The sequence below is a fragment of the Lissotriton vulgaris genome, chromosome 3_1, assembly GCF_964263255.1.
Source record: "Lissotriton vulgaris chromosome 3_1, aLisVul1.2, whole genome shotgun sequence".
In the NCBI taxonomy this organism is placed as follows: domain Eukaryota; kingdom Metazoa; phylum Chordata; class Amphibia; order Caudata; family Salamandridae; genus Lissotriton; species Lissotriton vulgaris.
In genome coordinates this window covers 111,092,737-111,235,856 of record NC_141689.1, presented here as the reverse complement: position 1 = coordinate 111,235,856, position 143,120 = coordinate 111,092,737, and the positions used below count along the sequence as shown (strand labels likewise).

General features: G+C 46.3%; 1 pseudogene; it reads right to left on the bottom strand.

Annotated features, from left to right (window-relative positions):
- LOC147726045 (uncharacterized) overlaps nucleotides 1–5,256 on the bottom strand; it is a 6,474-nt pseudogene extending 1,218 nt beyond the window's left edge.
- Between the last annotated feature and the right edge of the window lie 137,864 nt (nucleotides 5,257–143,120).

Genomic DNA, 143,120 nt, shown 5'->3' with positions numbered 1-143,120 from the left:
TAGCCATCACGGCTGTGCTTTTTGTGTGTGGCCCATTTCCTGTGTCTTCATGCTAATTACATTATATTTGGATAATCCAGATTGCTCCTGGTATGTTGCTCAACCTACACCCAGCTCCCCCTGTGTGCCCCTGCTGCCGCTGCTGAGTACACACTGGCAGGTGTGCAGAACCACCATATTAGTGTCCCGTTAGTGGCCTCAGTGCAACTAGTTTTCACCCTGTTTGCACACCGTTTTGTTTTCAGTGCCACTGTTCCACCACCCCATGCACACTTGCTGCTCCCGCCTACCAGCTGCTCCTCCCTCCCACATCCCCATATGTGCCAAACTTTGCTCGACTGTGCTACTTGCGCACCAGAGGCACACCTTAAGCAGGACAGGCTGCAGCCATCTGCGCCTGGACCATGCCCAGCGCCAGGACCCCTTGTGGCCACTAACGCGACTACACCAGACTCCAGTACTACGCCTGTACCCTCCATGCACTCAATGCCGGCCAATACAACACTTGCTTCCAGGCCACCACAATAACATACACACGGGACCCTTCTCCTGCCGCACATGCAGCTTCACATGCAACTGAGCCACCAAACCCGCATGGAGTGGATCCAGCCACCTCTGATGCATTATCCACAACACCCACTCCACACGAACACAGCCCATGTGGCTCTGAGATCTGCTTGACACCTCCGCCCCAGATATGTGATTATTAAACGTGACCTGGTGGAACTACTCCTTTGCGACCAACATCACCATAGACATCCCAGACAGCTACAAGTTCAACCGCAGGGATTGCGCTGACTGATTTGGTGGATGGGTCACCGTCGACCACAAGTCTACCCTCAAGGTCGGCACCCATGCAGACAACACCATCAACACCTCCAACCACCTGCACATGAACATCCACACCGACACCCAACACCACCCTCAGGGAACCCTCGTGTACAGCACACCGACCCAGTGCTCAGTTCTGCAGCTCCTTCATGACCTCGCCAGCACCCAAGCACTCCCCTCCATGCACCACATCATCCTGTGGGACCTGACCTTACCCCTCAAGGACAACAACAATGACAACTCCACCATACTGATGAACAACCTCACCAGACCCGGCTGCAGACAACTCAGGACCAAATCCACGCCGCCAGCCACAAGCGGTACCCCGTCTTCTCAACAGGCATCCACGTCACCTCCAACCACACCACTGAACTGCACTCGACCGACCACCGCAGCATCAATTTTAGCTTCTATTAAGCAACCACATACCACCGCAGACAACCTGGTTCTCCGTCTTTGGACTGAGGTGGGTGCAGTCACCCTTATGGTATTATACCGTCCCCCCCACCCCATGCCTTCCTTCCCCTCTTCTTTTATCGAACAGCTGACCAATCTTGCCACTTCCTCCCCCCGTACTGTCATTTTTGGTGACTTCAACTACTGGTTCCAGCACGAGGACGCTGGTCCCCATGCCTTCGAACTGTTCGAGGCCTTCTCGAGCCTGAACATTACTCAATTAGTCAGGTCCGCCACCCACAGTGGCAGCCACATCCTTGACCACATTTGGGTCCACGGGGTCAAGGCCTCCTGTCCTCTCATAACACCCTTTGTGTGGTCTGACCACTTTCTGATTGACACCACATTCTCGGCTGTTGGCCAGATTAGGATCCCCTTGAGGGAGGGTGGCACCACCCGCAAGTGGAGAGCCGCCGATTCCTCTAAATTGCTATCTCACCTCTCTCTCACCCGTCCCCTGCTTCCCAACGATATAAGCACCAACGAGCTATACGGGCATATTTCTGACTGGCTTACGACAGCCAGCGATATTTTTGCCCCCCTTACTAAGTTCCCCCGATCCCGACACAGCAACTCCCACAAATAGTTTACCCCCCAACTGAAAACCCTTCATTTGGAACTTCGACGATTAGAGCGCAAGTGGAGGAGAGACTATTGCTTGTCTAGCAGAGACGTATATGTGGCCGCGCGCAATAAGTATAAATCAGCCATCTCCGCAGCCAAAAAAGTTTACGCCTCAGAAAGAATCTTATCGGCCCCCTGCAAGTCCAAAGAGATTTTTAAAGTCCTTAACGAATTCACCTCCGATCCCAGGACGCTCCCGACTCAGGCCCCCACACAGGAATCTTGCAATGCGCGAAGTACTTTTTTCATTCAGAAAATTGCTTTGATTAAGGACACCATCCCGGCCACCCCACCTGGCGCTGGTTTCGTCTCTCCCCCCCATAATGCCCTCTCTCTCACTCAGTTTCCTCCTTTAGATCCCACATCCTTGGCCACATTGGCCTCCCGTACTAAGGGGCCGATTATGATGGCGGACAGACCTGAGTCCGTCCGCCACCATAGAGTAGGAGGGACCGTCCGCAGGGGCTGCGGAGGTCCCTCCGTGCAGATTAGGATGTGACCGCCAGGGTGGCGGTCACATCCTCAATCTTTAACATTGCGGCGGGTGCAGCTGCAAGCTGCACCCGCCGCAATGTTAAAAAAGCATGCACAGCATTTGCGTGCACAAAGCGGCAGGCACCGCGCAGTGCCTGCTGCTTTGTGCACGCAAATGCAGGGGGGTACCATAGGTACCCCCCATGTGCACCCCCCACCCCTCCTTCACCTAGGGGGCCCGCAACGGGCCCCCGCAGTGAAGTTCCGTATGCTTTTCCACGGCGGAAAACCCGCCACGGAAAAGCATATTGTACTGCCCATCCTAATATGGTGGACGGTGTCTGGAAGACACCGTCACCATATTAAAGCTTTTCCGCCGCGGTTCTAAGCCGACCGCGGCGGAAAAGCTGCGGACGGAAACCAGGACCCACCAGCCATCCTAATGTGGCGGTGGGTCCTTGGTCAGTCCGCTGCGGTTTTTCCGCATCCTCGGGGCCGGCGGTGGCTTCCGCCGGCCCCGAGGATGCGGAAAAACCGCAATCCTAATGACCCCCTAAGTCTGGATCTCCAGACGATTGTTGTCCCCCTTCCATACTCCGCGACATCTGCCTTTCTTTACCCGACTGCATCCTTCCCCTGCTGAACTCCTCTCTTTCTTCCGGTACGGTGCCCAGCTCCTTCAAAGAGGCCGTTTTGGTGCCTCTACTGAAGAAGCCTGGTGCTGACCCCGCCGCCCCGGCGAACTACCGCCCTATCTCCCTCTTGCCCTTCTTCTCCAAAATTCTGGAAGCCCACGCCACCGCCTGTCTCTCACAGTTCATCGAGAGTTCCAACTTTCTCGAGTCCAACCAGGCCGGCTTCAGACCCGGCCACTCTACGGAGACTGTGATCTTGGCCGTGCTGGATGCCTTGAGAGACGGCGCTGACAAGGGTAGCCCCCAGGCCTTGGTGTTATTAGATCTGTCAGCCGCTTTCGACACGGTGGACCATAACATCCTTCTCCACCGTGTCGAGCAGGCTGGCATCCAGGGCCTGGCACTGGCATGGATCAAAGCCTTCCTGACCGGGAGGTTTCAGACCCTCAGCCTGGGCACTTTCAGAGCCCCTAGGGAGCACTCGCCCTGCGGGGTCCCCCAGGGCTCCTCTTTATCCCCCCTTCTCTTCAACCTCTATCTTCGACCCCTTCTCTTTTCTTTGAGGCAGTGGGACGTCACCGTTTTTAACTACGCGGACGACCAGCAACTCATCTTTCCTCTCAATTCCCCCTCTGCTATTCCTAATTTCCAGGCAGCTATGTCCCACATCCTCCAGTGGATGTGTCAAAACCAGCTCAAATTGAATCCCGGAAAGACGGAGCTCCTTCTTCCTGGCAGGAGCTCTACCCACTGGGGTCCGCACTTTTGGCCAGCAGAACTCGGCCCCCCTCCCACCCCCGTGGCCTCGGTGAAGAGTCTCGGGTCACTATTGACTCCGGCCTTTCTCTCGGGCCCCAAGTGGGGACGGTGGTCTCCTCCTGCATGTTCCAACTGCGCAGGATCAGGAAGGTGGCTTATCTCCTCACTCCTGAAGCCCTTCTGCAAGTTATCATGGCCCTCGTCCTCTCCCGCTTGGATTTTTCAAACTCTATTTACCACGGTCTGCCTAAAACATCTCTCTCCAGACTGCAATCTGTTCAAAATCAAGCGGCAAGATTGGCCCTTGGGATTCTGAAATGGCAATCCGTCAAACCCCTTCTCTTTAAACTGCACTGGCTCCCTGTCATCTCGAGGGCAGCCTTTAAGATCGGCTGCCTCACCTTTAAATCTCTATCTGGCTCCTGTCCCGTTTTTCTGAAATCCCTCATCAGGCTCTACTGCCCATCACGTACCCTGAGAACTTCTCACCTTCACCTCTTGTCCATCCCCCCTATCAAACTTTGCAGATCTGGAGGCCGGAGATTTGCATTCCTGGCCCCTAAACTCTGGAACTCCTTCCCCCTCTCTCTCAAAACCTCTAATTCTCTCATTCTCTTCCGCAAATCCCTAAAAACATGGCTTTTCCCTCAATCCAGCTAAGTCCCTCTGTTCCCTCTGCATCCAACCAGCGCCAGGAAACCCACGGTGTCAGTGCGCTTTACAAGCACCCCTTACAATACAATACAATACAATACAATACAACTGCTGCCTCACCAATGCTGGGTAAAAGTAAACGTAGACCAGCTGGTCACACCCCTCGGCCACAGCCCGAACTACAACCCCACCAACCCAGTTGCCAGTGCCCACCACTCTGACAGTGTATGTAGGACTGCACCAACCCCTTTGCCCCACTCACGTTACCCTCCAACAGCCACACCTGCAACAGAGCCACCCGGTTCACCGACTACCTCCAGACCTACCAACGCACATGCCGGAAGATGGAGTGAACATGGCTCCATGGACACACACTGCACAACCACACAGTTCACAAGGACCCCACGTGTATACATCACCACCTCAACAGATTGGCAAAGAGCTCCTCCTTCCAAGCCTGTCTGGATACCAATGCACACGACAGCAATGAGGTATTCTGCATTGTTATTGAACAGAGAAACTCATGCGCAAACGTTATCAACATGCCTCCCTCACAAGAAGTGTGGGACTCACTGTCCACCTTCTCACAGTGCACATTTGGTGACATCGATGACAGCTTCACCACCACAACCACCCCAACTATGCCAGACTCCACCTCCCCGGCGAGGACCACCAGCGTCAACCGCAGCACCTCATGGTACTGCGTCGACAAGGACCCAACCGACAGGGTCATGAACTCTATACACTCTGGATCACCAGCAGTACCATCACCACACCACTTATTGTACAAAGCAGAGGACGCAATCATATCACAACTACTCATGTTCAGCTACATCTTCTTCAATGCAGCAACATTCCATGACATATGGAAGCACGCCAAAAGCAATGCCCTCCTCAAGAGGCACAAGGCACACCCCAATGCCCTCGAGGACTCACGGCCCATCTCCCTGCTCACGTTCCCAACGAAGGTCATCTAGGTAACCATCAACATGTAATTGGGCCGCGAGCTGGTAGACCCAAACATGTTTGACCCGTCCCAGTCCGGATTCATACGTACATACAGCAGCAAGACAGTCCACATGTCCGGCACAGACAACATCATGCAGCAACTAGCCAGCACCAAGACAGCTGCCCTCTTCCTCCTGGACCAGTCAACCACCTTTGACACGGTATGCCATCACACTCTGAAGACACACCTCCGAGAATCATGATTCCAATTGAAGGCCCTAGACTGGACAACGTCCTTACTCTCCGGCAGAACCCAGAGCGTCCAGAGTGTCCGAAACCCATCCATCAAATCGGACGCCATCAACATCATCTGCGGCGTACCCCAGGGTTCATCCCTCAGCCCAACACTGTTCAACATGTACATGTCCCCCTCGTACACGTGGGCCGCCATCACAGCCTCTACATCATCTCCTACACCAACAACACCCAGGTCATCCTCTCCATCACCAGGGACCCACACACACCCTGAACAAACCTCCACGAGGGAATGAAGTCCCTCACCAACTGGATGAGGAGCAGCAGTCTGAAACTGTACTTGGACATGACACAGGTCCTCATCCTCGGACCCACACCCTGAGCCTGGGACGACTCCTGTCGGGCAACCACACTGGGAACAGCAACAACACCCACTGACCATGCACGCAACTTACAAAACATCCAGTACTCCTCCCTCTCCATGTCTGAGCAGGTCGACGCCATCTACTCCTCATGCTACAACTGCCTCCGCATGCTATGCAGGATCCACAAGTGAATCCCCACCCCAGACAAAAATAACTGTGACGCAGGCCCTGAGCACCAGCAGACTGGACTACCACAACGCACTGTACGCAGGATTCCCAGACAAACACCTACAACTACTGCAACGCATCCAATACACTTACGGCTCATTGATTGTCAACGTCCCCCACCGCAGCAACATCATTCCCCAAATGTGAGACCTATACTGGTTCCCCATCAGCAAGTGGATCAGCTTCAAGCTCCAGACCCAGACACACAATGCACTCCAGTAGGCCGGACCAGCCTACCTGTGCAGCAGACTCAGCTTCTACAACCCCACACGCCAGGTCTGCTCCACCAGCCTCCCCCTCACCACTGTCCACTGCATCCTATGACCAACCTCCAGCAGCAGTTCCTTGTCCTACCTCGCCGCCAAGACCTTGCAAACCCTCCCGGCCCATATACGGCAGACCCAGGACCTACTCCCATTCAGAAGACTCAACAACCCAAATGGTTGTTTCATTCTCGCTAGAAAGTGTCAAACTTAAAAACCTCCATGACTGTCTCGAAGGAGTCCATGAGTGGATGTGTGACTCAAGGCTGACACTAAATGGCTCTAAAACCGAGCTCATGCTACTGGGACACCAAACATCACCCCTCCCTAGAGCTATGTGGCCATCATGCCTGGGTACCCTTCTGCAACCCAAGACTGAGCTCAAAAGTCTGGGTTTCTGGTTGGAACAGGACCGCTCTTTTAAAACTCAGGCCAAAAAAACAGCTGGTACTTGTGTGGGCCTACTCCGTTCGGCCAGGAAGATTCTCCCTCTTCTCCCAGCACAATCTCAAAAACTACTCATCCAAGGTCTTATCTCATCTAGGTTAGACTACGGCAATGTCCTCTTCCTGTCAGCCCCTGAATCAACCATGAACATTCTTCAGAGAACCCAAAATGCTGCTGCAAGGCTCCTGACAGGCACTCCCCGAAGAGCATCAGCCAAACCTGCCTTGAGGGCACTCCACTGGCTGCCGATCCGTGAAAGGGTCAAATTCAAGGCCCTATGCACAACCCACAAAGCTCTACAAGACCAAGGCCCCCGTTGCTCAAAAACATGCTCTTCCCATACAAACCTAATAGGTCCCTGCGCTCCTCCCAAGGTAACTTGGCCACGGTACATAGAATCAAGAAGGCCCGAACTGGAGGGCGTTGATTCTCGGTTGCAGCTGCAACATCATGGAACGCCCTACCAACCCATCTGCGCGTCGAACTTAACTATATGAAATTCCGCAAGCTACTTAAAACTCACCTCTTCCCGCAATAACCCCTGCACCCCCTCTCTACCTCCGCTCCCCCCCTCAGTTGTTATTGCAATCCTAGCGCTGGGACGCCCCCGGGCAGCCATGCGCTTTAGAAATCCCCTTTTCATTTAATTTCATTTCATCAAGACCTATCTCTTTGAGCGTTAGCGGCAGCCCCTTCCCATCAGAGTGGTAGATCCAACATGTGTTTTTACATGCTGAAGGAGTTGTTCCAAGGACACAGACTTCTGTATTCTCTGATTTTGATTTCATGCAGCTGTGGTTCATGCAGACTGTGACGTACTGCATTCCTCATTGTATTTCAAGTGTTTGGTTGGTGTAGTCTTAGGTGTGAGAGAGTATGAGCTGTCTGTCATCAGCAATGGATACAATGTTGAGGCTGTGTTTGGTTTCAAATGGTGCTGAGGCAGCCCTGTTGATGTTGACAAGGGTCAGACACATAGATGGTCCCTCTTACATTCAGCATTGGAATAACGTGATTTTAAAGGCAAAGGTTATCAGTCTGATCCTTGGACCTCTTGCTGGGATGATTGACCCAGTTAAGCGTTGTTCCTTTGAATCCTGCTTCATGTAGTGTAGCAAATCTGTGTGGTGTTAGTCTGTGTCAGAGCACACTCACAGCTCCTGGTCCCGGAGGGTGCAGATGTCACCTGTGGCTGTGAATAGGGTGATCTTGGTGCTGTTGTTGATGTAATGAGGACAGGGCTATAGTGATCCCACAGGTGGCTGTATCTCATGTTGGAGGGGGTGCATCGAGCTGTGACTGGTGTCCCGGTGGGTATGGTAGTATGGCTGTTGTGTTGGGAGAGGTTTGCGTGGTGCTGCCGGTGGCATCTCATGTGCACGGCAAAGTTGTTGTAGTGACATTTTTTTGTTCATGGTGAACTTTGTTGGACACTTATTACAGGTCTATAGTGCCAGGGTGATGTCTGTAGTGCCAGGGTGATGTCTGTAGCTTTGCAGCATAGGTTGTTGTATTCATGCAGGACCTTGACGAGTTAGCAGGACTTTCCATTATGTTGGATTATTTATTTGTGGTACTCCCTCATTGGGGCCATGTATGTGTTTTACATTTCAGGTGTCTTAGTGTTTATACAGTTCTTACCAAGGTATCTGCTGGTGCCTCTTGCTTCTTAGAGATCAGTGCTCTACCATGCCGTGTCCCTGTAGTGCTGTTTGTTAGGCTTGTAGAGGGTGGAGGTCTGGTATGCGCAGTTGTGTATCCAGGTGTGACTTTCACTTGCAGTAACGCTGGTGTTGGCTGTGTTTGAGACCAGGGTGGTGGTTGAGGTTTGTCAGAAGTGTAGGCATGTGAAATGTCTGCGGGTCATGTTTGCAAAGGCCTGTTGTCATTCTCCAATGTTTTCCACGTATGAGTGCATGGAGGCTGGCTGAGCTGCATCAGTGAATGACTGTATATCAGTTGCTGCTGGAAATGATTGCATTTGGGACCCAGATGTGCGCATTCAGACTTCCCATAGGCGTGCCTTCAGCACACCATGTACATGCGTCTGCTGTGCGCTTGCACAGCGGCTGACATTGAGTAGGCTACTTGCGAGGTACAATATTCAGTGATGACGGAACACATGAAGACAGGGGTGGGGGCCTTAGTGGTAGTTCATAGACCATATGTGGAGTGTGGGCTCAGATGAGAGCACTGAACTGACTTATTATGGAGACACAAGGGATGAGTGACTGATGTAATCATGCTATGTGTCATCATGGCATGGGAGGGTGGGTAGGGGACATCTTAGATGAGGTGGGTCATGTGCATATTGGCAAGATGACTCAGGTACCACCCATGATGACCAGAGCAGTTATATCCACTTCCATGTTTGGTATGCAGGCTGCATTTCAGCCTCCATGGAAAACATGGCCGACACTCCAGCATGTATTATCCCATTTCCAATTACAAGTCACACCAGCACTTCACAGCGTTGTGATTGACTCAGAGTAGTGAGCCTGGCTGGCTAATTCCTTTAGCGTGACACAAAGGCAGAGTTGCATAGGCTCAAGAGGGTGCACAGACATAATATCGACTCAAAAATATCGACTGGAACTAATATCGACTTTTAAATATAGACTGGACAAAATATCGACAGGACAGAATATAGATGACCAAAATATCGTTTTTAAGGTAAGTGATATAATATCGACTGTAAAAAATATAGATAGTAAAAAATATTGAATTTTTAATAATATCTAATTTTTTATAGAGTATTTTTATGGTATAATATGTGTGAAAAGTGTGTATTTATGTTATAATTAATTTTTATTAATGATTTTTGTTTTTTTAATCATTGCGTAATTTAATTCTGTAGCGGGTTGTGGGTTTATAGGGGAATAGGGTGGGAAGTATTTTAATAATAATTAATTAAATATGTAAATTTATTTATTGATAGTAAATTTAAATTAATACTTAATTCATTTATAATAGTTAATTAATTAAATTTAAATTGGTAATTAATTTTAATTAATTGATTAATTGGTAGTTATGTAAATTTTACTAAATTATTTTTGTAGCGGGTTGTGAGTTTATAGGGGAATTGGGTGGGAAGTGATTAAATTATAAATAATTAATTAATTACATTTATTTATCTTTATTTAATTTCAAATAATTGTAAAAAACTTTTTCATTATTAAATAATTAATAGTAAATAACTTTATTAATTAGTATTAATAGGTGATCAATAGAAATAATCTATACTACTATTATAAAGAGAGAACTTGCACCTTTTGGCCAGGTAAACTCGGGAACCACAGCACCAATCACAACACCCAATACAGCGTTGGAAAGGGCAGTTGCAGCAGAAGGACATAGGCTATGCAGACGCCCACCATATACATTTAAAATGTGAAAGAACCGTGCCAGCAAAGTAGTCCCGTGTGGGCGTGTCTGCATTGTGCTGTGGGTGTGTGCTGGGGGCATGACAATTGCTGGGGGCATTCCGTCACGAGTGTTGTTTTTTCTTCCCAGGTTCTATACATTCCTGCTCCCTTTAAAAAGTAATTCAGTGGTGGTCCCATTCTCTTAGAACGACCCCAAGGACAGTTATGGGCAAAAATACAACAAAAAGGCCCTGCAAAGCATTATGGGATAAGCCTAGCATCATTTTTAGCATTCATGAAAGGGTTTCAATGTTTTTGAATTTTACTCATCAGGGACATCTTGGGACGACGAGGTGAACTGCAGCTTGATGTATAATATTTTAAATGCGATTGCATTTGCCTCATCAGGGACATCTAGGGACGGCGAGGTGAACTGCAGCTTGATATATAATATTTTAAATGCTATTGCATTTGCATCATCAGGGACATCTAGGGACATGAGGTGAACTGCAGCTTGATGTGTAATATTTTAAATGCTATTGCATTTGCTTCATCAGGGACATCTAGGAACCATGAGGTGAACTGCAGCTTGATGTATAATATTTTAAATGCTTTTGCATTTGCCTTTTGGGGACAACTGGGGAGAACGAGGTGAACTGCAGCTCTTTGTAGAATTATTTGGATACTATAATATTCACTTCCCACTGCTAATCTCGTCCCATAATGGTTTGCAGGGGCTTGATCTCAAAATCATCACCTCTCTCACTGCTTGCTGGAAGCTAATTTCACTTTTGTGAAATGACTATATGCATTTTAGCATGTAGAAATACTTGTTATTTTACCTTGAATATTTGAGGTTTCTGTTTTAATAATTGGAAATCGGACGGAACAAAATATTGCGGATTTATTGTACCAAGTTCGCGCCTATTCCGCCCACCCCTACTTTAAATGCCCCTGCACCCCATAATCATAACCCACCTGTACTCTATAAAATACCCCAACACCCTTAAACACTAACCCATCTTAACCCTATAAATATACCCTGTACCCCAAAACCCAAACTTATCCCTAAACCCTAAAAATACCCCTGTACCCCAAAACCAAAACCTAGCCCTGAACCCTATAAATACCCCTGTACTTCAAACCCCAAACATACCCCTGAACTCTAAAAATACCCCTGTACCCCAAAAACCGAAACCTACTCCTGAACCCTAAAATATCCCGGTACCCCAAAACCCAAACCTAGCCCATAACCCTTAAAATACCCCTGTACCCCAAAACCCCAACCTACCCCTGAACCCTAAAAATACCCCTGTACCCCAAAACCCAAACCTAGCCCAGAACCTTAAAATACCCCTGTATCCCAAAACCCAAACCTAGCCCTGAACCCTAAAAATACCCCTGTACCCCAAAACCCAAACCTAGCCCTGAACCCTTAAAATACCCCTGTACCCCAAAACCCAAACCTACCCCTGAACCCTAAAAATACCCCTATACCCCAAAACCCAAACCTAGCCCTGAACCCTAAAAATACCCCTGTACCACATAACCCAAAACTATATCTGAACCATTAAAATACCCAAACACCCCAAAACATATACCTCAGTACCCCAAAACATATACCCCTATACCCATACTTACCTTATCCCCCAAAAATTTTAAAACATGCTTTTACCATTCATGCATTTACAACGAATTTTGTTGTAAATGTATGCGTGGTAAAAGCATATAAAATGTAATGCCATGCGTTATAATGGCATTGCAGAGTCATGGTACTTTCGTAATGAAAGTATGCAGAGTGATGGTATGCGGAAAGAAATTTGCGGAATAATGGGTGTTTACCCTCCCCCGTAAGTACATTGGTGGCACGGCGGCCCACATCTCCAGCAATATACTCATATTTTTTCACCACCAATTGGAAAAATGCAGGTCTCTCTCATTGATGCCCAGCACCGACATACACTTTTAGACACACCTCCCACCACAAGTTCTAGAATTGCGAACTTTAGAGATGGGGAGCTACGTTAGAATCTCAGCATCAGCTCAACATCCTGTGATTCCAGGCAAATCGCTTTGTCTCCCCGTGCCTACCACAAATCAATGTGTTCTTCTGTAATGAAAATTGTGCTCATACTATGTTGTCGAGTTCGCGCTATATAATATTGCAAGGAAAATAAAGCAGGGAAACTCGAGTTCACACACTACTGAACGCGCACTCTTAAGTGCATCAGCAGTGCACTGTGAATCGGAGAGTTTCACAGGCCTGTCACAGATAAGAAATGCTATCAAAATGAAATCCTACGAAACAATATACTACTGGCCGGCAGCAATTCATACCCGGACAACGTCGGGAAGGGCTGCTAGTATTTGTTAATTAGTAAATATAATATATTAATTAATAAATTGTATACAAATAATAATTATTTTTACTTAATTATTAATAGATATTCAATAATACATTTTATAATTATTTATGAAGTATTAATGTTGTATTCTCTGGAGTGGGAATAGTAATTTTAACCCCTATGCTATCCAACTTTTTCCCTACTGTTGCACCCACTGGAGTGGGAATAGTAATTTTAACCCCTAAGCTATCCAACACTTTCACTACTGTTGCACCCACTGGAGTGGGAATAGTAATTTTAACCCCTACGCTATCCAACGCTTACCCTACTGTTGCACCCACTGGAGTGGGAATAGTAATTTTTACCCCTAAACTATCCAACGCTTTCCCTACTGTTGCACCCACTGGAGTGGGAATAGTAATTTTAACCCCTACGCTATCCAACACTTTCCCTACTGTTGCACCCACTGGAGTGGGAATAGTAATTTTAACCCCTATGCTATCCAACGCTTTCCCTACTGTTGTACCCACTGGAGTGGGAGTAGTAATTGTTACCCCTACGCTATCAACGCTTTCCCGACTGTTGCACTCTTTGGAGTTGGAATAGTAATTTTAACCCCTACGCTATCCAACGCTTTCCATACTGTTGCACCCACTGGAGTGGGAATAGTCATTTTTACCCCTACGCTATCCAACGCTTTCCCTACTGTTGCACTCTTTGGAGTGGGAATATTAATTTTAACCCCTACGCTATCCAACGCTTTCCCTACTGTTGCACCCACTGGAGTGGGAATAGTAATTTAAACCCCTACGCTATCCAACCCTTTCCCTACTGTTGCACTCACTGGAGTGGGAATAGAAATTGTAACCCCTACGCTATCCAACGCTTTCCCTACTGTTGCACCCACTGGAGTGGGAATAGTAATTTTAACCCCTACGCTATCCAACACTTTCCCTACTGTTGCACCCACTGGAGTGGGAATAGTAATTTTAACCCCTATGCTATCCAACGCTTTCCCTACTGTTGCACCCACTGGAGTGGGAGTAGTAATTGTTACCCCTACGCTATCCAACACTTTCCCTACTGTTGCACTCTTTGGAGTTGGAATAGTAATTTTAACCCCTACGCTATCCAACGCTTTCCATACTGTTGCACCCACTGGAGTGGGAATAGTAATTTTTACCCCTACGCTATCCAACGCTTTCCCTACTGTTGCACTCTTTGGAGTGGGAATAGTAGTTTTAACCCCTACGCTATCCAACCCTTTCCCTACTGTTGCACTCACTGGAGTGGGAATAGAAATTGTAACCCCTACGCTATCCAACGCTTTCCCTACTGTTGCACCCACTGGAGTGGGAATAGTAATTTTAACCCCTATGCTATCCAACGCTTTCCCTACTGTTGCACCCACTGGAGTGGGAGTAGTAATTGTTACCCCTACGCTATCCAACGCTTTCCCTACTGTTGCACTCTTTGGAGTTGGAATAGTAATTTTAACCCCTACGCTATCCAACGCTTTCCATACTGTTGCACCCACTGGAGTGGGAATAGTAATTTTTACCCCTACGCTATCCAACGCTTTCCCTACTGTTGCACTCTTTGGAGTGGGAATAGTAATTTTAACCCCTACGCTATCCAACCCTTTCCCTACTGTTGCACTCACTGGAGTGGGAATAGAAATTGTAACCCCTACGCTATCCAACGCTTTCCCTACTGTTGCACCCACTGGAGTGGGAATAGTAATTTTAACCCCTACGCTATCCAATGCTTTCCCTACGCTTGCACTCTTTGGAGTGGGAATAGTATTTTTTACACTTCTGCTATTGTACGGTAATACAATTGTATCTTATTTAATTATAGTATGTTACTATATATATATATGTTTTAACAAATATGATAGTTAAAATTTATTTTTATTATTTAATTATTATAAGTTAATTTAAGTATTTTTAAGTATATTTTAGTAATTAAATTTAAATATTAATTTAATTTAACACTGTTTTTAATAAAGTCGATATTTTTAAAACTATATTGTTGTAAACGATATTTTGTACTCGATATTTTTGTACTTACCTGTTTGTAGATACAAACTCGATATTTTGTCTGTCGATATTTTGCCACGATATTTTTGCAAGTCGATATTTTGTCCCTCGATATTATTTCAGTGATCCCTCAAGAGAAATGGGACACAGCTTTGAGGTGAGACTTCCCTCAATGTGTGCCAGATTCACAAAACAAACTTAAGACTCAATCCTAAACTTGATAGATTTTTGGTGTTGACAGAATGCACTTACTACTTTTCGCATTCACAGAATGAACTTAGTACTTTTGGTGTTCACAGAAGTTAGGATTTTGCCTTTAGTCTGTCTTAAATCTGTCTTCAGAGAAACTTTAGACAAAATCCTAACTTCTGTGAATACCAAAAGTATTAAGTTCATTCTGTGAATGCTAAAATTAGTACATGCATTCTGTGAATACCAATATAGTAGTAAGTTTTGGATTGAGTCTTCAGTTCATTCTGTGAATGGGCAACAATATGTTTTGCAGCACATACTCACACACACATCCCTGCATCCATAAGACATTGATTGTTCTGTCCTGCATTTGTTAACTCACATCTGTCCCCCCCAATTGCCAATGTTTGCCACTGTGCCCCCATGGAGAGCAGGTGTGACACTCTTGTACCAAAAGGCACGTACATGATACTAAAACATGCCATGTCATCACATTCCATTGAATTCATTGTTCATACTAGGCATGTTGCAACTGTAGAGTAGGTGTTGCACAGCGGAGACTTTAAATACACTGTTCAAAGTTCAGTGAGTACATGGACAAAGTATCCTTGTCACCACACACCCAGACCTGAAGCATTAAATGCCTTTATGAACAACCACGACACACACAATTGAGTCAGATTACTGAGTAATGCACACACCATTTTTCATAGCCAAAAATTATATACACAGCATTTGTTCATATTCTGAAAATTTGACCCACTATTTCTCATGATGTACATCTATACAAATAATAGTTCAGACATATGTCCCCCCATGACACAACCAATTGTTATTATTTGACACATAAATGCACAACTTTTTAAGATTTGTCACAATTTCTTTTTTTTTCATACTGACACACATTACCACATGTAGTACTTACATCACAACATAGTTGGGGTCACAAAGAAGAATTTTGAAATTATATTTTGGTACACATGCATTGCATTGTTGACATTGTGCAGCATACATTGAAATGGTCATCGCATAAGACTACGGCAACCATACTGTACGCTGTTTGCATTTGACTGGCTCAGGTCCACACTGTGAACCAAGGTTTATTCCTCTTGGACACTGCAACAATACAATGTCAGCTACCTCCTCACCTTCAACCCTGAACGTCACCTCACCTGCCAGGACGTAACTCTGCTACAGACATCACCATCACTGTCACTGACAACTTCTGTGTCACCTGCATGTGGCAGCACGACAATCATGGAAGAGGCATTGTTAACCCATACACTGGTACACTCAGAATGAGCAGGCACTCTAATGTGCCATGGTTGACCATGTACTACGACAACTACATTATCGTGACCAGGTCCATGGCCATACTCAGCAGCACACTCATGTGCATGACACACAGGCCATGTGCTCCATTCTCCAACACCATTGTTGACATCATTGCACCCCAGTGTGTGACATCCACAGACAGCATCCCTCTCGATGACCTCCAGTTCCACCTCAGCAGGTTAAGTTACCTGACCAACAACACCTCCAGGTTAACTTCACTGACATCAGACACAAGCATCAAGGGACCTCAACATACCACTGAACAGGACACGGTTAAGTACCTGTAGTACAGCTGCATGTACTTCTGATTCAGGTCTGACTTCATACTCTCCTGGCACTCCCATCATTGAATGCAGGACATATGTGACTTGACCAGCAATCACCACTGCCATCCTTGCACCCTCTTGCAGCTGGAGCAAGGACACTGCATGACATCTCATCCACTCCTTGTGCAAAGACAGTCCACCAATGCTTAAATACTTGTGACACTACAGCACACAAATAGCACTGTTAGGATCTCGAATGACACCATCATTTCTGCACCCCTCATGACTGTACTTGCATCCCTACTTTCCCCCTACCTCATGGCAGCCATGTATGTGGGCAGTGCCATTGGCATCGTCTGCCACTATGCATTGGTGAAGTTGCGGCATGGTTGTGCATACACTGACATTATGATTTGTAATGGATCTGTCACTGCTTGAATCATGGAGCAATGTCCAGTGGGTACTGTACATCCATGCTATTGCAAGGAGGGACATGGTGAGAAGTGTTGCCTCGCTGTCTTCTTGCAGCAACAATTTTCATGGTTGCGCCATAGGAATGCACACAATATTGTTGTTGTTGCATATTTGTCGAGTGTATCTTTGTCACAGGGCAACCCTGTGACCTTGTTTGCAGCGCTGTCCAGTACCACTCCCATGCATATATGTTGTGCCACGATTTGTCACCTTCCTTAGAGACATGTATGTTGTGACTTTACATTCCGGGACCTATTGTGCATTTGCATGACTTTGCTTGTTTCTCTCATGTCTGTGACAGCCTTGCTAATCTTGCAAGGTGCAGTTAGTGAACTTGTTGGCATTATTTGGATACGTCACACCTACTTTGCATGTCATTGCCATAGTTTTGTTGGCATAGAAGTTGCTATCACTCCTGAGCATTTGCTCTCATCTGTATGCAACAGCTTATTTTTTTTTTTTATTTATTTATGCGATTTTTAAAGCGCTGCAATTACCCAGGGGTGTCTCGGCGCTATAAGCTGTGTTCCAATCCAATCCAAAAATTCTTTATTTCGGCCATATAGACCATAAAAGATGCAGTACAAGACATTACATACATTAAAATGCATTTTAAAATACATCGTATAAAATTCTCTCTCATCCAGCGAGGAAGGAATTATCATGACATTAAAAAGTTCAGGGGGCTTTTTTCTTTCTGATCAGCCATATTGCCATTAGAAATTTGGATACAGCGAACACAATGTGGCCCAAGGTGCTGGTTTTCATTATTCTGTATGCCTGCGCATACTCTCTGAACCCTAGGTTCTTACAGAGCGGCGCTATCCAATTTTTTCTGGGCCTTTGATATGCAGGGCACACAAACAAGATGTGGAGGTCATCTTCCTCATGGATGTTACAGCAGGGACATATTTTATCACCCCCATTGGTCCACTTGCAGGTGAATGAGTTAATGGGAAGTGTGCCAAGCCTCCATTGAACAAACAATTTCCTCGCCAGGATGGGGAAGATAAAATCCATAAAAGGTTCAAAGACATATGAATTTTTGGATTCCAAGAATCGTGAAGTTAAGGTGCCGCTGTTTTGAGCATCCATCATGTGTGCAAGGGACCTGTCTTTGTAAATTTGGGACAGGGCTTTGCGCGAGATCGTTTGACAACCTCGCGCAGGATCCTCCCATAGCTCACGGAGATTCATGGCAATCAGTTCGTTTTTCACAAAGGTGAGCCAGGGGATTTTGCCACTGCAGTTCAAGCTCATGACGTGGGTAAGATCCTCCCTATAGTGGTGAAGTTCATTTGTGGACCAGAGCCTGTGCCAGAACTTCACTGGCTTTGACACAAGCTCCTCTGCAATAGGAGGGAGACCCATGTCCATTCTCAATGGCTGTAGTGGCGTAGCTCGTGGGAGAGCTAATAAGCGCCTTAAAAAGCTATTTTCAACTATTGGTAGGTCCTTTCCAGCTTTATACACCCATAACTCACTGCCGTACATGGCCGCTGCCTTGGCCTGGGTCCTGTAAGTTTCAAGGGCCGGACTTATCGGCTTGAAGGTGGAGGTATTAGCCACCTTCAGGATTGCGCCCGACAGTTGGGACAATTTAACCCTTGATCGTGCTATCTGGCGGTCCCAAGATAAGTTTTCCTGCAGTGTTACCCCCAGATATATAAAGGTAGACACCCTTTCAAGGCTGGCAGTACCCAGGGTGGGATTGGGCCTAGTTTTAGTTGGTGGATTAAAGATCATGTACTTGGTCTTCTCTGTGTTCACCTCCAACCCGTGCTGACGACAGAAAAGACCAAATCCATCCAGGATCCTCTGGATCCCCATGGGGGATTTGGAAAGCAGGAGGGTGTCATCAGCAAACATAATTGCCGGAACCCTCCTGCCTGCCAAATATGGGGCGTTGTTGTCCTTGACGTTTTCCAGATGTGAAATGACATTATTGATGAATAAACAAAACAGAGTCGGTGCCAGGACACAACCCTGCCTCACCCCTCGACGGACAGGGAACCTGGACGAAAGATTGCCATCTCTCCCACACCTGACCTGCGCATAGTTGTTCTCATGCAGCCTGGCTATGATGTTAAGTAACTGGGGGGGTACTCCTAGCTTTTCCAACACCTCCCACAGTTTCCTGCGCGGGACTAGGTCAAAGGCTGACCTCAGGTCCACGAAGACCATGTACAGTCTACCCCCCTCGATCCTCACGGTCTTCCAGTAGATGAGGATGAGACGGAAGATCTGATCCATGGTCGACGTGTTTTTTCTGAAGCCAGCCTGCAAGGGGCTCATGATGTCATTATCCTCTACCCAGTCTAGTAGGTGGTTCAGAATAAGGCGCGCAAAAAGCTTCTGGGGGACATCTATGAGGCTAATTGGCCTATAATTGGCCGGGCTCAGAGGAGACCCTTTCTTATATATCGGCACTATTTCAGCCCCTAACCAAGAGGATGGGACCGCCATACCTCCTAGTATAGCGTTGAAGAGGATGAGAAGGTACGGACCCCAGATGTCAGGATGGTGTCTGAAAAGATCCCCGGGTAGCTTGTCCAACCCTGGGGCCTCATTTATGAAAAGTGACGCATTGCTGCGTGAAAACAGCGATGCGTCACTTTTCACTGCGCACTCCTTGCGACACCAATGATGCGTCATATTTAATGTATGACGCATCATGTCACAAGGACTTACAGATACGTCAGTATTTCTGACGCATCTGTAAGCGCAAAAGTGACGCATTGCTGGAGTGTGTCACAAAAGTGACGCAACTCCAGCAATGCGTCCTTTCACATGGGGAAAGCCCCATGTGAAAGGGCTTGCGTCAGTCTTACGCCTGCTGTGAGGCAGGCGCAAGATTTTGACGCAACAGCAACCTAAAAGTGACGCAGTGAAATCTCATAGATTTCACTGCGTCACTATTACGAGGCTTTTTGCGGGGGAACGCCCCCTCTGCATACATTATACCTGACGCAGGTATAATGTGGCGCAGGGGTTTAAAAAGTGACGCATCTACCTAGATGCATCACTTTTTAAATATGGCGCAACAAGGCGCATTTTGTACGCCGCTGGTGCGTCACAAAAAGTGACGCACCGGCGGCGCAAAACAGACGCAAAGCCTCATAAATAAGGGCCCAGGTGCCTTCCCCAGCGCTAAGCGCTCCAGTGCTATCACCACCTCGCCTAAGGTAAATTCCAGGGCCATGTGCTGAGGGCAGGGGGACTCCACCGCCGTCCCTTCGGGGCCATAGAGTGGTTTCTTGATAAAGTGCTCCGAAGTGGGCCTCCCAAACAGAGGGGGCGATGTTGGGTTCCACTGCGGATATGAGTTCCCCCGTTCCGTTATTTACCAGGGCCCAGAATTTTCTAGAGTCTTTGGTTTTAAGGGCTTCAGTCAGATCATGCCAATGGTTCCAATCCCACTCTGCCCTTGCATTGGCCAGTGCTGACTTATACTCCCTCCTGAGAACTACTACCCTCGCCTTGTCGCTACCCTCTTTAATAGCGGAGATTAGCTCAGGTTTAATTTTCCTGCAGGCAGAGGTGTACCAAGACGGGGTACGAGTCTTTTTCCTTCTTGACTGTACCACCGGATTGAAGACCTCTGCAAGGTCCCTCACTAAGACCTGATCAATTCCAAATAGTCTCTCATTAAAATCAAGGGGTCTTGGTTGGTTTATGAGAGTGTCCACCTCCTGGAACCTGGGGAGTGCTAAGCCATATAACTTGTTTATAGCATCTTCTTTAGCAATCAGTTTGCCCCATTTCACCCGACGCCTATTTGTGGTGAGGAGTATGTCCCCCTGGTCATCTCTAAAGTCAGTAGTTGGCAACCCTGCTGCAGGGGCTGGATGCTGGATCTCCAATAAAAGAGAATTGTGGTCACTATCTGTCCTCGGGAGCACTCTGAAATCTTGAACTTTGGACCACAAGGAGATGTCTATTAATATGTAATCCAACCTTGACTCGTGGCCCTTTTTGTTGAATGTGCACAGCGAGGGAGTGTCAGATGGGGTGCGTCCATTGTACGCCCTCAGTGCAAAGTTCAAGGTGAGGGACGTAAGTTGTACTGCCAACGGAGACCAAGCTTTGGGGTGAGGTGAGGAGGAAGGTGGAACTCCCCAATGGTCATCCTCAGCAGTGAAAGCACCCTCCATTAGACCTTCCAGGGGTTCGAAGTGGCAGTTAAAGTCCCCTCCCATCACTATTTTGAGGTCACCTGGCAATTGACCTAGAAAGGAGGACAATTCATCTAGGGTGGGGGATTCATTGCCCACAGCAACTGGTCGTGAATAGACGTTGACAATGGCCCATGTTCTTCTACCGGGCCATCTAAGCAGCACACACTGGATGTCCTGTGAGAGTGTGACCATCCTTTCCGCCTGACACCCAATGTGGCTCGCCACCCAGATTGCTAGACCTCCCGAGGGTCTCCCCCTCCCATTCCACTTTGCTGGGATTTCAAAGATGTCAAACCCCCTCCTAGTCTGTGGTTCCCTTGCCCACGTCTCCTGGAAAAGGAGGATATCACTACCATTTACCAGGAGATCCCACTCCGGTGTGCCTGCCTTGCTTGTGATGCCTGCCACTTTCCAGGAAAGAATTCTCAGCCCTAGACCTTGTGGTTGCAAGCCTGCCCCACCTGGGACGGGCGGGATGGCGACTATAGGATCGTCAGAGTCACACAGGCCAGCTATAGTGAGCGGGGTGGATAATATAGCCAGCTCCACTGATTGCGTATTGAAGGCAATCAGTGTGCTTGTTGATACCTCTGCTTGACTTCCCAAGGAGGTCCCTCCTCATTGGCAATGACCTGGATCCTTTTGTCAGTTGCGGGAACAGATATAACTTCCCCCCTGACTGGAACCCCAAAGGCAGATTTTTCTGAATGCTGTAGTGTGTCTCCCATTTGTGGTCAATCTACTTGGTCCAGGCAAGAGAATCTATTCTGATGGATGAAATTGCCATGAGCGGGAAGTGTATTATGCTTGGGCCTGTATCGTGAACCATCTACTGCAAAGCCCACTCTAGTCCAGCTCCGTTCCCTCCCCACAACTGGATTACAAACATTTGGGTAGAAGTGTGAGAGGGACACTAATTCGATGTTGGACTTGTCAGGCCTTACCAGCCAGTTGCAAATATATGGGGCAACCAATGGGCTTTTAAAGTTGACTATGATACAGTCCCCCGCCCTGTTCTTGGGGGTAACTCCAATCCATGGGATCCTTTTGACCATCAGTACATCTCCTTTAATATTAGGAGGGAGGGGCCTGTTGGTGTTAAGCCAGCTAATTACCTTATTACGGAGTGAGTCCTGTGGCTCTCTAGTATCACCAGTGAGCTCAGGGACTCCCGCCATAATCGCCGTGTATGGCACTGCCTCAGGGGGCAGATTGACCGCCCTGCGCCTGGTGTTAGGGCTAATGGGGCGACCAATGTGTCTGTTGGCAGCACTCCCCTCACCCGTTGGTTGGGGTGGTGTGGGTTGCTTGGATCTTCTTGGAGCGGGTACAGGGGGCCTAGACGTTTGTGAAGAGGGCATGGGGGGGCAGGGCTACCTGTAATGTTTAATACAACTGAGGTGAGATTACTAAGAAGGCAACCCTGACTTTAAGTGCTTTCTGAAGATGGTAAAATTACTGAGAAAACAACCAAGTCTTTAATTGCTTCCTGAAGATGATAAGGGTGGGACTGGTTTTTATGTTAAGGGGAAGGGAATTCCACAATTTTGCAGCGGCGATAGTGAAGCATCTGTCTCCCCAGTTGACTCTTCTAGTTCTGGGTATGTTGAGCAAGTGAGCAGTATTAGAACGGAGCGTTCTGGAAGTGGTATGAGGTTTGAATGAGTTCTTGAGAAATATGGGTCCAACATTGTTGATTGCCGATTAGACAATACAGAGGGATTTGAATTTTGTACGGCTTCTGATGGGGAGCCAATGCAGTTGTTTTAGATGTTTAGAGACGGGACTAAATTTTGAAATGCCCAGTAAGACTCTGGCTGAGGCATTTTGTATCATCTGGAGTTTAGAGATGACCTTTTCTTGTGCATTCAGGAGGAGGGCATTACAATAGTCAGTTCGTGAGAACACAAGTGTTGAAATTAGTGTTTTTCCTGCCGTTTTGGGGAGATATGGGAGTAGTTTCTTGATTTTCCTTAATGTATTGAATGATGAGGAAACTACTGAATTCACATGATGGTGGAAGAGGAGTTTGTCATCAAAAATGACTCCTAAATTTCTAACTTTACTGATTGGCTCAGGGGGAGTGCCCATTTCCTCCGGCCACCAAAGGGGGGACCATGTTGGCTGGATCTTGCCAAACAGCATAACTTCGGTCTTTGTGGAGTTTAGTTTTAAAGAGTTGGAGGACATCCAGCTGCTGATGGCCCTCATGCCACCTTTGAAATTTGCTGCTATTGTAGGGCCGTCTCTATGTATGGATATTACCAACTGGGTATCATTGGCATATGTCGTTAAGTTGATGTTATCGGCTTTTATTACTCTCGCTAAGTCTGAAACATATATATTGAAAAGGGTCGGACTTAGCGAGGAACCTTGTGGGACTCCGCAAGGGAGGGTGAAGGTGGGGGAGGTATATGTGCCCAGTTTAACTGCCTGTTTACGGTCTGCCAGAAAAGATGTAATGAGGTCCTTGGCTTTGTGTTTGATACCGATGGCTTCGACACGGTCAATCAAGGTGGAATGATCGACCGTGTCGAAGGCCGCCGATAGATCCAGTAGGATGAGTACAGCTTCTCCGCCGTTGTCCATAGTCATTCTTATTTCGTCTGCAGCCTTTATCAGAGCGGTTTCTGTCCCGTGTCCCGTGTCGTTGTTATGAATATATTCGGACAGCTGTTTGTTCATGATGGATTCAAAGATTTTAGCTGGGAAGGGCAGGGATGCTATAGGACGGTAACTGGAGGGTGATGAAGGATCAAGTGATGGTTTTTTGAGCAGAGGTTTAATTATTGTGTTTTTCCATATTGTTGGGTATGAGCCCGTTAAGAAAATGGAATTGCAGATGTGTGTTAAAGGTAGTGTGATGATGTCTGGGATAGTGTTGAGTATCGAAGGGTGGCAGGGGTCCAGTGGGGAACCAGATTTGATTGATAATATTAGTTTATGGATGTATTGAGGATGCATGTTAGTAAATTCCATGAAGCTCGGTGAGTCCGAATTTATTTGTGTATTGGTTGTTTTGGTGATGGTAGACTTTGGAGTAAAGTCCTTAAATATGGACGTGACCTTTTCAGAGAAAAAGTCCGCTAGTGCATTACAGAGAGTTTGGGATGTTTCAGTGGGAGGGCTTGAGGGTGCTGCAAGGTGGTTCACCACTTGGAACAGTTTTTTCATGGTGCATTTGGCCTGATCTATCTGGGTGGTGTAGTAATTGTTTTTTTCTGTGGATATCATCTGCTTGTAATTGTGAAGAGCGGATTTATATGCTGTTTTATCTGCCGAATGATATTGTTTGCGCCAATGGCGTTCTAAATTTCGTCAGTGTTGTCTTTGTAATCTTAATTGTTCGGAGAACCAAGGGGCCGAGGGGGTTTTCCTATTGTATTTAGAGGTTCTGGGTGGTACTAATATTGTAAATGCTTCTTCCAGAGTTGAGGTATAGTTGTTGGCTGCGATATTTGGTTTAGCTTACTAATGTGATTAAACATTCTTGGCACTGAAGCTACACAAACAGCGCTGCAGACTGGCTGATGATCCATTTGTATAATTAACTATGGTGCATATTTGCTGGACGTTTAGCAGCTGGACTGCGCCCCTTGCAATATAGGTGCGCTGCAGTGCATGCATATGTACAGACCATGAATGGAGGCATTCGGTGAGATGGTACGCATTCCTGCACACTATTGATGTTGGATGTTCTTTCACTGCAAGAACACCATTGGTACACTTATGTTATTCCCATGGTCGTGACAACATAGATGTGCTGTATTCGCTGTATGTCAATACATGTTGTTATTCATGTTATATACGTCATTCATCCAGATGTAGCTGGTCAGTGCTTAAGTCATGCATTCATGTGAGGAGCATCATTCAAGTACAGCAAACCTTGGTGCAGGCCTCTCCCGGTGACAGTGCCTCACCCCTATACCTACCATGATGCAGGTGTGAGGTACTGACACAATTGCCAGATGCTAATGTATTTCCAAATTGGGGATGGATTGCACATCACCACTACTGATATTTTTTTTGGGATGCGCAGACCCACCATGCATATGTTATGCATGATGATTGTGTAATGTGGCACAGGGCTTCACATGCTGAGTAACATTCCTGAGTACTTTCCCTTACATATGCAGATAATGTGGCTGAAACCAGCATGCACAAATTCGTACAATGACTGATTTTGAGCCTGCATGGGGTGACTATGAGTAGGGTCTCTTTATTGGTGTCACCTGTCCTTCACAACGACACAGGTGCACAATGCTTGGCATGCGCCGACCCAGGCAGACTTGCACCATGTTGCAGGGGGTCCAGCGGTGCAGGGGATCAGTGTTTGTGTGCATGGAAGGGACACATTCCTGCATGATGCAGTCATCAAAAGATTTTTCCGCTTTCTATGTGTCCACTTGAATGCAAAAGCGATATGTTGGGTATATCAGAGAGGGAAGAGTAAGTATTTATTCAGGTTGGGCATGCCTTGCACAGACCCTGTGTATGCATATCTTTGTGGCGCAGCGTGATAGTTACAGTTTGACTTTGCTATTGTACATTGTCAATTGGACATGGATGTTTCTGGGTACACCCCCAGCAACAGCCCTGGAATTGAGCTTTCTCACACTTTAATGTGGGAATGATGCAATGACATGATATGTTGTACTATGTTACATGGCTGTCTGTGGCCTATTATTGTGGGTGTGGCACATTGTGCCACCACTACATGAACAAAATAACATCCTGCCAGCACAGTGGTAGCAGTCCAAGTTATACAAGTGTGAAACTCGGTCTGTTGCAGGATGTTGTGTGATTGTTTTTCATGAGGGTAGTTGTATATTTGCACCTGCGTGTGGCACTTGTCAGGTGCAGCAGTGGGCTGGGACTTCACTTTGGACATATATTTTTACTTTGACAGGGGTAGCTGTTTACCAAATGTAACATGTGCATGTCCCTGGTATAATACTTTTTGAAGACCCTTCACAGTTCATGACATTGCATGACTTCTCTTTCCACAACACATCAGTAATTGAGCCAGCCACCTTAGTTTATGCACTGCAGAACATTACCTTGTTTGCACATTTCCCCTTGTAGGGACTTACCCTGTGTGTCTTGCAGTTCCTCATGCTCTCCACTGTCCTGTCCTGGAATTCCAACCACCAACTCCTCTGGGATGACCGCCGCAACCCGCTCCTCAAGGTCATCCAGCTCTTCCTGTTTTGATGGGCTGCCACCTCCTGTGACCCCAGCTTCTTTGCGTTTTTTTGCCATTTTTTCTTTTGTCCTGTGCTTTATGTCATTCCAGCGTTTCTTGAGGTCAATAACAGTCCGCCTAGATTGGGCCACACAGTTGACCTTTGTCAATATGGGCTGCCAAATAGCCTCTTTTTTTGATAGTGGCAACTTGGAACTTGCAAAAAGCTGGTGCTGGTGGTCTGTCACCTCATTTATGAGTATGTTGTTCTCCTCAGCACTGGAATTAATTTTGCGTTTCCTCTTTCCATGTGTTTCTCCCTGTGTTGCAGGATGGGCATTCTGGCTGCCATGTGGAAGGGTCCCTTGACTGCTGCTGTGTCCTTCAGGCTCCATGGTAGCAATTTTTTCCATTTGCGGGAGAATTAGGAGATGGATGCGTGTATTTTTGGCGTTTTCCGGATTCTGACGCAACGTGATAGTGGCGCAGCGACGCGTACACTTGCGTCAGTTCCGCGATTGCGGCTTACGGTACTTTTCCCGCACTTGCGTGACTTTTCTGTGCGTCAGGACGGCAGCGTCTGCGTCACTTTTTTCCGCCTTGCGGCGTCACTTGCGGCATGGTGCGCCATTCCATTAATCTGACGCATCCGCGTCGCAACATTCTGACGCAGCGCATCGTACGGAAAAGTGACGCATCCCTGCGCCTGCGCAAGGATGCGTCACTTTTCATAAATGAGTACCCAGCAGTTGTAATCAATTGGAGGAAGCCATAATGCTTCAGGGAGGTCTGAGGGAATCAGTTTTCGTGCTAGTTTGCAACTTGATAGTGACAATTTGTGACATGGAGTTTGGAGAAAGTTTTTCCTAGGAAATCATTTTGGACGATACATAAGTGTGCGCATTTAGGAAAATAAAATAATTTCTAGGTGGGCAGATGAGTTTGTAAGTATGTTGATGTGGGTCAGGGTGTACATTTTATTATTTTTGGTTTTAGGTCATTTGAGGTATTTATTGATGGTCATTGACATACAGTCACCAACATGCTAAGTACGGTAACAATGATTTCAGTGACTCTTTCAACACAGTTGAAATTTTAGGTTTGCTTCTAACTAGCAATTCAGCAGCCTTTTGTCGGATGCGGTAGGACTAAAGAAGCACAAGTAGTGAAAACTCCTAGACTCCCGTTTGCTTTGTGTTCCTGCTGTTGTGTTTATTACCTTAAGTAGGTTTGGTTTAGAGATACATTTCTAATATAGGGGCACTTGGCTTGAAATCGCTAACCGGTACCTAGTTCTTAATGCAGGGCACAGTAACTTCACTCTGAATGTCTCCCATCTCTAATCAAGAGGCTACTTTTATCATGGAAGCAGATATTGGTGCAAATAAAATATTTATTTTGAGACTGTATTACGCTATGTTTTACCTTTCCCCTGTACAGAGCTTTTAAACAGGTAGCAGAATACAGACCTGTATGTATTTATGTATGTGGAATTTCTATAGGATTGAGGTACGGTGACAAAATTATTTGTGTGAGTATTTCATAAACAACAAGATTGCTTTACTATAGGAATAGGGTACAGTTGGAGAGCCATTTTTTATGTGCCATTGCCGCATTGGAAGGAATATAATGTGTTAGGTTTGAGGAACGTTAATAGAGATCCGGAAATACGTCAATGCTAGTTTAAAAATTCTGCTGTCCTTTAGGACTACAGTACATTAAGAGCTCTGTGGGCTGGTTGGCAGAGCACAAGGCTGCTGTAAATTGTTGATTGTGACAATGAGGGTGTGTGCCATCGACCAGTGGCATAATGAAACTTGAGGGGGCCTACCTGCAAAGTACAAGAAGGGCCCCCCTCCACACACAATCAAGAGCTTTCAGGCCAGGCTACTGAGCTGAGGGGGGCCTCTGGAGCTAGGGCCCCCGCATTGTGGGAGCTGGGTAGGCCTTTGTTATGCCACTGTCATTGACTGAAACCCAAGTTGCTGCACCGAGTTACACAAGGGGGAAAAGCAGGATGGAGGCATATTTATAACAAGCATTTGCAATGCAATAGGTCTCGCACTTGGAGATTTTGAGCTACTGGCATTGTAAATGACAATGCATTTTATTTATGGGTTTTAAAAACCTGCAATAATAAAAGGCATTGTCATTTGCAAAAACAATAGGTCAAAGTTTCTGAAATGCGAGACCTATTGCATTGCAAATGCTTGTTGTTTACAAGTGGCCCATGTGGCTGCTGTTTCCATTTACTGTGTCCTACCTTTTAACTTTTATTGGGTAAATTGAAGGTTTATTCTTTGCTTCCTGGCGCAATTGAACAGGCGCCCCCCTCGACAAGGGGAGGGGCGCCCTTAGTTGCGCCACGGGACTGAGCCTCCTCCGGGAGCCAGAGAAGGAGTTGGGGCTGGCAGATAAAGAAGGGCTGGCTGCAAGGGAAACGAAACGTATAGGAAACGAAACTTACCAGAGGTATTTCAGGCTGTGATCCAGGGGTTTCGTTCTCTTTGTTCCCTCGAACCACAGCCTGGCTGCAGGCATGTCGTCGACCACCCACCCACCCGGCAGAAGGCCAAGGCTTCACGAAGGCGGAGCGCTGACAGTTTACAACAAAGGGGAATGCACAACAATGGAGGTGTAGCCATTCGAGGGACCCCTGGAAGGGGTATATTTCACGAGTGCAGTGGATAGGCGGGGAGGGGGGACTGACCTGATGGTAGTCCCGGACTCTACTGCCCTAACCTACCACGTATGGACTGAGTACAATCTTGGGGAGGATGCCTGTTTTTCAGGTACCTCGGAGGGCCGGTGCGGTATGCGGTGCCCTGGAGCTCAAATAATGCAACTGTTGTCTGTAGCACGTTGGGGCCTGACGGCACAATGTGCGAAACACAGAGGAAATTTGACGACCTAGACTGTCAAGTTCAAATGTATGGTCAAGTTCCTGTGTATGGACAAGTTAAAAGATAAAGGGTAAGCTCGAAATGTACGGCCAAGTTGTTCTAGTGTACGGCCGAGTTAAATGTAATGTCGTACCTAATTCACTTACTGCATGTTGATGCAGATATAGTGTGATGCTGTGAATTGTTCTTATATATCCAGAAAGGTTACTTTTCCTTGGTAATGGTCTATGATGATTCACTTGGATTGAGGTGAATAAAAAGGCTACGCCGTGGACAACATATCATGATTACGAGAGTTTTGGGGCGTAGCGGGCAGTAAGGTGAAGGAATTTGGGGAGGAGGGAATGTCACGATGTGCGCACACTATACAGTGCAAAACCACTCGTATTCGTGAAAATGGCAGCTATTGACATTACAAATTAAAATTTTATTTCAAAGTATGCCAGTATTAGCAGAAACAGAGAAATTATTTTCACGAAGAAAAGGGTGCAGTAACACAGGCTGTCCCTAGGTGTCCCTGGTCCTGCACCCTTTCCTTTGTGAAAGAAATGTGTTTACTTATTTATTTATTTATTAATGCATTTTTATATAGCGCAGACTTTACCAGAAGGTGTTCGAGCGTTTCACAATAGGATCAGTAATGATACATGAGGAGAAAATTACAAGTGAACAAATTACTAAAGCAAACGTTAAGTTACATGAGGCAAAAGTGACAATTGTGAGCAACCAAAATACTAGAGGTAGGAAACGGTACATTACAGGAGGAAAAAATGATATGTGTGCAGGTTACAAAAGCGTACAAAGTACAAGTAGAGGTATAGTACTGCAATAAATGGCAGACACTCAAGCACAAGAACAAACGTTACGTAGGCAATGGTGGCACTTGTGCAAGTATCTAAAGCAAACAAAATGTGAGAGGTAGCAAACAGCAGTTGGTATTGAGCAGACTGTGCAATGGAATTGATGTGGGAGATTAGATTGAGTTTTTTGTCGAGTATGACACCAAGGGTTTTTGCGCTGTCAACAATGATGGGTTTATTGTTAAGTAGATTCATCTGATCCATCCATGATTGAACTGGGGGAGGAGAAAGTGAGGAGGAGAGGAGGAGGAGGAATTCAGTTATGGAGGGATTCAGAATCAGTTGATGAGTTGACATCCAGTTTTGAATGGAGTCGAGAGTAGAGCTTAGGATGGTGAGATCGTGAGTGGAGGCAACCTTGAGGTAGATTTGAGTGTCATCTGCATAGAGATGATAGTGGATCCCGGATCTACTTAGGAGATTTCCCAGTGTATCTAAATAGAGATTGAACAATGTGGGTGCAAGTATAGAGCCTTGAGGAACACCTTGACCTACCGCCAAAGGTAAAAAGCCATTACAACGCGGTAATGACACCGCAGTGCCATTACAACGCGTGTTTTACAACGCAAGTCATTACCACGACTTGTGCTGGATGGCGCTCTCGACTAAGGAATAGTAGATCTACTATTCCAACACCTTCCCTACTGTACGTAGGCTGGTGTTGGAATAGTAAATCTTACTATTCCTAAGTCCAGCACCCTACAGCCCAAGTCGTGGTAACGACTTGCGTTGTAAAACCTGTGTTGTGACGGTACTGCGGGTTTTCTGTACCTCGTTGTACCTTCATACATCCCGCCAAAGGAGATGAAAGACTGTTCGCTATTTTGATCATTTGGGATCTATCAGAGAGGAAGGAAGCAAACCATTTAAGCACAGTGCCCTCCATGCCCATTCTCTGTTGCAGAGTGTTGAGGAGAGCGTTGTGATTGACAGTGTCAAAGGCTGCAGAAAGGTCAAGGAGAATTAGAAGACAGGACCCCCCCGAATCGAGTATCCTCAGCGCGTCATCAACCACTTGCAGTAGGGCTGTTTCAGTACTGCAGTTTTGGATGAAACCCGACTGACAATTGACAAGAAGATCATTGTCCTTGAATTGAAGAGAGAGTTTTTTCGCTACACATCTTTCTGTGATCTTCGCAAGAAAGGGTAGGTTAGTGATGGGGCGGAAGTTGTTGAGGTCATTCACATCAGTAGTGGGTTTTTTAAGCAGAGGGGTGACCTGCCCAGTTTCGAAGGAGACAGGAATGGAGCATTGACATAGGGAGAGGTTGACCAGAGTGGTCCAATAGGGAAGAGAATGGGTATAGAAGTCCATTGCAATGGCACTGGGGATGGGGTCAAGAGAATGGTTGGAGGGCTTTGTTTTGAGGATGCAATTGAGGAGGGAATCTTCAGAGATGGGGTCAAAGTTCTGCCAAATGGCTAAGGATTTGCGCTCCTCTGGAGGGGTAGGATGAGCGACCTGATCCACAAGGGATTTCACTTTTTTGTCAAAGAATATAGTGAAATCCGCTGCTTTCTTTGTAGAATCTGTCAACTTGGAGGTTGGGGGAGAGCAGTTAGGATTCTTGATGAGATCGAATAGTTTTTTGGGTCTATTTTTGGCTGAGTCAAGGAGTGTTCTGAAGTGCGACGCTTTCCCAAGGAAGATGTGCTTGTGGTACTTGGATCTTGCTGAACGAAACATGGCCAAATTATCGGTGGAGGGCGCTTACCTCTATTGTTTCTCCAGGAATCTTAGCTGCTTCCTTTCTTCATAGAGGGATTTGTTGAACCAAGGTGCCGAGGGAGTGGGCCTCCTCTTTTTGCTTTGGAGAGGAGCGACGGTATTGATTTTGACTGCAAGGACTGTGAGGCATTGGGAGGTGAGTTCGTCAACATCTAGGTTCGGGTCTAGCCTTGGAATTGATAACAAAGCTGATTCGCAGAGGGAACCAAAATCAATATTTTTAGCATCACAGAACCAGGAGGTAGCCCTCTTATGTTGGCCAAGAGTTATAGAGTGTCATAGGTGAATGGGATGAGGAGGTGGTCAGACCAGTCTACATGAATAGGGGTAGTGATAGAAAGCATGCCTGCTTCAGAAATAACAAGGTCAAGGATTGAGCCCTTGAAGTGTGTTGATTCCGTGCAGTGTTGGATAAGATCATTTGCAGAGAGGAAGGTGGGCAGCGAGTTTGCAGGAGAGTCTTGGGGTAAGCCCCAGTGGAGATTGAAGTCACGCACAAAGGTCTGATTGTCACTTTGCGAGTATTGTTCGCTGATGAAGTCAGTGAGTTCCTCCATAAACGAAGGGCCGCTACAAGACGGGCGATAAAAATGGCATGGAATCTGAGGGGTGAGCGGTGGTGCAATTAAAGCTCAAGAGAAAAACATTCAAAAGTGTGAAAGGAGCTGATAGAAAAAGTCTTAAGTTGAAGGGAGTTTCTAAAGATGACTGCAACACCTCCCCCAATGTTGTCAGTTCTGTCATTCCTAAATATGGAATAGGCTGTGGGTAATAGGAGATCAAACATCCACTGAGGGAGCATATCTTTCTCTCCACTAATTAACCTCTGGAGTGATTGCATTTTTTCACACTTGGGAGGTGTATGTGTTTCTCCCGAAGGTAGAGCGCTCATCTGATGTCATCAATATTCTTTGACCAGGATAAAAGGAATAGCTGTGTGATGTGTGCTCTTTTAGGCTGTAATTTCCATGAATTCCCTGGTAGTCTAGGATTTCTGAGCGGCCCGTCTGCTTGCCCGCTTTCTGCGTGTGTAAAATGGCCCAGAAGTTACGCGTGTTTACACTTGTGTGTAAGGTCTGCTAATGGATTTTTTTTGGTTTTAAAATTTAACATGCTTTTGAGATGGGCGTCTCTTCGGCTACTCACAAAATCATAATAACAATATTGTTGCCACTTTCAATAGTATTTGGTAAGCAAGAGCAAGAGAAATCTCGGATTTTGAATCTCTTCAGTTCATGGATATTCTCCTCGGCTAAGGCGTGGAAGATGGGTGACTTAAACCATGGCATCGTTGACTTTTGCCGCTGCTTGTTTACATATGATGGCAGTATTTCCTATATATGGTTCCCAAATTACCGACTTCAGATGGATGGCTAGGGCTGGGATTGTTGGGCATCAATCTCATCTGCCGTCCGTGTCCCAGACCTTACTTATGCAATGTGCGACCTCACTCTTTACGCTAGGACTGCGTAGAATGCCTTTTCCCCTCTCTCTGCACAATACTGAAAAGTCTTTCTTCTCTTTGAAATCTGAGGCCCTTCATCACAATAATGAGTGCCGTCTAAAAATACCAAGCACCACAGAAAAAACTCTGCCATGAGTGTTCAAGTCACTGAGCCATACTGACTTCATTGTAGCTCTAAAGCGCTGCCTTGAACACTCTCAATATAGGTTATTTAGGGCCTTTAAGGCATAGTTTGCTAAGTCTACCAAAGGCCTTTTCTGAAAAATGCTTCCGAATCAAAAGTGACACCTTGCGCGAGATCCGTCCTGACTCTAAATCTGTGTTAGGATGTCTTTGAATAGGAGCAGGCCGTCCAATGCAATCCGTTCCCTTCACTTCATTCTTTGGGAAACTTAGGCTGTCGGGGATTATGCTTTGCAACTTCTGCCGCCAGAAGATAAATAACCGAGTATTTCAGCAGAGGTCCGGGCGTCTCAGAAGAGTAATTTGTTTACGCCTTTATTCTAAGGCTTTGCAGATTTTTTCTTTAAACCTTTTTGCAAGACAGTAACACTTGTACATTTCTTTTTTAGTGCATAAAGGGAAATGCCAAAGACTTCTGTCCTCATTTCCAAATATATTCTCTAAATCCCCTATTCTCCAGATTGCAGGCTTGCTCCTGAGAAGCCCCCCGGGGGAATACATTCTAATGTTCAGATTTTTTGTAGCACAACACACCTTCAAACATTTGAAGCGTCGAAGCATCTCAATTTCTTTAAACACCTTTATTATATTTTTCAATGAAATAAAACCTTTTTTAAATAAGATGTTCTGTACCTGAAAGAGGGAAAGCTAACCAAGTGGAGTGGAGTGTAGTTCCTATATTCCTAATAGGCTCTGCGCATCGGAATAATATATCCTATAGAATTGAAGTAGGACTTAGGTCGACTAGGTCTCTATCTAATATATTAGACTTAATTGTGAGTGCCAGCTAGCTCAGAGGTCACTAGAAACTTTCTCGAATAAAGAAGAAGGGATTCGTTTTTGACAACCACATAAACATGACAACTTTGTTTCCCCAAGATAAAATGTATCTTCAGTGTCGTGGAAACAATAGATAGATATTTTACTCAGTCATTTGTGCATGCTTCGTTTCACCAGAGGTGCAGAGAAATATAGAGACGGGCGTTTTCAATAAAAAGTATTTATTGAACAGTCTTTTTTCTCATGCAGAAGAAAAGAACTGCTACAATCGTAATACTGGCTGGAAAGTATAATACGTACAGCAAGAAGAGTATTATCAAATAATACTGTAAAAGCATGGTATGGTTTCTAAGCCATAAAATACATACATAAATAAACAAAGACTAAAAGTACTCAACAGGTGCTTCTAAAATACATCTAAAATACACCTACCCCAATGTACCTAACCTAGTTCTAGTACGAGGGAAGAAGTAAGTGTGGTGTAGCATAGGTTTAGTATTCTTTGCCAAGAATCTATCCAAGATTTCTCTTAGGGTTTAATCAGCTCCGTACCTTGGTTTAGAATGAAGGAGATCTGCTATCTCTCTCTTGAGCTTGGAAACACTGGAGCTGGATTTCTCGGCAACAGAAAAGACAGCGTCTCTCAGTGCGTCAGCTGGAGGGTCGGCTTCCTTCGGCACTTGCTGTAGTAAGCTGTGTCGGGCAAGTAGATAGTCGAACTGCTCCAAACCACTGTGTGTTTGCTAGGGCAAGTGTGGGCATATTTATACCTTGAAGGTGTCGAGTTTGATGTAAAGTTGGACATAATAACGTCATCAAAGAATGGCAATTCTTTGAAAACTCCATGAGTTCTTGGATAAATCAATATTCAAGCAAGGGGAAATCCCTAACTGCTGAAGCCGAGTTTTTCAAGAAATCGTTGTGGCTTTTCGGAACTAGTGGAAGTATCTATGCCTGTATTTGGACTGCATGGGCTATATCTAAATATGGTTATGATTTCTAAACCTATATTAGGGCAATATGATTTATACCTATATAAGGGCATGAATCAGGAAAATTACATTAGGGTCCTAAAATGCTATACAACACCCACTCCACTTTATTATGTTCGACATTACTAAATTTCTAAGTATTAAAACATATCTAAAGCATGTGTTTACACTCCCACCCAAAATACACAAAATGCATTTTAAAATTTGTTGTACACGAAAACTAGCATTTGTACTGTACGCATTCGAAAGCAATGATTTCATTTTAAGCATATAGTATGATAACTGAATGAATCATGAAAAATACATTTATGAAGTGGCTCTTAATTACAGAGTAAAAGGTCAAGACCATTCCATAGCAGAATATATAAACTGGTTTGTTTGTGGATAAGGTCAATATTGTTTCTAAGAAGTATTCAAAGAATTCTTGTTTTCTAAGATTAGTTCTATTTCAAGCAGATTACTTTGTGCCCAAAAAGTTTGGAAAAAGTCAAATCAAATCGCAGAAAAATAGAGTTCCAAAGTTAGAAGTTTTGTTTTGAAAAGCGAAAGTCAAATTCAGAGTTGATAGAGTGCTGTGTGCTAATTTCAAAAGTTATTCTCGTTGTCAGGAGAAAACATCAAATCCTCTAAGCTTGCAAAGAAATCGTCGACCACAGTAGGTGAAAGTTGGACTACTTCATTGAGTAGATCAATTGTACACAGATGAGAAGCATTGCCGTCAGCGTCAGACACATTAGCAATGTTCTCAGTAGATGGTACCTGTGTGCATGTTGATCCACGTATCTCACAGTCAGTAGTGTGCATCTGTGAGATCTCAATGAATGCCGTCATCAGGATTGGTATCCGCTGGGGACAACGCAATGTATGAGCCGTTACCGAACCAAGCAAAGTATCAACATCCGTTGAGAATTGAATTGAATTGAATTGAAATAAAATGTATATCGCGCAACTAAGCCCGTAGGCATCAAGGCGCCTAACAAAGAAAATCAAAAAAGGCGAAACCAGAGCTAAGGATAGGCTTTGGCAAATAGCCACGTCTTAAGGGCCTTTCTAAAGGCTTGCTTTGAGGGAAGGGTTTTAATCTCAGACGGCAGAGAGTTCCACAACCTTGGAGCCAAAGTTGAAAAGGCCCTGCCACCCCACCTAGCTCTACGGACACGGGGGATTGATAGCAAGAATTTGTTAGCCGAGCGCAAGGATCTGGAAGGGGTATATGGAATTAACAGATCCAGCGCTGATGGAAGTGTTAGACAGATGTCCAGCACGCATTCTTTTCCACATAGCAGGCAACATAGAACAGGTAAGATGCAATCTTGCCAGATTGGTCTGATTGATAGGAACCACGTGGTATTCAGATCTCTCAAACGAGCCAAGCCAAGAATCTGTATCATGCGCTCACGACAGTGCATTGCCAGAGGAGTGTTCTCTATGGTAATCTGGGTGTCGCTGGTGACCGGACTTGCCATAGGAACAAAAATAGTATTCCTGTTATGAGTCCCAAAAGGAGAGGCAGGCCGCCGAGCACAGAGTGCACGAAATTTGGAAAAATGCCTAGGATTGCTTCAAAAGGTGCTAACAGTCCCCCAAAAAATGCCTTAAATACATGTAGAATACAACTGGTGTCAGACATGTTTAAGATATGACCTAACATTTCTGCGAAATAAATGGGGCAGTTTGTTGATAATAGGGCATGTATTGTGGTTCTGTAACTCTGAGGGTCTGTGGTTCGGAGATTCTGAACCTGTTCAATAAAGGTCGTCAGATATAGACGATTTTGGTATCAGCGGACCACAAATGACGAGTGCGGTATGTACGAGTGTTTTCGTCATAATCGATCAATGAGAACACTACGTATTCAGGGATTTCGTTTGAACCCTCGGGTTCCATTTTGTGTGTGGCAGCCATTTTGTGTGGTTGCCCTCACATAGGCCGATGACTATGGCCGAACGAGTCCTTGGGACACGTACACCTTAGCTGACTCTTGTGTGACCTGGCCGAACTGACTGCCTTGCCCGAGGCTGACCTCGCTGAGCCAGTTCCTTGTTAAGCAGCTGGTCAGATAAAGATCAAAGAGCAGGACATTGCTGAGTTTATGGTACACGCACACACCCTTCTATCTTGCTTCTCATCTGTTTCTGTTCCTTCCTTTATGGCTTAATTACTGATTTGGGTTGAGGTCTTTTATGATGGGTTTGTCCGGCCCGTTCGAACAGGAATGTTGGATTTTGCCTTGTCATCTCTGGGGGCTGGACAACGGAAAGTGGGATTGTCATCATGCGATATGTTTGAAATGTCACCGTTTCATTGGTCAGTTTGTATGTAATTGATGCTAGCCAGGAATGTGATTTTTGGCATAAAAGACTATGCTCCGCTCCATGAATTTGTGCAGTCTCTAGCGAACCACCCGTGTTTTGCTTCGTGGATCTCTGTTCCTGGTTGCAGCCAATAAATTTGGTCTTTGACGTCATCAAGAAGTGTCCCGTGTCTCTGTTTGCCGAGGCAGGGGAATCCGAAGACATCGGGCGTTATCCCTGGCGCCGCTGGGTTCTAAAAACCCGGTTCTTCAGTTGGCGCCCAATGTGGGGCGACTTCGGCGGTACCGGTCCAAGCCCGAAGATCGTGAGGAGTTTCGTGTGAAAATTCTGGAGGAAGGCCTGCCACTTCATCGACTCCTGTATGTCGTCGTGGTCCGAAAGTCTTTGCTGCGAGGTTCCCCGCTTTCCGACGGCTACGAAGGACTGCTGCCCTGACTGTCGCCCTGTCTTGGAGCCTTAGACGATTTGTAGAGCGAGACAATAGACGGGTCTTCTGGTGACGCCATCGACATTTCAGTTAAGTATGAGTGGAGCGTCTCCCAGTCCTTAGTTTTGTTTTGGCATCCCTTCGAGGATTGCTTTGATTTGGTACCTGCAGGCCCCAAAGCCGAGGGACTCGTGTATTCACGAGACTATCGTTTTGAGATTTCCCTTGAAGTTTGAAGCTAGACTAGTGAGCGAAGATGCCTGGTCTTAGCAGACTTGGAAAGATATTTGGTTTTGGTTGTACTAGGGATTCCCGATTGGAGGATTCGTGTCCGGTTCCTCCGATCGGAACTCCGACCTATGAGCTCTACGTAAAACATGGAGTGGGCCCCATCACGTATAATGAAATGTGGATCAAATATACCAGGAAAGATGGTGTCCTACAGTGGCCCCGTTATGGTAGCTTTGAAACAGAGATTTTAGATAATCTCGAAGTTAAACTGTTCAAGAAGAAAGCCCGGCCGGCGATGTTTGACTCTTTCCGCTTATGGCGAAAGGAAGCCAAACAGAAAGAAATTAAGTTAGCGAAGAAAAATAAACGAGAACGAGGTATGTCAATGGTGCAAGCTGCTATACAGTTTAGGGATAATGAGGAAGAGCAAGAAAGTGAACAGATGCTTAGGCAACGTAAATTAGCGGTAGACAAGTGCTATCCAGCTTTGCCACCTCAACAGCAAGAAGTAAAGAAAGAGCTTGTGAAAGATCCTTTAATGTCGCATCTATTGAGTTCGCCACCCCCTTATGCGCAGAATGCTACGACACCGCCACCAGTTGTAGTTGCGCAACCTCCGGTTGCTTTGCCACCTGCGATTCCTCAACAGCCAGCTCCTCTTCCACTGGCTCCTATTACTTTGGCGCAGCCTTCTCAAGGGCTGCCGACTTTGCTACCTCCTTCGTCTGCTACTCCTACTCCTGTTACTGTTCGGCCTCCGGTTTCTTCTCATTCTGCTCCATCTCCTCTTCTTTTATCTTCTTCTCCTTCTGCTCGACAGAGAATGACGGATGCAGTTGCTAGTATCTTTTCTCCTTTGTTGGGTTCGTTGGGTATGTCTCCTGTTGTAGAGCGTAGGCAATAGCGTAGCCAATTGCCTGATGCTAATGAACGGACAGTGTTAGATCACTTAGCGCGCAAATGGATTACGTATCCTTCGCAGTACGACCTTGAGGGTGCTATGGATGTTTTTCTTCAATGGGAAGCACCGAAACAACGATACGTTTTTGATTAATGTGTTCTTTCCTCCATGAGCAATGGGAAGATGGTGAGGTAGGACAGACTCCGCCTGAGTTGTACCGTATACGTTCTGAGTTTGCGAAAGGGACTGTTGTGGGTCTCGAGGTTGAGAAAGCAGTTGGGACGTTGTTGTCATTAAGGAGTGCGTCTCCTTCTCAGCAACTGTTTGAGCCTGATTCATCAGTTAGGAGAAAGGCGCGTCAATATCCGATGCGTGAGGTTCCTCCTGTTTGGAAACCTGGTGATGCAAACGTTGTTCCAGCTATTCTACCACACTTTCAGCGTGTCTGGGTACATGTTCCATGGAAACATGCTGAAGTTTTAGCTCTTAAGCAGACTTTGCCTGATCCGCGTAAAAATCCAACAGGGTTTTATAAAGAGTTGTCTCAAACTGCGGGTTCATGTATTATGAATCTGGCTGATATAGACATGTTGTTTGGGAATGTTGTTCCACAGCCTATCTGGGGTAAGATTCGTCATACGGATCATGCGCAGGAATTAGGTGATACATGGAATAATCTTAGAGATGCGGATAATCGACAACAGGTGGTGCTAAGCCAGAGGATTTGATTGCTGACCTTCCTGGTAGGATTATTGATTATATGAAGACTCTAATGCCAGAAGTGCGCGTCAATTGGGAGAAGTTGTCTGCATGCAAGCAGAAGAAAGACAAGACTGTGTCCGACTTTTTCACTAGGTTCGAAGAGACATTTGTAGACCACAGTGGTCAGGACATGAGCACTGAAGGTGGTCAACTGTTGTTCGTCGACAAATTTGTTCATAATTTGCTTCCAGAATTGTGCAATAGGTTGAAGGAGAGTGCTTGGGCTGTTTCCACGTCAGCGCAGATTTTGGCTACTGCCCAGTACTATGAGAATAGAAACAAGGATGAGATAGAGAAATCGGATAAGAAGACTAAGGAACTGAAGACTAAAGTTCTTCTAAAGCAAGCTTATCCGCCTCGTAATAATCAGCGCGATTATCAGCAACCTCAGCAATATCAGAGAAACTCGCAAAGGTTCGAGTCTTCTCAACAGCGTTTTCCCGTAGGCCCTAATCAGTATGCGTATTGCAAAGAAGAGGGTAATTTCAAGAGTAGTTGTCCGGTTCTGTTACAGCGTACGAATGGTGCTTCTGGTGTGAGAGGTCGAGGTGGTCAACAAGCACCTAGACGTAGAGGTCGTGGTCAGAACGCGCGTCCTTTGCCTCCACAGAGTTCTATGAATAGCTTCGATCAGCAGAATGGTGCGTCTGGTAGGACGGCACAGTACTATGCGGACGAATACTACGTCGAAGGTGAGAATGAGGTTGGTAATGATTGCTAGGATAGCCATGGACAAAGAGAGGGAGTTGTTTCAGTTCCAGTAGATCAGAGTGGACCCTATGTTGAAGTGATTGCATCAGGTGTGTCAGAGCCTTTTCTGGTGGATACTGGTGCTGCAAAGAGTTCTATCATGCACTCTACACTCCCTGGCGCACCTTTGTCTGGCTTAAAGAATGTTTCAGTAGGTTTTTCTGGCGCCCCGGTTACGAATCCGATTTCTAGTCCGTTTTCTATTTATGTTGGACCTTGTGAATTCGAAGCCCCCCTCATTCTGACGACTGGTTGTGGTGAGAACTTGTTGGGATTGGACTTGTTAAAGAGATTGTATGCAACGCTATATTGTTCTCCGTCAGGAGTACATCTTACATTGGGTAAGAGAGTGATCTCTCCGATGTACTTGTCTAAAGATCGACTTCCACCCGAATTGTCTTCTCTCCCTGATTCTCTTTGGGCTACTGGTCCTAATGATGTAGGTCTCCTATAGATTCCGCCATATGTTGTGACTTTGAAAGCGAATGCTGGGCTACCACGTATTCCGCAATACAGGATTTCTAGTGATGGTGAGAGAGCACATTTATGATCTGATTGAAAAGGGTGTGATTGAGGAAACGAGAGGTAATGTGTGCAATAGTCCGGTTTTGCCTGTTCTGAAAAGAACTGATTCTTCACAGCCTCCTGTATATAGGTTTGTGATTGATCTTCGCGAGGTGAATAAGATCGTTGTTCCGCAATTTCCTGTTGTGCCTGATATCACAGCTTTACTGACTTTGATCCCGGCTACAGCCACGTGGTTTTCGGTGATTGACTTGAAGAATGCTTTCTTCAGCATCCCGATTGCAGTGGAAAGTAGAGATATCTTTGGCTTCTCTTTAGGAGGACGAAGTTTCCGCTTTAAGCGCGCTCCCCAAGGCTATTGTGAGAGTCCATCGATCTATAGTCAGGCTTTGAAAACACTATTTGATTTGCTGGTTTTACCTGATGGTGCTGCTCTTATTCAGTACGTGGACGATTTGTTAGTTGCTGCCGACAATGAAGAGATTTGTAGAGAGGCTACTTTGTCGTTGTTACGTCACTTGTCTGATTTCCATCATAAGGTTTCTCTCTCGAAGTTGCAATATTGTCGACAAGAAGTTACCTACTTAGGTCACCTCTTATCGAAGGAGGGAAGGAAACTGACCCTAGAATGAATTCAAGCCATTGCGAAAATGAGTGTGCCTACGACACAGAGAGAAGTATATGCTTTCTTAGGTATTACATCGTACTGTAGACAGTGGATCCCTAATTTTTTGTTGTTAGCGAAACCTTTGATAGCTCTTACAGTTAAGGATACTCCAAATCCTATTCCTTGGACTGACGAATGTCAGAAGAGCTTTCAGAATTGCGCAATGCGTTGTGTTCGGCTCCTGTGTTGGGTACCCCCGACTACAGCAAGACTTTCACATTGTATGTTCACGAGAGAGAGGGATGTGCATTGTCAGTTTTGACTCAACAATTTGGCGATAAGCAGCGTCCATGTGCTTATTTTTCGTCGACTTTGGATCCGGTAGCTAGAGCATTGCCGAGTTGCTTGAGAGCTACAGCGGCAGCGGCTGTCTCGATTCGACAGTCTGCTGGTTTAGTGATGGACAATAGACTGATTGTGATGGTTCCACATGCAGTGGATACCTTGTTGAATCGTACCAAGACGCAGCACTTAACTAGTGCTCGGTTGTCGGGTTACGAATTGACCTTGTTAGCGAGTCATGTGCATATTAAGAGATGCAACACGTTGAATCCAGCCACATTGTTGCCGATTTCAGCTGAGACAGACAATGCCGAACAGCATGATTGTTTCCTTGGGACTGAGGAAGAAACGAAAGGGAGGATATATCTTAGCGATACTCCTCTTCCAGAGTGTGATGGTACCTTATGGGTTGATGGTTCGTGCTTCAAGCTTCCGAATGGTGGTACGACTGCGGCATATGCTGTTACGACTTTGCATACGATTTTTGAAGCTGCACGTATCCCACATAATTCAGCACAAGCAGCAGAGTTGATTGAAATAACGAGAGCGCGTGTGTTGGTGAAAGGTAAATGAGTGACTGTGTATACTGACAGCCAGTATGCATTCGGTGTGGCTCATAGTTTTGGACGTTTGTGGAGAGAGCGTGGGTTCCTGACTTCGCATGGGACCAAGATCCAGCATGGTCAGTTGGTGAATGAACTTCTTGAATCACTTACTTTGTCATTGCAAGTAGCAATTGTGAAATGCAGTGCGCATAAGAAAGTCACGGATGATGTTGGTCGCGGTAATTCGTTTGCGGATGAAGTTGCGAAAGAAACTGCGAGAGATGTAATGAGCCGAATGTATGTTGCAGGTCCAGCGAGATGGGTTCCAGATGGAAGTATGTGTGAAGATACAATTGAGAGTGTGAAATCCATCCAAGCTGAAGCTACAGAGAAAGAGTTTAATGAATGGAGAGAGAGTAAGGGTAAATTGGATTCGAATGGTTGTTGGATTGATTTGCCAGAGCACCAGAGATGGTTGTTACCCGATGCGTATGTGCTTCCAGTGGTTAAAATGGCTCATGGATTGGCTCATATCAGCGTGAAAGGGATTTGCAAGTTGTTGGCTCCGGTTTGGCAGAATGTTGGAATTCCGAAGTGTGCAGAGAATCTGGTTAAGAACTGTATGGTGTATCTGATGTACAATCCTGGTAAGGGAACTCCAACTCCAGCTGGTCATTTTGCTCCTCCAACGTATCCGTTCGAGGCTTTACAGCTAGATTTCATCCACATGGAGAGATGCAACAACCTAAAGTATGTGTTAGTGGTTGTTTGCTCTTTTTCTAGATGGGTGGAAGCCTACCCTTTGAAGGACAATACTGCCTTGTCCACAGCGAAAGCCCTTATTAAGGAATTCTACCCTAGGTTTGGATTGCCGAGAATGATCTGGAGTGACAATGGGAGCGAATTTGTGGGTCAAGTGATGAAGAAAGTATGTGAGGGATTAGGTATTCGGCAGAAGTTCCACGCTGCAAATCACCCCAATCAGCTGGTCTAGTCGAGTGCTATAATGGCACCCTAAAATTAAAATTGGCTAAAATTCAAGCGAGCTCTGGTTTACAATGGCCAGATGCTTTGCTTCTAGCTTTGATGCCCTCAAAACCATCATTACGGCCCTTATTACATCCCGCCTGGATTATGGCAACGGCCTGTACGTAGGCATCCCTGCCTACGAAACTCGCCGTCTCCAGGCCATCCAAAACCAGGCGGCCCGTCTTATTCTTTGTCTTCCCAAATCCTCCCACATTACCCCAGCCCTCAAATCCCTCCATTGGCTCCCGGTTCTTTTCAGGTCCCGGTTCAAATTAGCATGTCTGGCTTTCCGAGCGCACGCTCGTTCTGCCCCGCTTTTCATCAACTCTCTTATCTCCTCTCACGCTCCCAGTCGCTCTCTCCGCTCTTCTTCTCTTTCTCTTCTTCATGTCCCCCGCTTCCGTAAATCCCGAACCGGGGGCACCCGCTTCTCTGTCCTGGCCCCCCAGATCTGGAATAATCTCCCTCTCTCCATCCGCTCTATTCCCATCTTTTCCCACTTCCGCAAAGCCCTTAAAACTTTTCTTTTTCTTCAGGCTTTTCCCGACTAACCTCTCATGGGACCCTCTGTAGAATCTGTTGTGCTCCTCAGCGCCAGGAAGCCGCTTGGCCGCAGTGCGCTTTAGAAATTTCTTTTTCATTTCATTTCATTTCATTTCACTTTTGTCCACTAGAATGACTGTGCATTCACGAATGGGTTTGAGTCCATATGAGGTCGTGTTTGGTCGCCCGGCAAACATTTGGGGAGTGCCGAGGCCGACAAAATGTAGTGAGCTCGAACATCCTGTGTTGCTTGACTACCTGTATGAACTGACGGCTAAACTGTGTGTTTTGCATCAACAGGTTCACGATTCATTGCCACAAGCTTCTGAAGATCCAGGACATGCTATTGAACCTGGAAGCTGGGTCCTGGTGAAGAATTTTCAGCGGACAAAGAACGAGCAGCCCCCTGGACAGGACCCTACTTAGTGTTGTTATCTACCCGTTCTGCAGTACGAGTGCACGGTAAAAAGAACTGGATCCGTGGCGTACATTGCAAAAAGGCTCCTTTGACTCTGCCGTACGACTGGTAGGTCCAGAAAGGACTTCCTGATCCTGAGACTGAGACCGTGCCTCGTTTTCTGCCTTTCAGCGATGCCCGTTTGATTGGAACGAACACTGAGAAAGAAAGTGACGATCTTCTTCAAGAAGCTGTGCCTCTAGTGAACCGTTTGAACACTTCTGAACCTGAACTCCTTTTCCGTGAACAGACATTGCCTGGCAAAGAGCGTTATAATTTGCGACCAAGAGTCGCTGGACAACTAAAATACAATTCTTTCCTTTACTGATCTTTTTTGCAGGTTAACTGTCCTCCGAGGAACTACTTTGATTTTTGTTTTTCGAACCGCTATCCGGGTTCAGCTGTAGGGTCACGGTTGCCGAAGTCTTCGGAGTGCAAGCCGAAGACACTAGGTCGACGGTTCTGGTTGGCCTAAGGGAGTTGCCCTGGGCTGACAGAAGCATTCCTTAGCATAGAACACCCTACCACCGCGAGCAGCAAATTTTCGAGATGGAGAGACCTGTTGAAAGAATAAGCTTTAAGAGCAAAATTTGTAAAATGATGACACGAAAGCGATTTTTAATATTGTGTTTATTTATGTTGCTTAGCTTAATGATGTTTTTAATTGGATATGTGACATTCTCTTTTCAAGTGACGTTCATGCCCACTACGCAACCTATACCTCCTCCTACTATTTCTTCTCATTCTTTTCACCCTTTGCCCGAACATGAAATAGTTAGAAGACTGGAATTTGCTAACAATTCTTATGTTCAGCTTCTGCACCAACACCAGCTAGTAATGAACACAACAAACTGTTGGGTTTGTGGCCTTATGCCCCATACGACTGATAAAGGTATTCCGTACCTGATTTTGCCTTTCAGCTACAATGGTTCTATTTGGGCATATAGAACGATGTTCATTTATGCTCATAGTGTCTATCCCCAACGTTCCGTGAAAGATAGTCCGAAGACTAGTGCTCTGGTTAAGGGCATAGTCGACATGATTAGAGGAATTAGTTCCTATGAGACTATTCCGAGAGATGAGACACAAGCCTACATTGGTTGGAACGTTACTGGATATGGAGTTAGTCTGAGTGTTAACCAGCGAGCGAAAAGTTCTCCACCGATTTGGATAGTGCCCCATCAGGGTCGCTATTGTCTGCAGGGTAATGGCAAGAATCCGAGAGCTCAGTTAGGGAAGAGTGTCTGCACTGAGACTTATGTATTTGCGTCTCAGACTTCCCCAGCATTCCGAGCAGCTAAGGGTACCTATTTCATCTGTTACGACAAATCATATAAATGGTTGCCCCCTGACTTCTCGGGCACATGTTTTGTTTCGTTCCTGTTGCCTCCCACTTTTACAGCTGCAGCAGATTACCATAAGACGAGAGTTGCTAGAGATGTCTTCAGTAAGGAAGATACCGCAGGACAAGAGTTGGAAGATTTCCTTAAGGTTTTCTGCCGTTCTGGAGGCCTATGGCTAACAGCAGGAACATTCGCCAGTTGACGAGAGTGGTTGACTCCACCATAGTCGAAACTGCCGGTGCCCTTAGAAACTTGACTGCTGAGCTCCAGTCGGATCGACTTATGACACTTCAGAACAGAGTTGTGCTTGATGTCATACTTGCAGACAGAGGTGGAGTGTGTAAACTGATTCAATTGAGCTGCTGCGTTTTCATTCCAGACTACGCTCCGTCAGTCTTCCAGGCCATTTCTAAACTACATAAGATCTCCGAGTCTGTACATATAGCCGAGGGAGATTGGTCGTTGATGGGATGGTTATGGGGATTGATATGCATAAACAAAGTGGAATCCACTCAAGGTGATAGTGATCCCTAAAGTGATGGGGAACACACAGTGTTGTTTAAATGCCCCTCACACACCAACAGGCCCCTTGGTGTCATGCTTCATCATCGGGGCCTTCGCACCCCTCTACGGGATGCGGCGTGCTACGACTCGCGGATACGCAGGAGCACTTGGAAGTGAACTATGTGTGGGGGTGTGTGTATATGTAACAATGGTGTGAGTGAGGTGAGGTAAAAAAAGTGAAAAGTTAAAAAATACCTGGCACGTGGGAGGAAAAAAATGTTTTTAATTTAATCCCCGGCTGGTATTGTTAAAAAAAGTGCAGGGCGTGGTTTAATAGATACGAGTTAAGGTATCAAAAGCCACTATTAAAGGTGTCAACATGTTTCGGAGGTCACAGCCTCCTTCTTCAGGACAAGGGTTATGCACTTACTCTCCCCTTACTCACATGCACAATGTAAAAGTGTATAAAAATAATTACCACAATGTGTAATATTCCTAACAATGTTTTAATGTTAGTGAATGCAGTTGCGCCCAGTTGGCGATAGAACTTAGAGTTCTCAACTATAAGACCTCATGAGCCTAAGCGTGTATTGGGGAGAAGAACTACAAAAGACTCACGTCATCAGCGTGATGGCGTTCACGTTGCGGGGAATTCATTGGCTTCTGCTCAGAAAAGACGGTTACTGCAACAGCTTCTTCGGAGCCGCGTTGAGGGAAGGCAGGCGATTAGCTGTTGCAGTAACCGTCTTTTCTGAGCAGAAGCCAATGAATTCCCCGCAACGTGAACACCATCACGCTGATGACGTGAGTCTTTTGTAGTTCTTTCTGTAATTGAAATACTTGTTCCCAAAGCAACTTATGCTTGATTGTGCCACCTTTGCATCTTTGAAACCGTTTTGAATGGAGTTCAGCAAGTATTCATTGTAAGATTGCACACAGTAATACGAATCGCACACTATGAGTGTGGGGACTTCGCAATCGATATTTTCAACCACCATCTTGAGTGCTTGGAGTTCAGCTCGCTGAGCTGTACACTCTCCGAGAGATTGCGTTTTTGTGACCAAAGGTCTGAATTTACCATCCCGCCAGCGACCTTTAACAATCGCGCATGCAGCACTATAAGCCTGTTTGCCCCCAATTGCGGGCTGTGCTGATCCGTCTGTATAAGTTATACATTTGTACTGTTCTAGAGGCAGAATCTCAGTAGGCAGAGGACATTCTTGTTCGTATTGTAGAAATTCTTGAGCTTTCAAGTAGGGGTCAAAAACGTATTCAACGTCTGTTGCAGCAAGAGAGTTAACCCATTGTATCCATCTCTGATGTAAAGCCTTTGCATTCGGAATTCTTGCTTTTGTCACTGCCTCTAGGGCAGGTACGGGAATAACAATCATTATGCGTTTTCCCTGTGGCAGGGCTCTCTCTTTTGTTACTGCAGTTCGAACCACTGTCAGAATTTTTTCTGTAGAAGGGAATTTCATTTCAGCTTGTGTGTCCAAGTGTGATTTGTAAGCTATTGGTACTTTTTCTCCTTCATTAAAGGTTAAGCACGTGAATCCGCATCTCCCTGGGAAGATTTGGATTACAAGGTTGGGTACGTCTAAGAGTGTCTGTAAATGTGTTGTTGCTAACATGTCTGTTTGCACTGAACGCCAAATTTCTGTGTGTTTTTGAGTCCAATTAGTTGATTTGAAATCAGGTTTGAGTAATTTGTAGAGAGTTTTAACCCTTTCTGCGTAATTTAGAATGTAAGTTCTTCCCAAAATCAGGAAACCTTGAATTGACTGTAAGTTTTTCAGCGTTTTTGGAGTTTGGAGCAGCGCACATTTCTTTAGAAAGTTTGCTGCCAGGCTATTGCCTTCTTTACTTCAAGCTTTTGCCTTCACTTAGGATACTTCACTTGAAAGTTCGTATCCTAAGATTAGGATGTTGAGGTGGGCAATTTGTGATTTCTTAAAATTGTATTTGTACCCTTCAGATGCGAAGCCAAGTATTATGGTATTCACTTTGTTCAAGTGCCTGTCCAAGTCATCGTCTGTTAGATAGATGTCATCGACATAAGATACGTTTGTAGTAACTCTGTTACTCTGGCTGAAAATTACCCTGGACTATTCTTGAATCCCTGGGGAAGACGACAGAAGTGATCCTCTGTCCCCATAATTGAGAAAGCCATCAAGTACCTGCTTTCTGGTGCCATGTTTTGACAGAAGAAACCGTTAGAAATATCCAATGTGGTTTTATTTTTTTTACGCACAATGTTATTCATTAGTGCTGCACTGTGTGCATTTTGTATTGCAAAAGTTTTGCAACAAGAGTTTAAATGCCTGTAATCCAAAACTAGACGATATATATTGTCAGGTTTGGAGACAGGAAACAAAGGATTGTTCATTGGTGAGGTGCATGTTTCAAGCACCCCTTGGCATTCAAGTTGATCTAAGATCTCCCTGACCTGTTTTTTAGCTTCTTGCTTAACTGGATACTGCCTCTGAGCAGTTGGTTGATTTTTTAACTGGAACTTATAGTTAGGAGAATCCTCATCCCAAACCCACATGAGTTTTATATAATGCTGGTGCTTGGGCTACTGCCCATTTTCTGGCATAGTTGTATTTTTTATGAATTGGAATATGATTTGAGAAGGCTGGCATAATGATGTCTTCGCCATGTGGGCACTCCCTGACAAATACAGGTGGCCAGTCTTGTTCAGCTAGAAGAATGTCATAACCCTTAGAGACCTTCTCCCAAAAGAGTGCTCTTATTTTCCTAGTTATGTCCCCCTCCATCCAGAGCGTTACTTCATATAACTTATGGGGTATACTAACCCCGGTATCGGCAGTTTCAACTTGAATGTACTCATTCAAGTCCACTGTCTCCAGATAGTACTTCAGGATCTTGCGAGCTATGGTTACCTCTGCTGCGCTGTCCAGCATTGTCTGAGCCCACTCCCCGTTCTTGAATTGTATCCTCAAGATCCTCTGCATGTCTGATTTTTAGACCTGCTACCTTCTTTTTTGCTGAATTGAGTTTTCTTATTTTTCTGAATGTGTTGATCGTCTTTGAGCTTCACACGTTCTTCCTTCTGTTCTGATCGTCCTCTTCTTTCCGATTTCTGTGAGGAAGTATGAAAGGTACGAGAGGAACGTGTATCAGTATCTTGATATCTATCAGGTTTTCTCAAATTATCCCTGCTCCTGAGGTTATACCTCTTTTCAGAGGGCTCCTTTTGAGGAGGCCTACCTCTGGATTGAGAACGCTTCTCTTTAGGAGGTGTCTGTTAAGTGTTTTCCCGCTTCTTTTTAGGAGTAGTGAGACTGTTTTTAATAAAGACCTTTTCAGGATTTTCTGTTAGTTGGGGATTTGCTGGTTTCCCACCCAAACTATCTCTACCTAGTTCTTCATAGGATTTCTCTATTATTCTGGCCAGTTCATAAGGTTGCTCAGCTACATCAAGTTCTTTTAGTTTTTGGCGGATTGCCACGGATGCTGCTTCACCTTTAATATAAGCTAATATTATAGCTGAGACTTGTTTGAAATCTTTAAGTAATATCATACCCAGATTTAAAGCAGGTTCTGCCCCGTATTTTGAATCTGTTTCAGGACGTCTGGTATTACCGCCATAGACAGAACACCATGGGCCTCATTTATGAGAAGTGACGCATCGCTGCGTGAAAGCAGCGATGCGTCACTTCTCAGTGCGCACTCCTTGCGACAATCCTGATGCGTCATATTTAATGTATGACGCATTATGTCGCAAAGAGTTACAGATACATCAGTATTCCTGACGTATCTGTAAGCGCAAAAGTGACGCATTGCTGGAGTGTGTCACAAAAAAGTGACGCAACTCCAGCAATGCGTCCTTTCACATGGGGCAAGCCCCATGTGAAAGGTCCAGCGTCAGTCTTACGTCTGCTGTGAGGCAGGTGCAAGATTTTGACGCAATGGCGTCCTAAAAGTGATGCAGTGAAATCTCAAAGATTTCACTGCGTCACTTCTACGACCCTTTCTTGCGTGAATACGCCCCCTTGCATACATTATACCTGGCGCAGGTGTAATGTGGCGCAAGGGTTTACAAAGTGACGCATCTACATAGATGCGTCACTTTGTAAATATGGCGCAACAAGGCGCATTTTTTACGCCACTAATGCGTCAAAAAAAGGGACGCACCGGCAGCGTTAAAGTGACGCACAGCCTCATAAATGAGGCCCCATGTCTTTTTGTGTAGATTGCAGCAAAGACTGTACCCCAAGTGTCACAGTCCTCAAGGTGTGGTGCGATCCCCATTGGTAAACAGATTGTTAGAATCCTATATTTCTCATGAGATGCACTATCAGGAAATACTGCCTCTATTTGAGTAATTTTTTGAGCTAACCAGAATGGAATTTGTTCCCTTTTTGCGGGTAATTTACCAATGACTGATTGTATAGTCTGTGGTGTAATTTTATATGTGTTCCCCTGATGAGGGGTGTGTTGTGGAATCCTTATAGCAGGTTGGATTGTTAAAGTCCGCATGACATATTGAACCAATTGTTTATGTATTTTAATTAATTGTTTTAGTTGAACCAATAGTTCTGCATCTGACATTCTTTCAATGTCAGGATGTGGTGTATAGCTGGCTAATACTGGCCATGTTGCTCCTGGCCTATCTAGTGGACGGTGCCTGGTAATGTGATTTTGATGTTGTAGGGCACCTTTAAACCAGAGCGCATGCTCTTGGTATGTTAATGGAATCTCAATATCCTCGAAATGAGTGTATTCCGCTGGAGGTTCCTCTATCTTGTAGAAGTGGAACACATCTGTTGTTGAATTTCCTTCTGGGAAGATAATCCATGAATAGAATACCTCTGTCTGCCGATATTCGTGTGCCTCTATGACAAAAATTACCCTACCACCTCTTGATGGTAGGCCATTTGTTATAAGCTTCATAGTGATGTTTTTCCCCAAATTTTCCGGGATGATTATGGCATCTGTGTCGTCTTCGTTAAACCCTGTAACGTCAAAGCCTGGTCGGGCTGCTGCTGCAGCTCCACCGTTCTCATTTTCAGTCATTTTGTTGACTGAAAGTTTGCAGAGCAAGCTTCAAGGAAACAAAGATAAGGTGCACAATATTTTGGAACACTGTATCCTTCAACGTTGAACTAACCACAAAACTAATACATAGGATTTTTCGTCCTACTCTGTTATGGCGGATTTTATCCTTTTACCCACTTCAGATGTCTATTGGAGTATTTACAGAAAAAGGGGTCTCTGAGAAAACCATGACTGAGTTACTCTAGTATCTAGCGTTAAATCAGTGCCTTACCAAACGTTGGGTGCCATGTAGTGTAGTTCCTTTATTCCCAATAGGCTCTGCGCATTGGAATAATATATCCTATAGAATTGACATAGGACTTAGGTCGACTGGGTCTCTATCGAATATATTAGACTTAATTGTGAGTGCCAGCTAGTTCAGAGGTCACTAGAAACTTTCTCGAATAAACTTGAAGGGATGAGTTTCTGAGAACTGCATAAACATGACAGCTTTGGTTATACTTTACAAATGTATAATTGTATAGTTGGAAACCATTTCGCACTTCCTAAATTAGTAAATATAGGAAGTGCGAAATGGTTTCCAACTATACAATTATACATTTGCACATTAACATGATATCACAGTGGGGATTTAGATGATGCACACCGTAAATACATCACCTCAGGAATTTGAGGGATAAACATAACAACCCGACACGGGACTTGTAAAGTATAACCAAGACCAAGATCCATTATTCACCCGACATATTTATTATTCACTCATCAATGTTCTGTGAATAGTTCTAGGAGATTATCCCTACCCTGATCTCTGTAACAGGGGAGTACACAGACCAACATCTCTATATACTGGAACATTTTTGTTTCAGCTATCAACATCAGTCCACAATAAATACGTAGTATACAACAGAGTTAACAAATAAACACCATCTTAAGATGGCGACGATATCCACACGTTGTAAGCATAGAGCTAAATAGTAGTCCGTCGTCAGTTTACAAATAGGAAGACGCCGAACGAATATCAGGATCTGAAACAAACATCACACTTGAGCAAACGAGTATGGAAAACCCCAGTATAGACGCGAGACGGCCGTTTTTTAGGTAAGCGAGGAAAATCCTGTTCAGCTTTGAAGTAATACTGGCGGCCCTTTCAAAGGGATAAGAATGTTCCAAACATTGATTCTCGTAATTTTGATGTATTCACCGCACTACAGCGGTCACACTATCAGAGAGGCATTCATGACCCCAACACGCATTCTTGGTATCTTTTTCAGATACAAGGGACTATTATGACCACAGGTACGTGCGAATCGTGTAATCCGCGAGCTTGCAAATACTGAGTCAAGTGGGAACCCGTAAGTGATCCTGCATGTTTTTCTCGCCATTTAGGTCGAAAGTAAAGACTCATAACCACAGGTACGACTTTCTACCCCACATGAGATCCAGTTAACTTAAAAATAGGTATTATGAGACAATACTATTTACATGTGTTTTTCATTACAGCACACACGCCGACCGAACACAGAAAAGTATTGGTAAGACAAATTACAGGTTATATTCACCTCTTGGCATAGCAGTAGGAACATATAAATTAATTTTGATATACATTCATTACAGATCTCAGTCGCGGAAACAGTACACTTACAAGGTACGATCAGACAGATTGAACATTTCAATAATATGAGCACCCATGAGCGTACATTATAAACATTTTAGTTTTTATTTCTTTTTTATAGTGAAATCCCCTGAGGAAGGCACTCACTGTGCCGAAATGCATTGGGCATGAGGTCAAGATGTGTTATGAATTAAGAATGTGGCTGTGATTTACTTCATAGAAAATTTGATCATTAAATTGAATATATTGTAAGATTATAATGCAAAATGATTGTTGTATAACATGTGACACATAACATGATTCAGATTGAGCAACGAAGAAACAAATAAATCAATGAAAAATATATGATTTACTATTGTTTACGCTGTATAAAATTAGAAGGTGTGGAATAACACTAAATGAACAGTGCGTGACTGGACTGACAATTTTGTTGGCCTGAACCTATTAACTCCTCACTCAGCCACTTCAGAAACGCAAGGCTGCACCATGTTTACAAGGATATGGTACAGCCTTGTGTTTCCCCCTGCTCCAGTGCTACTCATACCAGTGAAGCGCCAATGCAGGTTACACTTGTTCCATAGTACAAGGGTGTCTGCGTGCAGGGCAGTATTGTTTATGGGTAGGAAGGTGTCCCTTCCTGCACATAAACACATCTAAAATGTTATTTTATCACTTTTATGTGTACTACATACAGCACACATAAAAGTCACCAAATGGCATTTATTTTACAGATTGTTTATATACAGGAAGGGGGACCTTCCTGTACATAAACAATCCAAGGCAGTTTGCTTTTTTTAATGTGTGCTGCACAAGGAAGCACACATGGGAAAAAGCCAAAAACGAGGAGACATAATGCATGTCTCCTCGTTTCGCCAAGTTTTAGACCAGGTTTGCCTGGTCTTAATTTTGGCACTGCCTCCTATTTACACCACCCTAGTACATAGGGGGCAGCATCAAAAACAATTGGTGTTGAGGTGGAAAGCCCACTGCAGCACCCACTACCCACCCCTTTCACGCTAACCATAGCGTGAAAGGGGGCCTAATTCACAAGCCAGCGTTAAGCCACATTAAGTGGCTTAATGCAGCCTTGTAAATAAGGCTAAGCCCCTATCGCCACCACAACATCGGAACATTTACGTTGTGGTGGCAAAAGGGGATTTTACATATGCCCCATTGTTTTCTGTCTGTATTTGTCTGTAAAAATCATTGAAACGGAAAACCGGAAGCCTTATTGTTAATACAATGCATCCCTGTGCTTTAAAAATGACAGCACGGCACAGCTAAATGGCTTGCAAAGCTAACGCATGCAAATTGCAGTATGCAACAAGGATTAGTATCCCGATCAAACAATAAATTAGTTTAGAATGCTTCTCCATACTGTGCAGCAGTCTGTGGTCAGTTAGCACATAGTTTGTGCATTGTACGCTGCCAGCAGCGCACCAGGCTCATGCTGATTCACCTAATAAACATGACGTACTGGAGGCGCATTTCATTTCTCCATATTTACAAGGAGAGGAAAAGCCACCCTGCGTGACTTTTCCTCTCCTTGTAAATAAGGCCCCTTCACACGCAGCACTTTCCGTGGATGGGGCGTTCCATGCGTGTTGCTGTGGGTGTTCCCACGCAACACCCATGGAACGAGACACATTTCCAGATTTAGGAGGCATCGTAAATCTGGAAATGTGCGTCAATGCTCCAGCGAGGCGCAACGAGGAGAAATGTTATCATTTCTCCTCGTTATTTCCTCTTGCAAAGCATGCTGCATTCTACAGCATACATTGAAAGAGGAAAATGCTCTTTGTGATGGTTTTTGTGCAGGAAGGGGAACCTTCCTGCACAAAACAATCTCCCCATGACGCAGCCATCCTTGCACCATGATGCTATCTCTCCAGGCGCGCAGATGCCTCTCCACGAGCTCGTCAGCTCAAAGCGGCTCGAGGGAGCCTTTAAGTAAGAAACTGGTGTGGGAGCACACTGCTTCACCTCCCAGCAGAGTCGCCCCTGGGCAGCAAGGTAGATGCAGTTCAGATCGACAAGCGAGTGCACTTGGAAAGTCTTGAGTGTTTCACCAGGTGGGTGCAGATTAGTGCTGGCCATCTCTGGACAATTAGTAGACTTGAAATCAGGTTTGAATAATTCGTAGAGAGGTTTTACCCTTCTGCGTAATTTAGAATGTAAGTTCTTCCAAAATTCAGGAAACCTAAAATTGAATGTACGTTTTACAGCGTTTTTGGAGGTTGGAGCAGCGCACATTTCCTTAGAAATTTTGCTTCCAGGCTTTTGCCTTCACTTCAGGCTTTTGACTTCACTTAGGATACTTCACTTGATAGTTCGTATCCTAAGAATAGGAAGTTGAGGTGGGCAATTTGAGATTTCTTAAAATTGAATTTGTACCCTTCAGATGCGAAGCCAAGTATTATGGTATTCACTCTGTTCAAGTGCCTGTCCAAGTCATCGTATGTTATATAGATGTCATCGACATAAGATACATTTGTAGTAACTCTGTTACTCTGGCTGAAAATAACCCTGGACTATTCTTGAATCCCTGGGGGAGACGACAGAAGTGACTCTGCGTCCCCATAATTGAGAAAGCCGTCAAGTGCCTGCTTTCTGGTGCAATGTTTTGACAGAAGAAACTGTTAGAAATATCTAGTGTGGTTTTATATTTTTTACCCACAATGTTATTCATTAGTGCTGCACTGTGTGCATTTGGTATTGCAAAAGTTTTGCAACAAGAGTTTAAATGTCTATAATCCAAAACTAGAATATATGTATTGTCTGGTTTAGAGACAGGAAACAAAGGATTGATCATTGACGAAGGGATGTATGACATCACAACGCAAGCTTTTACATCGCATGCTTTCACATCACAACTTTTACAACGCATGCCTTTACAACCCATAGTGTTGAGGGGTGCTGGATAGTGAATAGTTTAATTTACTATTCCAACTCCAGTCCCTGTGGATAGTAGGGAAGGTGTTGGATAGCAAATTAAATCTATTCCCTATCCTAGAGCGCCCCCCAGTGCAATGCGTTGCAATGGTTTGCGTTGTAAAGGTTGCGATGTAAAAGCACTGCGTGGTAAAAGTTGCGTTGTAAGGGATGTTTCCCTTGACGAGGTGCATATTTCAATCACCCCATGGTATTCAAGTTGATCTGCCTTGTAAATAAGGCTAAGCCCCTATCGCCACCACAACATCAGAATATTTACGTTGTGGTGGCAATAGGGGATTTTACATATGCCCAATTGTTTTCTGTCTGTAAAAATCATTAAAAAGGAAAACCGGAAGCCCTATTGTTAATTCAATGCATCCCTGTGCTTTGAAAATGACAGCACTGCACAGCTAAATTGTTTGCAAAGCTAACGCATGCAAATTGCAGTATGCAACAAGGATTAGTATCCCGATCAAATAGTAAATTAGTTTAGAATGCTTCTCCATACTGTGCAGCAGTCTGTGGTCAGTTAGCGCACAGTTTGTGCATTGTATGCTGCCAGCAGCGCACCAGGCTCATGCTGATTCACCTAATGAACATGACGTACTGGAGGCGCATGTCACTTCTCCATATTTACAAGGAGAGGAAAAGCCACCCTGCGTGACTTTTCCTTTCCTTGTAAATATGGCCCCTTCACACGCAGCACTTTCCATGGAAGGGGAGTTCAATAGGTGTTGCTGTGGGTGTTCCCACGCAACACCCATGGAACGAGACACATTTCTAGATTTAGGAGGAATCGTGAATCTGGAAATGTGTGTCGATGCTCCAGCGAGGCACAACTAGGAGAAATGTTTCATTTCTCCTCGTTATTTCCTCTTTCAACGCGTGCTGCATTCTACAGCATATATTGAAAGAGGAAAATGCTTTTTGTGATTGTTTTCTGCAGAAAGGTGCCCCTTCCTGCACAAAACAATCTCCCCATGACGCATCCATCCTTGCACCAGGGTGCAAGGGTGCCTGAGCCGGTGCATGGCTGCTGTTTGTGCGCCAGCACAGGGGAGAGCACAGGAATGCAACATATTATTGTAAATATGTTGCATTTGTGTGCTTCAGAAGTGTTGCAGCGTGGAGCAGCCAGCTTGCGTTGTAGCACTGTGGAACTTCCTTGTAGATCTGCCCCCATGTTTTTAAGGCATGCCCTTAATTACAATGGCCACGCCCCTTTGAGAGACCCCCTAGTTTGTTGTTTTATCCCACTTAAAGCCGTGCATACACTCTCTCTCTCACTCTCTCTCACTCTCTCTTTCTCTCTCTCTCTGCACTGAAGTTTGCGTGTCTGATCTCTGAAGCATGTGCATTAACCTACTAGGCCGCCCTTCCAATTAGTTGCACTGATAACCAAGAGGAATGTTTTTTTCCTTTAAATTTCAGATGCACAATTATACACAGAGAATAAATGTGTGATACACACAGCGAAGTTACCAGGCTTGCAATAAAAAGCTTCTGTTTTCTTACATGTACAACAAATAATGTTTGAAATGCTTTATGAAAACAGAAAGTTAATCAATGGACCACTTCTCTCCCCCTTGAATTAACGTCCTACTCCTACCTTCGAGTTAATCTTTAATGTTTGGAAAAATATCACTCTTAAGTGTCACACATGTGGTCACTTAATGCCACTCATAAGTGCCCTAAAATTATGGAAATGTCACAAAGAAGCAATCTTAAACTTTGGCAGCTATGAGTGCCCTTTCATTTCTGGTGCTTTGCATACGTTTTAAGATCTCCTCAGACTTTCTTCTTGCACAAGTGGGTGTAATTTCCGATATTTATATGTTTTCCTTGTCTTCATTGCTTGATTTTGCTCACCAGAAAATGTCACTCATAGTTGTTGAATGTCACTCATAATTACACTGAAGTTATGAAAATGTCACACATAAGCAATCTGAAACCTTGGCAGCTGTGAGATAACTCTAGCCACTGGTATATTTAGTAGAGGTTATCCATTTGTATCTCTTCCTTCATTTTTTTTCCTGTTTTTATCTTTTATGTAACTCGTGTAATCCTAAATCCTTATGTATCGCAGCTGGTTCTTTTGTAAAACGCTCTGACACCTTCGGGTAATGTTTGCGCTATAGAAAATCGCATTAAATAAACTCCTCTGGTAAGGGGATTTATGCTTAGGTGGAAACACCTATAACCCTGCCCTAGGTCTTGGGAGTGACTGATCAGTGTTTCTTGCACTACAGACCTCCAAGGTCTGTTGGGAGACACCCCAGGAACCCAGGGGGACAGTCTAAGGGCGAACTTGGTAAACCAGTGGTACCCCAGTAATTACCAGGCACACCCCCCCAACCAACCAAATGGAGGACATGGACGCTGAACCCTCAGTGATCACCCCAGAAGGCATCCCCCAGCCGGACGCCCAGACACCTAACCCCCTACCCCCTGGGGACAGCGGCAAGGCGGCGAGTAAGGAGGCCCCTGTTGAGGCGGGCACCAGCGCAGGGAAGGCTGGTCCCCCCAAACCCCCGGTACCCCAGGCCCAAGGGCCCAAGGCACCAGGAGGGCAAACAGGAGCCCCTGGAAACCCCAAGGCAGCCAAACCAGGGAGTGGAGGGAAGGGTCAGGCAGGGACCAGGCAGGGGACAGCCCCCGAACCCTTCAATGGGTACAGCATCACCCACCGGCACACCCAGCTCATGCGGTGGGAGATAAAAGACAAAACTGGACCCCGAATGGAGCGAGCCTCATTCGTGAATAAAATCCTCAAGCCAGCAGGGGTCCAAGGGGACGAGATATTGAGTTGCCAGGCATCCGCATCGGGCATGATCTTCCTCCTCAGCTTCTTCACCCAAGCGCTCTTCAAAAAGTACTGGGACTTCTTTCAAGGGGAAAAGGAGGAGACACCCTACAGCAACTACAGTGTGACGACAGGAATGGAGCCAGCATCCACGGAGAAGAGGATAACGGTTGAGATGACCAACCCCCACATCCCAGACACGGACATCGCGTCACTCCTCCAAAGATACGGCACCATCCTGACAGGACCTACCAAAGTCAGGGACGTCAACGGAATCTGGAACACGACCTGGCAGGCACAGATCAACCTCCACAAAGACCCATCAGGGAGAGATGGCTTGAAACACCCACCGGCCAGCTTCTACCTAGGATCAGACATGGGGAGGATCAAGTATCCAGGACAACCCTTCACCTGCAGGAAGTGCGAAGGCACGGGCCATGCCGGCAAGGATTGCCCTGGGAAATTCTGCTGGATATGCAAGCAGTCCGGCCACGACCCAAAATCATGCAAAGGGATCAAGAAGTGCAACCTCTGTGGAGAGACGGGTCACACGTACTACCGATGCCCCAAGTCTGACTTGCCGAAGACGTACGCAGCGGCCGCTGCAGCGAGCCCAGCCTGGAACTCAGCATGGAGACAGACCAGGCCGACGCTCTCAGCAAAAGCCAACGCCGACCTGAACACCCTCCTGAAGGACTCCAGAAACCAAACGGGGACAACAACAGCGACACCCAGGAAGGTGGACCAGAAAGGCCAGGACCCCAAATCACCAACCCCTACAGGACCAGGCCAGAGCAACGCAGAGGGCCCCAAAGCAGGACCGAACACAGGACCACCACCTACTGTAACGGCACCAGCCAAGGAACCCCAGATCCCCAAAGGAGAACCCGAGGGCGGGAAGGCAGTGAAGGCCCCGCAAACGGAAACCCCGAGGGAACCCACACAGGCTGCGGAACAAACAGCCAAGGAACACCCGGAACCCCCCAATGAAGGAGCTCCACAAACAGCACCGACAACGGAGGCCACCGGAGAGACGGTACCAGCGTCAGAAACAGAGACCAAGGAGGAGAGAAAGGAGGAGAAAAAGGACTCTACCAAGGCAAAGGTGACCAAGAAAACGGGAAAGAAGAAAGACGGCAAGGACGACTGGGTGCCCATAGAGGAGTCATGGGCGCAAGTACAATCCCAGTCGGTGCGACAGAAAGCGTTAAAACGCGAGCAAAAATGCTCCAGCGCAAGGATCCAGATGGCGGCAGCACAAAAACCACCACCAACGGCATCCAAGCCGGAGACGCTGGAGGACGAGGAGGGGCCAGAAGAAGCCACCCAACGGACAGGCCCCCAGAAAAGGAAGCTACAAGGGAAGGAGGACTTCCTGAAGAGCAAGAAGGTGAACAACGCGGGCACCGATGACGAAACAGAAAACGAACCCCCCCATCCTCATAGTGAGCGACGAGGAGGAGGAGATGGAAAAGGGAAAGAGAGGCGAGCAAGAGGAAGAGGAGTCAACCCTCCAGGACCTTCACCGCCAACTCGCCAGCCTAGAGGCCATGCCGGTACCAGACCACTGGGACCTGGTAGTAGAAACTGAGGAAGGCATCCTCGGCACAGGAGATGCCGCAGAAGAGTGGGGACCAGCTGATGACCAGGAGAACCTACCACCACAGTAGGGACACCCAGGGCCTTCAACCCCAGTAGGTACCGACACCGGACACTGACCGTTAGCACAGAGACAATGGCTGTATCATTGCTCACCCTAAACGTCAGAAGCATGAAGGATCAGGTCAGGCGGGTTGGCACGTTGCGCTTCCTGGCCACCCAGAACCGAGATATCTGCTTTCTGCAGGAATGCGGGATTCCGTACGCCCATTCGTACAGCCAGCTTGAACGGCAGTGGACGCACGGGCCATCTTTCTGGTCTGGAGGGAACGATTGCAAATCATCTGGAGTGGCCATTCTGATCAGGGGAAGGCATTTCACCGTGGACAAGGTCAACGAGCAGGTCAACGGCAGAGTGCTGGTCGTGGACGGCTCGTGGGCCGGTGAGCCCGTTCGGCTCATCAACGTCTATGCCCCCCCGGAGAAGAATGAGCGACTCGAGATGTTCAGGGTGCTCAGGATGCAACTCGTGACCTCCAGAACCATTCTGATGGGTGGTGATTTCAACTGCATAGTAGAGCTGGATGGACGCAGTGGGTCAGGCTCTGCAGGAATGGATGTGACGTCCAGGCTGTTGGTGGAGATGATAAAGGAGGCGTCCCTCCAGGACGTCATCGGGAGCATAGGGCCGAACGCCAGGAATTATTCCTGGAGCAAGCCGGACGGATTTGTGCGTTCACGGATCGACCTCCTACTCACCTCCCCAACAGTGAAGCCTGGGCGAAGCTCCATGGTCGCCATCCACTTCTCTGACCACAGAGCAGTCAGTTTCGAGGGGGAACTTACAGGGAAGTTCCCCGCTGGCCCAGGTTCGTGGAAACTGAACTGCTCTTTGCTGGACAACGAGGAGTTAGTGGCGAACCTCAGAGACGTGTACATAGAGTGGAAGGACATGAAGGGCCTCTTTCAATCCGCCAGCGAGTGGTGGGAATGGGTGAAGGTCAGGTTCCGGAGCTTCTTCCAGGATGCAAGGAGAGCTGCTGCACGGGAAAAGAAGAGGACGTTCAGGGAGCTACAGAGCAAACTGCAGCAACTGTACGTACTCGAGCTCAGGGGATGGGACGTGGATGACGACCTGGAAGACACCCGAAAAGGGCTCACGGAGCACTTTAGGGAAGAATCCAAGAAAATCATCTTCAGGACCAGAACCGAGAACCTCGAGAAGGGCGAGAAATGCAACTCGTTCTTCTTTAAGAAAATTCACTCAGCCCACACACCGCTGGTGGAACTTCGGGACTCGGAGGGCAACCTCCAAAGTGAGAAAGAGGAAGTCATGAAAGTCGTAACCGACTTTTACGGCGAACTCTACTCACCGAAGGCGTCGGAGAGGGCCCAGGCGGACAGTTTCCTGGAGGGCATCTCAAAGACACTGGGTCCGGAAGAGAGAGAAGGCCTGGACGCGCCTTTCACCCTGGAAGAGCTGCACTTGGCCGCCACGACCTCCAAGAGAGGCGAGACACCCGGGAACGACGGTCTCCCAGTGGAACTATATGTCGAACTGTGGGATCTGATCAGGCCTGACTTGCTGGACCTCTACGAGGAGATGGTGGGCAAGGGCAGTATGCCGCAATCCCTGCGAGAGGGTATGATAACACTCTTGTACAAACAGAAGGGAGAGAGAGAAGACCTCAAGAACTGGAGGCCCATCTCTCTCCTCAATGTGGACTACAAGATTCTCGCGAAGGTAATGGCCAACCGCCTAAAGAAAGTGGTAGCGAAGATAGTCCACCCAGACCAGACCTGTGGTATACCGGGACGGCAAATCGCGGACAGCCTGGCCCTGGTCCGGGACACGATCGAGTACGTCAAGGGCCGCAAGGTCCCGACGGCCTTGGTCAGCCTGGACCAGAAGAAGGCATTCGACCGCATTTCCCATGAGTTCATGGACCGGGCACTCAGGGCACTGGGCCTGGGGGACTTCTTCTACGACGTGGTGAAAACAATGTACACCAACATCTCCAGCACGGCAACAGTGAATGGCTGGAGTACCGACCCTTTCCCGGTCCTATCAGGAGTGAGGCAGGGATGCCCGCTCTCCCCCCTCCTGTTCATATGCGTCATTGAACTCCTCGCAGAACGCATCCGGCAGAACAGGAACATCAGAGGAGTGAAGGCACTGGGAAGCGGAAGAAACGGAGAAGTGAAATGCTCTCTCTACATGGACGACGTCTCAGTATTCTGCGCGGACGGACCGTCCATAAGGGAACTGGAAAGGACTTGTATCGAGTTTGGAAAGGCATCAGGAGCGAAGATCAACAGCGCCAAGTCAGAAACCCTACTCTTCGGACACTGGGCCCTCCCCCGGGACCCACTGCCATTCCCCATCAAACAGGGCTCCCTCAAGATCCTTGGAGTCTGGTTCGGCAGAGAGGGCGCAGCGGAGAAGACCTCGGAGGAAAGACTGGCGAAGACTCGACAGAAGCTGGGACTCTGGAGCCTCCGGAAGCTGACGATCGAAGGGAAGTCTTTGGTCCTGCGGAACGAGACCCTGCCAGTGCTCCAGTACGTCACTCAAGTATGGCCGGTGCAGACCAGTACGGCCAAGGCCATCACGAGAATGATCTTCTACTTCATCTGGAGCTCGAAGATGGACAGAGTGAAGAGGGCGGTGATGTTCAAAACACACGACAAGGGAGGCAAGGGAGTGCCGGACATCGCCACCATCCTGAGGGGAACCTTCGTGTGCAACTGCGTGAGGACCACCCTGAGGGCCGAAGACGAGAGCCATGCCGGCTTTCTGATGGCACGCTTCTTCCTGCTGCCAACGTGGAGACGCCTGGGATGGGCAGAGTGGCTGATGACCGTCCCGTACAACTGGGAGACCCCATGGTACTACAAAGAAGTGGAGAAGTTCGTAAAGGAGTTCGGGCTGGAGGCATGTAGCCCCGCCGGATGGACCCCCCGACTTGTCCAGTGACAGATACGTGCCAGAGACATCAGCAAGCCGATCGGCGCTCTCCCCTCAGCCACAGCAGACCACGTGTGGGGAAACGTCGCTTCCAAACGCCTGACAAACCAGCACAAGCACACCGCCTGGATGGCCATCCAAGGAGGAATCCCTGTGAGAGCCTTCATGCACGCAAGAAGACTCAACCGATACAAGTCCTGCCCAAGAGGGTGCACCGCGGACGAGACAACATACCATCTCTTCAGGGAGTGCTCGTACGCACAGGACCTGCTGAAAGCCATAGCCACAGAGCTTAAGACCTGGATACCTACGACCTGCATCACGGATGCCTCGGTGATGTATGGACTATTCCCAGGGACACACACACTGGAAAACCGCCAGGGATGCTGGAGGCTCCTGTGCTGCTTCAAAGATGTTCTTCTGTTCTCCAGAAACCGCCTGGTAGTAGGGAAAAAGGAGACATCAACCCTGGGATGCCGTAAGATGATCCACAGCCTCCTGCGCGACTACGCAGCACTGGACGGATCAGATGAGGACAGTGAAGGCGAAACCTGAGTACCCAAGGGGTGGCCAGTTCACGCGGGGGCCCCAGAAAGACTCAGGGAACGAAAGCAACCCCAACGGAGGCCAACTTGTAAGCGCAAGGGGCCCCGGAGGGAACACTAACCTACTTCTTCTTATTTTTTTCCTTCAATCCAGGAACCTGCTTGGGCGACCGGAGAGAGGAGAAAACGGATGAAGACAGGTGGAGTAAATGTACTAATAATTTACTGTATGTATTTTATTAACGTGACCTTTTTCCTTCACAGGTAAAAGGTCAATGGGATAGCTTGCGCACTTGTTGCCAAGTTTGTTACCAACGACTTACGAATAAATAGGGTGTTGTGGAAGGTGACGATTGATGTATCTGAACCGGAAATGATGCCCTGACAAAAAAAAAAAAATATATATCCAGAATGAAGGTGATTCACTAGCACTTCGTGTGGCAGTGAAGCTCAATTCTGAATTGTTGAAAGACTTTTCCAGGAGGAGACGTCTAAAAATAGTAAGTTATATATAGATGTCGTAATTGAATAAGAACGAATAGTATTGTTCGGAGTACCTCTTAGATTAATGTTTGCAAACTCTGAAAGTCAGGTTAGAGTAGGATACGTATTTATCGTCTGTGTGTCTGCACACCCGTTGTTAATTCACAAACACGCTCCTGCTTTGGGGAGAATGAAGGTGATTGAAGAAATGAGAAGCCTTTGATGATCCCAAGAGAAGAAGGGTGAAATGAGGAGAAGGTGCGCTGGGCTTTGTAGCGCAAAAGGATGAAATGAGGCGAATGATTACAACAAGGATGAAATGAGGAGACGGATTACTTTCTTCACGAGAGGGGCGGAGGACTCTAGAAGGAAGCAGCATCCACTTGTTCCCTCTGCTTTACAGAGAGCAAAGCCCCCGACCCCCTCTCGTGAAGAAATGAACCCGTCTCCTCATTTCACCCTCCTGCTTTCTAGCAGGGGCGTGTTTGTGATCTAGGAGGTGTCAGCAGAGCAGAGTCAAAGGGGCGGTGCAGGGTACATGTACCTGTGTCTCCTACTCGGGGGATGCCGCCGTCGTTCAATCTGCGGACTGCGCCTGGGGCGGCGGACCTGCTGTCCGACACCCCGGAGCATGCCTGGCTCGAGGTGAGGGGCGTGTGGAGCAGTGGTGGCTGCATTGGAGGGCGATTTCTGTTGACGCTGTGGACAGTGACCGCCATCTTGGCAGCAGCGGCGGGGAATGGCGGGAGTGGACTGCGCCTGAGGTGTGTAATGTGCTGGTTAGGCCTACCGGACACACAGATTGGAGACCACACGGTATTGCAATAGTGGTCAGTACAATGCCTGCCACGCCCAGGGCCCTGGGCTTTTTATTGTCTCTACAACGTGCCCTCCGTATCCACGTCGGGCGGAACCATTGAACTTGCGCCTGAGGGGGGGGGAGCATTACAGCAATACTGACGGTGGGCCAAGGTGGTTGTGCCCACTTAGTACAACACTACATTCCTCCTTTACCTTAAAGTAAAAACCAAAACAAACATAACATCACATATCAACTTTTCCGCTCACAGTCTCTGAGAGTTTCAAAATGCAAAGAGGAACAGTCTTACTTTTGCGACGGCTGGGATGCAGCTTGGACTCTTTCAACGTCCGCAACAGGCCACAAAGTCATGGTACTTCTGGGATGGCTTTGGGCAGGGGCGCAGATTATATCTGCTCTGGCTGCGCTCGCCTGACAGGGTGGGAGTTAGTTCTTCAGAGTCTTTGGCCACAGCAGTTTCGGGGTGGCTTTGGTTCGCTTGCGATTCTTGTTCGTTCCTGACTGGTGTAGTTGAGTCTGCCTGCGGGGTTTCCTCCTCGCTGGGAGCGTCCTCCTCCTCTGTTTCTCGTGGGCTTTGGGTCGGTCTTGGGTATTGCTCTGCCGAGTCATGGAACCCGTCGTCTCCTCCTTTCGAGATCCTTTTAAAGAATGACACATTTCTGGTGACTTTCTCTCTCCCTTTCACTGCAGTGATCATGGTGCCATTGACATTGGTGACAGTCCATGGGTGTAATTCGAAAGGGAGGCGGAACTTTCCACCAGGATGGCGATCTCTCACCAACACCCGGTCGCCAACTTGAATGGGACTGTCTGCGGCTCTTCTTCGCCTCAATGCTGCTCTGTTAGACTTTGTTCGCTGTTCCATGGACCGGTTGCACGGAGTTGGAGCTGAGGCCCACATGGGATGGTGCGGGAGAGTGTCCACAACTGCTCTATTGAAACATAGGCGGCTTGGAGGAATCCCGGTGGTGCAGTGGGGTGTCAGTCTGTACTCTCTTAAAAACTGGAAGAGGGCTAGTTCTAGGTTCTGGCCATTTGTCATGGCAATTTGGATAGTCTTTTTTAGAGTTCTCATCAGTCTCTCAACTTCGCCATTGGCTTGAGGCCATCTTGGGGTTATCTTCCGGTGTTTGACGCGGTGTGATTGTAGATATTCCGCTAGTTCACAGCCGTTGAAGGGGGGTCCATTGTCAGTGCGTAGTTCCCCTATGAAGCCATATGTCGCAATGATTTTCTCTAGTTTAGGGATCACTTCAGAGGCTGCGGTGGAGGGCAGGATTTCAATTTCGGGGTATCTTGAGAAATCGTCTACCACAACAAACATATACTTCCCGCCCGGGAGGCTACACTGGTACCACCACCAACGCAGTTAACTACAACACCAAAACGACCTGCAGCTTCCATATTTTCTCGTCAGAAGGGCCGTCAGGGACCTCCATTACCTCAAGTAGTGGTGCTGTAAGTTAACTACAGAAACAAATTCAGCCATGCCCATCCTCCACTTCATCTGCCATTGAAAGTCAAAGTAGCTCCTCCACCACCAGCACAAATCTCCAGTCCCTAGTTTGGGACTTCTTTACTGTTAGCAAAAAGGCGGAAAACATGGTCGTTTGTTCGATTTGTAAGGTATCAGTTAGTCGGGGTAAGCTTGGTACCAACTATGGTACCGGAGGCCAGAGAGGTCATCTCAAACAACACCACCCTATCCAGTGGTATAAGTGACATGGAGGAAGCCAAAACAAATCCAAATGTATCCCTTAATATTGCATCTCATGATGATGAGAGGCTGATCGTGCAGGGGGGAAGTGAAGAAGCGACAGCCATTTTTTCTGGTAAACCCAGTACCCTGCAGCAGCACTGCAGTGGTAGCGCCCACACCCTCTACCCCTGCAACATGTATGAGGCACACTAAGAGTCTGGGACAGACACCAATGCCAAAAACTAAATCACTGAGCCTAACCGGTTTGAAGTCTGCATCATCATCATCATCATCACGTAAAATGGTTCAGCCCACCATTACCAGCATGTTTTGGTCGGAACCGCCATTTGAACGCAACCCCCCAACGGTGCGTCTGTATAACACCAAGCTGGCTAAAATGCTAGCGCTGGACCTTCTCCCTTTCTCTTTCGTGGAAGGGGTGGGTTTTCGTGAATTGGTGGCAACAGTCTGCCCTAAATGGAAGGTTCCTAGCCGGTCCTATTTTGCAAGGGTTGCTGTTCCAGCACTACATCAAGATGTGCTGGAGGTGATTGGCGCAGCTATTCTGAAGAGTGCTGTTCACACTATCCACATGACAACAGACATGTGGACCAGTTGCCAAGCCCTTGATTACATGTGCATCACTGCACACTGGGTCTCTTTTGCAGGGGTCGAAAAACAGTTAAAACACAAAGATGTTGACACGGAGGAAGTTTTTCAAGCTACTCACAAACATGCAACAGTAGGCATGTTTGCCATGGACAAATCTCACACTGCACCTAACCTTTTGGAGGAGTTCAACAGGAAGGTCAATGAATGACTGCATCCAAGAAATCGCACAGTTGGTTATGTTTCCACGGATAATGGCAGTAATATAGTTAAGGCCATGGAGCACGGTGGCTATTTCAGAGTGCCGTGTTTGGCGCACAGTATTAACATCGTGGTGCAAGCCTTCTTGAAAACAGAAGCGCCAGTCGTCAAATTACTGACCATCTGCCGAAGAATCTGCACACATTTCAGCCATTCTTTTAAGGCCCGGAAGCAGCTGAGGAGCCTTCAATATGAACGTAAACTGCCAGTCAAAGGATTAATCCAGGAGGTGGCAACACGTTGGAACTCAACCTTTTACATGCTCGAGCGTCTGTCTGAGCAGTGGGAGGTAATACATGAGTATGTCTTTAAACTGGGTTCCTCCACTCATAAAGACATGAGGCTAGAGTTGGAAGAATGGAAGCTAATTGCAAGCCTGACAGACATGCTTCGTCCTTTTGAGCTCTTCACGCGTGAAGTCAGCACGGAGGACTGTTCTTTGAGCAAAGCTATCCCATTGTTGCGCATGCTAGAGCACCAACTGAAGAAGGTGTGTTCAACGTTCTGAGATGATGGTGAAAAGCGAGAAGCATATGATTTGGCGGAGAAGTTATTAAGGCGCCTACTTGACAATGAAAGGCTTAAAAAGATACATACAGAACAACATTACATTTGTGCCACTATTCTTGATCCACGGTACAAAAAGGCAGTGGCTAGCAAACCATTCATTCCTTTTGATGAAGCAGATGTTCCAAAGTACAAACATTGGCTAGCTGTGTCAGCCACTCGGTTCGAAAGAGAGCGGCAGAGCCTCGAAGGAGGCAGCACAAGTACAACTGCATCAGTAGGCTAGCCGGCATCAAGTTTCACTTCTCAATCCGTGGCCGAAGGGAGTCACTTTCCCTCACAGCCGTTAACGACACCAGTAACCATATCATCATCCTCACCTGCACCAGGCTGCAAACAAATATTGTCGGAAGGGGATTGGCTAACTCAGCAAGGGTTAGCTCGGTCCAATGATGAAAAGGTCGCACATGGTACGCAAAGTGGATCAACCCTGGAGAACCTTGAGTCGGTGGTGTAGGCCTATCTGGATGACCCAACAGAGGTCTGTCATAATGAGAACCCATTGGGATATTGGTATACGAAAAGCTCTGTATGGCGACTGATCGCCAACCTGGCTCTAAATTATTTGTCTTGCCCACTCGCAAGCGTGTCTTCTGAATGTGTTTTCAGTGCTGCTGGTGCCATTGTTACTTCAAAAAGGACCCGCCTTTTGCCCAAAAATGTGGAGAGGTTAACAATAATCAAGATGAATCAGCACTTCATACCACCCGATTACAAAATACGTGACTGAACGCAGGAAGAAGAGGACACCGACTTAGGTGACGCCGACGGAAGTTCTTCTCGGTCACCAAACCTACTCCCGTCTCAATTTGTAGACTTGGAGGACGAGCTCTGCTTCCCTGACACCGAGGCCTGAAAATTACTTTCTTTTTTTCCGTACTTATTCACTTTTATTCCTGTGTGTCATTCTTTGTTTTGCTACTTTTACCACAACAAAACTCTAATCACCTAATCACAATAAGTCCATCATCAGCCCTGTCTTCATCTTATTTTCCTTATTGATTTGAAGGTGCCGCAGTCTGCATTCAGATGTTCACAAGTTGACAACTCAATCATGCTCCTCTATCCTCCTCCTCCAGACTCCCCCTATCCATTTCCCTCAAGGCAGATGGATGGATTATGGAGAAAAAACAAACTTTGTCTTCGTAGACGAGTCCCCTCAAGTGGGGCTGAAATAACTGACTGACTACATGCTTGCTGATTGTTGACAGACCTACTTCTGAAATGTAAAGGAGCGGCTGCCCTGTGGGCCCTCACTTTCCGAAGAAGATGCGGACAAAAAGTAGAACAGGTAATGAATAATGAGAAGATGGCATGCAGTGGACAGCAATGGCTGTTTGTCTCTGTTGAAACCAATTGCTGTTTTTTGTGAACAGCGCAATTTGCCATGTTTTGAATATACCAGTATTGCAGGTTTTTGGGGGTTTCTTTAGGGGTGTTCTAGATTTGCGGTGCTGGGTCAGGGGGTCTGGGAGCACTGCTGGCACAGTCTAACGTTGATTGCATTTATTTTTCAGGAAATCCATGGTGGAAAAGAGGAGTTAGGGCCTAGCTGCACAGCGCATTTTGACTGAATTCCAGGTTGGCCCGAAATTTGCTAAGTCTCACTTTTTAAGGTTTTGCTTTTTGGCTATTTGTGGGTCTTCTACTTGTTTCCGCCTGGGTTGACGGGTCTGGGGGCATTGCTAGGAAGGTCTAATACCGGCTAAAAGTGTTTTGGATAAAATACGTGGTGAAAAGGTTTTCCCATTTTCAGGCATTTTGCTCACTTTAGCGTTTTCGGGGGCCTGTTGGGGGGAGTCCTGGTGTTTGTGGGTGGGTGTTGGAGTCTTGGAGCAACGCTGGGTATGGATACTTTTGATTGCAAGAGGTTTGAAGCAAATCCATGGTGGGAAAGAGGAGTTAGGGCCTAGCTGCAGAGCGCCTTTGGACCGATGTTGACTGGTTGGCTGAAAACGTTCTAAGTATGAGTTATTGCATTTTTGCTTTTTGCCTGTTTAGGGGTGTTCTGCTTTTTTGCGGGTGGCTGCAGGGGTCTGGGGGCATAGCTCGGAAGGTCTAATACCGGAATCAAGTTTTTTGGACCAAATCCATGGTGAAATTTTTTTTGCGTTTTTGCTCATTTGCCTGTGTTTGGGGTGCTGTTTGGGGTACTTCCAGGTTTTTGTGGGTCAGTTTTGGGGTCTGGGAGCACTGCTGGTACAGTCTAATGTTGATTGCATTTGTTTTTCAGGAAATCCATGGTGGAAAAGGGGAGTTAGGGCCGAGCTGCACAGTGTATTTGTACTGAATTGAAGGTAGTAGGCCCATTTCTGCTTTTTGCCTGTTTGGGGGTGTTCTGCTTTTTTGCGGGTGGCTGCAGGGGTCTGGGGGCATAGATCGGAAAGTCCAATATCGGAATCAAATCTTTTGGACCAAAAACATGGTGAAATGTTTTTTGCATTTTTGCTCACTTGCCTGTGTTTGGGGTGCTGTTTGGGGGGCTTCCATGTTTTTGTGGGTGGGTTTTGGGGTCTGGGAGCATTGCTGGCACAGTCTAATGTTGATTGCATTTGTTTTTCAGGAAATCCATGGTGGAAAAGGGGAGTTATGGCCTAGCTGCACAGAGAGCTTGGAGTGATTTTGGAATGAGGCCTAAATATTTCAAAGTGTGAGTTTTACCGGTTTCGCTTTTTGTCTGTTTGGGGATCTTCTACTTTTTTTCACCTGGGTTGACGGGTCTGGGGGCATTGCTAGGAAGGTCTAATACCGGATAAAAGTGTTTTGGATAAAATACATGGTGAAAAAGTTTTTCACTTTTTAGAGTTTTCGCTCACTTTTGTGTTTTTGGGGGCCTGTTTGGGGGGGTTCCTAGTGTTTGGGGGTCCCCATTTTTGTATTTTTGTGTTTTGGCTGTTTGGGGTTCTTTTACTTGTTTCCGCCTGGGTTGACGTGTCTGGGGGCATTGCTGGGAATGTCTAATACCGAATAAAAGTGTTTTGGAGAAAATCAGAGGTGAAAAAGCTTTTGCGTTTTTGCTCACTTGCTTGTCTTTGGGGTGCTGTTTGGGGGGGTTACTAGTGTTTGGGGTGGGTTTTGGGGTCTGGGAGCAACGCTGGGTACAGATACTTTTGATTGCAAGAGGTTTGAAGCAAACCCATAGTGGCAAAGGGGAGTTAGGGCCTAGCTGCAGAGCGCGCATGGAGTGATTTTGGAAATTTGCCTAAAAATTTCTAAGGTCCTCATTTTTGCATTTTTGCTTTTTGGCTGTTTGGGGGTCTTCTACTTGTTTCCGCCTGGGTTGACGGGTCTGGGGGCATTGCTGGGAATGTCTAATACAGGATAAAAGTGTTTTGGAGAAAATCGGAGGTGAAAAGGTTTTTGCATTTTTGCTCACTTGCTTGTCTTTGGGGTGCTGTTTCGGGGGGTTCCTGGTGTTTGGGGGTGGGTTTTGGGATCTGGGAGCAACGCTGGGTATGGATACTTTTGATTGCAAGAGGTTTGAAGCAAATCAACGGTGGCAAAGGGGAGTTAGGGCATAGCTGCAGAGCGCGCGTGGAGTGATTTTTTGAAATTTGCCTACAAATTTCCAAGTCCCCATTTTTGGATTTTTGCTTTTTGGCTGTTTGGGGGTCTTCTACTTGTTTCCGCCTGGGTTGACAGATCTGGGGGCATTGCTGGGTATGTCTAATACCAGATAAAAGTGTTTTGGAGAAAATCGGAGGTGAAAAAGGTTTTGCGTTTTTGCTCACTTGCTTGACTTTGGGGTGCTGTTTGAGGGTATTCCTGGTGTTTAGTGGTGGGTTTTGGGGTCTGGGAGCAACGCTGGGTATGGATACTTTTGATTGCAAGAGGTTTGAAGCAAATCCATAGTGGCAAAGGGGAGTTAGGGCCTAGCTGCAGAGCGCACGTGGAGTGATTTTGGAAATTTGCGTAAACATTTTTAAGTCCCCATTTTTGGATTTTTCCTTTTTGGCTATTTGGGGGTCTTCTACTTGTTTCTGCCTGGGTTGACGGGTCTGGGGGCATTGCTGGGAATGTCTAATACCGGATAAAAGTGTTTTGGAGAAAATCGGAGGTGAAAAAGGTTTTGCGTTTTTGCTCACTTGCTTGTCTTTGGGGTGCTGTTTGGGGGGGTTCCTGGTGTTTGGGAGTGGGTTTTGGGGTCTGGGAGCAATGCTGGGTGTAGATACCTTTGATTGCAAGAGGTTTGAAGCAAATCAACGGTGGCAAAGGGGAGTTAGGGCATAGCTGCAGAGCGCGCGTGGAGTGATTTTTTGAAATTTGCCTACAAATTTCCAAGTCCCCATTTTTGGATTTTTGCTTTTTGGCTGTTTGGGGGTCTTCTACTTGTTTCCTCCTGGGTTGACAGATCTGGGGGCATTGCTGGGAATGTCTAATACCGGATAAAAGTGTTTTGGAGAAAATCAGAGGTGAAAAAGCTTTTGCGTTTTTGCTCACTTGCTTGTCTTTGGGGTGCTGTTTGGGGGGGTTACTAGTGTTTGGGGTGGGTTTTGGGGTCTGGGAGCAACGCTTGGTACGGATACTTTTGATTGCAAGAGGTTTGAAGCAAACCCATAGTGGCAAAGGGGAGTTAGGGCCTAGCTGCAGAGCGCGCGTGGAGTGATTTTGGAAATTTGCCTAAAAATTTCTAAGGTCCTCATTTTTGCATTTTTGCTTTTTGGCTGTTTGGGGGTCTTCTACTTGTTTCCGCCTGGGTTGATGGGTCTGGGGGCATTGCTGGGAATGTCTAATACAGGATAAAAGTGTTTTGGAGAAAATCGGAGGTGAAAAGGTTTTTGCGTTTTTGCTCACTTGCTTGTCTTTGGGGTGCTGTTTCGGGGGGTTCCTGGTGTTTGGGGGTGGGTTTTGGGATCTGGGAGCAACGCTGGGTATGGATACTTTTGATTGCAAGAGGTTTGAAGCAAATCAACGGTGGCAAAGGGGAGTTAGGGCATAGCTGCAGAGCGCGCGTGGAGTGATTTTTTGAAATTTGCCTAAAAATTTCCAAGTCCCCATTTTTGGATTTTTGCTTTTTGGCTGTTTGGGGGTCTTCTACTTGTTTCCGCCTGGGTTGACAGATCTGGGGGCATTGCTGGGTATGTCTAATACCAGATAAAAGTGTTTTGGAGAAAATCGGAGGTGAAAAAGGTTTTGCGTTTTTGCTCACTTGCTTGACTTTGGGGTGCTGTTTGAGGGTATTCCTGGTGTTTAGTGGTGGGTTTTGGGGTCTGGGAGCAACGCTGGGTATGGATACTTTTGATTGCAAGAGGTTTGAAACAAATCCATAGTGGCAAAGGGGAGTTAGGGCCTAGCTGCAGAGCGCACGTGGAGTGATTTTGGAAATTTGCCTAAAAATGTTTAAGTCCCCGTTTTTGGATTTTTCCTTTTTGGCTATTTGGGGGTCTTCTACTTGTTTCTGCCTGGGTTGACGGGTCTGGGGGCATTGCTGGGAATGTCTAATACCGGATAAAAGTGTTTTGGAGAAAATCGGAGGTGAAAAAGGTTTTGCGTTTTTGCTCACTTGCTTGTCTTTGGGGTGATGTTTGGGGGGGTTCCTGGTGTTTGGGAGTGGCTTTTGGGGTCTGGTAGCAACGCTGGGTACAAATACTTTTGATTGCAAGAGGTTTGAAGCAAATCCATGGTGGCAAAGGGGAGTTAGGGCCTAGCTGCAGACTGTGCGTGGAGTGATTTTGGAAATTTGCCTAAAAATTTCTAAGTCCCCATTTTTGTATTTGTGCTTTTTGGCTGTTTGGGTGTCTTCTACTTGTTTCCGCCTTAGTTGACGGGTCTGGGGGCATTGCTGGGAATGTCTAATACCGGATAAAAGTGTTTTGGAGAAAATCAGAGGTGAAAAGGTTTTTGCGTTTTTGCTCACTTGCTTGTTTTTGGGGTGCTGTTTGTGCCGTTTGGGGGGTTCCTGGGGTTTGGGGGTGGGTTTTGGAGTCTGGGAGCAATGCTGGGTATGGATACTTTTGATTGCAATAAGTTTGAAGCAAATCCATAGTGGCAAAGGGGAGTTAGGGCCTAGCTGCAGAGAGCGCGTGGAGTGATTTTGGAAATTTGCCTAAAAATTTCTAGGTCCCCATTTTTGTATTTTTGCTTTTTGTCTGTTTGGGGGTCTTCTACTTGTTTCCGCCTGGGTTGACGGGTCTGGAAGTATTGCTGGAAATGTCTAATACCGGATAAAAGTGTTTTGGAGAAAATCGGAGGTGAAAAAGGTTTTGCGTTTTTGCTCACTTGCTTGTCTTTGGGGTGCTGTTTGGGGGGGTTCCTGGTGTTTGGGAGTGGGTTTTGGGGTCTGGGAGCAATGCTGGGTATGGATACTTTTGATTGCAAGAGGTTTGAAGCAAATCCATAGTGGCAAAGGGGAGTTAGGGCCTAGCTGCAGAGCGCGCGTGGAGTGATTTTGGAAATTTGCCTAAAAATTTCTAAGTTCCCATTTTTGGATTTTTGCTTTTTGGCTGTTTGGGGTCTTCTACTTGTTTCCGCCTGGGTTGACAGGTCTGGGGGCATTGCTGGGAATGTCTAATACCGGATAAAAGTGTTTTGGAGAAAATCGGAGATGAAAAAGTGTTTGCGTTTTTGCTCACTTGCTTGTCTTTGGGATGCTGTTTAGGGGGGTTCCTGGTGTTTGGGGGTGGGTTTTGGGGTCTGGGAACAATGCTGGGTATGGATACTTTTGATTGCAAGAGGTTTGAAGCAAATCTATGGTGGAAAAGGGGAGTTAGAGCCTAGCTGCAGAGCGCGGGTGGAGTTATTTTGGAAATGTACCTAAAAATTACTAAATCCCCATTTTTGTATTTTTGCTTTTTGGCTGTTTGGGGGTCTTCTACTTGTTTCCGCCTCGGTTGACGGGTCTGGGGGCATTGCTGGGAATGTCTAATACCGGATAAAAGTGTTTCGGAAAAAAACGGAGGTGAAATAGTTTTTGCGTTTTTGCTCACTTGTTTGTCTTTGGGGTGCGGTTTGGAGGGGTTACTGGTGTTTGCGGGTGGGTTTTGGGGTCTGGGAGCAACACTGGGTATGGATACGTTTGATTGCAAGAGGTTTGAAGCAAACCCATAGTGGCAAAGGGGAGTTAGGGCCTAGCTGCAGAGCGCGCGTGGAGTGATTTTGGAAATTTGCCTAAAAATTTCTAAGGTCCTCATTTTTGCATTTTTGCTTTTTGGCTGTTTGGGGGTCTTCTACTTGTTTCCGCCTGGGTTGACGGGTCTGGGGGCATTGCTGGGAATGTCTAATACAGGATAAAAGTGTTTTGGAGAAAATCGGAGGTGAAAAGGTTTTTGCGTTTTTGCTCACTTGCTTGTCTTTGGGGTGCTGTTTCGGGGGGTTCCTGGTGTTTGGGGGTGGGTTTTGGGATCTGGGAGCAACGCTAGGTATGGATACTTTTGATTGCAAGAGGTTTGAAGCAAATCAACGGTGGCAAAGGGGAGTTGGGGCATAGCTGCAGAGCGCGCGTGGAGTGATTTTTTGAAATTTGCCTAAAAATTTCCAAGTCTCCATTTTTGGATTTTTGCTTTTTGGCTGTTTGGGTGTCTTCTACTTGTTTCCGCCTTAGTTGACGGGTCTGGGGGCATTGCTGGGAATGTCTAATACCGGATAAAAGTGTTTTGGAGAAAATCAGAGGTGAAAAGGTTTTTGCGTTTTTGCTCACTTGCTTCTTTTTGGGGTGCTGTTTGTGCCGTTTGGGGGGTTCCTGGGGTTTGGGGGTGGGTTTTGGAGTCTGGGAGCAATGCTGGGTATGGATACTTTTGATTGCAATAAGTTTGAAGCAAATCCATAGTGGCAAAGGGGAGTTAGGGCCTAGCTGCAGAGAGCGCGTGGAGTGATTTTGGAAATTTGCCTAAAAATTTCTAGGTCCCCATTTTTGTATTTTTGCTTTTTGGCTGTTTGGGGGTCTTCTACTTGTTTCCGCCTGGGTTGACGGGTCTGGAAGTATTGCTGGAAATGTCTAATACCGGATAAAAGTGTTTTGGAGAAAATCGGAGGTGAAAAAGGTTTTGCGTTTTTGCTCACTTGCTTGTCTTTGGGGTGCTGTTTGGGGGGGTTCCTGGTGTTTGGGAGTGGGTTTTGGGGTCTGGGAGCAATGCTGGGTATGGATACTTTTGATTGCAAGAGGTTTGAAGCAAATCCATAGTGGCAAAGGGGAGTTAGGGCCTAGCTGCAGAGCGCGCGTGGAGTGATTTTGGAAATTTGCCTAAAAATTTCTAAGTCCCCATTTTTGTATTTGTGCTTTTTGGCTGTTTGGGGGTCTTCTACTTGTTTCCGCCTGGGTTGACGGGTCTGGAAGTATTGCTGGAAATGTCTAATACCGGATAAAAGTGTTTTGGAGAAAATCGGAGGTGAAAAAGGTTTTGCGTTTTTGCTCACTTGCTTGTCTTTGGGGTACTGTTTGGGGGGGTTCCTGGTGTTTGGAGGTCGGTTTGGGGGCCTGGGAGCAACGCGGGTTATGGATACTTTTGATTGCAAGAGGTTTGAAGCAAATCCATGGTGGCAAAGGGGAGTTAGGGCCTAGCTGCAGAGCGCACGTGGAGTGATTTTGGAATTTTGCCTAAAAATTTCTAAGTTCCCATTTTTGGATTTTTGCTTTTTGGCTGTTTGGGGTCTTCTACTTGTTTCCGCCTGGGTTGACAGGTCTGGGGGCATTGCTGGGAATGTCTAATACCGGATAAAAGTGTTTTGGAGAAAATCGGAGATGAAAAAGTGTTTGCGTTTTTGCTCACTTGCTTGTCTTTGGGATGCTGTTTAGGGGGGTTCCTGGTGTTTGGGGGTGGGTTTTGGGGTCTGGGAACAATGCTGGGTATGGATACTTTTGATTGCAAGAGGTTTGAAGCAAATCTATGGTGGAAAAGGGGAGTTAGAGCCTAGCTGCAGAGCGCGGGTGGAGTTATTTTGGAAATGTACCTAAAAATTACTAAATCCCCATTTTTGGATTTTTCCTTTTTGGCTATTTGGGGGTCTTCTACTTGTTTCTGCCTGGGTTGACGGGTCTGGGGGCATTGCTGGGAATGTCTAATACCGGATAAAAGTGTTTTGGAGAAAATCGGAGGTGAAAAAGGTTTTGCGTTTTTGCTCACTTGCTTGTCTTTGGGGTGCTGTTTGGGGGGGTTCCTGGTGTTTGGGAGTGGGTTTTGGGGTCTGGGAGCAATGCTGGGTGTAGATACCTTTGATTGCAAGAGGTTTGAAGCAAATCAACGGTGGCAAAGGGGAGTTAGGGCATAGCTGCAGAGCGCGCGTGGAGTGATTTTTTGAAATTTGCCTACAAATTTCCAAGTCCCCATTTTTGGATTTTTGCTTTTTGGCTGTTTGGGGGTCTTCTACTTGTTTCCGCCTGGGTTGACAGATCTGGGGGCATTGCTGGGAATGTCTAATACCGGATAAAAGTGTTTTGGAGAAAATCAGAGGTGAAAAAGCTTTTGCGTTTTTGCTCACTTGCTTGTCTTTGGGGTGCTGTTTGGGGGGGTTACTAGTGTTTGGGGTGGGTTTTGGGGTCTGGGAGCAACGCTTGGTACGGATACTTTTGATTGCAAGAGGTTTGAAGCAAACCCATAGTGGCAAAGGGGAGTTAGGGCCTAGCTGCAGAGCGCGCGTGGAGTGATTTTGGAAATTTGCCTAAAAATTTCTAAGGTCCTCATTTTTGCATTTTTGCTTTTTGGCTGTTTGGGGGTCTTCTACTTGTTTCCGCCTGGGTTGATGGGTCTGGGGGCATTGCTGGGAATGTCTAATACAGGATAAAAGTGTTTTGGAGAAAATCGGAGGTGAAAAGGTTTTTGCGTTTTTGCTCACTTGCTTGTCTTTGGGGTGCTGTTTCGGGGGGTTCCTGGTGTTTGGGGGTGGGTTTTGGGATCTGGGAGCAACGCTGGGTATGGATACTTTTGATTGCAAGAGGTTTGAAGCAAATCAACGGTGGCAAAGGGGAGTTAGGGCATAGCTGCAGAGCGCGCGTGGAGTGATTTTTTGAAATTTGCCTAAAAATTTCCAAGTCCCCATTTTTGGATTTTTGCTTTTTGGCTGTTTGGGGGTCTTCTACTTGTTTCCGCCTGGGTTGACAGATCTGGGGGCATTGCTGGGTATGTCTAATACCAGATAAAAGTGTTTTGGAGAAAATCGGAGGTGAAAAAGGTTTTGCGTTTTTGCTCACTTGCTTGACTTTGGGGTGCTGTTTGAGGGTATTCCTGGTGTTTAGTGGTGGGTTTTGGGGTCTGGGAGCAACGCTGGGTATGGATACTTTTGATTGCAAGAGGTTTGAAACAAATCCATAGTGGCAAAGGGGAGTTAGGGCCTAGCTGCAGAGCGCACGTGGAGTGATTTTGGAAATTTGCCTAAAAATTTTTAAGTCCCCGTTTTTGGATTTTTCCTTTTTGGCTATTTGGGGGTCTTCTACTTGTTTCTGCCTGGGTTGACGGGTCTGGGGGCATTGCTGGGAATGTCTAATACCGGATAAAAGTGTTTTGGAGAAAATCGGAGGTGAAAAAGGTTTTGCGTTTTTGCTCACTTGCTTGTCTTTGGGGTGATGTTTGGGGGGGTTCCTGGTGTTTGGGAGTGGCTTTTGGGGTCTGGTAGCAACGCTGGGTACAAATACTTTTGATTGCAAGAGGTTTGAAGCAAATCCATGGTGGCAAAGGGGAGTTAGGGCCTAGCTGCAGACTGTGCGTGGAGTGATTTTGGAAATTTGCCTAAAAATTTCTAAGTCCCCATTTTTGTATTTGTGCTTTTTGGCTGTTTGGGTGTCTTCTACTTGTTTCCGCCTTAGTTGACGGGTCTGGGGGCATTGCTGGGAATGTCTAATACCGGATAAAAGTGTTTTGGAGAAAATCAGAGGTGAAAAGGTTTTTGCGTTTTTGCTCACTTGCTTGTTTTTGGGGTGCTGTTTGTGCCGTTTGGGGGGTTCCTGGGGTTTGGGGGTGGGTTTTGGAGTCTGGGAGCAATGCTGGGTATGGATACTTTTGATTGCAATAAGTTTGAAGCAAATCCATAGTGGCAAAGGGGAGTTAGGGCCTAGCTGCAGAGAGCGCGTGGAGTGATTTTGGAAATTTGCCTAAAAATTTCTAGGTCCCCATTTTTGTATTTTTGCTTTTTGGCTGTTTGGGGGTCTTCTACTTGTTTCCGCCTGGGTTGACGGGTCTGGAAGTATTGCTGGAAATGTCTAATACCGGATAAAAGTGTTTTGGAGAAAATCGGAGGTGAAAAAGGTTTTGCGTTTTTGCTCACTTTCTTGTCTTTGGGGTGCTGTTTGGGGGGGTTCCTGGTGTTTGGGAGTGGGTTTTGGGGTCTGGGAGCAATGCTGGGTATGGATACTTTTGATTGCAAGAGGTTTGAAGCAAATCCATAGTGGCAAAGGGGAGTTAGGGCCTAGCTGCAGAGCGCGCGTGGAGTGATTTTGGAAATTTGCCTAAAAATTTCTAAGTCCCCATTTTTGTATTTGTGCTTTTTGGCTGTTTGGGGGTCTTCTACTTGTTTCCGCCTGGGTTGACGGGTCTGGAAGTATTGCTGGAAATGTCTAATACCGGATAAAAGTGTTTTGGAGAAAATCGGAGGTGAAAAAGATTTTGCGTTTTTGCTCACTTGCTTGTCTTTGGGGTACTGTTTGGGGGGGTTCCTGGTGTTTGGAGGTCGGTTTGGGGGCCTGGGAGCAACGCGGGTTATGGATACTTTTGATTGCAAGAGGTTTGAAGCAAATCCATGGTGGCAAAGGGGAGTTAGGGCCTAGCTGCAGAGCGCACGTGGAGTGATTTTGGAAATTTGCCTAAAAATTTCTAAGTTCCCATTTTTGGATTTTTGCTTTTTGGCTGTTTGGGGTCTTCTACTTGTTTCCGCCTGGGTTGACAGGTCTGGGGGCATTGCTGGGAATGTCTAATACCGGATAAAAGTGTTTTGGAGAAAATCGGAGATGAAAAAGTGTTTGCGTTTTTGCTCACTTGCTTGTCTTTGGGATGCTGTTTAGGGGGGTTCCTGGTGTTTGGGGGTGGGTTTTGGGGTCTGGGAACAATGCTGGGTATGGATACTTTTGATTGCAAGAGGTTTGAAGCAAATCTATGGTGGAAAAGGGGAGATAGAGCCTAGCTGCAGAGCGCGGGTGGAGTTATTTTGGAAATGTACCTAAAAATTACTAAATCCCCATTTTTGTATTTTTGCTTTTTGGCTGTTTGGGGGTCTTCTACTTGTTTCCGCCTCGGTTGACGGGTCTGGGGGCATTGCTGGGAATGTCTAATACCGGATAAAAGTGTTTCGGAAAAAAACGGAGGTGAAATAGTTTTTGCGTTTTTGCTCACTTGTTTGTCTTTGGGGTGCGGTTTGGAGGGGTTACTGGTGTTTGCGGGTGGGTTTTGGGGTCTGGGAGCAACACTGGGTATGGATACGTTTGATTGCAAGAGGTTTGAAGCAAACCCATAGTGGCAAAGGGGAGTTAGGGCCTAGCTGCAGAGCGCGCGTGGAGTGATTTTGGAAATTTGCCTAAAAATTTCTAAGGTCCTCATTTTTGCATTTTTGCTTTTTGGCTGTTTGGGGGTCTTCTACTTGTTTCCGCCTGGGTTGACGGGTCTGGGGGCATTGCTGGGAATGTCTAATACAGGATAAAAGTGTTTTGGAGAAAATCGGAGGTGAAAAGGTTTTTGCGTTTTTGCTCACTTGCTTGTCTTTGGGGTGCTGTTTCGGGGGGTTCCTGGTGTTTGGGGGTGGGTTTTGGGATCTGGGAGCAACGCTAGGTATGGATACTTTTGATTGCAAGAGGTTTGAAGCAAATCAACGGTGGCAAAGGGGAGTTGGGGCATAGCTGCAGAGCGCGCGTGGAGTGATTTTTTGAAATTTGCCTAAAAATTTCCAAGTCCCCATTTTTGGATTTTTGCTTTTTGGCTGTTTGGGTGTCTTCTACTTGTTTCCGCCTTAGTTGACGGGTCTGGGGGCATTGCTGGGAATGTCTAATACCGGATAAAAGTGTTTTGGAGAAAATCAGAGGTGAAAAGGTTTTTGCGTTTTTGCTCACTTGCTTGTTTTTGGGGTGCTGTTTGTGCCGTTTGGGGGGTTCCTGGGGTTTGGGGGTGGGTTTTGGAGTCTGGGAGCAATGCTGGGTATGGATACTTTTGATTGCAATAAGTTTGAAGCAAATCCATAGTGGCAAAGGGGAGTTAGGGCCTAGCTGCAGAGAGCGCGTGGAGTGATTTTGGAAATTTGCCTAAAAATTTCTAGGTCCCCATTTTTGTATTTTTGCTTTTTGGCTGTTTGGGGGTCTTCTACTTGTTTCCGCCTGGGTTGACGGGTCTGGAAGTATTGCTGGAAATGTCTAATACCGGATAAAAGTGTTTTGGAGAAAATCGGAGGTGAAAAAGGTTTTGCGTTTTTGCTCACTTGCTTGTCTTTGGGGTGCTGTTTGGGGGGGTTCCTGGTGTTTGGGAGTGGGTTTTGGGGTCTGGGAGCAATGCTGGGTATGGATACTTTTGATTGCAAGAGGTTTGAAGCAAATCCATAGTGGCAAAGGGGAGTTAGGGCCTAGCTGCAGAGCGCGCGTGGAGTGATTTTGGAAATTTGCCTAAAAATTTCTAAGTCCCCATTTTTGTATTTGTGCTTTTTGGCTGTTTGGGGGTCTTCTACTTGTTTCCGCCTGGGTTGACGGGTCTGGAAGTATTGCTGGAAATGTCTAATACCGGATAAAAGTGTTTTGGAGAAAATCGGAGGTGAAAAAGGTTTTGCGTTTTTGCTCACTTGCTTGTCTTTGGGGTACTGTTTGGGGGGGTTCCTGGTGTTTGGAGGTCGGTTTGGGGGCCTGGGAGCAACGCGGGTTATGGATACTTTTGATTGCAAGAGGTTTGAAGCAAATCCATGGTGGCAAAGGGGAGTTAGGGCCTAGCTGCAGAGCGCACGTGGAGTGATTTTGGAATTTTGCCTAAAAATTTCTAAGTTCCCATTTTTGGATTTTTGCTTTTTGGCTGTTTGGGGTCTTCTACTTGTTTCCGCCTGGGTTGACAGGTCTGGGGGCATTGCTGGGAATGTCTAATACCGGATAAAAGTGTTTTGGAGAAAATCGGAGATGAAAAAGTGTTTGCGTTTTTGCTCACTTGCTTGTCTTTGGGATGCTGTTTAGGGGGTTCCTGGTGTTTGGGGGTGGGTTTTGGGGTCTGGGAACAATGCTGGGTATGGATACTTTTGATTGCAAGAGGTTTGAAGCAAATCTATGGTGGAAAAGGGGAGTTAGAGCCTAGCTGCAGAGCGCGGGTGGAGTTATTTTGGAAATGTACCTAAAAATTACTAAATCCCCATTTTTGTATTTTTGCTTTTTGGCTGTTTGGGGGTCTTCTACTTGTTTCCGCCTCGGTTGACGGGTCTGGGGGCATTGCTGGGAATGTCTAATACCGGATAAAAGTGTTTCGGAAAAAAACGGAGGTGAAATAGTTTTTGCGTTTTTGCTCACTTGTTTGTCTTTGGGGTGCGGTTTGGAGGGGTTACTGGTGTTTGCGGGTGGGTTTTGGGGTCTGGGAGCAACACTGGGTATGGATACGTTTGATTGCAAGAGGTTTGAAGCAAACCCATAGTGGCAAAGGGGAGTTAGGGCCTAGCTGCAGAGCGCGCGTGGAGTGATTTTGGAAATTTGCCTAAAAATTTCTAAGGTCCTCATTTTTGCATTTTTGCTTTTTGGCTGTTTGGGGGTCTTCTACTTGTTTCCGCCTGGGTTGACGGGTCTGGGGGCATTGCTGGGAATGTCTAATACAGGATAAAAGTGTTTTGGAGAAAATCGGAGGTGAAAAGGTTTTTGCGTTTTTGCTCACTTGCTTGTCTTTGGGGTGCTGTTTCGGGGGGTTCCTGGTGTTTGGGGGTGGGTTTTGGGATCTGGGAGCAACGCTGGGTATGGATACTTTTGATTGCAAGAGGTTTGAAGCAAATCAACGGTGGCAAAGGGGAGTTGGGGCATAGCTGCAGAGCGCGCGTGGAGTGATTTTTTGAAATTTGCCTAAAAATTTCCAAGTCCCCATTTTTGGATTTTTGCTTTTTGGCTGTTTGGGGGTCTTCTACTTGTTTCCGCCTGGGTTGTCAGTTCTGGGGGCATTGCTGGGTATGTCTAATACCAGATAAAAGTATTTCGGAGACAATCGGAGGTGAAAAAGTTTTTGCGTTTTTGCTCACTTGCTTGTCTTTGGGGTGCTGTTTGGGGGGGTTCCTGGTGTTTGGGGTGGGTTTTGGGGTCTGGGGGCAACGCTGGGTATGGATACTTTTGATTGCAAGAGGTTTGAAGCAAATCCATAGTGGCAAAGGGGAGTTAGGGCCTAGCTGCAGAGCGCGCGTGGAGTGGTTTTGGAAATTTGCCTAAAAATTTCTAAGGTCCCCATTTTTGTATTTTTGCTTTTTGGCTGTTTGGGGGTCTTCTACTTGTTTCCGCCTGGGTTGACGGGTCTGGGGGCATTGCTGGAAATGTCTAATACCGGATAAAAGTGTTTTGGAGAAAATCGGAGGTGAAAAAGGTTTTGCGTTTTTGCTCACTTGCTTGACTTTGGGGTGCTGTTTGGGGGTATTCCTGGTGTTTAGTGGTGGGTTTTGGGGTCTGGGAGCAACGCTGGGTATGGATACTTTTGATTGCAAGAGGTTTGAAGCAAATCCATAGTGGCAAAGGGTAGTTAGGGCCTAGCTGCAGAGCGCACGTGGAGTGATTTTGGAAATTTGCCTAAAAATTTTTACGTCCCCATTTTTGGATTTTTCCTTTTTGGCTATTTGGGGGTCTTCTACTTGTTTCCGCCTCGGTTGACGGGTCTGGGGGCATTGCTGGGAATGTCTAATACCGGATAAAAGTGTTTCGGAAAAAAACGGAGGTGAAATAGTTTTTGCGTTTTTGCTCACTTGTTTGTCTTTGGGGTGCGGTTTGGAGGGGTTACTGGTGTTTGCGGGTGGGTTTTGGGGTCTGGGAGCAACACTGGGTATGGATACGTTTGATTGCAAGAGGTTTGAAGCAAACCCACAGTGGCAAAGGGGAGTTAGGGCCTAGCTGCAGAGCGCGCGTGGAGTGATTTTGGAAATTTGCCTAAAAATTTCCAAGGTCCTCATTTTTGCATTTTTGCTTTTTGGCTGTTTGGGGGTCTTCTACTTGTTTCCGCCTGGGTTGACGGGTCTGGGGGCATTGCTGGGAATGTCTAATACAGGATAAAAATGTTTTGGAGAAAATCGGAGGTGAAAAGGTTTTTGCGTTTTTGCTCACTTGCTTGTCTTTGTGGTGCTGTTTCAGGGGGTTCCTGGTGTTTGGGGGTGGGTTTTGGGATCTGGGAGCAACGCTGGGTATGGATACTTTTGATTGCTAGAGGTTTGAAGCAAATCAACGGTGGCAAAGGGGAGTTGGGGCATAGCTGCAGAGCGCGCGTGGAGTGATTTTTTGAAATTTGCCTAAAAATGTCCAAGTCCCCATTTTTGGATTTTTGCTTTTTGGCTGTTTGGGGGTCTTCTACTTGTTTCCGCCTGGGTTGTCAGTTCTGGGGGCATTGCTGGGTATGTCTAATACCAGATAAAAGTATTTCGGAGACAATCGGAGGTGAAAAAGTTTTTGCGTTTTTGCTCACTTGCTTGTCTTTGGGGTGCTGTTTGGGGGGGTTCCTGGTGTTTGGGGTGGGTTTTGGGGTCTGGGGGCAACGCTGGGTATGGATACTTTTGATTGCAAGAGGTTTGAAGCAAATCCATAGTGGCAAAGGGGAGTTAGGGCCTAGCTGCAGAGCGCGCGTGGAGTGGTTTTGGAAATTTGCCTAAAAATTTCTAAGGTCCCCATTTTTGTATTTTTGCTTTTTGGCTGTTTGGGGGTCTTCTACTTGTTTCCGCCTGGGTTGACGGGTCTGGGGGCATTGCTGGAAATGTCTAATACCGGATAAAAGTGTTTTGGAGAAAATCGGAGGTGAAAAAGGTTTTGCGTTTTTGCTCACTTGCTTGACTTTGGGGTGCTGTTTGGGGGTATTCCTGGTGTTTAGTGGTGGGTTTTGGGGTCTGGGAGCAACGCTGGGTATGGATACTTTTGATTGCAAGAGGTTTGAAGCAAATCCATAGTGGCAAAGGGGAGTTAGGGCCTAGCTGCAGAGCGCACGTGGAGTGATTTTGGAAATTTGCCTAAACATTTTTAAGTCCCCATTTTTGGATTTTTCCTTTTTGGCTATTTGGGGGTCTTCTACTTGTTTCTGCCTGGGTTGACGGGTCTGGGGGCATTGCTGGGAATGTCTAATACCGGATAAAAGTGTTTTGGAGAAAATCGGAGGTGAAAAAGGTTTTGCGTTTTTGCTCACTTGCTTGTCTTTGGGGTGCTGTTTGGGGGGGTTCCTGGTGTTTGGGAGTGGGTTTTGGGGTCTGGGAGCAATGCTGGGTGTGGATACTTTTGATTGCAAGAGGTTTGAAGCAAATCCATAGTGGCAAAGGGGAGTTAGGGCCTAGCTGCAGAGCGCGCGTGGAGTGATTTTGGAAATTTGCCTAAAAATTTCTAAGTCCCCATTTTTGTATTTGTGCTTTTTGGCTGTTTGAGGGTCTTCTACTTGTTTCCGCCTGGGTTGACAGGTCTGGGGGCATTGCTGGGAATGTCTAATACCGGATAAGAGTGTTTTGGAGAAAATCGGAGGTGAAAAAGTATTTGCGTTTTTGCTCACTTGCTTGTCTTTGGGGTACTGTTTGGGGGGGTTCCTGGTGTTTGGAGGTCGGTTTGGGGGCCTGGGAGCAACGCGGGTTATGGATACTTTTGATTGCAAGAGGTTTGAAGCAAATCCATGGGGGCAAAGGGGAGTTAGGGCCTAGCTGCAGAGCGCACGTGGAGTGATTTTGGAAATTTGCCTAAAAATTTTTACGTCCCCATTTTTGGATTTTTCCTTTTTGGCTATTTGGGGGTCTTCTACTTGTTTCTGCCTCGGTTGACGGGTCTGGGGGCATTGCTGGGAATGTCTAATACCGGATAAAAGTGTTTCGGAAAAAAACGGAGGTGAAATAGTTTTTGCGTTTTTGCTCACTTGTTTGTCTTTGGGGTGCGGTTTGGAGGGGTTACTGGTGTTTGCGGGTGGGTTTTGGGGTCTGGGAGCAACACTGGGTATGGATACGTTTGATTGCAAGAGGTTTGAAGCAAACCCACAGTGGCAAAGGGGAGTTAGGGCCTAGCTGCAGAGCGCGCGTGGAGTGATTTTGGAAATTTGCCTAAAAATTTCCAAGGTCCTCATTTTTGCATTTTTGCTTTTTGGCTGTTTGGGGGTCTTCTACTTGTTTCCGCCTGGGTTGACGGGTCTGGGGGCATTGCTGGGAATGTCTAATACAGGATAAAAATGTTTTGGAGAAAATCGGAGGTGAAAAGGTTTTTGCGTTTTTGCTCACTTGCTTGTCTTTGTGGTGCTGTTTCAGGGGGTTCCTGGTGTTTGGGGGTGGGTTTTGGGATCTGGGAGCAACGCTGGGTATGGATACTTTTGATTGCTAGAGGTTTGAAGCAAATCAACGGTGGCAAAGGGGAGTTGGGGCATAGCTGCAGAGCGCGCGTGGAGTGATTTTTTGAAATTTGCCTAAAAATTTCCAAGTCCCCATTTTTGGATTTGTGCTTTTTGGCTGTTTGGGGGTCTTCTACTTGTTTCCGCCTGGGTTGTCAGTTCTGGGGGCATTGCTGGGTATGTCTAATACCAGATAAAAGTATTTCGGAGACAATCGGAGGTGAAAAAGTTTTTGCGTTTTTGCTCACTTGCTTGTCTTTGGGGTGCTGTTTGGGGGGGTTCCTGGTGTTTGGGGTGGGTTTTGGGGTCTGGGGGCAACGCTGGGTATGGATACTTTTGATTGCAAGAGGTTTGAAGCAAATCCATAGTGGCAAAGGGGAGTTAGGGCCTAGCTGCAGAGCGCACGTGGAGTGGTTTTGGAAATTTGCCTAAAAATTTCTAAGGTCCCCATTTTTGTATTTTTGCTTTTTGGCTGTTTGGGGGTCTTCTACTTGTTTCCGCCTGGGTTGACGGGTCTGGGGGCATTGCTGGAAATGTCTAATACCGGATAAAAGTGTTTTGGAGAAAATCGGAGGTGAAAAAGGTTTTGCGTTTTTGCTCACTTGCTTGACTTTGGGGTGCTGTTTGGGGGTATTCCTGGTGTTTAGTGGTGGGTTTTGGGGTCTGGGAGCAACGCTGGGTATGGATACTTTTGATTGCAAGAGGTTTGAAGCAAATCCATAGTGGCAAAGGGGAGTTAGGGCCTAGCTGCAGAGCGCACGTGGAGTGATTTTGGAAATTTGCCTAAACATTTTTAAGTCCCCATTTTTGGATTTTTCCTTTTTGGCTATTTGGGGGTCTTCTACTTGTTTCTGCCTGGGTTGACGGGTCTGGGGGCATTGCTGGGAATGTCTAATACCGGATAAAAGTGTTTTGGAGAAAATCGGAGGTGAAAAAGGTTTTGCGTTTTTGCTCACTTGCTTGTCTTTGGGGTGCTGTTTGGGGGGGTTCCTGGTGTTTGGGAGTGGGTTTTGGGGTCCGGGAGCAATGCTGGGTGTGGATACTTTTGATTGCAAGAGGTTTGAAGCAAATCCATAGTGGCAAAGGGGAGTTAGGGCCTAGCTGCAGAGCGCGCGTGGAGTGATTTTGGAAATTTGCCTAAAAATTTCTAAGTCCCCATTTTTGTATTTGTGCTTTTTGGCTGTTTGAGGGTCTTCTACTTGTTTCCGCCTGGGTTGACAGGTCTGGGGGCATTGCTGGGAATGTCTAATACCGGATAAGAGTGTTTTGGAGAAAATCGGAGGTGAAAAAGTATTTGCGTTTTTGCTCACTTGCTTGTCTTTGGGGTACTGTTTGGGGGGGTTCCTGGTGTTTGGAGGTCGGTTTGGGGGCCTGGGAGCAACGCGGGTTATGGATACTTTTGATTGCAAGAGGTTTGAAGCAAATCCATGGGGGCAAAGGGGAGTTAGGGCCTAGCTGCAGAGCGCACGTGGAGTGATTTTGGAAATTTGCCTTAAAATTTCTAAGTTCCCATTTTTGGATTTTTGCTTTTTGGCTGTTTGGGGTCTTCTACTTGTTTCCGCCTGGGTTGACGGGTCTGGAAGTATTGCTGGAAATGTCTAATACCGGATAAAAGTGTTTTGGAGAAAATCGGAGGTGAAAAAGGTTTTGCGTTTTTGCTCACTTGCTTGTCTTTGGGGTGCTGTTTGGGGGGGTTCCTGGTGTTTGGGAGTGGGTTTTGGGGTCTGGGAGCAATGCTGGGTATGGATACTTTTGATTGCAAGAGGTTTGAAGCAAATCCATAGTGGCAAAGGGGAGTTAGGGCCTAGCTGCAGAGCGCGCGTGGAGTGATTTTGGAAATCTGCCTAAAAATTTCTAAGTCCCCATTTTTGTATTTGTGCTTTTTGGCTGTTTGGGGGTCTTCTACTTGTTTCCGCCTGGGTTGACGGGTCTGGAAGTATTGCTGGAAATGTCTAATACCGGATAAAAGTGTTTTGGAGAAAATCGGAGGTGAAAAAGGTTTTGCGTTTTTGCTCACTTGCTTGTCTTTGGGGTACTGTTTGGGGGGGTTCCTGGTGTTTGGAGGTCGGTTTGGGGGCCTGGGAGCAACGCGGGTTATGGATACTTTTGATTGCAAGAGGTTTGAAGCAAATCCATGGTGGCAAAGGGGAGTTAGGGCCTAGCTGCAGAGCGCACGTGGAGTGATTTTGGAAATTTGCCTAAAAATTTCTAAGTTCCCATTTTTGGATTTTTGCTTTTTGGCTGTTTGGGGTCTTCTACTTGTTTCCGCCTGGGTTGACAGGTCTGGGGTCATTGCTGGGAATGTCTAATACCGGATAAAAGTGTTTTGGAGAAAATCGGAGATGAAAAAGTGTTTGCGTTTTTGCTCACTTGCTTGTCTTTGGGATGCTGTTTATGGGGGTTCCTGGTGTTTGGGGGTGGGTTTTGGGGTCTGGGAACAATGCTGGGTATGGATACTTTTGATTGCAAGAGGTTTGAAGCAAATCTATGGTGGAAAAGGGGAGTTAGAGCCTAGCTGCAGAGCGCGGGTGGAGTTATTTTGGAAATGTACCTAAAAATTACTAAATCCCCATTTTTGTATTTTTGCTTTTTGGCTGTTTGGGGGTCTTCTACTTGTTTCCGCCTCGGTTGACGGGTCTGGGGGCATTGCTGGGAATGTCTAATACCGGATAAAAGTGTTTCGGAAAAAAACGGAGGTGAAATAGTTTTTGCGTTTTTGCTCACTTGTTTGTCTTTGGGGTGCGGTTTGGAGGGGTTACTGGTATTTGCGGGTGGGTTTTGGGGTCTGGGAGCAACACTGGGTATGGATACGTTTGATTGCAAGAGGTTTGAAGCAAACCCATAGTGGCAAAGGGGAGTTAGGGCCTAGCTGCAGAGCGTGCGTGGAGTGATTTTGGAAATTTGCCTAAAAATTTCTAAGGTCCTCATTTTTGCATTTTTGCTTTTTGGCTGTTTGGGGGTCTTCTACTTGTTTCCGCCTGGGTTGACGGGTCTGGGGGCATTGCTGGGAATGTCTAATACAGGATAAAAATGTTTTAGAGAAAATCGGAGGTGAAAAGGTTTTTGCGTTTTTGCTCACTTGCTTGTCTTTGGGGTGCTGTTTCAGGGGGTTCCTGGTGTTTGGGGGTGGGTTTTGGGATCTGGGAGCAACGCTGGGTATGGATACTTTTGATTGCAAGAGGTTTGAAGCAAATCAACGGTGGCAAAGGGGAGTTGGGGCATAGCTGCAGAGCGCGCGTGGAGTGATTTTTTGAAATTTGCCTAAAAATTTCCAAGTCCCCATTTTGGGATTTTTGCTTTTTGGCTGTTTGGGGGTCTTCTACTTGTTTCCGCCTGGGTTGTCAGTTCTGGGGGCATTGCTGGGTATGTCTAATACCAGATAAAAGTATTTCGGAGACAATCGGAGGTGAAAAAGTTTTTGCGTTTTTGCTCACTTGCTTGTCTTTGGGGTGCTGTTTGGGGGGGTTCCTGGTGTTTGGGGTGGGTTTTGGGGTCTGGGGGCAACGCTGGGTATGGATACTTTTGATTGCAAGAGGTTTGAAGCAAATCCATAGTGGCAAAGGGGAGTTAGGGCCTAGCTGCAGAGCGCGCGTGGAGTGGTTTTGGAAATTTGCCTAAAAATTTCTAAGGTCCCCATTTTTGTATTTTTGCTTTTTGGCTGTTTGGGGGTCTTCTACTTGTTTCCGCCTGGGTTGACGGGTCTGGGGGCATTGCTGGAAATGTCTAATACCGGATAAAAGTGTTTTGGAGAAAATCGGAGGTGAAAAAGTTTTTGCGTTTTTGCTCACTTGCTTGACTTTGGGGTGCTGTTTGGGGGTATTCCTGGTGTTTAGTGGTGGGTTTTGGGGTCTGGGAGCAACGCTGGGTATGGATACTTTTGATTGCAAGAGGTTTGAAGCAAATCCATAGTGGCAAAGGGGAGTTAGGGCCTAGCTGCAGAGCGCACGTGGAGTGATTTTGGAAATTTGCCTAAAAATTTTTAAGTCCCCATTTGTGGATTTTTCCTTTTTGGCTATTTGGGGGTCTTCTACTTGTTTCCGCCTCGGTTGACGGGTCTGGGGGCATTGCTGGGAATGTCTAATACCGAATAAAAGTGTTTCGGAAAAAAACGGAGGTGAAATAGTTTTTGCGTTTTTGCTCACTTGTTTGTCTTTGGGGTGCGGTTTGGAGGGGTTACTGGTGTTTGCGGGTGGGTTTTGGGGTCTGGGAGCAACACTGGGTATGGATACGTTTGATTGCAAGAGGTTTGAAGCAAACCCATAGTGGCAAAGGGGAGTTAGGGCCTAGCTGCAGAGCGTGCGTGGAGTGATTTTGGAAATTTGCCTAAAAATTTCTAAGGTCCTCATTTTTGCATTTTTGCTTTTTGGCTGTTTGGGGGTCTTCTACTTGTTTCCGCCTGGGTTGACGGGTCTGGGGGCATTGCTGGGAATGTCTAATACAGGATAAAAATGTTTTGGAGAAAATCGGAGGTGAAAAGGTTTTTGCGTTTTTGCTCACTTGCTTGTCTTTGGGGTGCTGTTTCAGGGGGTTCCTGGTGTTTGGGGGTGGGTTTTGGGATCTGGGAGCAACGCTGGGTATGGATACTTTTGATTGCAAGAGGTTTGAAGCAAATCAACGGTGGCAAAGGGGAGTTGGGGCATAGCTGCAGAGCGCGCGTGGAGTGATTTTTTGAAATTTGCCTAAAAATTTCCAAGTCCCCATTTTTGGATTTTTGCTTTTTGGCTGTTTGGGGGTCTTCTACTTGTTTCCGCCTGGGTTGTCAGTTCTGGGGGCATTGCTGGGTATGTCTAATACCAGATAAAAGTATTTCGGAGACAATCGGAGGTGAAAAAGTTTTTGCGTTTTTGCTCACTTGCTTGTCTTTGGGGTGCTGTTTGGGGGGGTTCCTGGTGTTTGGGGTGGGTTTTGGGGTCTGGGGGCAACGCTGGGTATGGATACTTTTGATTGCAAGAGGTTTGAAGCAAATCCATAGTGGCAAAGGGGAGTTAGGGCCTAGCTGCAGAGCGCGCGTGGAGTGGTTTTGGAAATTTGCCTAAAAATTTCTAAGGTCCCCATTTTTGTATTTTTGCTTTTTGGCTGTTTGGGGGTCTTCTACTTGTTTCCGCCTGGGTTGACGGGTCTGGGGGCATTGCTGGAAATGTCTAATACCGGATAAAAGTGTTTTGGAGAAAATCGGAGGTGAAAAAGGTTTTGCGTTTTTGCTCACTTGCTTGACTTTGGGGTGCTGTTTGGGGGTATTCCTGGTGTTTAGTGGTGGGTTTTGGGGTCTGGGAGCAACGCTGGGTATGGATACTTTTGATTGCAAGAGGTTTGAAGCAAATCCATAGTGGCAAAGGGGAGTTAGGGCCTAGCTGCAGAGCGCACGTGGAGTGATTTTGGAAATTTGCCTAAAAATTTTTAAGTCCCCATTTTTGGATTTTTCCTTTTTGGCTATTTGGGGGTCTTCTACTTGTTTCTGCCTGGGTTGACGGGTCTGGGGGCATTGCTGGGAATGCCTAATACCGGATAAAAGTGTTTTGGAGAAAATCGGAGGTGAAAAAGGTTTTGCGTTTTTGCTCACTTGCTTGTCTTTGGGGTGCTGTTTGGGGGGGTTCCTGGTGTTTGGGAGTGGGTTTTGGGGTCTGGGAGCAATGCTGGGTGTGGATACTTTTGATTGCAAGAGGTTTGAAGCAAATCCATAGTGGCAAAGGGGAGTTAGGGCCTAGCTGCAGAGCGCGCGTGGAGTGATTTTGGAAATTTGCCTAAAAATTTCTAAGTCCCCATTTTTGTATTTGTGCTTTTTGGCTGTTTGAGGGTCTTCTACTTGTTTCCGTCTGGATTGACGGGCCAGGGGGCATTGCTGGGAATGTCTAATACCGGATAAGAGTGTTTTGGAGAAAATCGGAGGTGAAAAAGTATTTGCGTTTTTGCTCACTTGTTTGTCTTTGGGGTGCGGTTTGGAGGGGTTACTGGTGTTTGTGGGTGGGTTTTGGGGTCTGGGAGCAACACTGGGTATGGATACGTTTGATTGCAAGAGGTTTGAAGCAAACCCATAGTGGCAAAGGGGAGTTAGGGCCTAGCTGCAGAGCGCGCGTGGAGTGATTTTGGAAATTTGCCTAAAAATTTCTAAGGTCCTCATTTTTGCATTTTTGCTTTTTGGCTGTTTGGGGGTCTTCTACTTGTTTCCGCCTGGGTTGACGGGTCTGGGGGCATTGCTGGGAATGTCTAATACAGGATAAAAATGTTTTGGAGAAAATCGGAGGTGAAAAGGTTTTTGCGTTTTTGCTCACTTGCTTGTCTTTGGGGTGCTGTTTCAGGGGGTTCCTGGTGTTTGGGGGTGGGTTTTGGGATCTGGGAGCAACGCTGGGTATGGATACTTTTGATTGCAAGAGGTTTGAAGCAAATCAACGGTGGCAAAGGGGAGTTGGGGCATAGCTGCAGAGCGCGCGTGGAGTGATTTTTTGAAATTTGCCTAAAAATTTCCAAGTCCCCATTTTTGGATTTTTGCTTTTTGGCTGTTTGGATGTCTTCTACTTGTTTCCGCCTGGGTTGTCAGTTCTGGGGGCATTGCTGGGTATGTCTAATACCAGATAAAAGTATTTCGGAGATAATCAGAGGTGAAAAAGTTTTTGCGTTTTTGCTCACTTGCTTGTCTTTGGGGTGCTGTTTGGGGGGGTTCCTGGTGTTTGGGGTGGGTTTTGGGGTCTGGGGGCAACGCTGGGTATGGATACTTTTGATTGCAAGAGGTTTGAAGCAAATCCATAGTGGCAAAGGGGAGTTAGGGCCTAGCTGCAGAGCGCGCGTGGAGTGGTTTTGGAAATTTGCCTAAAAATTTCTAAGGTCCCCATTTTTGTATTTTTGCTTTTTGGCTGTTTGGGGGTCTTCTACTTGTTTCCGCCTGGGTTGACGGGTCTGGGGGCATTGCTGGAAATGTCTAATACCGGATAAAAGTGTTTTGGAGAAAATCGGAGGTGAAAAAGGTTTTGCGTTTTTGCTCACTTGCTTGACTTTAGGGTGCTGTTTGGGGGTATTCCTGGTGTTTAGTGGTGGGTTTTGGGGTCTGGGAGCAACGCTGGGTATGGATACTTTTGATTGCAAGAGGTTTGAAGCAAATCCATAGTGGCAAAGGGGAGTTAGGGCCTAGCTGCAGAGCGCACGTGGAGTGATTTTGGAAATTTGCCTAAACATTTTTAAGTCCCCATTTTTGTTTTTTTCTTTTTGGCTATTTGGGGGTCTTCTACTTGTTTCTGCCTGGGTTGACGGGTCTGGGGGCATTGCTGGGAATGTCTAATACCGGATAAAAGTGTTTTGGAGAAAATCGGAGGTGAAAAAGGTTTTGCGTTTTTGCTCACTTGCTTGTATTTGGGGTGCTGTTCGGGGGGGTTCCTGGTGTTTGGGAGTGGGTTTTGGGGTCTGGGAGCAATGCTGGGTATGGATACTTTTGATTGCAAGAGGTTTGAAGCAAATCCATAGTGGCAAAGGGGAGTTAGGGCCTAGCTGCAGAGCGCGCGTGGAGTGATTTTGGAAATTTGCCTAAAAATTTCTAAGTCCCCATTTTTGTATTTGTGCTTTTTGGCTGTTTGGGGGTCTTCTACTTGTTTCCGCCTGGGTTGACGGGTCTGGAAGTATTGCTGGAAATGTCTAATACCGGATAAAAGTGTTTTGGAGAAAATCGGAGGTGAAAAAGGTTTTGCGTTTTTGCTCACTTGCTTGTCTTTGGGGTACTGTTTGGGGGGGTTCCTGGTGTTTGGAGGTCGGTTTGGGGGCCTGGGAGCAACGCGGGTTATGGATACTTTTGATTGCAAGAGGTTTGAAGCAAATCCATGGTGGCAAAGGGGAGTTAGGGCCTAGCTGCAGAGCGCACGTGGAGTGATTTTGGAAATTTGCCTAAAAATTTCTAAGTCCCCATTTTTGGATTTTTGCTTTTTGGCTGTTTGGGGTCTTCTACTTGTTTCCACCTGGGTTGACAGGTCTGGGGGCATTGCTGGGAATGTCTAATAACGGATAAAAGTGTTTTGGAGAAAATCGGAGATGAAAAAGTGTTTGCGTTTTTGCTCACTTGCTTGTTCTTGGGATGCTGTTTAGGGGGGTTCCTGGTGTTTGGGGGTGGGTTTTGGGGTCTGGGAACAATGCTGGGTATGGATACTTTTGATTGCAAGAGGTTTGAAGCAAATCTATGGTGGAAAAGGGGAGTTAGAGCCTAGCTGCAGAGCGCGGGTGGAGTTATTTTGGAAATGTACCTAAAAATTACTAAATCCCCATTTTTGTATTTTTGCTTTTTGGCTGTTTGGGGGTCTTCTACTTGTTTCCGCCTCGGTTGACGGGTCTGGGGGCATTGCTGGGAATGTCTAATACCGGATAAAAGTGTTTCGGAAAAAAACGGAGGTGAAATAGTTTTTGCGTTTTTGCTCACTTGTTTGTCTTTGGGGTGCGGTTTGGAGGGGTTACTGGTGTTTGCGGGTGGGTTTTGGGGTCTGGGAGCAACACTGGGTATGGATACGTTTGATTGCAAGAGGTTTGAAGCAAACCCATAGTGGCAAAGGGGAGTTAGGGCCTAGCTGCAGAGCGCGCGTGGAGTGATTTTTTGAAATTTGCCTAAAAATTTCCAAGTCCCCATTTTTGGATTTTTGCTTTTTGGCTGTTTAGGGGTCTTCTACTTGTTTCCGCCTGGGTTGTCAGTTCTGGGGGCATTGCTGGGTATGTCTAATACCAGATAAAAGTATTTCGGAGACAATCGGAGGTGAAAAAGTTTTTGCGTTTTTGCTCACTTGCTTGTCTTTGGGGTGCTGTTTGGGGGGGTTCCTGGTGTTTGGGGTGGGTTTTGGGGTCTGGGGGCAACGCTGGGTATGGATACTTTTGATTGCAAGAGGTTTGAAGCAAATCCATAGTGGCAAAGGGGAGTTAGGGCCTAGCTGCAGAGCGCGCGTGGAGTGGTTTTGGAAATTTGCCTAAAAATTTCTATGGTCCCCATTTTTGTATTTTTGCTTTTTGGCTGTTTGGGGGTCTTCTACTTGTTTCCGCCTGGGTTGACGGGTCTGGGGGCATTGCTGGAAATGTCTAATACCGGATAAAAGTGTTTTGGAGAAAATCGGAGGTGAAAAAGGTTTTGCGTTTTTGCTCACTTGCTTGACTTTGGGGTGCTGTTTGGGGGTATTCCTGGTGTTTAGTGGTGGGTTTTGGGGTCTGGGAGCAACGCTGGGTATGGATACTTTTGATTGCAAGAGGTTTGAAGCAAATCCATAGTGGCAAAGGGGAGTTAGGGCCTAGCTGCAGAGCGCACGTGGAGTGATTTTGGAAATTTGCCTAAAAAATTTTAAGTCCCCATTTTTGGATTTTTCCTTTTTGGCTATTTGGGGGTCTTCTACTTGTTTCCGCCTCGGTTGACGGGTCTGGGGGCATTGCTGGGAATGTCTAATACCGGATAAAAGTGTTTCGGAAAAAAACGGAGGTGAAATAGTTTTTGCGTTTTTGCTCACTTGTTTGTCTTTGGGGTGCGGTTTGGAGGGGTTACTGGTGTTTGCGGGTGGGTTTTGGGGTCTGGGAGCAACACTGGGTATGGATACGTTTGATTGCAAGAGGTTTGAAGCAAACCCATAGTGGCAAAGGGGAGTTAGGGCCTAGCTGCAGAGCGCGCGTGGAGTGATTTTGGAAATGTGCCTAAAAATTTCTAAGGTCCTCATTTTTGCATTTTTGCTTTTTGGCTGTTTGGGGGTCTTCTACTTGTTTCCGCCTGGGTTGACGGGTCTGGGGGCATTGCTGGGAATGTCTAATACAGGATAAAAATGTTTTGGAGAAAATTGGAGGTGAAAAGGTTTTTGCGTTTTTGCTCACTTGCTTGTCTTTGGGGTGCTGTTTCGGGGGGTTCCTGGTGTTTGGGGGTGGGTTTTGGGATCTGGGAGCAACGCTGGGTATGGATACTTTTGATTCCAAGAGGTTTGAAGCGAATCAACGGTGGCAAAGGGGAGTTGGGGCATAGCTGCAGAGCGCGCGTGGAGTGATTTTTTGAAATTTGCCTAAAAATTTCCAAGTCCCCATTTTTGGATTTTTGCTTTTTGGCTGTTTGGGGGTCTTCTACTTGTTTCCGCCTGGGTTGACGGGTCTGGGGGCATTGCTGGGAATGTCTAATACAGGATAAAAATGTTTTGGAGAAAATCGGAGGTGAAAAGGTTTTTGCGTTTTTGCTCACTTGCTTGTCTTTGGGGTGCTGTTTCGGGGGGTTCCTGGTGTTTGGGGGTGGGTTTTGGGATCTGGGAGCAACGCTGGGTATGGATACTTTTGATTGCAAGAGGTTTGAAGCAAATCCATAGTGGCAAAGGGGAGTTAGGGCCTAGCTGCAGAGCGCACATGGAGTGATTTTGGAAATTTGCCTAAACATTTTTAAGTCCCCATTTTTGGATTTTTCCTTTTTGGCTATTTGGGGGTCTTCTACTTGTTTCTGCCTGGGTTGACGGGTCTGGGGGCATTGCTGGGAATGTCTAATACCGGATAAAAGTGTTTTGGAGAAAATCGGAGGTGAAAAAGGTTTTGCGTTTTTGCTCACTTGCTTGTCTTTGGGGTGCTGTTTGGGGGGGTTCCTGGTGTTTGGGAGTGGGTTTTGGGGTCTGGGAGCAATGCTGGGTGTGGATACTTTTGATTGCAAGAGGTTTGAAGCAAATCCATAGTGGCAAAGGGGAGTTAGGGCCTAGCTGCAGAGCGCGCGTGGAGTGATTTTGGAAATTTGCCTAAAAATTTCTAAGTCCCCATTTTTGTATTTGTGCTTTTTGGCTGTTTGAGGGTCTTCTACTTGTTTCCGCCTGGGTTGATAGGTCTGGGGGCATTGCTGGGAATGTCTAATACCGGATAAGAGTGTTTTGGAGAAAATCGGAGGTGAAAAAGTATTTGCGTTTTTGCTCACTTGCTTGTCTTTGGGGTACTGTTTGGGGGGGTTCCTGGTGTTTGGAGGTCGGTTTGGGGGCCTGGGAGCAACGCGGGTTATGGATACTTTTGATTGCAAGAGGTTTGAAGCAAATCCATGGGGGCAAAGGGGAGTTAGGGCCTAGCTGCAGAGCGCACGTGGAGTGATTTTGGAAATTTGCCTTAAAATTTCTAAGTTCCCATTTTTGGATTTTTGCTTTTTGGCTGTTTGGGGTCTTCTACTTGTTTCCGCCTGGGTTGACGGGTCTGGAAGTATTGCTGGAAATGTCTAATACCGGATAAAAGTGTTTTGGAGAAAATCGGAGGTGAAAAAGGTTTTGCGTTTTTGCTCACTTGCTTGTCTTTGGGGTGCTGTTTGGGGGGGTTCCTGGTGTTTGGGAGTGGGTTTTGGGGTCTGGGAGCAATGCTGGGTATGGATACTTTTGATTGCAAGAGGTTTGAAGCAAATCCATAGTGGCAAAGGGGAGTTAGGGCCTAGCTGCAGAGCGCGCGTGGAGTGATTTTGGAAATCTGCCTAAAAATTTCTAAGTCCCCATTTTTGTATTTGTGCTTTTTGGCTGTTTGGGGGTCTTCTACTTGTTTCCGCCTGGGTTGACAGGTCTGGGGGCATTGCTGGGAATGTCTAATACCGGATAAAAGTGTTTTGGAGAAAATCGGAGGTGAAAAAGTGTTTGCGTTTTTGCTCACTTGCTTGTCTTTGGGATGCTGTTTATGGGGGTTCCTGGTGTTTGGGGGTGGGTTTTGGGGTCTGGGAACAATGCTGGGTATGGATACTTTTGATTGCAAGAGGTTTGAAGCAAATCTATGGTGGAAAAGGGGAGTTAGAGCCTAGCTGCAGAGCGCGGGTGGAGTTATTTTGGAAATGTACCTAAAAATTACTAAATCCCCATTTTTGTATTTTTGCTTTTTGGCTGTTTGGGGGTCTTCTACTTGTTTCCGCCTCGGTTGACGGGTCTGGGGGCATTGCTGGGAATGTCTAATACCGGATAAAAGTGTTTCGGAAAAAAACGGAGGTGAAATAGTTTTTGCGTTTTTGCTCACTTGTTTGTCTTTGGGGTGCGGTTTGGAGGGGTTACTGGTGTTTGCGGGTGGGTTTTGGGGTCTGGGAGCAACACTGGGTATGGATACGTTTGATTGCAAGAGGTTTGAAGCAAACCCATAGTGGCAAAGGGGAGTTAGGGCCTAGCTGCAGAGCGTGCGTGGAGTGATTTTGGAAATTTGCCTAAAAATTTCTAAGGTCCTCATTTTTGCATTTTTGCTTTTTGGCTGTTTGGGGGTCTTCTACTTGTTTCCGCCTGGGTTGACGGGTCTGGGGGCATTGCTGGGAATGTCTAATACAGGATAAAAATGTTTTGGAGAAAATCGGAGGTGAAAAGGTTTTTGCGTTTTTGCTCACTTGCTTGTCTTTGGGGTGCTGTTTCAGGGGGTTCCTGGTGTTTGGGGGTGGGTTTTGGGATCTGGGAGCAACGCTGGGTATGGATACTTTTGATTGCAAGAGGTTTGAAGCAAATCAACGGTGGCAAAGGGGAGTTGGGGCATAGCTGCAGAGCGCGCGTGGAGTGATTTTTTGAAATTTGCCTAAAAATTTCCAAGTCCCCATTTTTGGATTTTTGCTTTTTGGCTGTTTGGGGGTCTTCTACTTGTTTCCGCCTGGGTTGTCAGTTCTGGGGGCATTGCTGGGTATGTCTAATACCAGATAAAAGTATTTCGGAGACAATCGGAGGTGAAAAAGTTTTTGCGTTTTTGCTCACTTGCTTGTCTTTGGGGTGCTGTTTGGGGGGGTTCCTGGTGTTTGGGGTGGGTTTTGGGGTCTGGGGGCAACGCTGGGTATGGATACTTTTGATTGCAAGAGGTTTGAAGCAAATCCATAGTGGCAAAGGGGAGTTAGGGCCTAGCTGCAGAGCGCGCGTGGAGTGGTTTTGGAAATTTGCCTAAAAATTTCTAAGGTCCCCATTTTTGTATTTTTGCTTTTTGGCTGTTTGGGGGTCTTCTACTTGTTTCCGCCTGGGTTGACGGGTCTGGGGGCATTGCTGGAAATGTCTAATACCGGATAAAAGTGTTTTGGAGAAAATCGGAGGTGAAAAAGGTTTTGCGTTTTTGCTCACTTGCTTGACTTTGGGGTGCTGTTTGGGGGTATTCCTGGTGTTTAGTGGTGGGTTTTGGGGTCTGGGAGCAACACTGGGTATGGATACTTTTGATTGCAAGAGGTTTGAAGCAAATCCATAGTGGCAAAGGGGAGTTAGGGCCTAGCTGCAGAGCGCACGTGGAGTGATTTTGGAAATTTGCCTAAAAATTTTTAAGTCCCCATTTGTGGATTTTTCCTTTTTGGCTATTTGGGGGTCTTCTACTTGTTTCCGCCTCGGTTGACGGGTCTGGGGGCATTGCTGGGAATGTCTAATACCGGATAAAAGTGTTTCGGAAAAAAACGGAGGTGAAATAGTTTTTGCGTTTTTGCTCACTTGTTTGTCTTTGGGGTGCGGTTTGGAGGGGTTACTGGTGTTTGCGGGTGGGTTTTGGGGTCTGGGAGCAACACTGGGTATGGATACGTTTGATTGCAAGAGGTTTGAAGCAAACCCATAGTGGCAAAGGGGAGTTAGGGCCTAGCTGCAGAGCGTGCGTGGAGTGATTTTGGAAATTTGCCTAAAAATTTCTAAGGTCCTCATTTTTGCATTTTTGCTTTTTGGCTGTTTGGGGGTCTTCTACTTGTTTCCGCCTGTGTTGACGGGTCTGGGGGCATTGCTGGGAATGTCTAATACAGGATAAAAATGTTTTGGAGAAAATCGGAGGTGAAAAGGTTTTTGCGTTTTTGCTCACTTGCTTGTCTTTGGGGTGCTGTTTCAGGGGGTTCCTGGTGTTTGGGGGTGGGTTTTGGGATCTGGGAGCAACGCTGGGTATGGATACTTTTGATTGCAAGAGGTTTGAAGCAAATCAACGGTGGCAAAGGGGAGTTGGGGCATAGCTGCAGAGCGCGCGTGGAGTGATTTTTTGAAATTTGCCTAAAAATTTCCAAGTCCCCATTTTTGGATTTTTGCTTTTTGGCTGTTTGGGGGTCTTCTACTTGTTTCCGCCTGGGTTGTCAGTTCTGGGGGCATTGCTGGGTATGTCTAATACCAGATAAAAGTATTTCGGAGACAATCGAAGGTGAAAAAGTTTTTGCGTTTTTGCTCACTTGCTTGTCTTTGGGGTGCTGTTTGGGGGGGTTCCTGGTGTTTGGGGTGGGTTTTGGGGTCTGGGGCAACGCTGGGTATGGATACTTTTGATTGCAAGAGGTTTGAAGCAAATCCATAGTGGCAAAGGGGAGTTAGGGCCTAGCTGCAGAGCGCGCGTGGAGTGGTTTTGGAAATTTGCCTAAAAATTTCTAAGGTCCCCATTTTTGTATTTTTGCTTTTTGGCTGTTTGGGGGTCTTCTACTTGTTTCCGCCTGGGTTGACGGGTCTGGGGGCATTGCTGGAAATGTCTAATACCGGATAAGAGTGTTTTGGAGAAAATCGGAGGTGAAAAAGTATTTGCGTTTTTGCTCACTTGTTTGTCTTTGGGGTGCGGTTTGGAGGGGTTACTGGTGTTTGTGGGTGGGTTTTGGGGTCTGGGAGCAACACTGGGTATGGATACGTTTGATTGCAAGAGGTTTGAAGCAAACCCATAGTGGCAAAGGGGAGTTAGGGCCTAGCTGCAGAGCGCGCGTGGAGTGATTTTGGAAATTTGCCTAAAAATTTCTAAGGTCCTCATTTTTGCATTTTTGCTTTTTGGCTGTTTGGGGGTCTTCTACTTGTTTCCGCCTGGGTTGACGGGTCTGGGGGCATTGCTGGGAATGTCTAATACAGGATAAAAATGTTTTGGAGAAAATCGGAGGTGAAAAGGTTTTTGCGTTTTTGCTCACTTGCTTGTCTTTGGGGTGCTGTTTCAGGGGGTTCCTGGTGTTTGGGGGTGGGTTTTGGGATCTGGGAGCAACGCTGGGTATGGATACTTTTGATTGCAAGAGGTTTGAAGCAAATCAACGGTGGCAAAGGGGAGTTGGGGCATAGCTGCAGAGCGCGCGTGGAGTGATTTTTTGAAATTTGCCTAAAAATTTCCAAGTCCCCATTTTTGGATTTTTGCTTTTTGGCTGTTTGGATGTCTTCTACTTGTTTCCGCCTGGGTTGTCAGTTCTGGGGGCATTGCTGGGTATGTCTAATACCAGATAAAAGTATTTCGGAGACAATCGGAGGTGAAAAAGTTTTTGCGTTTTTGCTCACTTGCTTGTCTTTGGGGTGCTGTTTGGGGGGGTTCCTGGTGTTTGGGGTGGGTTTTGGGGTCTGGGGGCAACGCTGGGTATGGATACTTTTGATTGCAAGAGGTTTGAAGCAAATCCATAGTGGCAAAGGGGAGTTAGGGCCTAGCTGCAGAGCGCGCGTGGAGTGGTTTTGGAAATTTGCCTAAAAATTTCTAAGGTCCCCATTTTTGTATTTTTGCTTTTTGGCTGTTTGGGGGTCTTCTACTTGTTTCCGCCTGGGTTGACGGGTCTGGGGGCATTGCTGGAAATGTCTAATACCGGATAAAAGTGTTTTGGAGAAAATCGGAGGTGAAAAAGGTTTTGCGTTTTTGCTCACTTGCTTGACTTTGGGGTGCTGTTTGGGGGTATTCCTGGTGTTTAGTGGTGGGTTTTGGGGTCTGGGAGCAACGCTGGGTATGGATACTTTTGATTGCAAGAGGTTTGAAGCAAATCCATAGTGGCAAAGGGGAGTTAGGGCCTAGCTGCAGAGCGCACGTGGAGTGATTTTGGAAATTTGCCTAAACATTTTTAAGTCCCCATTTTTGGATTTTTCCTTTTTGGCTATTTGGGGGTCTTCTACTTGTTTCTGCCTGGGTTGACGGGTCTGGGGGCATTGCTGGGAATGTCTAATACCGGATAAAAGTGTTTTGGAGAAAATCGGAGGTGAAAAAGGTTTTGCGTTTTTGCTCACTTGCTTGTCTTTGGGGTGCTGTTCGGGGGGGTTCCTGGTGTTTGGGAGTGGGTTTTGGGGTCTGGGAGCAATGCTGGGTATGGATACTTTTGATTGCAAGAGGTTTGAAGCAAATCCATAGTGGCAAAGGGGAGTTAGGGCCTAGCTGCAGAGCGCGCGTGGAGTGATTTTGGAAATTTGCCTAAAAATTTCTAAGTCCCCATTTTTGTATTTGTGCTTTTTGGCTGTTTGGGGGTCTTCTACTTGTTTCCGCCTGGGTTGACGGGTCTGGAAGTATTGCTGGAAATGTCTAATACCGGATAAAAGTGTTTTGGAGAAAATCGGAGGTGAAAAAGGTTTTGCGTTTTTGCTCACTTGCTTGTCTTTGGGGTACTGTTTGGGGGGGTTCCTGGTGTTTGGAGGTCGGTTTGGGGGCCTGGGAGCAACGCGGGTTATGGATACTTTTGATTGCAAGAGGTTTGAAGCAAATCCATGGTGGCAAAGGGGAGTTAGGGCCTAGCTGCAGAGCGCACGTGGAGTGATTTTGGAAATTTGCCTAAAAATTTCTAAGTCCCCATTTTTGGATTTTTGCTTTTTGGCTGTTTGGGGTCTTCTACTTGTTTCCACCTGGGTTGACAGGTCTGGGGGCATTGCTGGGAATGTCTAATACCGGATAAAAGTGTTTTGGAGAAAATCGGAGATGAAAAAGTGTTTGCGTTTTTGCTCACTTGCTTGTCTTTGGGATGCTGTTTAGGGGGGTTCCTGGTGTTTGGGGGTGGGTTTTGGGGTCTGGGAACAATGCTGGGTATGGATACTTTTGATTGCAAGAGGTTTGAAGCAAATCTATGGTGGAAAAGGGGAGTTAGAGCCTAGCTGCAGAGCGCGGGTGGAGTTATTTTGGAAATGTACCTAAAAATTACTAAATCCCCATTTTTGTATTTTTGCTTTTTGGCTGTTTGGGGGTCTTCTACTTGTTTCCGCCTCGGTTGACGGGTCTGGGGGCATTGCTGGGAATGTCTAATACCGGATAAAAGTGTTTCGGAAAAAAACGGAGGTGAAATAGTTTTTGCGTTTTTGCTCACTTGTTTGTCTTTGGGGTGCGGTTTGGAGGGGTTACTGGTGTTTGCGGGTGGGTTTTGGGGTCTGGGAGCAACACTGGGTATGGATACGTTTGATTGCAAGAGGTTTGAAGCAAACCCATAGTGGCAAAGGGGAGTTAGGGCCTAGCTGCAGAGCGCGCGTGGCGTGATTTTTTGAAATTTGCCTAAAAATTTCCAAGTCCCCATTTTTGGATTTTTGCTTTTTGGCTGTTTAGGGGTCTTCTACTTGTTTCCGCCTGGGTTGTCAGTTCTGGGGGCATTGCTGGGTATGTCTAATACCAGATAAAAGTATTTCGGAGACAATCGGAGGTGAAAAAGTTTTTGCGTTTTTGCTCACTTGCTTGTCTTTGGGGTGCTGTTTGGGGGGGTTCCTGGTGTTTGGGGTGGGTTTTGGGGTCTGGGGGCAACGCTGGGTATGGATATTTTTGATTGCAAGAGGTTTGAAGCAAATCCATAGTGGCAAAGGGGAGTTAGGGCCTAGCTGCAGAGCGCGCGTGGAGTGGTTTTGGAAATTTGCCTAAAAATGTCTAAGGTCCCCATTTTTGTATTTTTGCTTTTTGGCTGTTTGGGGGTCTTCTACTTGTTTCCGCCTGGGTTGACGGGTCTGGGGGCATTGCTGGAAATGTCTAATACCGGATAAAAGTGTTTTGGAGAAAATCGGAGGTGAAAAAGGTTTTGCGTTTTTGCTCACTTGCTTGACTTTGGGGTGCTGTTTGGGGGTATTCCTGGTGTTTAGTGGTGGGTTTTGGGGTCTGGGAGCAACGCTGGGTATGGATACTTTTGATTGCAAGAGGTTTGAAGCAAATCCATAGTGGCAAAGGGGAGTTAGGGCCTAGCTGCAGAGCGCACGTGGAGTGATTTTGGAAATTTGCCTAAAAAATTTTAAGTCCCCATTTTTGGATTTTTCCTTTTTGGCTATTTGGGGGTCTTCTACTTGTTTCCGCCTCGGTTGACGGGTCTGGGGGCATTGCTGGGAATGTCTAATACCGGATAAAAGTGTTTCGGAAAAAAACGGAGGTGAAATAGTTTTTGCGTTTTTGCTCACTTGTTTGTCTTTGGGGTGCGGTTTGGAGGGGTTACTGGTGTTTGCGGGTGGGTTTTGGGGTCTGGGAGCAACACTGGGTATGGATACGTTTGATTGCAAGAGGTTTGAAGCAAACCCATAGTGGCAAAGGGGAGTTAGGGCCTAGCTGCAGAGCGCGCGTGGAGTGATTTTGGAAATTTGCCTAAAAATTTCTAAGGTCCTCATTTTTGCATTTTTGCTTTTTGGCTGTTTGGGGGTCTTCTACTTGTTTCCGCCTGGGTTGACGGGTCTGGGGGCATTGCTGGGAATGTCTAATACAGGATAAAAATGTTTTGGAGAAAATCGGAGGTGAAAAGGTTTTAGCGTTTTTGCTCACTTGCTTGTCTTTGGGGTGCTGTTTCGGGGGGTTCCTGGTGTTTGGGGGTGGGTTTTGGGATCTGGGAGCAACGCTGGGTATGGATACTTTTGATTGCCAGAGGTTTGAAGCGAATCAACGGTGGCAAAGGGGAGTTGGGGCATAGCTGCAGAGCGCGCGTGGAGTGATTTTTTGAAATTTGCCTAAAAATTTCCAAGTCCCCATTTTTGGATTTTTGCTTTTTGGCTGTTTGGGGGTCTTCTACTTGTTTCCGCCTGGGTTGTCAGTTCTGGGGGCATTGCTGGGTATGTCTAATACCAGATAAAAGTATTTCGGAGACAATCGGAGGTGAAAAAGTTTTTGCATTTTTGCTCACTTGCTTGTCTTTGGGGTGCTGTTTGGGGGGTTTCTGGTGTTTGGGGTGGGTTTTGGGGTCTGGGGGCAACGCTGGGTATGGATACTTTTGATTGCAAGAGGTTTGAAGCAAATCCATAGTGGCAAAGGGGAGTTAGGGCCTAGCTGCAGAGCGCGCGTGGAGTGGTTTTGGAAATTTGCCTAAAAATTTCTAAGGTCCCCATTTTTGTATTTTTGCTTTTTGGCTGTTTGGGGGTCTTCTACTTGTTTCCGCCTGGGTTGACGGGTCTGGGGGCATTGCTGGAAATGTCTAATACCGGATAAAAGTGTTTTGGAGAAAATCGGAGGTGAAAAAGGTTTTGCGTTTTTGCTCACTTGCTTGACTTTGGGGTGCTGTTTGGGGGTATTCCTGGTGTTTAGTGGTGTGTTTTGGGGTCTGGGAGCAACGCTGGGTATGGATACTTTTGATTGCAAGAGGTTTGAAGCAAATCCATAGTGGCAAAGGGGAGTTAGGGCCTAGCTGCAGAGCGCACGTGGAGTGATTTTGGAAATTTGCCTAAAAATTTTTAAGTCCCCATTTTTGGATTTTTCCTTTTTGGCTATTTGGGGGTCTTCTACTTGTTTCTGCCTGGGTTGACGGGTCTGGGGGCATTGCTGGGAATGTCTAATACCGGATAAAAGTGTTTTGGAGAAAATCGGAGGTGAAAAAGGTTTTGCGTTTTTGCTCACTTGCTTGTCTTTGGGGTGCTGTTTGGGGGGGGTTCCTGGTGTTTGGGAGTGGGTTTTGGGGTCTGGGAGCAATGCTGGGTTTGGATACTTTTGATTGCAAGAGGTTTGAAGCAAATCCATAGCGGCAAAGGGGAGTTAGGGCCTAGATGCAGAGCGCGCGTGGAGTGATTTTGGAAATTTGGCTAAAAATTTCTAAGTCCCCATTTTTGTATTTGTGCTTTTTGGCTGTTTGAGGGTCTTCTACTTGTTTCCGTCTGGATTGACGGGCCAGGGGGCATTGCTGGGAATGTCTAATACCGGATAAGAGTGTTTTGGAGAAAATCGGAGGTGAAAAAGTATTTGCGTTTTTGCTCACTTGCTTGTCTTTGGGGTACTGTTTGGGGGGGTTCCTGGTGTTTGGAGGTCGGTTTGGGGGCCTGGGAGCAACGCGGGTTATGGATACTTTTGATTGCAAGAGGTTTGAAGCAAATCCATGGTGGCAAAGGGGAGTTAGGGCCTAGCTGCAGAGCGCACGTGGAGTGATTTTGGAAATTTGCCTAAAAATTTCTAAGTTCCCATTTTTGGATTTTTGCTTTTTGGCTGTTTGGGGTCTTCTACTTGTTTCCGCCTGGGTTGACAGGTCTGGGGGCATTGCTGGGAATGTCTAATACCGGATAAAAGTGTTTTGGAGAAAATCGGAGATGAAAAAGTGTCTGCGTTTTTGCTCACTTGCTTGTCTTTGGGATGCTGTTTAGGGGGGTTCCTGGTGTTTGGGGGTGGGTTTTGGGGTCTGGGAACAATGCTGGGTATGGATACTTTTGATTGCAAGAGGTTTGAAGCAAATCTATGGTGGAAAAGGGGAGTTAGAGCCTAGCTGCAGAGCGCGGGTGGAGTTATTTTGGAAATGTACCTAAAAATTACTAAATCCCCATTTTTGTATTTTTGCTTTTTGGCTGTTTGGGGGTCTTCTACTTGTTTCCGCCTCGGTTGACGGGTCTGGGGGCATTGCTGGGAATGTCTAATACCGGATAAAAGTGTTTCGGAAAAAAACGGAGGTGAAATAGTTTTTGCGATTTTGCTCACTTGTTTGTCTTTGGGGTGCGGTTTGGAGGGGTTACTGGTGTTTGCGGGTGGGTTTTGGGGTCTGGGAGCAACACTGGGTATGGATACGTTTGATTGCAAGAGGTTTGAAGCAAACCCATAGTGGCAAAGGGGAGTTAGGGCCTAGCTGCAGAGCGCGCGTGGAGTGATTTTGGAAATTTGCCTAAAAATTTCTAAGGTCCTCATTTTTGCATTTTTGCTTTTTGGCTGTTTGGGGGTCTTCTACTTGTTTCCGCCTGGGTTGACGGGTCTGGGGGCATTGCTGGGAATGTCTAATACAGGATAAAAATGTTTTGGAGAAAATCTGAGGTGAAAAGGTTTTTGCGTTTTTGCTCACTTGCTTGTCTTTGGGGTGCTGTTTCGGGGGGTTCCTGGTGTTTGGGGGTGGGTTTTGGGATCTGGGAGCAACGCTGGGTATGGATACTTTTGATTGCAAGAGGTTTGAAGCAAATCAACGGTGGCAAAGGGGAGTTGGGGCATAGCTGCAGAGCGCGCGTGAAGTGATTTTTTGAAATTTGCCTAAAAATTTCCAAGTCCCCATTTTTGGATTTTTGCTTTTTGGCTGTTTGGGGGTCTTCTACTTGTTTCCGCCTGGGTTGTCAGTTCTGGGGGCATTGCTGGGTATGTCTAATACCAGATAAAAGTATTTCGGAGACAATCGGAGGTGAAAAAGTTTTTGCGTTTTTGCTCACTTGCTTGTCTTTGGGGTGCTGTTTGGGGGGGTTCCTGGTGTTTGGGGTGGGTTTTGGGGTCTGGGGGCAACGCTGGGTATGGATACTTTTGATTGCAAGAGGTTTGAAGCAAATCCATAGTGGCAAAGGGGAGTTAGGGCCTAGCTGCAGAGCGCGTGTGGAGTGGTTTTGGAAATTTGCCTAAAAGTTTCTAAGGTCCCCATTTTTGTATTTTTGCTTTTTGGCTGTTTGGGGGTCTTCTACTTGTTTCCGCCTGGGTTGGCGGGTCTGGGGGCATTGCTGGAAATGTCTAATACCGGATAAAAGTGTTTTGGAGAAAATCGGAGGTGAAAAAGGTTTTGCGTTTTTGCTCACTTGCTTGACTTTGGGGTGCTGTTTGGGGGTATTCCTGGTGTTTAGTGGTGGGTTTTGGGGTCTGGGAGCAACGCTGGGTATGGATACTTTTGATTGCAAGAGGTTTGAAGCAAATCCATAGTGGCAAAGGGGAGTTAGGGCCTAGCTGCAGAGCGCACGTGGAGTGATTTTGGAAATTTGCCTAAAAATTTTTAAGTCCCCATTTTTGGATTTTTCCTTTTTGGCTATTTGGGGGTCTTCTACTTGTTTCTGCCTGGGTTGACGGGTCTGGGGGCATTGCTGGGAATGTCTAATACCGGATAAAAGTGTTTTGGAGAAAATCGGAGGTGAAAAAGGTTTTGCGTTTTTGCTCACTTGCTTGTCTTTGGGGTGCTGTTTGGGGGGGTTCCTGGTGTTTGTGAGTGGGTTTTGGGGTCTGGGAGCAATGCTGGGTGTGGATACTTTTGATTGCAAGAGGTTTGAAGCAAATCCATAGTGGCAAAGGGGAGTTAGGGCCTAGCTGCAGAGCGCGCGTGGAGTGATTTTGGAAATTTGCCTAAAAATTTCTAAGTCCCCATTTTTGTATTTGTGCTTTTTGGCTGTTTGAGGGTCTTCTACTTGTTTCCGTCTGGATTGACGGGCCAGGGGGCATTGCTGGGAATGTCTAATACCGGATAAGAGTGTTTTGGAGAAAATCGGAGGTGAAAAAGTATTTGCGTTTTTGCTCACTTGCTTGTCTTTGGGGTACTGTTTGGGGGGGTTCCTGGTGTTTGGAGGTCGGTTTGGGGGCCTGGGAGCAACGCGGGTTATGGATACTTTTGATTGCAAGAGGTTTGAAGCAAATCCATGGTGGCAAAGGGGAGTTAGGGCCTAGCTGCAGAGCGCACGTGGAGTGATTTTGGAAATTTGCCTAAAAATTTCTAAGTTCCCATTTTTGGATTTTTGCTTTTTGGCTGTTTGGGGTCTTCTACTTGTTTCCGCCTGGGTTGACAGGTCTGGGGGCATTGCTGGGAATGTCTAATACCGGATAAAAGTGTTTTGGAGAAAATCGGAGATGAAAAAGTGTTTGCGTTTTTGCTCACTTGCTTGTCTTTGGGATGCTGTTTAGGGGGGTTCCTGGTGTTTGGGGGTGGGTTTTGGGGTCTGGGAACAATGCTGGGTATGGATACTTTTGATTGCAAGAGGTTTGAAGCAAATCTATGGTGGAAAAGGGGAGTTAGAGCCTAGCTGCAGAGCGCGGGTGGAGTTATTTTGGAAATGTACCTAAAAATTACTAAATCCCCATTTTTGTATTTTTGCTTTTTGGCTGTTTGGGGGTCTTCTACTTGTTTCCGCCTCGGTTGACGGGTCTGGGGGCATTGCTGGGAATGTCTAATACCGGATAAAAGTGTTTTGGAAAAAAACGGAGGTGAAATAATTTTTGCGTTTTTGCTCACTTGTTTGTCTTTGGGGTGCGGTTTGGAGGGGTTACTGGTGTTTGCGGGTGGGTTTTGGGGTCTGGGAGCAACACTGGGTATGGATACGTTTGATTGCAAGAGGTTTGAAGCAAACCCATAGTGGCAAAGGGGAGTTAGGGCCTAGCTGCAGAGCGCGCGTGGAGTGATTTTGGAAATTTGCCTAAAAATTTCTAAGGTCCTCATTTTTGCATTTTTGCTTTTTGGCTGTTTGGGGGTCTTCTACTTGTTTCCGCCTGGGTTGACGGGTCTGGGGGCATTGCTGGGAATGTCTAATACAGGATAAAAGTGTTTTGGAGAAAATCGGAGGTGAAAAGGTTTTTGCGTTTTTGCTCACTTGCTCGTCTTTGGGGTGCTGTTTCGGGGGGTTCCTGGTGTTTGGGGGTGGGTTTTGGGATCTGGGAGAAACGCTGGGTATGGATACTTTTGATTGCAAGAGGTTTGAAAAAAATCAACGGTGGCAAAGGGGAGTTAGGGCATAGCTGCAGAGCGCGCGTGGAGTGATTTTTTGAAATTTGCCAAAAAATGTCCAAGTCCCCATTTTTGGATTTTTGCTTTTTGGCTGTTTGGGGGTCTTCTACTTGTTTCCGCCTGGGTTGACGGGTCTGGGGGCATTGCTGGGTATGTCTGATACCAGATAAAAGTATTTCGGAGACAATCGGAGGTGAAAACGTTTTTGCGTTTTTGCTCACTTGCTTGTCTTTGGGGTGCTGTTTGGGGGGGTTCCTGGTGTTTGGGGTGGGTTTTGGGGTCTGGGAGCAACGCTGGGTATGGATACTTTTGATTGCAAGAGGTTTGAAGCAAATCCATAGTGGCAAAGGGGAGTTAGGGCCTAGCTGCAGAGCGCGCGTGGAGTGGTTTTGGAAATTTGCCTAAAAATTTCTAAGGTCCCCATTTTTGTATTTTTGCTTTTTGGCTGTTTGGGGGTCTTCTACTTGTTTCCGCCTGGGTTGACGGGTCTGGGGGCATTGCTGGAAATGTCTAATACCGGATAAAAGTGTTTTGGAGAAAATCGGAGGTGAAAAAGGTTTTGCGTTTTTGCTCACTTGCTTGACTTTGGGGTGCTGTTTGGGGGTATTCCTGGTGTTTAGTGGTGGGTTTTGGGGTCTGGGAGCAACGCTGGGTATGGATACTTTTGATTGCAAGAGATTTGAAGCAAATCCATAGTGGCAAAGGGGAGTTAGGGCCTAGCTGCAGAGCGCACGTGGAGTGATTTTGGAAATTTGCCTAAACATTTTTAAGTCCCCATTTTTGGATTTTTCCTTTTTGGCTATTTGGGGGTCTTCTACTTGTTTCTGCCTGGGTTGACGGGTCTGGGGGCATTGCTGGGAATGTCTAATACCGGATAAAAGTGTTTTGGAGAAAATCGGAGGTGAAAAAGGTTTTGCGTTTTTGCTCACTTGCTTGTCTTTGGGGTGCTGTTTGGGGGGGTTCCTGGTGTTTGGGAGTGGGTTTTGGGGTCTGGGAGCAATGCTGGGTATGGATACTTTTGATTGCAAGAGGTTTGAAGCAAATCCATAGTGGCAAAGGGGAGTTAGGGCCTAGCTGCAGAGCGCGCGTGGAGTGATTTTGGAAATTTGTCTAAAAATGTCTAAGTCCCCATTTTTGTATTTGTGCTTTTTGGCTGTTTGAGGGTCTTCTACTTGTTTCCGTCTGGGTTGACGGGCCAGGGGGCATTGCTGGGAATGTCTAATACCGGATAAGAGTGTTTTGGAGAAAATCGGAGGTGAAAAAGTATTTGCGTTTTTTCTCACTTGCTTGTCTTTGGGGTACTGTTTGGGGGGTTCCTGGTGTTTGGAGGTCGGTTTGGGGGCCTGGGAGCAACGCGGGTTATGGATACTTTTGATTGCAAGAGGTTTGAAGCAAATCCATGGTGGCAAAGGGGAGTTAGGGCCTAGCTGCAGAGCGCACATGGAGTGATTTTGGAAATTTGCCTAAAAATTTCTAAGTTCCCATTTTGGATTTTTGCTTTTTGGCTGTTTGGGGTCTTCTACTTGTTTCCGCCTGGGTTGACAGGTCTGGGGACATTGCTGGGAATGTCTAATACCGGATAAAAGTGTTTTGGAGAAAATCGGAGATGAAAAAGTGTTTGCGTTTTTGCTCACTTGCTTGTCTTTGGGATGCTATTTAGGGGGTTCCTGGTGTTTGGGGGTGGGTTTTGGGGTCTGGGAACAATGCTGGGTATGGATACTTTTGATTGCAAGAGGTTTGAAGCAAATCTATGGTGGAAAAGGGGAGTTAGAGCCTAGCTGCAGAGCGTGGGTGGAGTTATTTTGGAAATGTACCTAAAAATTACTAAATCCCCATTTTTGTATTTTTGCTTTTTGGCTGTTTGGGGGTCTTCGACTTGTTTCCGCCTCGGTTGACGGGTCTGGGGGCATTGCTGGGAATGTCTAATACCGGATAAAAGTGTTTTGGAAAAAAACGGAGGTGAAATAGTTTTTGCGTTTTTGCTCACTTGTTTGTCTTTGGGGTGCGGTTTGGAGGAGTTACTGGTGTTTGCGGGTGTGTTTTGGGGTCTGGGAGCAACACTGGGTATGGATACGTTTGATTGCAAGAGGTTTGAAGCAAACCCATAGTGGCAAAGGGGAGTTAGGGCCTAGCTGCAGAGCGCGCGTGGAGTGATTTTGGAAATTTGCCTAAAAATTTCTAAGGTCCTCATTTTTGCATTGTTGCTTTTTGGCTGTTTGGGGGTCTTCTACTTGTTTCCGCCTGGGTTGACGGGTCTGGGGGCATTGCTGGGAATGTCTAATACAGGATAAAAGTGTTTTGGAGAAAATCGGAGGTGAAAAGGTTTTTGCGTTTTTGCTCACTTGCTTGTCTTTGGGGTACTGTTTGGGGGGGTTCCTGGTGTTTGGAGGTCGGTTTGGGGGCCTGGGAGCAACGCGGGTTATGGATACTTTTGATTGCAAGAGGTTTGAAGCAAATCCATGGTGGCAAAGGGGAGTTAGGGCCTAGCTGCAGAGCGCACGTGGAGTGATTTTGGAAATTTGCCTAAAAATTTCTAAGTTCCCATTTTTGGATTTTTGCTTTTTGGCTGTTTGGGGTCTTCTACTTGTTTCCGCCTGGGTTGACAGGTCTGGGGGCATTGCTGGGAATGTCTAATACCGGATAAAAGTGTTTTGGAGAAAATCGGAGATGAAAAAGTGTTTGCGTTTTTGCTCACTTGCTTGTCTTTGGGATGCTGTTTAGGGGGGTTCCTGGTGTTTGGGGGTGGGTTTTGGGGTCTGGGAACAATGCTGGGTATGGATACTTTTGATTGCAAGAGGTTTGAAGCAAATCTATGGTGGAAAAGGGGAGTTAGAGCCTAGCTGCAGAGCGCGGGTGGAGTTATTTTGGAAATGTACCTAAAAATTACTAAATCCCCATTTTTGTATTTTTGCTTTTTGGCTGTTTGGGGGTCTTCTACTTGTTTCCGCCTCGGTTGACGGGTCTGGGGGCATTGCTGGGAATGTCTAATACCGGATAAAAGTGTTTTGGAAAAAAACGGAGGTGAAATAATTTTTGCGTTTTTGCTCACTTGTTTGTCTTTGGGGTGCGGTTTGGAGGGATTACTGGTGTTTGCGGGTGGGTTTTGGGGTCTGGGAGCAACACTGGGTATGGATACGTTTGATTGCAAGAGGTTTGAAGCAAACCCATAGTGGCAAAGGGGAGTTAGGGCCTATCTGCAGAGCGCGCGTGGAGTGATTTTGGAAATTTGCCTAAAAATTTCTAAGGTCCTCATTTTTGCATTTTTGCTTTTTGGCTGTTTGGGGGTCTTCTACTTGTTTCCGCCTGGGTTGACGGGTCTGGGGGCATTGCTGGGAATGTCTAATACAGGATAAAAGTGTTTTGGAGAAAATCGGAGGTGAAAAGGTTTTTGCGTTTTTGTTCACTTGCTTGTCTTTGGGGTGCTGTTTCGGGGGGTTCCTGGTGTTTGGGGGTGTGTTTTGGGATCTGGGAGCAACGCTGGGTATGGATACTTTTGATTGCAAGAGGTTTGAAAAAAATCAACGGTGGCAAAGGGGAGTTAGGGCATAGCTGCAGAGCGCGCGTGGAGTGATTTTTTGAAATTTGCCTAAAAATTTCCAAGTCCCCTTTTTTGGATTTTTGCTTTTTGGCTGTTTGGGGGTCTTCTACTTGTTTCCGCCTGAGTTGACGGGTCTGGGGGCATTGCTGGGTATGTCTAATACCAGATAAAAGTATTTCGGAGACAATCGGAGGTGAAAACGTTTTTGCGTTTTTGCTCACTTGCTTGTCTTTGGGGTGCTGTTTGGGGGGGTTCCTGGTGTTTGGGGTGGGTTTTGGGGTCTGGGAGCAACGCTGGGTATGGATACTTTTGATTGCAAGAGGTTTGAAGCAAATCCATAGTGGCAAAGGGGAGTTAGGGCCTAGCTGCAGAGGGCGCGTGGAGTGGTTTTGGAAATTTGCCTAAAAATTTCTAAGGTCCCCATTTTTGTATTTTTGCTTTTTGGCTGTTTGGGGGTCTTCTACTTGTTTCCGCCTGGGTTGACGGGTCTGGGGGCATTGCTGGAAATGTCTAATACCGGATAAACGTGTTTTGGAGAAAATCGGAGGTGAAAAAGGTTTTGCGTTTTTGCTCACTTGCTTGACTTTGGGGTGCTGTTTGGGGGTATTCCTGGTGTTTAGTGGTGGGTTTTGGGGTCTGGGAGCAACGCTGGGTATGGATACTTTTGATTGCAAGAGATTTGAAGCAAATCCATAGTGGCAAAGGGGAGTTAGGGCCTAGCTGCAGAGCGCACGTGGAGTGATTTTGGAAATTTGCCTAAACATTTTTAAGTCCCCATTTTTGTATTTGTGCTTTTTGGCTGTTTGAGGGTCTTCTACTTGTTTCCGTCTGGGTTGACGGGCCAGGGGGCATTGCTGGGAATGTCTAATACCGGATAAGAGTGTTTTGGAGAAAATCGGAGGTGAAAAAGTATTTGCGTTTTTGCTCACTTGCTTGTCTTTGGGGTACTGTTTGGGGGGGTTCCTGGTGTTTGGAGGTCGGTTTGGGGGCCTGGGAGCAACGCGGGTTATGGATACTTTTGATTGCAAGAGGTTTGAAGCAAATCCATGGTGGCAAAGGGGAGTTAGGGCCTAGCTGCAGAGCGCACATGGAGTGATTTTGGAAATTTGCCTAAAAATTTCTACTTCCCATTTTGGATTTTTGCTTTTTGGCTGTTTGGGGTCTTCTACTTGTTTCCGCCTGGGTTGACAGGTCTGGGGACATTGCTGGGAATGTCTAATACCGGATAAAAGTGTTTTGAAGAAAATCGGAGATGAAAAAGTGTTTGCGTTTTTGCTCACTTGCTTGTCTTTGGGATGCTATTTAGGGGGTTCCTGGTGTTTGGGGGTGGGTTTTGGGGTCTGGGAACAATGCTGGGTATGGATACTTTTGATTGCAAGAGGTTTGAAGCAAATCTATGGTGGAAAAGGGGAGTTAGAGCCTAGCTGCAGAGCGTGGGTGGAGTTATTTTGGAAATGTACCTAAAAATTACTAAATCCCCATTTTTGTATTTTTGCTTTTTGGCTGTTTGGGGTCTTCTACTTGTTTCCGCCTGGGTTGACAGGTCTGGGGGCATTGCTGGGAATGTCTAATACCGGATAAAAGTGTTTTGGAGAAAATCGGAGATGAAAAAGTGTTTGCGTTTTTGCTCACTTGCTTGTCTTTGGGATGCTGTTTAGGGGGGTTCCTGGTGTTTGGGGGTGGGTTTTGGGGTCTGGGAACAATGCTGGGTATGGATACTTTTGATTGCAAGAGGTTTGAAGCAAATCTATGGTGGAAAAGGGGAGTTAGAGCCTAGCTGCAGAGCGCGGGTGGAGTTATTTTGGAAATGTACCTAAAAATTACTAAATCCCCATTTTTGTATTTTTGCTTTTTGGCTGTTTGGGGGTCTTCTACTTGTTTCCGCCTCGGTTGACGGGTCTGGGGGCATTGCTGGGAATGTCTAATACCGGATAAAAGTGTTTTGGAAAAAAACGGAGGTGAAATAATTTTTGCGTTTTTGCTCACTTGTTTGTCTTTGGGGTGCGGTTTGGAGGGATTACTGGTGTTTGCGGGTGGGTTTTGGGGTCTGGGAGCAACACTGGGTATGGATACGTTTGATTGCAAGAGGTTTGAAGCAAACCCATAGTGGCAAAGGGGAGTTAGGGCCTATCTGCAGAGCGCGCGTGGAGTGATTTTGGAAATTTGCCTAAAAATTTCTAAGGTCCTCATTTTTGCATTTTTGCTTTTTGGCTGTTTGGGGGTCTTCTACTTGTTTCCGCCTGGGTTGACGGGTCTGGGGGCATTGCTGGGAATGTCTAATACAGGATAAAAGTGTTTTGGAGAAAATCGGAGGTGAAAAGGTTTTTGCGTTTTTGTTCACTTGCTTGTCTTTGGGGTGCTGTTTCGGGGGGTTCCTGGTGTTTGGGGGTGTGTTTTGGGATCTGGGAGCAACGCTGGGTATGGATACTTTTGATTGCAAGAGGTTTGAAAAAAATCAACGGTGGCAAAGGGGAGTTAGGGCATAGCTGCAGAGCGCGCGTGGAGTGATTTTTTGAAATTTGCCTAAAAATTTCCAAGTCCCCTTTTTTGGATTTTTGCTTTTTGGCTGTTTGGGGGTCTTCTACTTGTTTCCGCCTGAGTTGACGGGTCTGGGGGCATTGCTGGGTATGTCTAATACCAGATAAAAGTATTTCGGAGACAATCGGAGGTGAAAACGTTTTTGCGTTTTTGCTCACTTGCTTGTCTTTGGGGTGCTGTTTGGGGGGGTTCCTGGTGTTTGGGGTGGGTTTTGGGGTCTGGGAGCAACGCTGGGTATGGATACTTTTGATTGCAAGAGGTTTGAAGCAAATCCATAGTGGCAAAGGGGAGTTAGGGCCTAGCTGCAGAGGGCGCGTGGAGTGGTTTTGGAAATTTGCCTAAAAATTTCTAAGGTCCCCATTTTTGTATTTTTGCTTTTTGGCTGTTTGGGGGTCTTCTACTTGTTTCCGCCTGGGTTGACGGGTCTGGGGGCATTGCTGGAAATGTCTAATACCGGATAAACGTGTTTTGGAGAAAATCGGAGGTGAAAAAGGTTTTGCGTTTTTGCTCACTTGCTTGACTTTGGGGTGCTGTTTGGGGGTATTCCTGGTGTTTAGTGGTGGGTTTTGGGGTCTGGGAGCAACGCTGGGTATGGATACTTTTGATTGCAAGAGATTTGAAGCAAATCCATAGTGGCAAAGGGGAGTTAGGGCCTAGCTGCAGAGCGCACGTGGAGTGATTTTGGAAATTTGCCTAAACATTTTTAAGTCCCCATTTTTGTATTTGTGCTTTTTGGCTGTTTGAGGGTCTTCTACTTGTTTCCGTCTGGGTTGACGGGCCAGGGGGCATTGCTGGGAATGTCTAATACCGGATAAGAGTGTTTTGGAGAAAATCGGAGGTGAAAAAGTATTTGCGTTTTTGCTCACTTGCTTGTCTTTGGGGTACTGTTTGGGGGGGTTCCTGGTGTTTGGAGGTCGGTTTGGGGGCCTGGGAGCAACGCGGGTTATGGATACTTTTGATTGCAAGAGGTTTGAAGCAAATCCATGGTGGCAAAGGGGAGTTAGGGCCTAGCTGCAGAGCGCACATGGAGTGATTTTGGAAATTTGCCTAAAAATTTCTACTTCCCATTTTGGATTTTTGCTTTTTGGCTGTTTGGGGTCTTCTACTTGTTTCCGCCTGGGTTGACAGGTCTGGGGACATTGCTGGGAATGTCTAATACCGGATAAAAGTGTTTTGAAGAAAATCGGAGATGAAAAAGTGTTTGCGTTTTTGCTCACTTGCTTGTCTTTGGGATGCTATTTAGGGGGTTCCTGGTGTTTGGGGGTGGGTTTTGGGGTCTGGGAACAATGCTGGGTATGGATACTTTTGATTGCAAGAGGTTTGAAGCAAATCTATGGTGGAAAAGGGGAGTTAGAGCCTAGCTGCAGAGCGTGGGTGGAGTTATTTTGGAAATGTACCTAAAAATTACTAAATCCCCATTTTTGTATTTTTGCTTTTTGGCTGTTTGGGGGTCTTCGACTTGTTTCCGCCTCGGTTGACGGGTCTGGGGGCATTGCTGGGAATGTCTAATACCGGATAAAAGTGTTTTGGAAAAAAACGGAGGTGAAATCGTTTTTGCGTTTTTGCTCACTTGTTTGTCTTTGGGGTGCGGTTTGGAGGGGTTACTGGTGTTTGCGGGTGGGTTTTGGGGTCTGGGAGCAACACTGGGTATGGATACGTTTGATTGCAAGAGGTTTGAAGCAAACCCATAGTGGCAAAGGGGAGTTAGGGCCTAGCTGCAGAGCGCGCGTGGAGTGATTTTGGAAATTTGCCTAAAAATTTCTAAGGTCCTCATTTTTGCATTGTTGCTTTTTGGCTGTTTGGGGGTCTTCTACTTGTTTCCGCCTGGGTTGACGGGTCTGGGGGCATTGCTGGGAATGTCTAATACAGGATAAAAGTGTTTTGGAGAAAATCGGAGGTGAAAAGGTTTTTGCGTTTTTGCTCACTTGCTTGTCTTTGGGGTACTGTTTGGGGGGGTTCCTGGTGTTTGGAGGTCGGTTTGGGGGCCTGGGAGCAACGCGGGTTATGGATACTTTTGATTGCAAGAGGTTTGAAGCAAATCCATGGTGGCAAAGGGGAGTTAGGGCCTAGCTGCAGAGCGCACGTGGAGTGATTTTGGAAATTTGCCTAAAAATTTCTAAGTTCCCATTTTTGGATTTTTGCTTTTTGGCTGTTTGGGGTCTTCTACTTGTTTCCGCCTGGGTTGACAGGTCTGGGGGCATTGCTGGGAATATCTAATACTGGATAAAAGTGTTTTGGAGAAAATCGGAGATGAAAAAGTGTTTGCGTTTTTGCTCACTTGCTTGTCTTTGGGATGCTGTTTAGGGGGGTTCCTGGTGTTTGGGGGTGGGTTTTGGGGTCTGGGAACAATGCTGGGTATGGATACTTTTGATTGCAAGAGGTTTGAAGCAAATCTATGGTGGAAAAGGGGAGTTAGAGCCTAGCTGCAGAGCGCGGGTGGAGTTATTTTGGAAATGTACCTAAAAATTACTAAATCCCCATTTTTGTATTTTTGCTTTTTGGCTGTTTGGGGGTCTTCTACTTGTTTCCGCCTGGGTTGACAGGTCTGGGGGCATTGCTGGGAATGTCTAATACCGGATAAAAGTGTTTTGGAGAAAATCGGAGATGAAAAAGTGTTTGCGTTTTTGCTCACTTGCTTGTCTTTGGGATGCTATTTAGGGGGTTCCTGGTGTTTGGGGGTGGGTTTTGGGGTCTGGGAACAATGCTGGGTATGGATACTTTTGATTGCAAGAGGTTTGAAGCAAATCTATGGTGGAAAAGGGGAGTTAGAGCCTAGCTGCAGAGCGTGGGTGAAGTTATTTTGGAAATGTACCTAAAAATTACTAAATCCCCATTTTTGTATTTTTGCTTTTTGGCTGTTTGGGGGTCTTCGACTTGTTTCCGCCTCGGTTGACGGGTCTGGGGGCATTGCTGGGAATGTCTAATACCGGATAAAAGTGTTTTGGAAAAAAACGGAGGTGAAATCGTTTTTGCGTTTTTCCTCACTTGTTTGTCTTTGGGGTGCGGTTTGGAGGGGTTACTGGAGTTTGCGGGTGGGTTTTGGGGTCTGGGAGCAACACTGGGTATGGATACGTTTGATTGCAAGAGGTTTGAAGCAAACCCATAGTGGCAAAGGGGAGTTAGGGCCTAGCTGCAGAGCGCGAGTGGAGTGATTTTGGAAATTTGCCTAAAAATTTCTAAGGTCCTCATTTTTGCATTTTTGCTTTTTGGCTGTTTGGGGGTCTTCTACTTGTTTCCGCCTGGGTTGACGGGTCTGGGGGCATTGCTGGGAATGTCTAATACAGGATAAAAGTGTTTTGGAGAAAATCGGAGGTGAAAAGGTTTTTGCGTTTTTGCTCACTTGCTTGTCTTTGGGGTGCTGTTTCGGGGGGTTCCTGGTGTTTGGGGTGGGTTTTGGGATCTGGGAGCAACGCTGGGTATGGATACTTTTGATTGCAAGAGGTTTGAAAAAAATCAACGGTGGCAAAGGGGAGTTAGGGCATAGCTGCAGAGCGCGCGTGGCGTGATTTTTTGAAATTTGCCTAAAAATTTCCAAGTCCCCATTTTTGGATTTTTGCTTTTTGGCTGTTTGGGGGTCTTCTACTTGTTTCCGCCTGGGTTGATGGGTCTGGGGGCATTGCTGGGTATGTCTAATACCAGATAAAAGTATTTCGGAGACAATCGGAGGTGAAAACGTTTTTGCGTTTTTGCTCACTTGCTTGTCTTTGGGATGCTGTTTAGGGGGGTTCCTGGTGTTTGGGGGTGGGTTTTGGGGTCTGGGAACAATGCTGGGTATGGATACTTTTGATTGCAAGAGGTTTGAAGCAAATCTATGGTGGAAAAGGGGAGTTAGAGCCTAGCTGCAGAGCGCGGGTGGAGTTATTTTGGAAATGTACCTAAAAATTACTAAATCCCCATTTTTGTATTTTTGCTTTTTGGCTGTTTGGGGGTCTTCTACTTGTTTCCGCCTCGGTTGACGGGTCTGGGGGCATTGCTGGGAATGTCTAATACCGGATAAAAGTGTTTTGGAAAAAAACGGAGGTGAAATAATTTTTGCGTTTTTGCTCACTTGTTTGTCTTTGGGGTGCGGTTTGGAGGGGTTACTGGTGTTTGCGGGTGGGTTTTGGGGTCTGGGAGCAACACTGGGTATGGATACGTTTGATTGCAAGAGGTATGAAGCAAACCCATAGTGGCAAAGGGGAGTTAGGGCCTAGCTGCAGAGCGCGCGTGGAGTGATTTTGGAAATTTGCCTAAAAATTTCTAAGGTCCTCATTTTTGCATTTTTGCTTTTTGGCTGTTTGGGGGTCTTCTACTTGTTTCCGCCTGGGTTGACGGGTCTGGGGGCATTGCTGGGAATGTCTAATACAGGATAAAAGTGTTTTGGAGAAAATCGGAGGTGAAAAGGTTTTTGCGTTTTTGCTCACTTGCTTGTCTTTGGGGTGCTGTTTCGGATGGTTCCTGGTGTTTGGAGGTCGGTTTGGGGGCCTGGGAGCAACGCGGGTTATGGATACTTTTGATTGCAAGAGGTTTGAAGCAAATCCATGGTGGCAAAGGGGAGTTAGGGCCTAGCTGCAGAGCGCACATGGAGTGATTTTGGAAATTTGCCTAAAAATTTCTAAGTTCCCATTTTGGATTTTTGCTTTTTGGCTGTTTGGGGTCTTCTATTTGTTTCCGCCTGGGTTGACAGGTCTGGGGACATTGCTGGGAATGTCTAATACCGGATAAAAGTGTTTTGAAGAAAATCGGAGATGAAAAAGTGTTTGCGTTTTTGCTCACTTGCTTGTCTTTGGGATGCTATTTAGGGGGTTGGTTCCTGGTGTTTGGGGGTGGGTTTTGGGGTCTGGGAACAATGCTGGGTATGGATACTTTTGATTGCAAGAGGTTTGAAGCAAATCTATGGTGGAAAAGGGGAGTTAGAGCCTAGCTGCAGAGCGTGGGTGGAGTTATTTTGGAAATGTACCTAAAAATTACTAAATCCCCATTTTTGTATTTTTGCTTTTTGGCTGTTTGGGGGTCTTCGACTTGTTTCCGCCTCGGTTGACGGGTCTGGGGGCATTGCTGGGAATGTCTAATACCGGATAAAAGTGTTTTGGAAAAAAACGGAGGTGAAATCGTTTTTGCGTTTTTGCTCACTTGTTTGTCTTTGGGGTGCGGTTTGGAGGGGTTACTGGTGTTTGCGGGTGGGTTTTGGGGTCTGGGAGCAACACTGGGTATGGATACGTTTGATTGCAAGAGGTTTGAAGCAAACCCATAGTGGCAAAGGGGAGTTAGGGCCTAGCTGCAGAGCGCGCGTGGAGTGATTTTGGAAATTTGCCTAAAAATTTCTAAGGTCCTCATTTTTGCATTGTTGCTTTTTGGCTGTTTGGGGGTCTTCTACTTGTTTCCGCCTGGGTTGACGGGTCTGGGGGCATTGCTGGGAATGTCTAATACAGGATAAAAGTGTTTTGGAAAAAAACGGAGGTGAAATCGTTTTTGCGTTTTTGCTCACTTGTTTGTCTTTGGGGTGCGGTTTGGAGGGGTTACTGGTGTTTGCGGGTGGGTTTTGGGGTCTGGGAGCAACACTGGGTATGGATACGTTTGATTGCAAGAGGTTTGAAGCAAACCCATAGTGGCAAAGGGGAGTTAGGGCCTAGCTGCAGAGCGCGCGTGGAGTGATTTTGGAAATTTGCCTAAAAATTTCTAAGGTCCTCATTTTTGCATTGTTGCTTTTTGGCTGTTTGGGGGTCTTCTACTTGTTTCCGCCTGGGTTGACGGGTCTGGGGGCATTGCTGGGAATGTCTAATACAGGATAAAAGTGTTTTGGAGAAAATCGGAGGTGAAAAGGTTTTTGCGTTTTTGCTCACTTGCTTGTCTTTGGGGTACTGTTTGGGGGGGTTCCTGGTGTTTGGAGGTCGGTTTGGGGGCCTGGGAGCAACGCGGGTTATGGATACTTTTGATTGCAAGAGGTTTGAAGCAAATCCATGGTGGCAAAGGGGAGTTAGGGCCTAGCTGCAGAGCGCACGTGGAGTGATTTTGGAAATTTGCCTAAAAATTTCTAAGTTCCCATTTTTGGATTTTTGCTTTTTGGCTGTTTGGGGTCTTCTACTTGTTTCCGCCTGGGTTGACAGGTCTGGGGGCATTGCTGGGAATATCTAATACCGGATAAAAGTGTTTTGGAGAAAATCGGAGATGAAAAAGTGTTTGCGTTTTTGCTCACTTGCTTGTCTTTGGGATGCTGTTTAGGGGGGTTCCTGGTGTTTGGGGGTGGGTTTTGGGGTCTGGGAACAATGCTGGGTATGGATACTTTTGATTGCAAGAGGTTTGAAGCAAATCTATGGTGGAAAAGGGGAGTTAGAGCCTAGCTGCAGAGCGCGGGTGGAGTTATTTTGGAAATGTACCTAAAAATTACTAAATCCCCATTTTTGTATTTTTGCTTTTTGGCTGTTTGGGGGTCTTCTACTTGTTTCCGCCTGGGTTGACAGGTCTGGGGGCATTGCTGGGAATGTCTAATACCGGATAAAAGTGTTTTGGATAAAATCGGAGATGAAAAAGTGTTTGCGTTTTTGCTCACTTGCTTGTCTTTGGGATGCTATTTAGGGGGTTCCTGGTGTTTGGGGGTGGGTTTTGGGGTCTGGGAACAATGCTGGGTATGGATACTTTTGATTGCAAGAGGTTTGAAGCAAATCTATGGTGGAAAAGGGGAGTTAGAGCCTAGCTGCAGAGCGTGGGTGGAGTTATTTGTGAAATGTACCTAAAAATTACTAAATCCCCATTTTTGTATTTTTGCTTTTTGGCTGTTTGAGGGTCTTCGACTTGTTTCCGCCTCGGTTGACGGGTCTGGGGGCATTGCTGGGAATGTCTAATACCGGATAAAAGTGTTTTGGAAAAAAACGGAGGTGAAATCGTTTTTGCGTTTTTCCTCACTTGTTTGTCTTTGGGGTGCGGTTTGGAGGGGTTACTGGAGTTTGCGGGTGGGTTTTGGGGTCTGGGAGCAACACTGGGTATGGATACGTTTGATTGCAAGAGGTTTGAAGCAAACCCATAGTGGCAAAGGGGAGTTAGGGCCTAGCTGCAGAGCGCGAGTGGAGTGATTTTGGAAATTTGCCTAAAAATTTCTAAGGTCCTCATTTTTGCATTTTTGCTTTTTGGCTGTTTGGGGGTCTTCTACTTGTTTCCGCCTGGGTTGACGGGTCTGGGGGCATTGCTGGGAATGTCTAATACAGGATAAAAGTGTTTTGGAGAAAATCGGAGGTGAAAAGGTTTTTGCGTTTTTGCTCACTTGCTTGTCTTTGGGGTGCTGTTTCGGGGGGTTCCTGGTGTTTGGGGTGGGTTTTGGGATCTGGGAGCAACGCTGGGTATGGATACTTTTGATTGCAAGAGGTTTGAAAAAAATCAACGGTGGCAAAGGGGAGTTAGGGCATAGCTGCAGAGCGCGCGTGGAGTGATTTTTTGAAATTTGCCTAAAAATTTCCAAGTCCCCATTTTTGGATTTTTGCTTTTTGGCTGTTTGGGGGTCTTCTACTTGTTTCCGCCTGGGTTGATGGGTCTGGGGGCATTGCTGGGTATGTCTAATACCAGATAAAAGTATTTCGGAGACAATCGGAGGTGAAAACGTTTTTGCGTTTTTGCTCACTTGCTTGTCTTTGGGATGCTGTTTAGGGGGGTTCCTGGTGTTTGGGGGTGGGTTTTGGGGTCTGGGAACAATGCTGGGTATGGATACTTTTGATTGCAAGAGGTTTGAAGCAAATCTATGGTGGAAAAGGGGAGTTAGAGCCTAGCTGCAGAGCGCGGGTGGAGTTATTTTGGAAATGTACCTAAAAATTACTAAATCCCCATTTTTGTATTTTTGCTTTTTGGCTGTTTGGGGGTCTTCTACTTGTTTCCGCCTCGGTTGACGGGTCTGGGGGCATTGCTGGGAATGTCTAATACCGGATAAAAGTGTTTTGGAAAAAAACGGAGGTGAAATAATTTTTGCGTTTTTGCTCACTTGTTTGTCTTTGGGGTGCGGTTTGGAGGGGTTACTGGTGTTTGCGGGTGGGTTTTGGGGTCTGGGAGCAACACTGGGTATGGATACGTTTGATTGCAAGAGGTATGAAGCAAACCCATAGTGGCAAAGGGGAGTTAGGGCCTAGCTGCAGAGCGCGCGTGGAGTGGTTTTGGAAATTTGCCTAAAAATTTCTAAGGTCCTCATTTTTGCATTTTTGCTTTTTGGCTGTTTGGGGGTCTTCTACTTGTTTCCGCCTGGGTTGACGGGTCTGGGGGCATTGCTGGGAATGTCTAATACAGGATAAAAGTGTTTTGGAGAAAATCGGAGGTGAAAAGGTTTTTGCGTTTTTGCTCACTTGCTTGTCTTTGGGGTGCTGTTTCGGATGGTTCCTGGTGTTTGGAGGTCGGTTTGGGGGCCTGGGAGCAACGCGGGTTATGGATACTTTTGATTGCAAGAGGTTTGAAGCAAATCCATGGTGGCAAAGGGGAGTTAGGGCCTAGCTGCAGAGCGCACATGGAGTGATTTTGGAAATTTGCCTAAAAATTTCTAAGTTCCCATTTTGGATTTTTGCTTTTTGGCTGTTTGGGGTCTTCTATTTGTTTCCGCCTGGGTTGACAGGTCTGGGGACATTGCTGGGAATGTCTAATACCGGATAAAAGTGTTTTGAAGAAAATCGGAGATGAAAAAGTGTTTGCGTTTTTGCTCACTTGCTTGTCTTTGGGATGCTATTTAGGGGGTTGGTTCCTGGTGTTTGGGGGTGGGTTTTGGGGTCTGGGAACAATGCTGGGTATGGATACTTTTGATTGCAAGAGGTTTGAAGCAAATCTATGGTGGAAAAGGGGAGTTAGAGCCTAGCTGCAGAGCGTGGGTGGAGTTATTTTGGAAATGTACCTAAAAATTACTAAATCCCCATTTTTGTATTTTTGCTTTTTGGCTGTTTGGGGGTCTTCGACTTGTTTCCGCCTCGGTTGACGGGTCTGGGGGCATTGCTGGGAATGTCTAATACCGGATAAAAGTGTTTTGGAAAAAAACGGAGGTGAAATCGTTTTTGCGTTTTTGCTCACTTGTTTGTCTTTGGGGTGCGGTTTGGAGGGGTTACTGGTGTTTGCGGGTGGGTTTTGGGGTCTGGGAGCAACACTGGGTATGGATACGTTTGATTGCAAGAGGTTTGAAGCAAACCCATAGTGGCAAAGGGGAGTTAGGGCCTAGCTGCAGAGCGCGCGTGGAGTGATTTTGGAAATTTGCCTAAAAATTTCTAAGGTCCTCATTTTTGCATTGTTGCTTTTTGGCTGTTTGGGGGTCTTCTACTTGTTTCCGCCTGGGTTGACGGGTCTGGGGGCATTGCTGGGAATGTCTAATACAGGATAAAAGTGTTTTGGAGAAAATCGGAGGTGAAAAGGTTTTTGCGTTTTTGCTCACTTGCTTGTCTTTGGGGTACTGTTTGGGGGGGTTCCTGGTGTTTGGAGGTCGGTTTGGGGGCCTGGGAGCAACGCGGGTTATGGATACTTTTGATTGCAAGAGGTTTGAAGCAAATCCATGGTGGCAAAGGGGAGTTAGGGCCTAGCTGCAGAGCGCACGTGGAGTGATTTAGGAAATTTGCCTAAAAATTTCTAAGTTCCCATTTTTGGATTTTTGCTTTTTGGCTGTTTGGGGTCTTCTACTTGTTTCCGCCTGGGTTGACAGGTCTGGGGGCATTGCTGGGAACGTCTAATACCGGATAAAAGTGTTTTGGAGAAAATCGGAGATGAAAAAGTGTTTGCGTTTTTGCTCACTTGCTTGTCTTTGGGATGCTGTTTAGGGGGGTTCCTGGTGTTTGGGGGTGGGTTTTGGGGTCTGGGAACAATGCTGGGTATGGATACTTTTGATTGCAAGAGGTTTGAAGCAAATCTATGGTGGAAAAGGGGAGTTAGAGCCTAGCTGCAGAGCGCGGGTGGAGTTATTTTGGAAATGTACCTAAAAATTACTAAATCCCCATTTTTGTATTTTTGCTTTTTGGCTGTTTGGGGGTCTTCTACTTGTTTCCGCCTCGGTTGACGGGTCTGGGGGCATTGCTGGGAATGTCTAATACCGGATAAAAGTGTTTTGGAAAAAAACGGAGGTGAAATAATTTTTGCGTTTTTGCTCACTTGTTTGTCTTTGGGGTGCGGTTTGGAGGGGTTACTGGTGTTTGCTGGTGGGTTTTGGGGTCTGGGAGCAACACTGGGTATGGATACGTTTGATTGCAAGAGGTTTGAAGCAAACCCATAGTGGCAAAGGGGAGTTAGGGCCTAGCTGCAGAGCGCGCGTGGAGTGATTTTGGAAATTTGCCTAAAAATTTCTAAGGTCCTCATTTTTGCATTTTTGCTTTTTGGCTGTTTGGGGGTCTTCTACTTGTTTCCGCCTGGGTTGACGGGTCTGGGAGCATTGCTGGGAATGTCTAATACAGGATAAAAGTGTTTTGGAGAAAATCGGAGGTGAAAAGGTTTTTGCGTTTTTGCTCACTTGCTTGTCTTTGGGGTGCTGTTTCGGGGGGTTCCTGGTGTTTGGGGGTGGGTTTTGGGATCTGGGAGCAACGCTGGGTATGGATACTTTTGATTGCAAGAGGTTTGAAAAAAATCAACGGTGGCAAAGGGGAGTTAGGGCATAGCTGCAGAGCGCGCGTGGAGTGATTTTTTGAAATTTGCCTAAAAATTTCCAAGTCCCCATTTTTGGATTTTTGCTTTTTGGCTGTTTGGGGGTCTTCTACTTGTTTCCGCCTGGGTTGACGGGTCTGGGGGCATTGCTGGGTATGTCTAATACCAGATAAAAGTATTTCGGAGACAATCGGAGGTGAAAACGTTTTTGCGTTTTTGCTCACTTGCTTGTCTTTGGGGTGCTGTTTGGGGGGGTTCCTGGTGTTTGGGGTGGGTTTTGGGGTCTGGGAGCAACGCTGGGTATGGATACTTTTGATTGCAAGAGGTTTGAAGCAAATCCATAGTGGCAAAGGGGAGTTAGGGCCTAGCTGCAGAGCGCGCGTGGAGTGGTTTTGGAAATTTGCCTAAAAATTTCTAAGGTCCCCATTTTTGTATTTTTGCTTTTTGGCTGTTTGGGGGTCTTCTACTTGTTTCCGCCTGGGTTGACGGGTCTGGGGGCATTGCTGGAAATGTCTAATACCGGATAAAAGTGTTTTGGAGAAAATTGGAGGTGAAAAAGGTTTTGCGTTTTTGCTCACTTGCTTGACTTTGGGGTGCTGTTTGGGGGTATTCCTGGTGTTTAGTGGTGGGTTTTGGGGTCTGGGAGCAACGCTGGGTATGGATACTTTTGATTGCAAGAGATTTGAAGCAAATCCATAGTGGCAAAGGGGAGTTAGGGCCTAGCTGCAGAGCGCGCGTGGAGTGGTTTTGGAAATTTGCCTAAAAATTTCTAAGGTCCCCATTTTTGGATTTTTGCTTTTTGGCTATTTGGGGGTCTTCTACTTGTTTCTGCCTGGGTTGACGGGTCTGGGGGCATTGCTGGGAATGTCTAATACCGGATAAAAGTGTTTTGGAGAAAATCGGAGGTGAAAAAGGTTTTGCGTTTTTGCTCACTTGCTTGACTTTGGGGTGCTGTTTGGGGGTATTCCTGGTGTTTAGTGGTGGGTTTTGGGGTCTGGGAGCAACGCTGGGTATGGATACTTTTGATTGCAAGAGATTTGAAGCAAATCCATAGTGGCAAAGGGGAGTTAGGGCCTAGCTGCAGAGCGCACGTGGAGTGATTTTGGAAATTTGCCTAAAAATTTTTAAGTCCCCATTTTTGGATTTTTCCTTTTTGGCTATTTGGGGGTCTTCTACTTGTTTCTGCCTGGGTTGACGGGTCTGGGGGCATTGCTGGGAATGTCTAATACCGGATAAAAGTGTTTTGGAGAAAATCAGAGGTGAAAAAGGTTTTGCGTTTTTGCTCACTTGCTTGTCTTTGGGGTGCTGTTTGGGGGGGTTCCTGGTGTTTGGGAGTGGGTTTTGGGGTCTGGGAGCAATGCTGGGTATGGATACTTTTGATTGCAAGAGGTTTGAAGCAAATCCATAGTGGCAAAGGGGAGTTAGGGCCTAGCTGCAGAGCGCGCGTGGAGTGATTTTGGAAATTTGTCTAAAAATTTCTAAGTCCCCATTTTGGTATTTGTGCTTTTTGGCTGTTTGAGGGTCTTCTACTTGTTTCCGTCTGGGTTGACGGGCCAGGGGGCATTGCTGGGAATGTCTAATACCGGATAAGAGTGTTTTGGAGAAAATCGGAGGTGAAAAAGTATTTGCGTTTTTGCTCACTTGCTTGTCTTTGGGGTACTGTTTGGGGGGGTTCCTGGTGTTTGGAGGTCGGTTTGGGGGCCTGGGAGCAACGCGGGTTATGGATACTTTTGATTGCAAGAGGTTTGAAGCAAATCCATGGTGGCAAAGGGGAGTTAGGGCCTAGCTGCAGAGCACACATGGAGTGATTTTGGAAATTTGCCTAAAAATTTCTAAGTTCCCATTTTGGATTTTTGCTTTTTGGCTGTTTGGGGTCTTCTACTTGTTTCCGCCTGGGTTGACAGGTCTGGGGGCATTGCTGGGAATGTCTAATACCGGATAAAAGTGTTTTGGAGAAAATCGGAGATGAAAAAGTGTTTGCGTTTTTGCTCACTTGCTTGTCTTTGGGATGCTATTTAGGGGGTTCCTGGTGTTTGGGGGTGGGTTTTGGGGTCTGGGAACAATGCTGGGTATGGATACTTTTGATTGCAAGAGGTTTGAAGCAAATCTATGGTGGAAAAGGGGAGTTAGAGCCTAGCTGCAGAGCGTGGGTGGAGTTATTTTGGAAATGTACCTAAAAATTACTAAATCCCCATTTTTGTATTTTTGCTTTTTGGCTGTTTGGGGGTCTTCGACTTGTTTCCGCCTCGGTTGACGGGTCTGGGGGCATTGCTGGGAATGTCTAATACCGGATAAAAGTGTTTTGGAAAAAAACGGAGGTGAAATCGTTTTTGCGTTTTTCCTCACTTGTTTGTCTTTGGGGTGCGGTTTGGAGGGGTTACTGGTGTTTGCGGGTGGGTTTTGGGGTCTGAGAGCAACACTGGGTATGGATACGTTTGATTGCAAGAGGTTTGAAGCAAACCCATAGTGGCAAAGGGGAGTTAGGGCCTAGCTGCAGAGCGCGAGTGGAGTGATTTTGGAAATTTGCCTAAAAATTTCTAAGGTCCTCATTTTTGCATTTTTGCTTTTTGGCTGTTTGGGGGTCTTCTACTTGTTTCCGCCTGGGTTGACGGGTCTGGGGGCATTGCTGGGAATGTCTAATACAGGATAAAAGTGTTTTGGAGAAAATCGGAGGTGAAAAGGTTTTTGCGTTTTTGCTCACTTGCTTGTCTTTGGGGTGCTGTTTCGGGGGGTTCCTGGTGTTTGGGGGTGGGTTTTGGGATCTGGGAGCAACGCTGGGTATGGATACTTTTGATTGCAAGAGGTTTGAAGCAAATCAACGGTGGCAAAGGGGAGTTAGGGCATAGCTGCAGAGCGCGCGTGGAGTGATTTTGGAAATTTGCCTAAAAATTTCTAAGTTCCCATTTTGGATTTTTGCTTTTTGGCTGTTTGGGGTCTTCTACTTGTTTCCGCCTGGGTTGACAGGTCTGGGGGCATTGCTGGGAATGTCTAATACCGGATAAAAGTGTTTTGGAGAAAATCGGAGATGAAAAAGTGTTTGCGTTTTTGCTCACTTGCTTGTCTTTGGGATGCTATTTAGGGGGTTCCTGGTGTTTGGAGGTCGGTTTGGGGGCCTGGGAGCAACGCGGGTTATGGATACTTTTGATTGCAAGAGGTTTGAAGCAAATCCATGGTGGCAAAGGGGAGTTAGGGCATAGCTGCAGAGCGCGCGTGGAGTGATTTTTTGAAATTTGCCTAAAAATTTCCAAGTTCCCATTTTTGGATTTTTGCTTTTTGGCTGTTTGGGGGTCTTCTACTTGTTTCCGCCTGGGTTTACGGGTCTGGGGGCATTGCTGGGTATGTCTAACACCAGATAAAAGTATTTCGGAGACAATCGGAGGTGAAAAAGTTTTTGCGTTTTTGCTCACTTGCTTGTCTTTGGGGTGCTGTTTGGGGGGGTTCCTGGTGTTTGGGGTGGGTTTTGGGGTCTGGGAGCAACGCTGGGTATGGATACTTTTGATTGCAAGAGGTTTGAAGCAAATCCATAGTGGCAAAGGGGAGTTAGGGCCTAGCTGCAGAGCGCGCGTGGAGTGGTTTTGGAAATTTGCCTAAAAATTTCTAAGGTCCCCATTTTTGGATTTTTGCTTTTTGGCTATTTGGGGGTCTTCTACTTGTTTCTGCCTGGGTTGACGGGTCTGGGGGCATTGCTGGGAATGTCTAATACCGGATAAAAGTGTTTTGGAGAAAATCGGAGGTGAAAAAGTTTTTGCATTTTTGCTCACTTGCTTGTCTTTGGGGTGCTGTTTGGGGGAGTTCCTGGTGTTTGGGGGTGGGGTTTGGGGTCTGGGAGCAACGCTGGGTATGGATACTTTTGATTGCTAGAGGTTTGAAGCAAATCCATGGTGGCAAAGGGGAGTTAGTGCCTAGCTGCAGAGCGCACGTGGAGTGATTTTGGAAATTTGCCTAAAAATTTCTAAGTCCCTATTTTTGGATTTTTATTTTTGGGCTGTTTGGGGGTCTTCTACTTGTTTCCGCCTGGGTTGACAGGTCTGGGGGCATTGCTGGGAATGTCTAATACCGGATAAAAGTGTTTTGGAGAAAATCGGAGATGGAAAAGTGTTTGCGTTTTTGCTCACTTGCTTGTCTTTGGGATGCTGTTTAGGGGGTTCCTGGTGTTTGGGGGTGGGTTTTGGGGTCTGGGAACAATGCTGGGTATGGATACTTTTGATTGCAAGAGGTTTGAAGCAAATCTATGGTGGAAAAGGGGAGTTAGAGCCTAGCTGCAGAGCGCGGGTGGAGTTATTTTGGAAATGTACCTAAAAATTACTAAATCCCCATTTTTGTATTTTTGCTTTTTGGCTGTTTGGGGGTCTTCTACTTGTTTCCGCCTCGGTTGACGGGTCTGGGGGCATTGCTGGGAATGTCTAATACCGGATAAAAGTGTTTTGGAAAAAAACGGAGGTGAAATAATTTTTGCGTTTTTGCTCACTTGTTTGTCTTTGGGGTGCGGTTTGGAGGGGTTACTGGTGTTTGCGGGTGGGTTTTGGGGTCTGGGAGCAACACTGGGTATGGATACGTTTGATTGCAAGAGGTTTGAAGCAAACCCATAGTGGCAAAGGGGAGTTAGGGCCTAGCTGCAGAGCGCGCGTGGAGTGATTTTGGAAATTTGCCTAAAAATTTCTAAGGTCCTCATTTTTGCATTTTTGCTTTTTGGCTGTTTGGGGGTCTTCTACTTGTTTCCGCCTGGGTTGACGGGTCTGGGGGCATTGCTGGGAATGTCTAATACGGGATAAAAGTGTTTTGGAGAAAATCGGAGGTGAAAAGGTTTTTGCGTTTTTGCTCACTTGCTTGTCTTTGGGGTGCTGTTTCGGATGGTTCCTGGTGTTTGGGGGTGGGTTTTGGGATCTGGGAGCAAAGCTGGGTATGGATACTTTTGATTGCAAGAGGTTTGAAAAAAATCAACGGTGGCAAAGGGGAGTTAGGGCATAGCTGCAGAGCGCGCGTGGAGTGATTTTTTGAAATTTGCCTAAAAATTTCCAAGTCCCCATTTTTGGATTTTTGCTTTTTGGCTGTTTGGGGGTCTTCTACTTGTTTCCGCCTGGGTTGACGGGTCTGGGGGCATTGCTGGGTATGTCTAATACCAGATAAAAGTATTTCGGAGACAATCGGAGGTGAAAAAGTTTTTGCGTTTTTGCTCACTTGCTTGTCTTTGGGGTGCTGTTTGGGGGGGTTCCTGGTGTTTGGGGTGGGTTTTGGGGTCTGGGAGCAACGCTGGGTATGGATACTTTTGATTGCAAGAGGTTTGAAGCAAATCCATAGTGGCAAAGGGGAGTTAGGGCCTAGCTGCAGAGCGCACGTGGAGTGATTTTGGAAATTTGCCTAAAAATTTTTAAGTCCCCATTTTTGGATTTTTCCTTTTTGGCTATTTGGGGGTCTTCTACTTGTTTCTGCCTGGGTTGACGGGTCTGGGGGCATTGCTGGAAATGTCTAATACCGGATAAAAGTGTTTTGGAGAAAATCGGAGGTGAAAAAGGTTTTGCGTTTTTGCTCACTTGCTTGACTTTGGGGTGCTGTTTGGGGGTATTCCTGGTGTTTAGTGGTGGGTTTTGGGGTCTGGGAGCAACGCTGGGTATGGATACTTTTGATTGCAAGAGATTTGAAGCAAATCCATAGTGGCAAAGGGGAGTTAGGGCCTAGCTGCAGAGCGCACGTGGAGTGATTTTGGAAATTTGCCTAAAAATTTTTAAGTCCCCATTTTTGGATTTTTCCTTTTTGGCTATTTGGGGGTCTTCTACTTGTTTCTGCCTGGGTTGACGGGTCTGGGGGCATTGCTGGGAATGTCTAATACCGGATAAAAGTGTTTTGGAGAAAATCGGAGGTGAAAAAGGTTTTGCGTTTTTGCTCACTTGCTTGTCTTTGGGGTGCTGTTTGGGGGGGTTCCTGGTGTTTGGGAGTGGGTTTTGGGGTCTGGGAGCAATGCTGGGTATGGATACTTTTGATTGCAAGAGGTTTGAAGCAAATCCATAGTGGCAAAGGGGAGTTAGGGCCTAGCTGCAGAGCGCGCGTGGAGTGATTTTGGAAATTTGTCTAAAAATTTCTAAGTCCCCATTTTTGTATTTGTGCTTTTTGGCTGTTTGAGGGGCTTCTACTTGTTTCCGTCTGGGTTGACGGGCCAGGGGGCATTGCTGGGAATGTCTAATACCGGATAAGAGTGTTTTGGAGAAAATCGGAGGTGAAAAAGTATTTGCGTTTTTGCTCACTTGCTTGTCTTTGGGGTACTGTTTGGGGGGGTTCCTGGTGTTTGGAGGTCGGTTTGGGGGCCTGGGAGCAACGCGGGTTATGGATACTTTTGATTGCAAGAGGTTTGAAGCAAATCCATGGTGGCAAAGGGGAGTTAGGGCCTAGCTGCAGAGCGCACATGGAGTGATTTTGGAAATTTGCCTAAAAATTTCTAAGTTCCCATTTTGGATTTTTGCTTTTTGGCTGTTTGGGGTCTTCTACTTGTTTCCGCCTGGGTTGACAGGTCTGGGGGCATTGCTGGGAATGTCTAATACCGGATAAAAGTGTTTTGGAGAAAATCGGAGATGAAAAAGTGTTTGCGTTTTTGCTCACTTGCTTGTCTTTGGGATGCTATTTAGGGGGTTCCTGGTGTTTGGGGGTGGGTTTTGGGGTCTGGGAACAATGCTGGGTATGGATACTTTTGATTGCAAGAGGTTTGAAGCAAATCTAGTGTGGAAAAGGGGAGTTAGAGCCTAGCTGCAGAGCGTGGGTGGAGTTATTTTGGAAATGTACCTAAAAATTACTAAATCCCCATTTTTGTATTTTTGCTTTTTGGCTGTTTGGGGGTCTTCGACTTGTTTCCGCCTCGGTTGACGGGTCTGGGGGCATTGCTGGGAATGTCTAATACCGGATAAAAGTGTTTTGGAAAAAAACGGAGGTGAAATCGTTTTTGCGTTTTTCCTCACTTGTTTGTCTTTGGGGTGCGGTTTGGAGGGGTTACTGGTGTTTGCGGGTGGGTTTTGGGGTCTGGGAGCAACACTGGGTATGGATACGTTTGATTGCAAGAGGTTTGAAGCAAACCCATAGTGGCAAAGGGGAGTTAGGGCCTAGCTGCAGAGCGCGAGTGGAGTGATTTTGGAAATTTGCCTAAAAATTTCTAAGGTCCTCATTTTTGCATTTTTGCTTTTTGGCTGTTTGGGGGTCTTCTACTTGTTTCCGCCTGGGTTGACGGGTCTGGGGGCATTGCTGGGAATGTCTAATACAGGATAAAAGTGTTTTGGAGAAAATCGGAGGTGAAAAGGTTTTTGCGTTTTTGCTCACTTGCTTGTCTTTGGGGTGCTGTTTCGGGGGGTTCCTGGTGTTTGGGGGTGGGTTTTGGGATCTGGGAGCAACGCTGGGTATGGATACTTTTGATTGCAAGAGGTTTGAAGCAAATCAACGGTGGCAAAGGGGAGTTAGGGCATAGCTGCAGAGCGCGCGTGGAGTGATTTTTTGAAATTTGCCTAAAAATTTCCAAGTCCCCATTTTTGGATTTTTGCTTTTTGGCTGTTTGGGGTTCTTCTACTTGTTTCCGCCTGGGTTGACGGGTCTGGGGGCATTGCTGGGTATGTCTAACACCAGATAAAAGTATTTCGGAGACAATCGGAGGTGAAAAAGTTTTTGCGTTTTTGCTCACTTGCTTGTCTTTGGGGTGCTGTTTGGGGGGGTTCCTGGTGTTTGGGGTGGGTTTTGGGGTCTGGGAGCAACGCTGGGTATGGATACTTTTGATTGCAAGAGGTTTGAAGCACATCCATAGTGGCAAAGGGGAGTTAGGGCCTAGCTGCAGAGCGCGCGTGGAGTGGTTTTGGAAATTTGCCTAAAAATTTCTAAGGTCCCCATTTTTGGATTTTTGCTTTTTGGCTATTTGGGGGTCTTCTACTTGTTTCTGCCTGGGTTGACGGGTCTGGGGGCATTGCTGGGAATGTCTAATACCGGATAAAAGTGTTTTGGAGAAAATCGGAGGTGAAAAAGTTTTTGCATTTTTGCTCACTTGCTTGTCTTTGGGGTGCTGTTTGGGGGAGTTCCTGGTGTTTGGGGGTGGGGTTTGGGGTCTGGGAGCAACGCTGGGTATGGATACTTTTGATTGCTAGAGGTTTGAAGCAAATCCATGGTGGCAAAGGGGAGTTAGTGCCTAGCTGCAGAGCGCGCGTGGAGTGATTTTGGAAATTTGCCTAAAAATTTCTAAGTCCCTATTTTTGGATTTTTATTTTTGGGCTGTTTGGGGGTCTTCTACTTGTTTCCGCCTGGGTTGATGGGTCTGTAAGCATTGCTTGAAATGTCTAATACCGGATAAAAGTGTTTTGGAGAAAATCGGAGGTGAAAAAGGTTTTGCGTTTTTGCTCACTTGCTTGTCTTTGGGGTGCTGTTTGGGGGGGTTCCTGGTGTTTGGGAGTGGGTTTTGGGGTCTGGTAGCAACGCTGGGTATAAATACTTTTGATTGCAAGAGGTTTGAAGCAAATCTATGGTGGAAAAGGGGAGTTAGAGCCTAGCTGCAGAGCGCAGGTGGAGTTATTTTGGAAATGTACCTAAAAATTACTAAATCCCCATTTTTGTATTTTTGCTTTTTGGCTGTTTGGGGGTCTTCTACTTGTTTCCGCCTCGGTTGACGGGTCTGGGGGCATTGCTGGGAATGTCTAATACCGGATAAAAGTGTTTTGGAAAAAAACGGAGGTGAAATAGTTTTTGCGTTTTTGCTCACTTGTTTGTCTTTGGGGTGCGGTTTGGAGGGGTTACTGGTGTTTGCGGGTGGGTTTTGGGGTCTGGGAGCAACACTGGGTATGGATACGTTTGATTGCAAGAGGTTTGAAGCAAATCCATGGTGGCAAAGGGGAGTTAGGGCCTAGCTGCAGAGCCCGCGTGGAGTGATTTTGGAAATTTGCCTAAAAATTTCTAGGTCCCCATTTTTGTATTTTTGCTTTTTGGCTGTTTGGGGGTCTTCTACTTCTTTCCGCCTGGGTTAACGGGTCTGGGAGCATTGCTGGAAATGTCTAATACCGGATAAAAGTGTTTTGGAGAAAATCGGAGGTGAAAAAGGTTTTGCATTTTTGCTCACTTGCTTGTCTTTGGGGTGCTGTCTGGGGGGGTTCCTGGTGTTTGGGAGTGGGTTTTGGGGTCTGGGAACAACACCGGGTATAGATACTTTTGATTGCAAGAGGTTTGAAGCAAATCCATGGTGGCAAAGGGGAGTTAGGACCTAGCTGCAGAGCGTGCGTGGAGTGATTTTGGAAATTTGCCTAAAAATTTCTGTCCCCATTTCTGTATTTTTGCTTTTTGGCTGTTTGTGTGTCTTCTACTTGTTTGCGCCTGGGTTGACAGGTCTGGAGGCATTTGCTGGGAATGTCTAATACCGGATAAAAGTGTTTTGGAGAAAATCGGAGGTGAAAAAGTTTTTGCGATTTTGCTCACTTGCTTGTCTTTGGGGTGCTGTTTGTGCCGTTTGGGGGGTTCCTGGTGTTTGGGGGTGGGTTTTGGGGTCTGGGAGCAATGCTGGGTATGGATACTTTTGATTGCAATAGGTTTGAAACAAATCCATAGTGACAAAGGGGAGTTAGGGCCTAGCTGCAGAGCGCGCGTGGAGTGATTTTGGAAATTTGCCTAAAAATTTCTAGGTCCCCATTTTTGTATTTTTTCTTTTTGGCTGTTTGGGGGTCTTCTACTTGTTTCCGCCTGGGTTGATGGGTCTGGGGGCATTGCTGGGAATGTCTAATACCGGATAACAGTGTTTTGGAAAAAATCGGAGCTGAAAAAGTTTTTGCATTTTTGCTCACTTGCTTGTCTTTGGGCTGCTGTTTGGGGGGTTCCTGGTGTTTGGAGGTGGGTTTGGGGTCTGGGAGCAACGCTGGGTATGGATACTTTTGATTGCAAGAGGTTTGAAGTAAATCCATGGTGGCAAAGGGGAGTTAGGGCCTAGCTGCAGAGCGTGCATGGAGTGATTTTGGAAATTTGGCAATTTGGCTAAAAATGTCTAAGTCCCCATTTTTGTATTTTTTCTTTTTGGCTGTTTGGGGGTCTTCTACTTGTTTCCGCCTGGGTTGACCGGTCTGGGGGCATTGCTGGGAATGTCTAATACCGGATAAAAGTGTTTTGGAGAAAATCGGAGGTGAAAACGTTTTTGCGTTTTTGCTCACTTGCTTGTCTTTGGGGTGCTGTTTGGGGGGTTCCTGGTGTTTGGGGGTGGGTTTTGGGGTCTGAGAGCAACACTGGGTATGGATACTTTTGATTGCAAGAGGTTTTAAGCAAATCCATGGTGGCAAAGGGGAGTTAGGGCCTAGCTGCAGAGCGCGGTGGAGTTATTTTGGAAATGTGCCTAAAAATTTCTAAGTCCCCATTTTTGTATTTTTACTTTTTGGCGGTTTGGGGGTCTTCTACTTGTTTCCCCCTGGGTTGACGGGTCTGGAGGCATTGCTGGAAATGTCTAATACCTGATGAAAGTGTTTTGGAGAAAATCGGAGGTGAAAAACGTTTTGCGTTTTTGCTCACTTGCTTGTCTTTGGGGTGCTGTTTGGGGGGGTTCCTGGTGTTTGGGGGTCTGGGAGCAACTCTGGGTATGGATGCTTTTGATTGCAAGAGGTTTGAAGCAAATCCATAGTGGCAAAGGGGAGTTAGGGCCTGGCTGCAGAGCGCGCATGGAGTGATTTTGGAAATTTGCCTAAAAATTTCTAAGTCCCCATTTTTGGATTTTTGCTTTTTGGCTCTTTGGGGTCTTCTACTCGTTTCCGCCTGGGTTTACGGGTCTGGGGGCATTGCTGGGAATGTGTAATATCGGATAAAAGTGTTCTGGAGAAAATCGGAGGTGAAAAAGTTTTTGCGTTTTTGCTCACTTGCTTGTCTTTGGGGTGCTGTTTGGGGGGGTTCCTGGTGTTTGGGATGGGTTTTGGGGTCTGGGAGCAACGCTGGGTATGGATACTTTTGATTGCAAGAGGTTTGAAGCAAATCCTTGGTGGCAAAGGGGAGTTAGGGCCTAGCTGCAGAGCGCGCGTGGAGTGATTTTGGAAATTTGCCAAAAAATTTCTAAGTCCCCATTTTTGTATTTTTGCTTTTTGGCTGTTTGGGGGTCTTCTACTTGTTTCCGCCTGGGTTGACGGGTCTGAGGGCATTGCTGGGAATGTCTAATACCGGATAAAAGTGTTTTGGAGAAAATCAGAGGTGAAAAAGAGTTTGCGTTTTTGCTCACTTGCTTGTCTTTGGGGTGCTGTTTGGAGGGGTTCTTGTTGTTTGGGGGTGGGTGTTGGGGTCTTGGAGCAACGCTGGGTATGGATACTTTTGATTGCAAGAGGTTTGAAGCAAATCCATGGTGGCAAAGGGGAGTTAGGGCCTAGCTGCAGAACGCGCGTTGAGTGATTTTGGAAATTTGTCTCAAAATTTCTAAGTCCCCATTTTTGTATTTTTGCTTTTTGGCTGTTTGGGGGTCTTCTACTTGTTTCCGCCTGGGTTGACGGGTCTGAGGGCATTGCTGGGAATGTCTAATACCGGATAAAAGTGTTTTGGAGAAAATCAGAGGTGAAAAAGTTTTTGTGTTTTTGCCCACTTGCTTGTCTTTGGGGTGCTGTTTGGGGGGTTCCTGGTGTTTGGGGGTGGGTTTTGGGGTCTGGGAGAAACGCTGTGTCTGGATACTTTTGATTGCAAGAGGTTTGAAGCAAATCCATGGTGGCAAAGGGGAGTTATGGCCTAGTTGAAGAAAGCGTTTGACACTATTTTTAACTTAGGGCTAGTTAGGGTTAGCAGTATTGCATGTGTTTGGGGTGTTCGAGATTTTGCCAACTGGGTTCTGGGGTCTACTCTTGGTGGACCACTTGTCGAGAAATGTCTAATTTTAGTTGCAAGTAGTTTGAAGAACATCCATGGTGGGATTTCCGATTTGGGCCTACTTTACTTTCAAAGAACGTTTTGTCACCATTTTCCACTAGGCCTTAGACAGGTAGCAGTATCACACGTTTTTGGGGTCTGATTGGGGGTATTCTACATTTTAGCGTCTGTATTTAAGGGTCTGGGAGCACTGCTGGGAAGGTCTAATTTTGTTCTAAAATCTTAGTTTACACTACACCTAACTTGAGGGGAAAGATCCGCAAAATTCGCCCATACTTATTTATCCTTCAAAAGGAGACTCAGAGTACGCCCTTTCAAAACTATTGTACTGTTGATTCTGAAACTGAAAGTGTGACTTTTTGCACTACACAGCGTACGTACCTTATATTTTTTTCTCACTGGTGTTTTAATATCACTTCCTGTTTTTCCATCAACATTTACAGGGCGGCTTTCACCCTGTGCAATGGAAGAAAGGATGAAGTCAGGCTTCACATTAGCGACCCGCAATTCAGCATCCGCCAGGCAGGCAGTGGATAGGGTGTCTTCTGGTCACCAACATTGATCGACGGAGCGTCAGATGGAACGGAGGAGTACAGTAAATAAGAGGAATGGCCTGATGCATGCAACTTACCAAATTCAACAGGACAAGTACAACAACATACAGTAACAGTGTCCATTCATTTCTACTTATCTTTTAAGTAATGTTATTGCTGTGAACTTCTTTGAGTGTGACACGGCATTTCATTGCTTTCTGCTTCTAAATTCATCCCTCCAGCCATTGTATACTTGCTATTTTTCAAACTAATTTAATGAACAAAGTGTTTCTCCGAGTGCAGAGATAGGCAAGTGAAAACGCATAATTACTGCAGCCCTGTACTGTCATATTCTTTCATTCATTAGAAAGTTTACTTAGTTAAAGTAACCTAACCATTCATGTGGCAATCAACTTCATACCTGCAGAAGAGCAAGCACTTCCTTTATGCCCCTGTATGGATATCTTCGTATCCAAAGATTTGTCGTATTCTTTCATTCATTAGAAAGTTCTACTTAGTTAAAGTAACCTAACCATCCATGTAGCAATCAACTTCATACCTGCAGAAGTGCAAGCACTTCCTTTATGCCCCTGTATGGATATCTTCGTATCCAAAGATTTTTTTATCTTCATTTGTTGTTTGTCCATGCTGTGTTTTTTTTTCCTCTCTCACAAAAAACTTTCCCAAAGAAACCCATTCCCATCCAATTTCCAAACCCTAACCCTCTTCCCCCGGGCTGTGCGGTTTTCATTGATGTGTGAGTAAATGACAGCAATAATTCCAACACTTGCTGGGGAGGATAAGGTCATAGCAACTGAAAATTAATTACATTTCAAGGCTGGTGAAGGAATCGAAGGATATAATCTTAGTCAGCTTGACACAGACCCATGACTATTGGCAAATAAAAGCAGATTTTCATGGGCGCCGTGAAATGGATTGATCATGAAGAACATCCTCCTCCTACAGGTGGCAAATGATTACGCTGCTGTGTCCTTCACCTTCAGTACTATTTCTTATAGTAGTAGCCAATGTCAAATTCCACGCAAGTAGTAGTTATACTTTCAATACTTTGGCATTTGTAAGGCTACATTTTGGCACTGTTCTAGTGTACTGTCACGTGCTATAGTATCTATCGTACCGTTCTAATGCTCAGCTAAGGCCAATCAAGGTTTCATTTTCTTTTTTTTCATATGCTGCAACTGCCACTGTGTACCACCACTAGTACCACCGCAATTATGCCATTTCAACCGCCAAGGATTGCCAACCTTAATCGCCATTTGCCATGCAGCCAGCCCTGGGCCTAGCCCTAATTTCAAACACGGATTACAGGTAAAATAAGCCTTTGGGGGGAGCAAGAATAATGGAGTAGTATGAGAGACTGGCAGTAGTACTAGTAAAGTCCTAGGACAATTGAATTCACTAACTCTGTGAGAGGCACTTACTTTTGTAAACATTTGGGCAATTACTTACACAATTTGAATCAAGAAGCCACTTAAGTTTCCGGAAAACAAACTTACAGTTAACCCCCCCCCCCTCCAGCCTCAACTGCTGTAAAAACACATGTGCTATGTTTAAGTTGAAAGTAATAATTATTTATATCCCTAACAAAAATAAACTATCCCGCAAGACCCGACCCACCCCACTCCCTAACCCCAAAGAATGTCCATGAAATAAAAAGTCCCCAAAGTCCAAAAACCCCAACTCCCAATTCTCACCCCCCAAAAGTCTTTAAAAAAGGGGCAAGGGACAGTCTCTCCTTCTCTAATGCCGCCGGCGGCGTACTTTCTGGGCCAGGTGGTCATGCTCCTTGCGGAGGTTCTTGAACAGGTTTCCCAGCTTCTTCTGCTCCTGCTCAAGGAAGGACACCCTGAGTGTTAGACGGTGCACGCGTGCCTTGCACCTGCTGTGGGGGGCAGCTGATTTTTTGGCTTCTTGGCGGTGGCGGGTGGCTGCGATACCACGGCTCCGTACCGCTGGAGGGCCTGCGCTGACTGGCTGATCCAGGGAGCACGGAGGAGGATGCAGCTGTCCCTGTAGATGTTGTGGTGGTCTGCGACAGCGTTTCCTCCTCCTCCTGGGCCACCAGCAGCCGATATTCGGCGACAGTCGCCTCCAGTTTCCTTTGCTGGGCCCGTCTAGCCAGCTCCTTCCGTGACAGTTTGGAAGGAGCATCTACATGAAGAAAGAAAAACATAGTCTGTAACCAATGCTCTTTAAGATTAACACAAAATAATTCAGCAGAAAGTTGTGTCACGGTAGAACTAGCAACTTGCAAGCATAGTACATAGCATTTGTGGCCTGTATCTATCTAACCTCCCACTTCTTCAGCCTTGCTCTAACATTAGTGGGAGTTTCAGGAATCAATTCTATGAGCACTATGGACTCACTACATTAGAGTCGACTATGACAGTACACCAGTCTTATTCTTCTTCTTCTCTCTTGTTTAGCGAAATTGGTACGTAAACTTCTGGAAGCCGGCATAATGCCAGCGGAGTCAACTTGCACCCGAGAAAAACAGAAAAAACAGACGCACGCCATGATGACACGGGCTTGCGTTACTGTACCAGTCCAGTACATGCAGGTGGTGAAGCTCTTACTTTTCTATTACGGGTGGCACTGAGAATACTCTGTTACAAGGACTACTGCTTAATTAATTTAATTTTCACCCTACAGTGCCAATGACTACTAGAAAAGGAAAATAAAGAAGATAAATAATATGATTATCTATCCCTTCACAGGATATGTATTTGATTACATATGGGATGACTTTAGGTGATTTCTTTTTTATTGAGTGAACACTGATAGGCCACACATGAATGACAGAGTTGTACTAAAATTATTAACAGAGGAAGTGAGTGGCCCCCGTAATCGCCGGATATATGCTGTGCTAGCAAAACAAAGTACTGCTACTATTCATGGTAGTATTAGGAAAAATGACAACTTCTTTTTCTTGCCTTTCCTATAATGGAACGGACGTGTGGGTGCGGTGTTACATGCTCTTCAAAGTACACTTAGTTCATCCATGACGTCTACTCTCTCTACATACACATATGCTATCTATGAGTCAGATAGTACCATGATCCAGGCATCCATCCATTCAAAGTAAATGCCAATCATTCTTAATGTCTCAAGTGGACACACCTAACTTTTTCTCATGGGAAAACAACTTTTTCATTTTATTTTGGAAACCGCAAGCCATGCATCCGTGCTTGACTTGCATTTGAATTTCAACCAAAGGATCTATTGCGCACACATACAGTTTCTGTTTCACCCACCCAGGCAGTCCTCTTTCCTTTCTCCTTCCACCCATCCTTGCTTCATCCTTCAACCGGCCATGCATCATATTCCCAGCCACCTCGGGCAGCATTCAAAAACACGTATCATTCTTTGCCAGTCATCATTACTTTTTAACCCGCTCGTGCTTCCACACTTACTTACACCCTTCTTTCCCTTTTCGTTCATCCCATCCATTAAGTTCATCTCTGATCTGACTTGGATTCTCGAAAAAACTTTCACAGTTGAAGTCAATTTAGAGGAGGCTACTACCTGGTTAATAAAAACTTAGTTCTAAATTTGTAAGTCTTCTTAACAGTATAGTATACATGTACTGTACAATACAACACTCTGCAGTCTGCTATCTCAATAAGTAAGGAATATAATAGCTTACCACTGTCCGCCACTACCGTGGCATCCCCCACAGCAGCTTACGCTGGCTGTTGCACCGCCTCCGCCCCAGGAGTGCCCACCTCTGCACTGGCCCTGGCACCGGTGGATGGTTCTGCCAATGTTCCGCCTAGAAAATACATTTCAGATTCTTAGATGCCATATACACCACTCCCTACTATTTTGTCTAGGAATGAAAAAATGTCACTACGACTACACAAAGAAATGTAATAATT